At 41.8% G+C, this 122,235-nt stretch overlaps 1 protein-coding gene across 2 annotated transcripts; it reads right to left on the reverse strand.

The window, feature by feature from the left end:
• Positions 1-46,427: 46,427 nt before the first annotated feature.
• LOC111159915 (TNF receptor superfamily member 19) lies at positions 46,428-116,439 on the reverse strand. Of its 2 annotated transcripts, XM_022522593.1 has the most exons (9): positions 116,332-116,439; positions 114,770-114,880; positions 101,851-102,029; positions 92,983-93,068; positions 60,166-60,330; positions 59,589-59,714; positions 54,632-54,734; positions 53,637-54,036; positions 46,428-49,172 (listed from the first exon to the last, which is right to left on the reverse strand). In XM_022522593.1, the coding sequence occupies exons 1-9, from the start codon at positions 116,398-116,400 to the stop codon at positions 49,164-49,166; spliced, it is 1,248 nt and encodes a 415-aa protein (XP_022378301.1). In that variant the 5' UTR covers positions 116,401-116,439; the 3' UTR covers positions 46,428-49,163. The 2 variants fall into 2 exon arrangements, with proteins under 2 accessions (XP_022378301.1, XP_022378303.1); XM_022522595.1 differs by lacking the exon at positions 53,637-54,036 and having other exon boundaries at positions 49,061-49,172; positions 116,332-116,413.
• Between the last annotated feature and the right edge of the window lie 5,796 nt (positions 116,440-122,235).

Consider the following 122,235-nt stretch of genomic DNA (forward strand, 5'->3'; position numbering starts at 1 on the left):
GATGTGGAGCATTTTTTCATGTGTCTGTTGGCCATCTGGATGTCTTCTTTGCAGAAATGTCTGTTCATGTCCTCTGCCCATTTCTTGATTGGATTATTTGTTCTTTGGGTGTTGAGTTTGCTAAGTTCTTTATAGATTTTGGACACTAGCCCTTTATCCGATATGTCATTTGCAAATATCTTCTCCCATTCTGTCAGTTGTCTTTTGGTTTTGTTAACTGTTTCCTTTGCTGTGCAAAAGCTTTTGATCTTGATAAAATCCCAATAGTTCATTTTTGCCCTTGCTTCCCTTGCCTTTGGCGATGTTCCTAGGAAGATGTTGCTGCGGCTGAGGTCGAAGAGGTTGCTGCCTGTGTTCTCCTCAAGGATTTTGATGGATTCCTTTCTCACATTGAGATCCTTCATCCATTTTGAGTCTATTTTCGTGTGTGGTGTAAAGAAATGATCCAATTTCATTTTTCTGCATGTGGCTGTCCAATTTTCCCAACACCATTTATTGAAGAGGCTATCTTTTTTCCATTGGACATTCTTTCCTGCTTTGTCGAAGATGAGTTGACCATAGAGTTGAGGGTCTATTTCTGGGCTCTCTATTCTGTTCCATTGATCTAAGTGTCTGTTTTTGTGCCAGTACCATGCTGTCTTGATGATGACAGCTTTGTAATAGAGCCTGAAGTCCGGAATTGTGATGCCACCAACTTTGGCTTTCTTTTTCAATATCGCTTTGGCTATTTGAGGTCTTTTCTGGTTCCATATAAATTTTAGGATTATTTGTTTCATTTCTTTGAAAAAAATGGATGGTACTTTGATAGGAATTGCATTAAATGTGTAGATTGCTTTAGGTAGCATAGACATTTTCACAATATTTATTCTTCCAATCCAGGAGCATGGAACATTTTTCCATTTCTTTGTGTCTTCCTCAATTTCTTTCATGAGTACTTTATAGTTTTCTGTGTATAGATTCTTAGTCTCTTTGGTTAGGTTTATTCCTAGGTATCTTATAGTTTTGGGTGCAATTGTAAATGGGATTGACTCCTTAATTTCTCTTTCTTCTGTCTTGTTGTAGGTGTAGAGAAATGCAACTGATTTCTGTGCATTGATTTTATATCCTGACACTTTACTGAATTCCTGTACAAGTTCTAGCAGTTTTGGAGTGGAGTCTTTTGGGTTTTCCACATATAGTATCATATCATCTGCGAAGAGTGATAGTTTGACTTCTTCTTTGCCGATTTGGATGCCTTTAATTTCCTTTTGTTGTCTGATTGCTGAGGCTAGGACTTCTAGTAGTATGTTGAATAGCAGTGGTGATAACGGACATCCCTGCCGTGTTCCTGACCTCAGCGGAAAAGCTTTCAGTTTTTCTCCATTGAGAATGATATTTGCGGTGGGTTTTTCATAGATGGCTTTGATAATATTGAGGTATGTGCCCTCTATCCCTACACTTTGAAGAGTTTTGATCAGGAAGGGATGGTGTACTTTGTCAAATGCTTTTTCAGCATCTATGGAGAGTATCATATGGTTCTTGTTCTTTCTTTTATTAATGTGTTGTATCACATTGATTGATTTGCAGATGTTGAACCAACCTTGCAGCCCTGGAATGAATCCCACTTGGTTGTGGTGAATAATCCTTTTAATGTACTGTTGAATCCTATTGGCTAGTATTTTGGCGAGAATTTTTGCATCTGTGTTCATCAAGGATGTTGGTCTGTAGTTCTCTTTTTTGATGGGATCCTTGTCTGGTTTTGGGATCAAGGTGATGCTGGCCTCATAAAATGAGTTTGGAAGTTTTCCTTCTATTTCTATTTTTTGGAACAGTTTGGAGAATAGGAATTAGTTCTTCTTTAAATGTTTGGTAGAATTCCCCCAGGAAGCCATCTGGCCCTGGGCTTTTGTTTGTTTGGAGATTTTTAATGACTGTTTCATTCTCCTTACTGGTTATGGGTCTGTTCAGGCTTTCTGTTTCTTCCTGGTTCAGTTGTGGTAGTTTATATGTCTCTAGGAATGCATCCATTTCTTCCAGATTGTCAAATTTGTTGGCGTAGAGTTGCTCATAGTATGTTCTTATAATTGTCTGTATTTCTTTGGTGTTCGTTGTGATCTCTCCTCTTTCATTCATGATTTTATTTATTTGGGTCCTTTCTCTTTTCTTTTTGATAAGTCTGGCCAGGGGTTTATCGATCTTATTAATTCTTTCAAAGAACCAGCTCCTAGTTTCGTTGATTTGTTCTATTGTTTTTTTGGTTTCTATTTCATTGATTTCTGCCCTGATCTTTATGATTTCTCTTCTCCTGCTGGGTTTAGGGTTTCTTTCTTGTTCTTTCTCCAGCTCCTTTAGGTGTAGGGTTAGGTTGTGTACCTGAGACCTTTCTTGTTTCTTGAGAAAGTCTTGTACCACTATATATTTTCCTCTCAGGACTGCCTTTGTTGTGTCCCACAGATTCTGAACCGTTGTGTTTTCATTATCATTTGTTTCCATGAATTTTTTCAATTCTTCTTTAATTTCCTGGTTGACCCATTCATTCTTTAGAAGGATGCTGTTTAGTCTCCATGTATTTGGGTTCTTTCCAAATTTCCTCTTGTGATTGAGTTCTAGCTTCAGAGCATTGTGGTCTGAAAATATGCAGGGAATGATCCCAATCTTTTGATAACGGTTGAGACCTGATTTAGGACCAAGAATATGATCTATTCTGGAGAATGTTCCATGTGCACTAGAGAAGAATGTGTATTCTGTTGCTTTGGGATGAAATGTTCTGAATATATCTGTGATGTCCATCTGGTCCAGTGTGTCATTTAAGGCCTTGATTTCCTTGTTGATCTTTTGCTTGGATGATCTGTCCATTTCAGTGAGGGGAGTGTTAAAGTCCCCTACTATTATTGTATTATTGTCGATGTGTCTCTTTTGTTTTGTTATTAATTGGTTTATATAGTTGGCTGCTCCCACGTTAGGGGCATAGATATTTAAAATTGTTAGATCTTCTTGTTGGACAGTTCCTTTGAGTATGATATAGTGTCCTTCCTCATCTCTTATTATAGTCTTTGGCTTAAAATCGAATTGATCTGATATAAGGATTGCCACTCCTGCTTTCTTCTGATGTCCATTAGCATGGTAAGTTCTTTTCCACCCCCTCACTTTAAACCTGGAGGGGTCTTCGGGTTTAAGATGAGTTTCTTGTAGGCAACATATAGATGGGTTTTGTTTTTTTATCCATTCTGATACCCTGTGTCTTTTGATTGGGGCATTTAGCCCATTAACATTCAGGGTAAGTATTGAGAGATATGAATTTAGTGCCATTGTATTGCCTGTAAGGTGACTGTTATTGTATATTGTCTCTGTTTCTTTCTGATCTACTACTTTTAGGGTCTCTCTTTGCTTAGAGGACCCCTTTCAATATTTCCTGTAGAGCTGGTTTGGTATTTGCAAATTCTTTCAGTTTTTGTTTGTCCTGGAAGCTTTTAATCTCTCCTCCTATTTTCAATGATAGCCTAGCTGGATATAGTATTCTTGGCTGCATGTTTTTCTCGTTTAGTGCTCTGACTATATCATGCCAGCTCTTTCTGGCCTTCCAGGTCTCTGTGGATAAGTCTGCTGCCAATCTAATATTTTTACCATTGTACATTACAGACTTCTTTTCCTGGGCTGCTTTCAGGATCTTTTCTTTGTCACTAAGACTTGTAAATTTTACTATTAGTTGACGGGGTGTGTACCTATTCTTATTGATTTTGAGGGGGGTTCACTGAACCTCCTGGATTTTGATGCTTGTTCCCTTTGCCATATTGGGGAAATTCTCTCCAATAATTCTCTCCAATATACCTTCTGCTCCCCTCTCTGTTTCCTCTTCTTCTGGAATCCCAATTATTCTAATGTTGTTTCGTCTTATGGTGTCCCTTATCTCTCGAATTCTCCCCTCATGGTCCAGTAGCTGTTTGTCCCTCTTTTGCTCAGCTTCTTTATTCTCTGTCATTTGGTCTTCTATATCGCTAATTCTTTCTTCTGCCTCATTTATCCTAGCAGTGAGAGCCTCCATTTTTGATTGCACCTCATTAATAGCTTTTTTGATTTCAACTTGGTTAGATTTTAGTTCTTTTATTTCTCCAGAAAGGGCTTTTATATCTCCCGAGAGTGTTGCTTTAATATCTTCCATGCCTTTTTCGAGCCCGGCTAGAACCTTGAGAATCGTCTTTCTGAACTCTAGATCTGACATATTACCAATGTCTGTATTGATTAGGTCCCTAGCCTTTGGTACTGCCTCTTGTTCTTTTTTTTGTGGTGAATTTTTCTGCCTTGTCATTTTGTCCAGATAAGAGTATATGAAGGAGCAAGTAAAATACTAAAAGGGTGGCAACAACCCCAGGAAAATATGCTTTAGCCAAATCAGAAGAGATCCCAAATCATGAGGGGGGAGAAAGGGGATAAATAGAGGTTAAGAAAGAAAAAAAAAAAAGAAAGAATTAAAAAAAGAAAACCAATAAAGAAAAAATATAAAAAGGAGAAAAAATATATATATATATTAGATAAACTATTAAAAAACGTTAAAAAAGAAAATGGTAAAAGTTAAAAAAATTTAGCAGAAGAAGAGAAAAAAAGATTGAAAAAGAAAAAAAAAATTAAATTAACTGCAAGGCTAAAGAATCATGGGGAGAAAGCCATGAGTTCCGTGCTTTGCTTTCTCCTCCTCTGGAATTCCGCTGCTCTCCTTGGTATTGAAACTGCACTCCTTGGTAGGTGAACTTGGTCCTGGCTGGGTTTCTTGTTGATCTTCTGGGGGAGGGGCCTGTTGTAGTGATTCTCAAGTGTCTTTGCCCCAGGCGGAGTTGCACCGCCCTTACTCGGGGCTGGGCTGAGTAATCCACTCGGGTTTGCAGGGTTTGCTTTCGGGAACTTTTGTTCCCTGAGTGCTTTCCGTAGAGTTCCGGAGGGCGGGAATGAAGATGGCGGCCTCCTGGTCTCCGGCCCGGAGTAGCCGAGAGCCCGGGGCCCCACTCCTCAGTGCACCCTCAGAGAACAGCGCCCAATTACTCCCGTCACCCTGGCCTCCGGCCGCGCTCCGAGCTGACCGAGCCTGCAACTGGTTCAAGGTAACGCCGAGCTGAGAGCTCACTCCTCGGCTCTGTCTCTGTAGCCGGCTTCCCCGTTCTAATACCTGTAAGCTCTGCAACACTCAGACACCCCCGATCCTTCTGTGACCCTGCGGGACCTGAGGCCGCGCTGACCCTGCCTGGGCTTCACCCCGGTTAAGCCTCTGGAGCGATGTCCCTCAGCGGAACAGACTTTTAAAAGTCCTGATTTTGTGCTCCATTGCTCTGCCGCTTGCCGGGAGCCGGCCCCTCCCCCCCGCGGTCTATCTTCCCGTCGCTTTGGATTCACTTCTCCGCCAGTCCTGCCTTTCAGAAAGTGGTTGATTTTCTGTTTCTAGAGTTGTTCTTCTTCTCTTCAATCTCCCGTTGGATTTGTAGGTGTTTGCAATCTTTAGATAAGCTATTTAGCTGATCTCCCGCTACCTGAAGTAGTCTCAGCCTGCTACTTCTCCACCATCTTGACTCATCTCCCCTCTTTTTATTAATTTTTGAACTACTTATTATTCTTCCTGACTTTCATCATGTTTATTTTGCTTGTTCTTGTTTCTTGGGCGGATGCCTAGATCATTAATTTTTAATTTTCTACCTTTTGTCTTTCCTAAAATGCCCATTTAAGGCTATAAACCTTCTTCTAAGTACTTTCTAAGTTACATTCCAAAGGTTTTCACATGTAGTATTTTCATTATCATGATTACTCAGTTTAAAATATAGCCTAATGTGGTCTAAGAGGTGAGTCTTTCTTACATTTAGTCAGAACACATATTCTGTACTATTTCAATCTTTTGAAATGTATTGAGACCTGCTTAATTATCCTGTATTTGGTCAACATAGTAAGCATGTTATATGTGCTTGAAAAGAATGTGTTTTTACTAGTTATTAGGTGCAATGACCATTTTCTTGAACTTTTGTCTGCTTACTCTACCATTTACTAAAAGATGTGTTAAAAATCTCTTGCCATAATTGTGGATTTATCTATTTACCATTGTAACGTGATCAATTTTTGCTTTATAGATTTGAGGTCATATTGTTAACATCAAATTCAGGCTAATTATATCTTCCTGGTATTTAATTTTTTTCGTCATTATGATGTGGTTATCTCTAGTTATACTTTTTCGTTTAAAATTTATTTTGCCTGATTTATTATGCTCCTAGTTTTCTTTCTTTCTTTTTTAAAGAAGATTTTCTTTATTTTTTTGAGAGAGAGAGAGAGAGCAAGCATGAGTGAGGGAAGGGGCAGAAGGAGAGGGAGAAGCAGACTCCCTGCTGAGAAGGGAATCCGACTTGGGTCTTGATCCCAGGACTCTGAGATCATGACCTGAGCTGAAGGCAGACACTTGACAGACTGAGCCACCCAGGTAGCCCTCATAGTTTTCTTTTGATTAACACTTGCATGTTATATTTTCCATTCTTTTACTATATCCTTAAATGTTTGGTGTGTCTTTTATACATGATATATTGTTTCTTATTCTGATATTCTTTGTCTTTTACCTGGATCACCTAGTTCGTTTATGTTTTATGTAAAATACTAACTCATTGCTGTTAAATCAATCATCTTACTATGTAATTTGTTTGTTTCACCTATTTTATGTTCTCTTTTTTCTCCTTTCATGCATTCTTCTATTGACATCTATTGACATCTACATTGTTTATTATTCCATTTTTTAATGATTTTTCTATTAGTTTGGAAACTTTATGTTCTTTGTTTTATATATATATCTATAATTTTTATTATTCCTATAGTTAGTATTCATTAAGGTTCAAATGTATGTTTACCATCTTGATTGCTTTTTATTCTTTCCTGCACCTCTCACTTTCACTGTGTGATGGATGATGACCTTCAGAATTTCTTTCAGTATGGATCTGTTCAAGAGTCTCTTCATTTGTCTATGAAGTCTTTATTTTTATTTCATTCATTATTTTTTCAAAAGTTTCATCATGAGAATGTCTCATTTCATTTTAAGAGCATACTTTCATGGGATAGAGACTTCCGTTGGCGGCTCCCTCATCATGCTCTACAAACTGTGCCACCGCCTTCTGGCTTCACTCTTGCTATCAGAAAGTCGATAGTTCATTGCAGTCTTGCTCCTTTGAGGATTATCTGTTTTTATTACCTCCTGCCCTGGCTCTTTTTAAAACTTTTCTCTTTGTTATTTTTTAGTTTCACTATGATGTATCTAGCTGCAGATTTGCTTATCTTATTGATTACTTATTAGTTAGCCTGCTTGGAATTTATTGATTCTTAGATATGAGAATTATCTATTTTTTCATGTTTTAGAAAATTTTGAGTCATTGTGTCTTCAAATATTATGCTAGCCAGTGTCCTTGTGGGACTCCAGTGAAATGTATATTAGACTTCTCATTGTATCCTCTGTGTCTCTTACCTTCCCATCTCTTTTTTCATCCTTTGTCCTTCATTCTAGAAAGCTTCTGCCTGGTCTGTCTTTCAATTTACTAATTCTATCTTCAGCTGTGTTTAATCTGCTAAATCTATCCAAGTTCTTAATTGCTATATGTTTTCAGTTCTGGAATTTGTTTCTGGTTTCTTTTTCAAATTGGCTGTGGCATTGTTAATAGCTTCCAATTTTCTTCTGAACATTTCAGATTTAACTCTTCTTCCACATGGTAAACACCGTTTCTTTACAGTTGTATCTGATAATTCCAAAATCTGTTGTTTCTCTGGGTCTTGTTTATGTATGCCTGTTGCTTTCATTGAGTACTAGAGACTGTATTTACAAAATTACTTCTAGAAATAACTTGATGCCATCTTTCTCTAGAGAGTACACAAAGCACTAGTAATCTGGATCATATGCTTCTAATTTTAGGACTATTGGCTTTTCTGGGCAACACAGATGACTCAAAACTGTAAAATCCGTAAGAGCTGTTTTATTTCTATTTAACCCTTCCTCCCTTCAGCATCCAGTCCTAAAGCAGGGAAGAATGTTACCTGTACTCCTGGTTTACCCTTACTCCTTGGAATGGCCCTGCAGCCCTGTCAGAAGTGCAGTTCGAATGCACAGCTGTCTTTTCCACATTCACAAACATTTTCATAGCAAAATATGCTGAGTGCTGAAGCTTACCCCTTTAAATTCCTAATCTCTCCCAGATCTCAACCAGTTTCCTATTAGATGGTTTGCTCTTGGAAGCTTTGAAGATTTTTAAGGAATATTTCATTTATTTTTTAAAAATTGTCTTCTGTGGGAAGGTTGGCCCAACCTAATGCCTAATCCACCACCATCAGAAATGGGCAAGTATGTCCCTCAAAGAGCTAAATATAGAATCACCATATTACCTAGCAATTCCACTCTTAAGTATATACCCAAAGAACTGAAAACAGGAATTAGAATTGATATTTGTACACCAACATTCATTGAAGCATAATTCACAATAGCCAAAAGATGGAAATAGCCCAACTGTCCATCAACTGGTGAATGGATAAAGAAAATGTAGTATACCCATATCATGAACTGTCATTCAGCCATAAAAAGGAAAGAAGTTTGGACACATGCTGTAACATGCAACATTACACTAAGTGAAAGAAGCCAGGCATAAAATGACAAATATCATATAATTACACTTATATGAAATATCTAGAATAGGCAAATTCATAGAGACAGAAATCAGACTAGAAGTTACCTGGAGCTGAGAGGGAGGTAATAGGATTATTTCTTAATAGAGTTTCTATATCAAGTGATGACAAGGTTTTTTCAGAAGATAGTGATAATGGTTGCAAAGTAATGTGCATGTAACTTATGCCACTGAATGATACATTTAACAATGGTTAACATGACAAATTTTGTTATAAATATTTTATCGTAATATTTAGAAGTTAATAATGTAATATACCAAAACGATTTCATTGTACACTTTATATGGGCGAATTTTATGGCATGCGAATTATATCTCAGTAAAACTGTTTTTGGAAAATAAATCTATAATTACACTTATCAATATTTATCACCCCACAACAAACTGAAGCCAGGATATGTATCCTTTTGTCTTTATTTACCCAGTGACTAATAGTTGTCTGCTATGTGGTACCATACTGATGATTAACAAGCTCTTGCTAAATTATCTTTTGCCATGACAGTTTTCTTCCTGAATCTGGTAAATATGTTTACTTCCTTTCTTTACTCTTATGGGTAATGGGATTCAAAAGGTAAGGTTTGATCGGATGTGCAATTGTTTCTATATGTTTTCCTGATTGATGAAACATTTCTGTTTTGTTAGGAAAGTTTACCTTCTTGAAAGTAACTAGTGCATTTGAATGCTCATAATTCTCATTATCCCTCACTTTTCTTCTAAATTTCTATATAACCACTTTTTGTGTAGTTTTTACATCTTCAAAGGTAGATTACATATTGTCACATAGAGAAAGTTAGAGTGAAGATTGATTTTCACTTGCTATACAAAATTACTGTCAATTTATCTACTTTCTACAGGAGTTTTAGAAGCATGAACATTTTCTTTATTTTCTTGACTGAAAATGACAGAATGCAAACTTGAACTTCTTGAGTGAAATGGTTTCTTATAAGAATGATTTGAAGGTGTCTCACAGTACCCAACAGTGGTTAAGATGCTTTGGATTGCAAACAACATAAATCTAGAATCAAATTGGGTTAAAACACAAGGAGAAAAACTGTCATGTCACATGGTTTTAGGTGATCGATGAAAAGCACCCCAAAAACTTCATCTTCACCTGAGATATTGGCCACTTCAGCCCTCACTGTTGAAGGGCTACAGGTTGGGACATTCAGAGCTATACCTGTTTAGTCTCCTTATAAAGAGGATCTTGGGCCCCTATAAGTTAAAAAGAAGAAGTGTTTTCTAGGAGTTTCTCTACATTTCTCTTCCATTTTTGATTGATTTATCTCCAAGGGTATCAAAGGGTTTGGAGTGGGATTTAGAAAATCCATGCTTAGGAAATGGAGCCAGTTCAGGTCCTTTGGAGAAGCAGGTGGTGAGACAGGATTAGATGTACAGGAGATTTATTGAGGGAAATGCCTGTGAAAGATAAATAGGAGGTAGCAGAAGTACTCAGAATTATGCAGGGAAAGCCTTTAGACATCGATGCAGGTCTGACACCCGAGAAAGGAGAGGGGTGGGGAAGGGGCATCAGGCAAGAAGAGTCAACTCAGCAGAACTCAGAGACAGCTTTGGGCAGGCCAATGGGGAGTCCCCAAGTCAAAATTGCTCATCAGAGGGGTCCTACATCCCACAGAAGTTATCCAGCATTCATATGGAAATGTAAAGGACTCTGAATAGCCAAAACCATCTTGAAAAAGAAGCAAGTCAGAGGCCTTACTGACTTCCCCATTTCAAAACCTACCAGAAAGCTAAGTAATCAAAACAGTGTTGTACTCACATAAGGACATACATCCAGACAAATTGAGAGTCCAGAGATAAAGCTTTACATTTATGGTCAGTTGATTTTTGAGTGCTAATTTCCTTCTAATAGGAGAAGGAATACTCTTTTCAACAAATGGTTCAGGAATAGCTCAATTTCCCCATACAAAAGATTGAAATTGGACCTCCACTTCACACTATACCAAAATTTACTCAAAATTGGTTATAGGCTTGACTGTAAGAGCTAAAACCATAAACATAGGTGTATATTTTTATGACTTGGGTTAAGTAATGGTTTCTTAGATATGACACCAAAAGGACTAGCGACAAAATAAAAAACCAATAAATTGGACTGCATCAAAGTTTTAAACTTTTCAATTTTGCTGCAAATGACACCAACAAGAGAGCCCAAAGACAACCCACAGAATGGAAGAAAACATTTGCAAACCCTACCTCTGATAGGGGACTGATATATAAAGAAGTTTTATAACTCAGTAATAAAAGGACAAGTCAGCCAATTACAAACTGGCAAAGAATCCGAATAGATATTTCTCCAGAGAGGATCTACAATTAACCAGTAGGCACATGAAAAGATACTCCCCATCATTAACCAACAGAGAAATGCAAACAAAACAACAATAACATACCACTTCATACCCGCAAGGATGGCTAGAATGAAAAAGACAGTAACCAGGGCTATGGGGATGTGGAGAAACTGGAACGCTCATATTGCTAATGGGACGGTAAAACAGTGCAGCTGCTTTGAAAAACAATTTGGCAGTTACTCAAAAATTTAAATACAGAGTTATTATATGACTCAGCAATTTCACCCCTAGGTGTATACCCAAGAAATATAATAGGAATATACTGATTATATGAGACATATTTGATATTTATAGGAATATATATGAATATAACCCATTCATATGTGTATGTAAAATCTGTCCATCCCAAAATTTATACATGAATGTTCGTAGAAATATTAGTCATAGTAGCCAAAAAGTAGAAACCACCTAGTTCATCAACTGATAAGTGGATAAACAAAAGTGATATATATACACACAGTAGAATATTATTTGGCAGCAAAAGGAAAAAATAAAGTATCGTTACATGTTACAGTGTGGACAAGCCTTGACAATATTATGCTAAGTCTAAGAAAGACCACAAATTTTGTGATTCCAAACATATAAAATGTCCAGAATAGACAAACATAGACAGAAAGCAGCTTAGTGATTGCCTAGGGAAGGAAATGGGGAGTGAGTGATAATGGGTGTGGGGTTTCACTTGGGGATGATGAAAATGTTCTAGAATTCATGGTGATGGTTGCACAACTCTGTGAATATACTAAAAACCATTGACATGTATACTTTAAATAAATGAATTTTGTGGATATATGAATTATACCTCAATTAAGCTGCTAAAAATAGCAACAGAAATGGCCTGGCACTAGTACCCTCACATGCTCAGTCACTGAGGGGAGGACCCCAGGGGAAGCAGAGCCTACCAACCCTGCTGGACCCAAAGGCTTAGCAGCTGGTGCTGTCAGTCAACTCTAATCCCCACTGCAGACTCTCTTGAAGAAGATCTAAACAGTACATTTCCACAGTCCCCACAGAAACCACGAACAATCACATTAAATTTGCATGAAATTATTTTCAGAGGAAGCGCTGTTCTATTGCAATGAATCCTTCAGCCTCACATTTCATTCATTTAATGAACATTAATTCTGTGTGTCCTGCTATGAATCAGATGCTATGCTGGGAGCTGGGGAAAATCTCCTGGTCACAATTCCTTACGATTTTATCTTCTGCCTTCCAGTTTCTCCTCCTATTCTCTCACACACACACACACACACACACACACACACACACACACACACACTCACAGTTACGATGACTTGCTAACTTTTAAATGGAAATGGCTTTTTACAGTTTACATTGTGTTTCATGAACATTAGCTTATCTGATCCTCACTCAAACACTTCATAGTTATCATTATTAACCAAGGATACACTTACAGAATTTAAATTTGTGCAAGACCAAAAAGCCAATGAAAAGTAACTACCAGGCACCTGGGTGACTCAGTCAGTTAAGTGTCTGACTCTTGATTTCGGCTCAGGTCATGATCTCCGGATGGTGAGATCGAGCCCTATGTCGGGGTCTAGGCTCAGTGTAGAGCCTGCTTGAGATTCTCTCTCTCCCTTTGCCTCTTCCCCTCCCCATGCTTGTACTTGCTCTCTCTCTGTGTCCAAATAAATAAATAAAATTTTTTTAAAAAAGATTTTATTTATTTATTTGGACACAGAGAGAGAGAAAGCCAGTGAGAGAAGGAACACAAGCAGGGGGAGTGGGAGAGGGAGAAGCAGGATTCTCAGTGAGCAGGGAGCCTGATGAGGGGCTCAATCCCAAGACACTGGGTAGGTGCTTAGCGACTGAGCCACCCAGGTGCCCCAAATCTTTTTTTTTTTTTTTAAGTAATTACCAAACTCCCAATTCTGTTCTTTCCCAAAGAGCTATCTGTGTTCTGTGGTTTTTACTCCAGGGCAGGTCCCTCCCACCCCAGCCGCAGTAGGCAGAATCCTCAGCAGCCGCTGGCTCCTGTCCTACAGATTAGTAAACACCTGTTTCATGATGGCTCGACCACACCTCTGGATTGATTCTGATTGGACCCGTCTTGGTCATGTGTTCAGCTCTGAGCCAGGCACTGGAGCTGGAGGGGCACTCTGCTGTGTTGGTCATGTGAGGATCCATAGAGTTTGGGTCACAGGTGCGCCTGGGGAGGTGGAAGAGGGCCAGTCAATTGGAAGCATGGTATGAGCAAGAAGAAAGCAATCACACTGAGGGAGATGGTCACGGTAGGGCCCACCATTAGCAAAAGGATCCTGGACAGATGAAAACACTAGCAGAACTGCCATAGGAGAGGAATTATGACATGGTGGCTCTGTAGGGTAGTGAATGCTGTGAGGTGCTGTGTGCAGCCAGAAGCCAGGGGCGACCAGAATGGACAATTGTCCAGCTGTAGATGCTCTTCTATAGGGTCGAGTCAAAGATGTTGACCCCTCGAGTCTGGGAGTGGAGGAGTCCTGAGGTACAGGATTCCACACACATCTGTTCCATTTACTTACAAGATCGCTAGTTCCCCAGGCACAGGTGCTTCCCATTGTGTGAGAAGGGACACAAGCTGAGGGGCGGGACTGTTCCGTGATGGAACAGTCAAATCTTACTTGCCTTGGAAGTAAGGATAGGATACTCTGACCATGGAATCGAAGGATAGAGAGGGCCTTCCCGAGTTCATTCAGGCCACCATAGCCGCAAACTGCCCCTGCAAGAAAGATGGACATGGATGGCCACCTGCAAGGAAGAGGATCTGCCTTTCTTCACTCCAGGAAGATAACATCTCTTGCCACTGAAAAGAGCTCATGACACTCCTGACTTTCAGCACCCCCTGCATTTCTTCACCCTTGACAGAAGACCTAGCTGTCACTGTTTCTCCTGTCACCACCCTTAAGGTACTGGGAACCTAATTAAAATGTCATTTATCCTTCTGCTTAGCAATACATTGGTTAAACATCAATTGAGCACCAATTATGAGCTGAGTGCCCTGCCAGGTGCTATGGCCACAGAGACGGTTAAGATATGGTCCCTGCCCAAAGGAGCTCGAAATTGAGTGGAAAAGAGATAAGTAAGTGATTATCATACACAGTGAGGTAACAGAACTGACCTGGCATAGGATGGACGAGGGCTGGGAGGACAGAGAGGGGTGCCATGATGCCAGGGAGCTGGGAGGAGAACCAGGAGGGCTTCAGAGGCGATTACAATTAGCCGGGTAAGTTGTTAAATACAGATTTTATTCTTATTTTAAAAATCGACACAACTTTGAGTAAAAAAGCTAGAGAACACAGAATGAGCAAGAAGAAAATAACCACAAAACGTTGGCATCCCTTCAGTTTTCTCAGCAACAAACTACATCTTGTTTCGTAACCGGCTTTTTTTGCTTTAAAATAGGATCATTGGAATCATAAATATTTCTCTATACCAGTTTTCATGGCTATGTAGTTTTTTTTTTAAAGATTTTATTTATTTATTTGACAGAGAGAGATCACAAGCAGGCAGAGAGGCAGTTAGAGAGAGAGGAGGAAGCAGGTTCCCTGCTGAGCAGAGAGCCCGATGCGGGGCTCGATCCCAGGACCCTGAGATCATGACCTGAGCCGAAGGCAGCGGCTTAACCCACTGAGCCACCCAGGCGCCCCACATGGCTATGTAGTTTTACTGAAAGTTTCTGAGGGTCTTTGAGAGAGGTCAGTAAGGAGCACCCATCTTTTGTAGCCTAATCCATTGAGACTGGTTTTCCACAGCATGTGGAGAACCAAAAACTCACCCCCATTCCTAATTAAAGCTAAATCAGGAGGCATAGCTCACCAAGAGAAACAAATTGGGCTTGTGGACTCTGTCCCTCTGTTCATACATGGGAAGAACCCACCTCAGGGAAAGCTTCAAGCAGACAACCTGTTGGGCCCCCAGCTCCCACACTGGCCCAGGGGGGAGAGTGATGAAGAAGGGAACAGCTTCTCCAAGTACAGGGTGTTTGATACCTCTATCCAGTGTCCACAACTCACTAACCACTTTGACTCTCTGGGAAAGAAGCCGGGAGGATTGAGGAAAAGCTTGCAAAACTAGAGGGTAGGGAAGAAGCATTTCCTTCAGACAATAGAACATCCTCCTACTCATTTTGCACATTTAGGTTGTTGCCAAACAACACTGAAATTAAATACCTTTCTCATTAATCTTTGTGAACATTTATGGTGATTTCCTTAAGAGAAAGTCCTAGAAACACAATTCCTGGGCCCAACAGTATCAGTGTGCTTGATGCTTTTAGTGCATTTTGCCACATTTCCTTCTAGAAAGTTCCTATCCATACACATTACCCCTAGCAGTAAAGTTGCTCCTCAAACAGCATTGGTTTGAACTGTGCAGACGCACTTACATGCAAAGTTTTCAACAACTAATGTACAGAACTGTAAATGTATTTTCTCTTAAGATTTTCTTTATATTCTCTAGCTCGCTTTATTGTACGAATACAGTACATAATACATATCCTTGTTCTATGTTAATTGACTGTGTTATCGGTGAGGCTTCTGGTCAATGGGAGGGTATTAGAAATTAAGCTTTGGGGAATCAAAGTTATATGTGGATTTTCAACTGCACGGAGGGGGTCAGCACCCCCTCGTCCCTGTGTTGTTCAAGTGTCAACTGTATTTGAGAACGGGTTTTCTTAACGTGCACCCACCCTGGATTAGTCCTTTCATGCTGACCTTTGTGAATTTGTTGGGCAAAACTTCTTGTAGCCTCAGTGCCACCTGAGTGTTGAGCGGTCTTAATGAAAGAATTTTCCTGGAGGACAAGAGGATAGAAAGTGTGAGAGGCACTTCTTGAATAGATTAGACGATGTTTCCAGAGGCACAGAGCCCTAAAATTGCCCCTATCCTTACACTTGGGTACATAGATCTTGTTTTCCAACCCTGGGGCAATCATAACAAAGTTGAGAGAGGATGATTCTGGGAAAATACAATTCCTTAATAGTCTGGGATTTGGGGCAGGAGATGCCTAAGTGTTGTCACATAATATGAGACTAAATAGCCTTTACTTTTCAAATGCAAATAATGTGGACATTGTTTGGCCCAATAGTGGGCAATGAATGAATAGTAACCCTTCCAGAACCATCTTATAGTCATCTAGGGTGGAGGAGGGGGGAGGTAGAGCAAGCGGACAGGAACCTCCCATCTCTCTCCCATCTTTGTGTCTCCCATCTTTGTGTCCCAGGATTTCTGACCAGACTACCGCATTCTGGTACTGGAGTTCTGGTCACTCGCCTGAGTCACCTGGGTTTCTAGCAGCTGGTGGTCAGCCATCGGCCTGTTGCGTGCCTCTCCACCCCCTGTATCCCTCACACCTGGGCCTGATGCTGATGTTCTCAGGATCCTTCAGGGTGTGCTTCCACACCCGTGTGAGCTCTTGCCAAGTAAGTGAGCCCTTCCTCGTCCCCACCCTCACCAGTAAAGGCCAGGCCAGGGAAGGGAGTGCCCAGCCGTTCTCCCTGCCCCCTTTGTTTGACTTTGGTTCCCCACCTACAACGTGCCTTTGTCATCAGACAGACATCTTCGAAAAGGCCTTGGATTCCACCTCCAGTCGCCCATGGGAGTCACCGCCTCACGGGAGGCAGGCCCAGATCCACCCTCAGGCACCGAATCCATTATTCTGGGCACACCTCTTTCTGAGAGCTGCTGGGATCAGAGTTGTAGAAGCCCTTTTGTTTCTTTCTGAAAATTAGGAAAACAAGATAGGAAACCAGCATACAAGGGTCCCTTTGGAACACCAGCAGCTGTCCAAAGAGAGGTAGAAGGTCAAAGCAGCTAAGGTGTAGGGACACCCTCCGAACAGAGAGGTGCAAAGCCAGACATTAACCAGCCTTGGTCTCTGGGACAGGGACTTCCTGAGCTGTTGGATATCATTTGTTGTCATCTGACCAGTGCTCCCTCTCCATCAGCAGTGCACGTGGGGGTGTGCGTGTGTATGTGAGAGAGAGACAGAGAGACAGAGAGAGGGATGTCCTGCTCACAGTTTAGGATCTTCCTAAATGCCACGGGCCACGTTTTCATCTCTCACTAAAGGAAATCTCTGCCACAAATAGCCCTAAAATTTGTTTACTTACACATTTAATGGTTTACACAGTTAATAAATTTGGCTTATAAAACTTAGCAGCTGGCACAAGCACATGTTTAAAACACTTGTACCTCACAGAGCGTAAAGAGATCACCTACTAAAGAGTGAGGACTTCAGATCCACCCCCTGCCTCCCTGCCAAGAAGTCAGGGCTCTCCACATGGTGTTTATCTGGTCTTAGGCTGGTCAGGAGTCCCTCCAAACCTGACGCAGCAGAAGGCCTGGGCCACACGGACACTGGCTGCTTTCTTTCAACATGTACGGGAGCTAACCGTTGACTGGTTCCCCGTGGGCAGCCCCCTGGGAAATGCTGGAGAGGCAACCACTACCCCTCAGCAAGGAGGGAAGACTTGGACCAGAACAAGGCCCGTGCCAGGCAGAAGGGAGGTGCCCGCTGAGAGGAGCACAGCGGAATAAGGTGTTAGGGGCAGGCAAGCTCCTGGCCGGTTACATGGGGTGCATGGGAGGGAGCAGGTGCTCTCATCCTTGTCCTTCCTCCGAGACCCAGACGTAGCCCTTTAAACCAGGAATGAACCACAACCCTGTCCAGTGTGTCTCCTAGCACAGCTGCCCCCGCTCACTTGCTTTCTTCTTGTTGACAGTCTCCTTCTCCCCCATTTCCACACTTGCGGCTCACTCTGCCTAGAATATTTGTCCTCCCTAGCGCTCCCTAGGCAGTGTCGTCCCCTGGGTCTCAGAGATCGTCCCAGAATGCCCCTGCGAGGGCTCTGACATGCTCTTGCCAGCCCTACCTGTTTTCCTTCAGTTATCAGAATCAGAACTGATCACGCGATTTATTCGACTATTCCTTTGGTCTCTTCCTCTCCAAGGGCAGAGACGTCATCGGTCTGAGTCCCTGTTGCATCTCCGTATTTAGAAAAGAACCTAACTCACCATGATTACTCAAAAGCTGTTTGTTCAGTAAAGGAATGATGATTTCTAACATGTCTCGCCTACGATCTAAAATGAAATCGCCCCATGAAAGGAGATCGATTTGCAGGGACTGTGGTGCAGCTGAACCGAAGGGATGGGGTCTCAGAGGGTCCATGGAGCACTTAAATCCACATGTAAAATTTCGGGATGCCTGGGTGGCCTCTGCCTTCAGCTCAGGTCATGATCCCAGGGTCCTGGGATCGAGTCCCGCATCGGGCTCTCTGCTCAGCAGGGAGCCTGCTTCCCCCCCCCCCCCCCGCCTGCTTCCTTGTGATCTCTCTGTGTCAAATAAATAAATCTTTTAAAAAATGCAATTTTGTATATATGTGCAAATTTCTGGTCTGAGAATCCACAGTTCCCAATTCCCAAAGGGATCTGTGTTACTCTGCCTTCCCCCAAACAGGGGAGAAAACTCTGCTGGGTTCCAGTACTCCTATGGGTCTGAGTCTGCATGGAGGGGGGCCCTAGAGGGAAAGAACAGGGGCTAGGGTGGGGCTGTTTCTGGGAATTTCTCGGGGTCCGTGTTTCTCAGACAGAGCCTTGTGACTCCCAGGAGTTCCACCTTTGGGGTCACCATGGGGATGGGGAATTGACAATCTTGGGGGACAGACTTTACACTTTGGGCCTCCATCTAAAATTGCATTTAGGGAATGTTTTTCACTGCTGTGGAAAAAGGGAGGAGGTAAAATGCACGAAAGCCCATCTTACAAGTACTTAAATCTCAGGTCGGCTTATTGGGAGAGAATTTAAGGAAGAATCTGTTTCCCCAACTATTTGTTTCAACTCAGCTGTTCCAAAATCTGGAGAAATGGAGCCTGAGATGATCCCCATGGTACAGAAGCTTCTGTCCACTCTGGAAGGGGTGCAGGGAAGAGCCCTCTGGGATATGCCTTGGGTTTTGCAAAGCTCTACTCCAACCCCTCCAAGAACACATCCTCATAGGATGACTTCAGTGACCCTAGAGGGCCTGATCTTCTAGGTGTCCCCTGCCCTGTGTCAGCCCACATCACAGAATAGGCCAGGGGAAGGAAGGAGTAAAGCCTGCCATGGGAGTCTCCAGGCACTGGTTACCGTGACTGAGGAGGTCCCCCCGGGAAATGCTTCATTCACTGGCTATTGCTCACCATGTCTTCCAATCCTATTACTGGCAGGTCACATCACCCCAAAAGACCAACCAGCACCTTCCCCAAGGAAGCAAATTATCTCTTAATGCCATAAACCAAAAAGGGCAAGGACAAGTTTCCTGCCTGGAAAAGGAAATCGGAAACTGTAATGAGCAGCCTGCATACGCTATTGGAATTTATAGGATTATAAGTCCTTCTGGCATGATTTTGTTTTGTCTCTGGACAACTGCATAGCCTGTGTTGTTGGCCTCCATTCCTAGACAGGGCACAGAGGGAGCTGTGTCTGTTGGTCAGGCTCTGCATTTCCTGAGCTTTCTACTGTCAGTACTACATTCCCCCCCCCCCCCGCCCCCCGACAGTGGAAAAGCTCCATCAGGTCTAACCAGAGAATAGGGTGAAGGGCAGAGCCTCCCAGACTCCACAGGGCACACACTATCCCCATCCCTCTGTTTGCTACAGTTTCTGTCATTAGATGACTGTCCTCCCACAGGGAACAAAAGTCAGACTGTGTCCATGTTCTGTTACTTTCAAGCTAATTGGAGGCAAGAGTATTTGGAATACGAGAGAAATGTGCTGATCAAATAATACATAAATGATATGAAAATTTTATTGAAAACAGTCATCACATCATATATTTTATATTTAGTATGGCTTTTATCCATATTTCATTTTCCCAAAATTGATGTTTTGCTTTCAAATAAGTGAAGGGCCAATTTTAAAAGAAGATTTCACCAAGTTTACTTTTTACTGATTCTGTGCCAGTTATATTCTTGAAACACAGTATCTGTCACCAAAAATTATTTTGACTCCACTGGAATTGAAGGAGATGTTGAACTGGTCTGAATCAAGTTGAAGCAGGATTTTTCACACACGCACATTGACAAACACATTTTTACTTATAAGATGTTCTTTCCAAGAACATTAATGTGTCACAGACACTGCCTCACAGAATTTGGAAAGAACGCTCCTTTCCCAATGTGATAACATTCTGATTTGAACAATTACTTCATTCAAAAAGGGAGGAGGCTTTTCATGGTCAGTAAAACACAGAGGACTTTGTGTACAAAATGGTGAATGTTCAAGTATAAACAGATTTTCCTGATACCAGATGTTTCCCACAGACACAATCAGCATTCCAAAAGCAAATTTATTAACCATAAATATGTTGACAGGTATTTAGATAATTCAACTGTAAACCCCATAATAAAAATATAACAACCATTTTTTCCCTCATAGAGATTTGGGGTGAAATTAAATAAAATATTTTCCACTTAAGGTAGTCACTTTTCAAAAAATAAAGTTGCCCAATATTCCTTACTTTAAGAGGAATATTGTGGGATAGGGGAAAAAGGAAAGGTAAGAAAAAACAACCTTTTCTGAACCACACGTTTGTAAACAAACCATTCCGGTGTGGGGCTGTCTGAGGGGCAGTGGAGAACTACATGCCTTCCTCCATGCAGCCCACGAAGTCAGGGGCCAGCCTGGATGCCTACGCGCATGCGCCAGCCAGGGTGTTGGGGAGAGAAGGGGTAAGGTGACGGCAGGGGCGGGGGTGGGGTTGAAGGCAGTGGCCGGCAGTGGGCCTGTCTGGGCCTAGAAGGCAGACAAGAATACGTGGGAGCATCACACTCAAGGCCACTCAGGAGTTGCTACACGTGCACATTTCCCGTATTTTCTCAACTTGTTCCTAGCTACAAAGCACAAAAGGCAAATTAAGAAGTTGAACATGACACACCTGGTTCAAAAATGACACACCTGGCCACCCACTTTATGCCTCCCTCCCCTAGCTCTGCATCTGGGGCATCTCACTTGTTTGTTAAACTGAAGTAAAATGAACGACAAAAATACAGACAAAAACACAGTTCACTGGAAGAGAACACTGATGGGTTCAGAGTGTTCAATTGTGCCACTTTAAAAATTGTGGTTAAAGTATACGTAACATAAAAATTTGCCATTTTAAGCATTTTTCGGTGTACAGGTCTGTGGCATTAAGTACATCGCCACCACCCAAACCGAATTTCCTGACTGATTAAACCAGAACTTTCCACCCCCTTCCCCGGCCCCTGGCAACCACCATTCTGCTCTCCGCCTTTATGGATTTTCCAAGTAGCTCCTATAAGAGGACTCATATAGCATTTGTCCTTTTGGGCCATGAACTCATTTTGGGAGCTCCCTAGATTCCACATTTAGGGAGAAGGGAGGAGACACAACAAATGGCTGCAGGTGTTGAAGGGCGCCTGGGTTTAAGATAAAACCTATTTTTCCTCCCTACCTCCCTACCTCCCTACCATGATCTGTCATGCCCTGAGGAAAAGCCTGAGATAATTATCAAAAGCTTGCATTTACTTTTTATTGTCTCACTTTCATGTTATTCATCTCATAAGTAAGAACTTTTGTATCTTGTTACTAGATCATTATTAAACATTTTCATACATTCATACTTTCATTTTAAATAAAACCACTCGTGACCTAACACTTTCGAAAATCTTCCTGTGAGGAAATGCTCATATACTTTCTCATGGTGGGACAAATCTAGGTGTGGATGTTATTCTAATGTGTATTTAACTCTTACGAACTGTAAGAACACACATCAGGGTACTTGAGGAGAGATGGAAACTTTCCTTGTGGGATGAGCCATCCGAATGAACCAGGGGAGGAGACGGGAGCTGGGGGCCAGGGCTGGAGTATGTGGTTCTTTGCAGAGCTCAGAACAAGGCAGGTGCCTTCCTCTCCCCTGCAAATGATGTAAGAGTCAGGCAGGACTGAGAGATTTGGTTTAAGGTGAGGGGCTGAGTTGGCCTCTGGAAGCTGATGGCAGCAGATGAGGGGGAAAGTCTAAGTAAGGCGTGTGCCACCTCCAGTGCTACTGAGGTGTCCAGACCAGACAGAAGCCGTGCCCAAGGGGCTGAGCAATCCTTACAACCAGCCTTACTGGGTTTCTGACACCCCACTGAGACTGGAGAGGATGGGATGACAGAGAAACCAGGTGATAAGACAGGCAGGAGGCCCAAGTCCCGGGGTGCGTGGGGGAGGGATACTGGGGAAGACCAGACCCTAGGGGAACAATGGAGTATTCCCCCAGCTCTGAACATGGTAGGACAATTCCAGGCCAGGATTTGCTTTTGTAGCAACATTCTGGCTCCTTGCTAAATCCTGTTACTGTGAAATTGTCCTCCTCCATATATGGTTTTGTCACAACTGGCAATGCTATCGATTTTTAATTTATTTTAGTTTCTAGGTAACTCTTTCAAAAGCCCTGTTGGCTTGTCAAAAACAAAAGAGGTGGTTTTTGCCATTGCAAGTTTGTAGAGAAAGTGGTTCAGGGCCCCTTTGCAGCCAAGCAGGGCTGTGCTGATGACAGTGGCCCCTGGATATTCTGGTGAGAGGACAAGGGAGATGGGTGGCTGGTTCCTGCCTAAACTTTGCAAAAGAAAATGACCACCTAGTCATAATATTATAGGGGTTCCTGGAACTCTTGAATTGTTTGAAATATTTGAGGTCACGTGGTCAGTCTCCCAACCAAGGCAGAGCTAGCAATCTATTGATGCCCAAACGCACCCAGGACCCAGACCTCGGAGTGACAGTTTTCTGAAATTTTAAGCAATCAGGTATACTTTCCATTTTGATCATGGTTTTTAAATGTGGCTATTGTGTATGTTATGCCAATCTTGCAAAAGCATTCTGAAATGCACCATGGAGAGTGTGAGCCTGACTTCCTTGGAAGTCATGAATGAGTTATGAAGATTATGAATTAATCATGGTTATTACTGGAAGAGTTCATCATAGCTCACATATATCTTGTGGTAATAGCCATAGTGTTTTATAGGCACTGTAAATGTCTTAAGAAAGTGTTACTAGAAAGTGTATGTACACAGATGTGAAACTTACACATCACTCATTTCACAGATTCAGTGAAATGCTGATTTAATCTACTACTGCTCGTGTGTGTGTGTGTGTGTGTGTGTGTGTGTGTGTGTGTGTGTGTAAAAGTCTTCCTGGTAGCTCAGAGGCAGGGCTTCTGATCGCCTGAGGACCCTGCTGCAGAAAAGCTACATTATGTAAATGGTAAGTAATTACCACTTGTTATCAATTTGATCACTTGGGGAAACTGCAGAATTTCTTACAATATGCTATTAAATTCTTTACACAGATATCTCCTACTACGTGGAACACTCTCCTGAGGATAAAGATAATATCTTTGTATCCCCTTAAACAGCATCCTATCCGCAGTGAGCAGTCAATAAAATTTTGTTGAATGAATGTAGGGGAAATTTTTACTTACCTTCAGACGAAAGCACCATGAGAACTTTACGGTGTTGCTCATTATTGCATATGTACTTCCTAGAACAATGCTTTGCCCATATTATCCTAGGCAAATGACAGGGATAGATAAGCTAGGTATCAAGAATAATAGATAAATTCTAAAATACTAAGACCAGGGGTCCCTGGATGGCTCAGTTGGTTAAAGCATCCGACTCTTGATACCAGCTCAGGTCTTGATCTCAGTGTCGTGAGTTCAAGCCCCATGTTGTGCTCCACACCGGGTATGGAGCCTACTCAAAAAATAAAATAAAATAAATTACTAAGACCAAAAGACCATGAGGTCTAAAAAAATGGGAGAAAAGAGGAATATGACATCTATCTAATTAATTGACTTATATCAATGCTTAAAATGTATCATTTCTGGAAACAGAACCACACTGGGCTTTAAGTATATCAACTCAACTTTATTGTGGAAGAAAAGAAAGAATAACCAATAAACAAACAAGAAGCTATATCTCACATTCTGAGGCCACATGACAGAACAGATACAGGTTTAGAGTTTGGTAAGTCTGGGCAAATTCTTGAATCAACCTTTTACTAGCCTCCACCTTGGATGGTTTCAGCCTCCTTGTATAGAAAACTAGGGTTGTAATGCCTACCTTCACAGGTAGAGAAAGTGCCTGGTACATCAATTCTCAGTAATTCCTGTCCTGATCCAGGGGGAGGGATAGCTTGAAGAAAATTCTGTAGATAAAATATTCAAAGATGAGTTGAAGCAATGATGCCCGTATGATGGCAAGCTTATTGATTGGTCTTCCCGAGCTACCTTGATATTTGGATTAAAATCCAGACCACCCAAATTGATAGCCAAAACTTTAGCAGAGTTCGGCATGAATATTATGAAGTTAATAATTCTGACAATTTAGCTTAGCCCCAAAAGACCTCTATTCAGGTCACGAATAGAGAATGCAGGAGGACCTGCTTTGGTACTTTCTAAGCACTAAGGATACAACAGTGAGCAAAACTGTCAAAACAGTCTATTCGCATGACACATTCTGGTAGGACATGACAGAAAATAAAATCAACAAGCAACAACTTCTATGGGAAAATTGGGAAGGGAGTATGGGAGCTGGGGAAGTATACGATTTAAAATTGGGTGATCAGAGGCAGCTTCATTGGGATAGTGACTTATAAGAGGACCATGAATGAGCCAGGAGATGTCTGTGGGAACAGCAGAGGGAACAGCCTGTGCCAAGGCTCTGTGGTAGAAATGAGCCTGACTTTTTGAAGGCTGTAGATGTCTATCCTAAAGCCTTAAACTTTGCCAAAGACTAACAATATATTTTAAAGGACAAAAACCCCAAAGTTTTCCTTTACACTATTGTCTGACTTTCTGCTGAACAGATAACATGGCACCTATTTGCAAACTGGTTCATGGGCCCAGAAAGGTGCCATAACATAAACTCAGACCACTATGCTCCTCTTTCTTCTATGTTTTATTTGGAAAACACAAATGTGTTTTCTAAAAACCAGATGTTTTCTAAACACTTTAAAAATATAAACTTACTTAATACTTCAATAATCCCGAGGCACTCTTGTTGTGCCCATTTTATAGGGGGATAAACTGAGGCCCAGAGAGCTTAGATCTCTTGTCTCAGATCACAGAGCTAATTAACATCAGAGCTGTGATCTGAATGCAGTCTGTCCAGCTTTAGAGTTCATCCCCTTCACCTGCTGGGGACACCTGCAGAGCCTGAGCCGGCTCAGACCAACTCCAAGGGGCCAGCTGTGGGCATCTCTTCCCAATGCCACCTCTGGTGGCACCACCTTGGTAATATGAAATCGGCCACGGAGGGAGCGTTTACGCCACAGAGATCAGCACATGCCGCAAACCAGGGACTCATCGTGAGGAACTAGTTATTAGGCACCTACCAGCACACACTGACCCCTCCAACATCTGCGTCCCCCACTGGGCTTCCATTCCCCCTTGACGCTTCCCCTGACTTTACCCCATCAGGCCCCACCTCCTCCAGTCTTGCCCTGGCACCGCCCCTTGTTGTATCACACCATCTCCCTCACTGACCACGTGAGCCCCTGGGTTAGAAGGCACTGTCTGACCGGTCACGGTGTCCCCAGCACTTAGAAGAGCATCGGGCATAACAGGCCCTCAGCGAAGAGCTGCTGGCAGGTGACCAGCTGACATGAAGCTCCCGGCACTGAGTGAGGCAGACGGTAACTGCTCAACACACGAGCTGTGTGAATGTGCTGAGGAGTGTCTTTGGGTCGTCTGGACTCTCATGGAGTAGAGATTGGTCGCACCAATCTGGGGACGTGTAGACCAATTCTGGTCGTGTGGAAGCCATGGTGTCCCCGCCACCCTCAGGAGACCCGGGCCCCCTACACTGGCTCCAGGCTGAGGGGAGGGCCAGCTGGGCAGGAGTCACGTGGTCAAATATTTATCAAAGGCCTTCGATGTGCACACTCGCTGTTCCAGCAAGCACAGAGCCAACCACTCCCTTTCAAGTGGCATCTGGCAGGACTTGAGCCTGTCACTGGTTGGTGGGAATGTGTGGGCAGAGGGAAGGCTACTGTGGAAATCCAGGATCAAATTTCCCGATCTTTGAGCACTTTCTTCTGAACTCTTTCCACCGGGGCAGCTGCGGCAGTCAGAGGAGGGGTCCTTCTCAGCAGTCAGAGGAGGGGTCCTCCTCGGTTGCCACCCTCCCCTGGAGGTGCCGGGAGAGCCAGCGTTTTGCCTGTGGTCGCCAACTTGAAACTTAGTCATTGAGACAGCTCCTACCCTTCTGGAGATGCTTCTCCAAACCTCAGCATTTTAAGAGGCCTCAAGCATTTCCACGCAACCCCTGATAAAGTAGCTTATAACTTTTATGAAACCTGTGTGGAAAGCGGTGCAGGAGAGTTGTGAGGGAGCTCACGTTGCTGGTGCGAGAGGTTATGTAGGCCTTCATTAGCCTGGGGCTGCTTCTTACTTAGGGACCACCTGGAGTCTTGGCGGGATTTGGGCCGTAGCCGTCCTGGGCCTCTGGGGAGAACCTGAGAAGGCCTCTGTCCTTCCCCAGGCCTCGCTGATGTCTGCTGCCTCTACTTGTGCTCAGAACACTGGGCTCATCTTCATGGCCCATGGTGAAGTGGCCTCGTGGCCCATGATGAAATGCCCGTGGGATGGGATCCCCAAGGTTCAGAAGGCTGACAGAGGGCAAGGCTAAGGTTTCTGAGGCAGTCCAGGAAGCATTTGGTTTGCAGCCAGGATGTGGAATGGGGTGGGGGAGAGAGGGTGCCTGGAGGTGGCAGAGGCTGGCCACACCCCTCTCATGTCCCCATCATTAGCCCTTATGGTGGAGGGACCCAGTTGTGTGCTGGCGTGTCCGGCTGTGACTGGGGACCTAGGTGTACTTCAGCCTGATGGCTCTGATAGTTTTAAGAGGCCACGATGGCCCTCGGAATGCTGAGCCCAGCTTCAGCCCAGTCCTCTCTGGGCTCCAGGGACCCTAGAAAGGTGGCCCCCCCACCCAAACTACGATGGCCAAATAAACCGAGATAGCCTGTTCTTGCTTGCTAGGCTCCGAAATACTGGAAACTGGGCTACAGCACATAGATGAGGCCTCAGGCTGGATGAAGCTGCCTCTTTCCAAGCCTTTTCCCAAATCTCAGCCAGCGAGGTGAGTGGAAGAGAGGAGGCCCCATGCCTGCTGGAAAGCAGAGGAAAGACAGAGCTGGCCCTGCCCACCCAGGGGTCACCACCTAGAACAGGGCCTGGGAGGAAGGTAAAGGGCTTTGAACAGACAACACCCTGCTTCCCAGTACATATGGACCAACAGAGACCCAGCCCCACCTGCTTTCCTGCTCCTTCCTTCGTGCAAGAGCTGGGGTGGGTGGGGAGCATGCCCCCACCCACCCCAGCAGCATGACCCTTTGATCCCTTACTTGCAGAAATGTAGCTCTTGGGGAAGGGCTGTATACCTTTTTAAGAAGCGTGGATGATGGATTATAAATTAATTTAAAAATCAGTCTCCTCTTCATCATGTAAAATATCTACTGAGATTTCCCCTGAGTGTAGGAATCAGGTCATTCTTCTCTCAGCCCTCCCACATCTTTCCTCCACAGCCCACCCCCCTCCCCCGGAAGGGCCCTTTTACTGTAAATTTCCAGGACGAGAGCCTGAGAGGATAACTGGCCGCTGGAGCATTTCGTTCTGGGGCAGGACCCCTCCAGCATTCAGATGTCAACTGTTTTTGGTTTTGACTGTTAATTTTATGATCTTTGGTAACCTACTTTTGCTGTCCCAGCATTATGCACTTTTTTGAGCCAAATGATTAGACTCTAACATTTTTTGTTTGTTCTTTCAGCCGCAAGTAAATGCATGTTTAAGCGATAGCGTCCTACAGATCTTGAGTTAGGCAATAGAAAAATACCAACGTGTTTTAATTTTAGTTCTGTAGGTCATGTAATTGGAACATGACTTCAAAAATCATGGAAAAAACATAATCTATTCTTAAATCTATAAATGAGAAGTAGAAAGCTATTTCTCCTCTGATTCTCTCAAAGAGCCGAGGGTGGGGGGTGGCCTGTGTCTTCTGGGGGTGCCTTCAGAGGCCCCAACCTCCCTATCAGTGTCCCACCTTCCAGCTCTTCAGCCTCTGGCTTGCTGTCTCCCTGCCCCACTCCAATATACCATATTTTTCTAAGTTCTTCGAATCCATGACGGAAAAGACACTCAGATTTAACAAGTACGTCCTTTGTGCCAGACACAGTCACACGTTGAGTCCTCAGTACAACCCTGAAGCATAGGCACTCTTTTTCATTCTTATTTTATGGATGGGGAAACTGAGGCACAGAGACGTTAAGTTGCCACAGAGCTTCAAATCCAGACGGAGTGAATTGGCATCTGTGCTGTTCCTTGCCACGTTCTATACTTCATGGTTCATGCCTTCCGCCTGGCTGTGCCCTTCAGTGGCCTCGCCCTTCCTGTCAGCGATCAGTGACTCGACTTCCATTTCCCCCGCGTCCATGTCCCCACGAGGTTCCCGCTATTCGTTTTTGTGTTGTAAGGGTCTAGTGAAGCGCCAGACCCCCAAGGCTCAGGAAATGTGTGCCAGAAGCATGAAAGACTGATGTGTGTCACACAGCTGACCAAGGCTCCAGGCGATGGTTCCCTGCTGGCCATGGTTCCCAGGCCTTCCACCAAGGCCGGCAGGGCTGCCCTCCCGTGTGGCTCTCCCCCAAGGCTACCTATGCTCTCCCAGTCCCCGGCTGCCCCAGAAGCCTCCCGCCCCCTCTGCCACACTCTTGGTTTGTTATCTCCTCTGTCCTCCACTGTCTTTAGCTCCTCTCTTGGTTTTTGTGAAAACATAGGCAGAAAATAGGTCATGAGAAAGGATGGAAAGACTAGGCCTGGCAGAGGCCCACGAAGTGAGAAATCATCGTCAGCAGGCAGCCTCTCACAGAAGTCAGGGTCTTGGTGAGTGAAGGTGGAACAGGCAGCTCAGCCTTGAGAATTTTACCCTTTGATGGTGTCACGGTTTTGGTTTTCTGGAAAGGCTGGTAGAAGATCCCCGGCGCCTCTCCCATGGGCACACCCAAGGCTCCTTGGGGCTCTGTTGCATGCTGTGGGGCAGACGCCATCATGAGTTGTGATGCTACTGGGCCTCCACATGCTCAGAAAAGCCACTCCCGCCAAGAGTCCATGGCCTCCAGCTCTCTCCAGGGCTATCTGTCTCCCAGTCCCCTCTAGCCACCTCGGGTAGTGGGCCTTCCCCACCCTCAGCAGGACTGTACCCACCGTTCCCCTGCCCCCCGCTTGGCCCTCATGGCTCTCACTCACCCCAAGCAAAGCTTTGGGTCAGTCTCCTCCCAAACCCATCCCTCCCACTCCTTGCCCTTTGCGGTTGCTCGCCTTCCAATTCCCTCCATCTCATCGAAATCTCTCTGCTGTCTGAGGGCCCTGGATGTGGTCTCTGAGGGCTCAGGGAATGGTCTCTCCCTTCCTTGGGCCATGACCTGATACCTCAACTATGCAGCTCAGAATTACTTGTGTTTCGCGTGGTTGTTTCAGCCGTATCACGTTACCAGCTCACATATAATTTGTTGGCCTTTTTCATTCCCCTGAGGTCTCCTTCAATGTTTGTATTTTCCAAATACTTTATCTCCTTGCCATTAATAACTATGTGTGGGATTCTCATCCTTCTTAGTGTGAGAGCTTGCATTTTTCCCACATTGGACCGCCTTTTATTTGCTGCCCTTAATTATCGCCTCTTGCTATTGGTGTCCTACTCTCATCCTTGAGTGGGAGGCTTATTTTGTTTCAGTTAATGGGCAGTCACACCCCCCCCCCCCACCCTGTCTTCTTGCCAGAGAGGCAACGTCAAAGAGAATTAACTTTACCACAGAGCCGATGGCATGTGGCCTTCTCCTGCCTCACAGAGTGTCACTTACTCAGTGACTCTGGCCAACCAGGGCCCATCATGGCAGTTGATGGAAAGACTCAGAGATATGATCTGTGAGGAAAGCGTGAAATAACTGGGAAATAGATCCAATGACCTAAGTGTTCTTGTGGGGGAGGCATTATTCTATCAAGGATGGAGATCAGCTCTATTTTCCATTTTACATAATGTAAATGTGGTTCATACTAGAATAAGGGATTGCATTTAGATTTGAGAAAATCTTTGCAATAGTTAATCCTGAAGCATGGGATAGAGGGAGACAAAGAAATGGTTCTTCGGGGCAGGAGTTGGGGGTGAGTAAAATCCCTTCCTGCATGATCTTTAAAAATAAAATGGGGATTGTGTACCCTGAAGGGCTCCAGCCTAACTAACTCTTGTAAAATAGGATCCTTAATACATGTAGACTCTATCAACATCTTCTGGCTTTGATCCCAGCCCTTTGGACATTGTTCTCCATGATAGTCTTTCCTTCTGCTCTGTGTTAACCATTTATCTCTGTATCTGTAGGGTTATTTTGGGTTAGCAACATGCTATAAATCTCAAACGAGCAGGTTTACAACAGGCACTCTTGATCCTGCGAGCTCATCTCAACTCCACGAATCTCATGTCAGACTTCGAGAATGGTTTCCAACTTGGATCTCATACCCCACCTTGAACCGATAGCTTCAGAATCGACCATCTTGGCAGTCAGGGACTCTGGGAGGGGGCTTGGCTGTGGGACAATGTGAACTGGGTTCCTACTCAGCTGACCCTTCTTGACGAGGCAACCCAGTTGCCTTCTATCCATGTTGGTTGTGGCAGGAAAGGGGTGAAAGCAGTGCTTAAAGCAGATTAAGTGGGGAATGAATATGTGGGTGGTTTATGGGGATGATAACATGAGACAGAAATGATCCCGAGGCAGTGGTTTTCCCTCTCTGAGTCACACTTTTCCCATACTGATATATTTATATTCAGGATTACATTATATAAGGTTCTTTTCAGCTCTCACTCTACAGGCCTAAGTTGGCAAGGCAAAACAATTCACCCCAACCCTACCCAGACCAAGGCTTATGGAATTGAGTGGATTTTCATAGAATTGCGTGGATTTGTCAAAATCCAAAACTTTCCCTAAAGTGTGATTTTTCCAGCCTTTACAATGTTTTAGGAAGAATGAACTAAGGCAAAGTTTGAGGAAGAACTCAGAGTCCAGTGTTCTCTTGGCCAGGTTTGGAGAGCCCCCCGATTTCTTCCTACTACCATGGCTCCCCACAACACAGATCATCGGAGCCCCTTTGTAAAACACAAGAAGTAAAGACAAGCCAACTTGTCTCCAAAAACAGACATAACCATAAATCCACAACCAGAGAGGAGTCACCATTGGCTTTCTCAAGATAACCTGGACCTCAGACCCCAGAGCATCACACTTGCCACCTGATGCTTAATTGAAAGCCATCTTAGATGCTTTTGCTCTATTTAGGCATATGGTTTTCTCTGATTAGGTTGTATCGGGAATTCCCAAGGAGGTTTCCTCATCATCTTCAAGTTACAGTGATTCAAGCTGCTTCAAACACAGTGAAACCAGAGGCAGTGGGCAGGAGCTCACTCAGCTCACATGACAGGGCTTTCAGAGACCAGGTCTTCATTGGCATGACGGACACTCTGAAATGAGTGCCTCGGGCAGGGCCAATACAGGGAAAGGAGAGGCAAGAAGAGGAAGCCATGTTTTAGCTCACAGCAAAACACCCCCTTCACTTCACCTCTGTCCTATCTTCCCTCCCACCTCCCCTTGTCTGCTCATGCCCCTAACCTTGCCATTCAAATGAAAACATTGCAGTCCAGGCCCAGGGGTGGGGAGGAAGGGTCCCAATGGTTCCCTTGTTAAAAAGTGACTGATGGATTTAAGAGGGTGACCACAAGCTGGGCAGGGAACCAGACAGGCACCCTTCTGAACGCAGGGTCCCAGATGATTCCTGGCTGGTACAACCTCGATGCCGGCCCAGGTCCTCGAACATCATCAAAACAGCTGCGTGGCCCAGAAGAGGCCAAGGCAGGTTTGTCAAGCCGCAGGCGCAGGCTCACTCTGGATGACGATGCCTCTCGTGCGCACAGAGTTCCCCACCTCGAGGCTTGGGTACAGGTGCATGGCTGGCTCCCTGCCTTCTCCTCCTCCTTGGAGCCTCCGTCGGTCACACCAGCCTCCTCGAGGGGCCTTTGCTGGGATGAGAAAATACAGCAGTGTCTGAGATGGGACGTGCTGCAGGTAGAAATCGACACCTCGGCCATCAGAGTTGGAGAGCGGGAGGGTGAGGGTGCACACGTGGCCAGCTGCTTGGATGGCCTCCCCCAGAATGTGAGCCTCGGGCCCCCAGAGAGGCCACAACAAAGGAGAGATTCTTCCTCTCACCACCTCATGCCAAGATGACTGGTATCAGCTGCATACCCCAGCTGACTTGCTGAAAAGAATCAGTACAATGGTGAGTTTAATAGCTTCCAATGGGCCAAAGGGCTCCCAGGCCTTCCTGAATCCAGGCAGCTCCACGGTGCTGGGGGTCTGGAGTGATGGATCATTAGGGAAAGGTGTCTGTGGGCAGTGTGGGTGACTTCCAAGGTACACATGCTTTGGTCACTATATCTGAATAAGTGCTCCATGGTCCAACACCCTCCTACTGGGAGAGGGGTCTGCGTCCCCGCAGGATGGGAACCCTGCGGGTGACAGGGAGAGTTCTTGCCCAGCTGACCCCATGTGTCGTTCAAACCACACAATGACATGTTTGCATGGACAGGCACTCATAAGTGTACCTTTGGGCCTGGATATTCATTTTGAGCATTAAGTTACAATTGAAAAGGGGAGTATGTGGATAGTCAGCTTGTAATTTTTTTTGCTTTTTAAAAAAATTGTGTTATGTTAGTCACCATACGATGCATCATTAGTTTTTGATGTAGTGTTCCAAGATTCATTGTTTATACACCACACCCAGTGCTCCATGCAATCCGTGCCCTCCTTAGTACCCACCACCAGGCCAGCCCATCACCCCACCCCTTCCCCTCTAAAACCCGCAGTTTGTTTCTTGGAATCCACAGTCTTTCATGGTTCGTCTCCCCCTCTGATTCCACCCCCTTCACTTTTCCTTTCCTTCTAATGTCCCCCACGTTATTCCTCACGCTCCACAAGTAAGTCAGCTTATAAAGAGCTTATTAGGAAAGATGCCCAAACATGGATTCCTGTCCTCGTTCCCTAAGGTTTCCACTCCTCACTCATTTTCCCTACTAAATCCTCCTCTACCCCTTCTGGATGTATAGGAAACATAGAGAAAACCATATAACATACATCCATGTAGGGGCACCTGGGTGGCTCAGTCTGTTAAGCAGCTGCCTTTTCCCATGACCTCAGGGTCCTGCTCAGCAGGGAGTCTGCTACTTCCTCTCTCTCTGGCCCTCCCCTCTACTTGTGCTCTCGTTCTCTCTCTCTCTCTCAAATGAATATATAAAAAATCTTTTTATTTTTAATCCATCTACATAATCACACCTGAGATTACATAAACGTTGGCTTTTGTCCATAGTTGCTTCTTGGGACTTTAACAAACAAATTAAAATTTCACCATTCCCCACAACCACCCCCAACCCTTTCCCTCCCTCTTTCTGGAGAGAGAAATATACCTACTATCTTGACAGCTGATTTTTTTCTTTTTCTCATCAATCAAGCTACCAACCCTTGTTTGATTATAGGCCTTGAAAGGACCTTCTCCCTGCATGTGGTTTGGCTTATCCATTTGTATCTGGTGACTTTTGTGATAGAATAGTTTTAAATTCGAATGTATAGTTGCCCTTTAAGCAACATGGGTCTGAACTGCACGGGTCCACTTATACACGGGTTTCTTTCAACAAATTATATGTGCAAGATGTAAACGTACTTTTTCTCCATTATGATTTTCCTGGTAACATTTTCTTTTCTCTAGCTTGCTTTATTATAATAATACTGTATATAACACATATAACATACTGTTTATGTAATCGGTAAACCGTACAGTATCAGTAGTTACGTTTTGCGGTCATAACTTATATGGGGAGTTTTGACTCTTTAGGCCTTGAGGGGGGTGCCCTGAACCTCTGTTGTCCAAGGGTCCATTGCAGTCACATTTGTCCATCTTCTCCTTTACAGTTTGTGTTTCTATGTCTTATTAAAGACATCTTTCCCCACCCAAGGCCAAAATGGATTTTAGCATAAACATTTAGACTTCTGCTTTGAACATTCAGGTCTTTGATTTACAATGGGGCTTATTTTTGTGTACGGCATGAGCTAGATCTTCAACTTTCTTTCAGATTTTCCTACAGATAACCGACTGTCCTGACCCCCTGTGACCTGTGGCATCACGTGTCATATGTCACATTCTCAGGTACTAGTGCCTGGTTTCTGTGGCTCACAACACTGACATAATTCCCTTCTCTTTACAGTATTTTCACCATATTCAACTTCAGAAACATCTGGGCTATTCTTGACCCTTTGCTGCTCCAAAAAAAGTTTAGAATCAGCACAATCAAGTTCAATTAAAAAACTATCAGTGGGGGCGCCTGGGTGGCTCAGTTGGTTTAGTGGCTGCCTTCGGCTCAGGTCGTGATCCCAGCATCCCAGGATCGAGTCCCGCATGGGGCTCCTTGCTCGGCAGGGAGCCTGCTTCTCCCTCTGCCTCTGCCTGCCTCTCTGTCTGCCTGTGCTTGCTTGCTCTCTTTCCCTCTCTCTCTCTGATAAAAACAAAAACAAAAAAACTGTCAGTGTTTTGATAGACACCTCACTGAATTTATTGTGAGAGATGTGTGTTAAAAACTCCCACTGCTAAGGTCAATTAAACAATTTCTCTGTGTAATTCTGTCCATATTTTATATCTTGTCCATATTTTATTTGCCCAATTATACATTTGAACCTATGCCATTAGGTTCCTACATAGCTATATTTCCTCTTGCTTTTTTTCTGATTATACAATGGTCCTCTTTTATAACTCTAATAAATTTATCTTTTGCCTCAAAGTTCACTTGATCTTGTATTGATATCACTGTCTTTAGAGCAGTGTTTACCTGGATAATTTTTCCTGTCTGCTTATCTGCTTTTTCTCCACTCTTCTGTTACATGTATGTTTCTTTTCTTTTCTTCTTCTTCTTCTTCTTTTTTTTTTTTTTTAATGTTGGGCTCGAACTCTTGACCCTGAGATTAAGACCTGAGCTGAGATAAAGAGTCAGATGCTTAACTAACTAAGCCACTTGGGCACCCCATGTATGTTTCTTTTAAATGAAAAAAACCCATAGCCCGATTTTGTTTTTTAATTCAATTTGTTGGTCTTTGCATTTTATTTTTGATTTTAACAATTTACAGTAATTGTGGTCCCTGAGACTTTAATAATATGATTCTGTGCTTCCTATTTACCATCTTTGTTTGTTTGTTTGTTTACTTATTTGACAGACAGATCACAAGTAGGCAGAGAAGCAGGCAGAGAGAGAGGAGGAAGCAGGCTTCCTGCTGAGCAGGGAGCCTGATGTGGGGCTCGATCCCATGACCCTGGGATCATGACCTGAGCCGAAGGCAGAGGCTTAACCCACTGAGCCACCCAGGTGCCCCTACACTTAAATTTTAAAACTGCATACTTGCCTTAGAGTCTAGTGTGAATATTTTGAATAACATGGAGATCTTAGCAGCCATAACTTTGATTCCTGCCACCATCCTTCAAGTTATACTGTTATGGACTTCAGTTTCACTTCTCTTTCTTTATTCAAAACTTGATTGAGATCTAGTTGACAAGAATAATAGCGACATATTTAAAGTGTAAAATTTGATATATTTTAAAACACTTACACACTCCCCAAACTCAAGAGAATAAACACTCATTTTGTTTTCAACCCCTCTCCCAGCCGTAGCTATCATTGCTGTAAAGTTTTTCCGGCGAGATAAACACAACACCAGGCAAAGTGGGTGCAAGGCAAGATTTATTAAAGGTACTCTCCAGCAAAGTTTCAGGGCTCAGGAGAAGGGGATCCAGGAAAGTTACGCAGGGAGGAGGTGGGCACCCTCGGGCGAGGTTCGGAGACTCTGGAAAGCAGAGTGGCGGAAGTCGCGCCCAAGTCAGGGAGAAGGGGGCTTTTAAGGGGCCTCGAGGGGAGTTCAGGGGTCTTTTGGCAAGTTTCCCTTATTTGGATATTTCGCCTGCTCGTTGGGGTCCCATTGGTCCACAGGAGCCCGGGGCGGGGGGGTCTCAGATTCCCTCTTGTTAGGGTCCCATTGGTCCACGGGAGCCTAGGGCGGGGGTCTCAGATTCCTGCTTGGGTATTTGTTCTCCTGTCCGAGCTCAGGTTTTGTGGCGGGAACTTTCGCCATCTTAAGTAGCCCTTTCTTTCTGCCAGCCCAACAATTGCGATCTTATAATTCATTTGCCCAGATATTTATTTTTATTATTATTTTTTATTTGCCCACCATTGTTTCTTTTGCTTTATTCTTTCCATCCAGGTTCATCTCTCCCCCCCCCCTTCTTCTTCTTCTTTTTTTCCCCTAAAGTAAGCTCTATACCTAATGTAGGGCTCAAACTCATGACCCTGAGATTAAGAGTCGCATACTCTACCAACTGAGCCAGCCAGGCACCCCTCCCTTCTTCCTGAATAAAAATCTTTAGTTTCTCAGCAAGACTCCAATAGCGGCAAATTCTGTTTCTGTCTTAAGATTTCTTTATTTGATGCTTGCATTTAAATGAAATTTTAATCTGGACACAGAATTTGAGGTTGAGGGTTTTCAGCCTTTTGAAAATACTGGTCCAAAGCCACATAACCTTTACTGTCATAGAGTCCCTGGGCTCAGGCTGCTCCCATGCCTTTGCAGACAGCTGTTTTTCCATCTTCCTTAAAGATGTTCCCTGTCTTTTATGGCATGTAGGCTCACGGGTATTTGTTATTGCTGATGAATGATAAGATGTGTGGGGATCCAAGCAAATATTTTTTGTGGGTCCTTATCTGTATAAATCACTTGCATCAACAAAATCAGCATGTCAGCATCATTTTGGCAGCTCGATCACATGTGATGCCAAGAAAGATGTTCTGCTTTGACAAATGTCTGTCCCGACAAATGGGACGGATCCCACTCATGAGGCTGCCATCCCGGGTCTAGGATCTGGCCCTAGGGGTGCCAGGACAGTCCACAGGGACATGATCTGATGTCTGTGGGGGCATCTGGTTGACCCCCTACACCAGATGGAGAGTCAGAGAGTGCCTTGTAGAGTAGAGAGAGGACCATGGTTCAAGAGCCTTGCTCCAGGCTCTGGGCAACTTGCCTGAACACTACCAGCTCTGCTCAGTCCTTGCCTTTGGAGGGGAATGCAAAAAACTGTGGGGAAGCCAGAGCATGTGGCTCCCTGAGGTGCAGGACCCATGGCAGGGTGCTTGCTTGCCTGGGTCTAAGGGTGGTACTATAGATGTATGCACTTGGTTCTGGAGCATGGTCTCTGAATATTTTCTCTCCCTGATCTTCTACGTTCTTTCTTTCTAGAACTCCTATTAGGTATATATATATGAAACTTTCTCATTTTATTTTTCACGGATTCTATCAAATATCTCTTCCATTTCCTCAGATCCTGTTTCCAGTCCACTCGTTTCCTTTTCAGTTTTCTTCTGCTTTTCTAAGCATCTATTGAATTTTAAATTTTAATGATTACATTTTTCATTTTTAGAAGTTGTATTTATTTTCCAAATCTGCTTGTTTTTCTTTTATACAATTCTATTGCCTTCTTATGTATCTTTAATCATATAACAAAACTTATTGCAGATTGTGGCTCGATGGCGGTGAGTTCTGCGCGATGCAGTTTGGCCCTCTGTCATGTCTGCTGGTTCTTGCTCATGGTGGCTGGTTTTCTCTTGTGAAATAACTTTTGGTGGCTGACAGATCAGGTGGGCTTGGTGTTTGTCTTCCTTAGGTTGTCCTTTCTCGTCCCTTGTCCCCTCGGCCCTTTCTTCAGAGGCTTCTCTGTCCCTGCAAACAGACTTGTGTAGATATTGGCATGGGCAGAGCCTCAGCTTGGGGTGAGGCGGGTGCCACCCCCATTCCTGGCATTTCCTGGTACTGGTTTTCCCCAATCCAGTCTTCATTCCCTGGGGGAATATAGGGAACTGGCTTTACTGAATGGTGACTGATAGAATCCCAGCTCCCACAGAGCATTTGGATCATGGCAATCTCCCTGGGCCACACGCTGGTACCTGTTTCTGCTCTCGCCTCTGCTGCGAGCAGAGCCTATGACTCTTGCTGCTTCCTCCACACCTGCTGACCTGGCGTCTGCCACACACCCGAAGGCAGTGGCCTTCTGTTGCTGGGACCTGCCTCCAGGATGCTAGGTACTGGGTGGTTCCCCTGGGAAGCTCCGCCCACTTCCTCCCGCGGCCTCTCCCCCGGCCATCTTCACTTTCACACTTCGTTTCTGCATTCAGGGCTAGAGAGGCCTTTCATCCTCATGGTGGCCAAGGGGAGTTTCTCGAAGCAGTGTTGGGAAACCATCACAGACTTCAGGATGTAGCATCCCCTGTCACCCTTCCACCAGGACTCCACCCTGACACACACCTCGTGGAGAAAATGAGGCCAGGCTCCAAACCAGAGCCTTACCTTATTCTTTATATTTCTGTATTACTCCCCTGCCTTCAGATTACTCTGTATTACTACGAGTGGCTTCTGAAGCTCCTTCCCAAACCTCACAGCCCCAGATACACAAGCGTTCTTGTTGGAAGTGGCAGGGCGGGGGTGGGTGCACCTGAGGTAAAGACTCGGATAAGACTGAATCAGTCATCAGAGTTCAAGGGACATGCAAGTGCAGACACCCAGGTGTGGAAAAGAAGGCGGCCAGTGGGAGAGCAGCATGAGATGACTGAGGGGTGGGCAAAGATGGGATCAGGATGGGCTTTGAAGGCCAAGGTAAAGGATTTGAAATTTATCCTAAGAACCGTAGGGCTTCCAGGCTTCTGAGAGTCATTTTGCAGTAAATATACTTATTTGTGTTCATATACTATAAATGGACATTCATAAAAAAGTAATATTTTATTTAATCAATTAATATTTATACTTAAGTTCACACTTAAGAAGTAATTTGATTTAAATTATTGTCTACTTATTAATGATTACTGATATTAATATTTATTATTTTATTAATAATTAGTTATTTAAATGGATACATAATAATTAAGAATAAATCTCTATGTACAATAGTAATCATGGGTAAATAAATACCCATTATGTGCCAAATGCTATTCCAGGCTAGAAATATAAAGTTGGAAAGACAAAATGCCTTGCTTGTGAGAAATGAGATGTGTGAGACTGCCTAGTGAGAAGAAAGACATGCGCACAAATGATCATGAAATAATATAACAATTGCTAAAATAAAGGCAGAACAATGAAGTCCCTAGGGGAAAGATATTTTAAGCTGTGCAAAGAACTTAGGGACAACATTAGGTAGGGATTCACTGATGATTTGAGATTGAAGTTTGAATTCCCCAGGGAGACAAAGAGGTGTTGGGCACAGTGTGAAGGCCTGAGAGCAGAGTCAGTGTGTTGGGAGCCCAACCACCTCAGTGAGCCCAGAGCTCAGACTCGGGCATGGGGTGGGGTGAGAGACTGAGATGGAACAGGAGACTGAGGGACATGAAGCTGAACTGGTGACCTGAGACCAGGTCGTGAAGAGCCTTAACTGTCCTGCTGAGGAGCCAGGGCTTGACATCGTGAGACTGGAGAGGCACAGAAGGTTAGGGAAGGAGAGATGGAATCATATCAGTCATTAGAAAGGCTATGGGCCATGATGGTGTGGTCCTCAAATTTCATCTACTAGTTGAAACGGTAGAAATTTAGGATGGAATTCAACCTGGAGGAAGAAGATCAGTGGAATTGGAGCCAAGAGACCAAGGATGAAGTTGAGATTCTCCAGGTCCTTGTATCTCCATTTCCAAATGAAGAGGTGAGTAGTCCTGTGTTTAGAGCAGCACCATGTTCCCCAGCCGGGTGTCTCTCTCACTCCCTGGGCAGCCTCCTGGGAACTCTGGGGGTCCACTGCGCCAAGCTGCTAGACCAGGCAGTTGCTAAGCAAGGTTCCTTCTAGCTCTCTGTTAGGGTTTTAAAGTGGAGCAAGGACGCTTTGCTCTGTCTTACAATCCTATGCCTTCATTCTGCACAAATATGGTCATCAAGAGTGCAGTCTTCTTATTTTGCTTCAATAGGAAAATTCGGCTCTGAATTGCATCGCACGGCAGAAAGATCATGGCTTCCCGAGTCAGAAATTCAGTGTTCAAATCCCAGCTCTGCCACTTACTGGCTAAAAACTTTTTCAAAACATGCTTTCTGCAACTTTCTATCATTTATTGACTTCAGTGCTGGTTATTTGGTCTCCTTGAATCTTCATTTCCACATCTGTAAGGTGAAGCTAATAACACCGCTCATAGGACAGATGTGAGAATCCGATGAAATAATGGCATTAAAGTGCTCAGGAAGAGAGGAGTTGTTTTCGAATGTTACATATTATCATCAGCAGATCCCCAAGCAAAGAATCTGGCTTAGAGTTTATTCATCACTTCTGACAGAAATGTCCAGTGTACAAGGTCTAGCTGTCAAGTATTGGGATTTTTAAAAAAACAAACAAGCCTTGAATATCCATTAACTTCAAAGATGTCCCTTGGTTGGGCAATTTGTTATTCTGATAACGTCACTGGTACTTAAGACTTCTTTGAAATGTGTCTTTTGAAGCTGTCTCCAAAGTTGGTGTACCCTTGGTGATGGTAACTCTTTATTCATTGGATTGAATTTTGGTAAAAATCCCATAATTATATGCAGAGAGCTAGAGACTGTGAATATAGGAGCAGGGCAAGCTAGATAAAATGTGTTTAAAAATGAGGAATACCTTGTATGCCATAAGCACGTTTTCTTGTGCGGCAGATTCCACTGTACTTCTTAACGTATGAATTTTCTAAAACTGAGCCTCCTGCTCTCCACTCACAAAATCAAGCATTTGTTTAAAGAAGCGTAGGAAATCGGCCACTGATTTTGTTAGCTTCAGAAATGGCATGCTGCACCTTTAGGCCAATGAGAGAAAGGTCCTGGAGATGCCCTTCCTGGGACCCCAAATCCCAAAGTGAGAGAGGGATGCAGAACCTGTGTTTAGAATGAAAACAGAGTGGTCTCCCTGGAGTGATTTATTAGATTATGTAGGTGCGGTTGGCTTTTAGGGACAGGAGAAGTTTCGTTTGCCGGGACTTTGCTTTGGGTCTTGGGGAACAAGTTTCTGCTGGATTCATGAAAATGAAACTCGAGAAGTGTAGAAGACAGAGGCTTTTTCTCTGACTCTGTCTCTGAGTCACTGAAGACCTCAGGTTCTTCCCGGGCATCACACTCTTTACAGCAAAGTAATTCCCACTTCCTGGACTGCTGAAGGGACAGACTCACTCAAAGGACTCTGGAGCTCTCAGCCAGGTGAAATCCTACTACAGACTACTTTGCATGTCTCGTAACTAATGACAATTGTGAATTTTAATGCAAAGCCTCCCCTCAGATAAAATCATTTTGACCATTCTTCTAGAATAGAACCAATGGCTTTTCTTCTTTTATTCTCCCTGAACTAATATAGTCATCACGTCAAAGCCACCTAGAGCCAGGCCTTTCCCTTAATGTGGAATGTCCACTGTGGTGAGAGGCCAAGTCCACAGAGCAAAGAAGAATGGAGAGTGGAGGATGGAGACCTCAATCTGAGAGCTACTATGGGAAGAAAGAGAAGGAGTGGGAGCACAAAGTGAACGGTGTCTGAAGAGAAAGATGAGAAGTCACAATGGTTTCTGTTGGACAGATCAAGGACTTCTAGATTACGTGATTTGGGCTTTTAATAAAGCCTCAAGCTCCTTGATGGGCCACTTGATGGGCCACCTGGGTGGCTCAGGCAGTTAAGCGTCCAACTCTTGATTTTGGCTCAGGTCATGATCTTGGGGTTGTGGGATCCAGCTCCACATTGGGGGAGGGGGAGCTAGAGATTCTCTTTCTCCCTCTCCTTTTGCCCCTCCTCCTCCCCTTGGTCCGTCTTGTAGAATAATAAATAATAAATAAATAAGTAAATAAATAAATAAAAAGAAAGAAAGACAAGCCTTGAGCCCCATGAGAATCTGCTGCTCTGCCTGACAGAGAACACTTCACTCATGTTGACATGTCACCAGTTTGGTCACTGGTAACTATTTAGCTGGTGGGGCGGGGTTGAGTGATTAGTTAGTCCTTATGTTAGTCAGGGTTTTCCAGAGAAACAGAACCAATAGGATGTGTGTGTGTGTGTCTAAAGAGATTTATTTTAAGGAATTAGTTCTGAAGATTTGGGGGGTTAAGAAGTCTAAAATCCACAATTCAGACCAGCAGGCTGGAGACCCAGCAGAGAGTTGATGTTGCAACTTGAATCTGAAGGCAGAAGGGAGGCAGAAGTCCCTCTTCCTCCAGGAGTCTCACTCTAGTCTCTCAATGCCTTCAACTGATTGGACAAAGCCCACCACATTATGGAGAATTCTCTGATCTACTCAAAGTCTACTGATTTCAATCTCATTAAAAAAATGCCTTCTTGGCAACATCTAGATTATCTGAAGAGGCATCAGTTGGAACCTGGCCTTTGGTAAATTCCTCATCATACTGAAATTCAAGAAAGGACATCTGCAGAGGTACCTTGTCCTCAGGTTTGATGGCCAGCCTTGGGGATTCCCTGGGCAGATATATTAACTGTGGAGATTCCTCCAGGGAAGACATTCTATAGTCAGACAGGACTTGAACGCAGCCCTGGGCTGCCTCTCCTCATTTCATTTTGTGTGCTGCTCTGTGCATCCAGTCAGGGGCTGTTGGACAACGGGAGAGGCAGCCTCCACATTTGCTGGAAAGCTAGAAACCAAGATTTTAGGTCTTGGTGGTGAGGAACATGAGGGAAAGAAGAAAGCAATGACTGAAAGAGGAGAAATTTTCTTTTTACAAGTGCTAAACCTGATTTGCCCCTCCCCCCACCCACATTAGCACTATACTGCCTTAATCTAGCATTTGGAAAACACTGTACATCCTGCTGCCTCCTGAGATCCAGACTAGGCTCTAGCGACATTAACATGAACACCTCATTCTATGGAAAGATGCCAACTCTTCATCATATGATGGCAACGGCCGCTGCCTGTTTGATCTGGGCCCCCAAAGAACACATGGGTGAACTCCCTCAATGCTGAGAACAGGATTCGGGGAGGATCTGGGGTTCTCTGCGTGGCTCCTCTCTCAAATGTGTGCTTGGGCTCCATCTCGAGCTGGCTACTTTGTTGACCTCTCAGTAGATTTACTTGTGGTCGAAGTATCCAAAGAGATGTGGCCTGCAGGTTTGTGTCCCAGCAGGTGTGCCCAGTGCCGGGGAACAGATGGGCCACAGGCACAGACACCGTGGCACCTCGTGGAAGTGACATAAGGTAAAGAAGCAGGAAAAGTGACAGGCACAGGCCTCCAAGAGTGGCGGCCACCCAAACCCAGAGGCCAACCTCCTTCCTGGAGGAGGCTGCTCAGCCACGCAAGGAACAAACGGCGAAGCAGCAGTGTCTCTAAGACAAGGGCAAGGCGCTGAGAAAAAAGGGATCGGGCAAGATGTTTGCTACCAGGTGAAGGTGGCTGGCTAAGACTGAGAAATGGCGGGGGTCGGGGTGACAAACACATTTCACCCTAGAAGTTCACTTGGATGTGCTCCAGGGGTGCCTGGAGCTCAGGGTCAAGCAGGAACAGGAGTCTGAGCCACAGGCTGGGGACAGAAAGGCCATGCATGGTCGGTGGGTGATGCTGTCCTCAGGCTCTAGGAGGGCATGGCTGCACAAGTGGGTATAGATTCATCATTGTTGACTTATATCTTCTCGGGGACTTGGCCAGAGTGTTGATTTGATGTTAGCAGGGGGTTCAGCCAAGTCCTGAACACAGATACCATGTTCAGTGCTATCCTCCTCAAAATCAGGAGGAGCAAGGTGACCTCGATGACAGGAGAAAGATCTCAGGCTCAGTATTTCCTAACCAGGGACTGACTGTCCACCCCCACCCTCCCACGCCCCCATCCCTGTGGCCACGTTCTCTCAATGACTGGGGTTATTCTGAGTCTGGAAAGAGGTCTGCCTTGCCTAGTTTGATGACTTCCAAGCCTCTGAAAGACCAGAGATTTTCAAGGTTTTATGCCATGTCACTCATTTGTTGGAAGGGAAATAAATTCCCTACAGAGTCAAGTTTAAGAGGGCCCAGGGCAGAGAACACCAGGCACCTGTCAAGCTGGCTCTCAGGCCTCAGCAGCTTCCCCCTTGCTCCCCACCCTCCCACCACACCGCACTTCTCTGTGCTCCCAGAGCAAGCGGGCTTTCTCCACGCGCCAGGTCCTTCCACCCATCCCTGGAGGGGGAACGCGGACTCCTTCCTGGCTTACCTGGAACCTCCCCCAGCTGCCCTGCGGCTCTGACCTTTCTCGGGATGTCACTGCTCCCCCCACCTCCGAAGAATTCGCACTTACGTCTTTCCAACAAAGTCCTATTTTATAAATATTTGCAAGGGTTCTTTCCCTCGTATTTTCTTGTTTGCTTTAACCCTGGCATTGCATTTGCAACGGAGTACATACTCTATGCTAGTACTGTATACACGTGTATTGTGAATGAATGGATAGTTGGATGGATGGATGGATGAGTGGAAAAAAGAAGGAAGGGAGGGAGGGAGGATGGGCATAGGAAAATGCTCTTCTCAGAATGAGGCTTCCAAGAGGGACTAAATTCGTGTTTAGAGCTTCAAGGGAAATAATTCGTATCTGATGACACCGAGCCAGTGATACGTGCCCAGCTGAGGGGAGCCTGCCTCCCTAACCTGCGGTTAAAGGATTGCCAGTGGACTGTTCGGTAGATCTTCTGTTGACTGTAAACAGTCAACCCAGGTAAGGAAACTCCCTCTGCAGAGTTCTGCTGGCTCAGTTCAACACCAAACGAAACTGACAGAACACAGCTATTTCTATCTTCAGTAGGACTAGTTAATGCCGTTAGAAATTAAGATAAAAAGACAAAATCCTGTCTTTATGGACTAATAACTGAAACCTGCTTCACAAGACCACCCACGGTTGCAGAGAAAATGGTTTTTAAAATTCAAGTCTTCTGGAGAGGCTAATTTGAAAGCAGCCATAAATCACACTAATTCCAATGCCACTGCTGGTTTATGGACAGACGGGACCCTGATCTGCTTGATCTCTACAGGAGAAACCCTGTGACCTTCCTCTGGCATAAATGTGACCTAACCGCCGTTACTGTGCGCTGCTGACTTGATTCTAATTACGTGACTAGAATCACATACCGGGTCATACTGAAATTTCTTAGACATTACAGAAGGTTTTGGAAATTATCAGGCTGTTGCTTAGTTTCAAGATGACTGAATGATAAATTTAAGCTGCAGGTACATAGCTCATTGGGTGTCAGATACTTTTTAAGAAAATCAGACAGTACCTCCTCAGGTCAAAAGGAGACAAATAAACAAATAGAGAATGACAAGTAGTCAACTGCAAAGAGACTTTCAGAATAGTGGTAATAATGAAAATAAGTTGTTTATGTGATTATAGGGTACTTTAGCCCTCCTGTCAGAACCTTGCAAGCTCTGAGTTACTTTTTTCAGGGAGAGGATGGTACCCAAAAGCCCAGCCAGACTGCACACACATGGGACAAGTATACTTGAGTCAAGGAGCTGGGGTGTGAGTGGTGTGGAAGGAGGAAAGAATCTAATGTTCTCCATTCAGGGAATTCATAGTGTCATTTAACACCGCAGACTGACTGAGAGAATATGGTGCACTTTAAAATAACTCAGTTTTTTTCCAGGAAGTTTAAAGTCCTCTCTCAAAATCTAATAATAGCTTTAAAAGCTTTACTGGAGGGAAGGAAGGTCAAAAGGTGGGAAGGAAAGAAGAAACTCTTCCAGGGACCCGTGTTGCTCTGTGGGAGTCAGTCCACTCCTCTGCAGAACACCCTACTGACCCCTGAAAAGAATGAACATTAAACCTCCCCACCTTTCGTTCTTTCCCTCTTTACGTCATAAAATGAAGGAGGAAAAAGAAGAGATGATAATAAAATCTTGATGCCAACCCTTCTCAAAGAACTCAGAGCATTCTTCAGTAGCTTGACAGTCCTGAGAAATAGAACCAGCTCACTGCAAAGAATTTCAAGTCCCCCTCGTGACGTTTGAAGGGCTGGAAGGGTTCAACCAGAAGGACCAGAACTTAACAAGGTCCCCACCTGGGGAGCCAGGGAGGAAGACGAGTCAGTATTCCCATCACCAATCATTTCTGTACTGGACATGTCAATACGAATACCAGATAACAATTTTATTCACATATAAAAAAGGGTATTACAAAACTATTTGTATAAGAAAAAGAAAATTTACAAATTTATAAATTCCAGTATGCAAAATAGTAATGATGAACTCTGGATCTATTCGAGCTGGCGACCTGCCTGCAAGGAGGGACTCTTGTCCTTTTCTTCTCAAAAAAAATTTTTTTTAAACTAGCACGGACAATAGAGCTTAACTAGGTAATAGCAACATTAACATGTTATCTAAAGTAGAAAAATCTATATTTGAAAAATATATTCCATATACACAAAATGAGAACACCCATGCCTTTCCATGGTCATTCCCCAAATCCTTGTCTCATTCTTGTTGGTGGGTTTCTGCAACTTCCGAAGTCACACCGATTCTCACTCCTAGACCCGACGATGATTTCCTGGTCCCTGTACCCTAGCGGCCAAGTTCCTGTAAGCGTTGTACTCAACCATGGGAAATGCAGATTGGGCTTTCCCTCTCAAGGGTTTATACAGAGTACAGAATCTAACATTATTGTATGTTTCTGCAGCAGGCGGTGGTACAACGTCTTCATCTTGATAAAACAGCCCGGGATTTTTCCAGTGCGGTATCAGATGAAATCGACTTTCAACCCTAAGCATTTCTTTACTGATCCAAAGTGATGTTTTAGGGTTTGGGGCCACAGTCTCATGCACATCCATCTAGCTTTCTCCGGCAAGTATTTGTCTTTGAAGTCGAAGAGAGTTTCTACATGTGGAAAATATATTTAGGCCACCAGAAGGAGCACAACCCTGGCTGACTTTGATCATCCCTCTGCCAAAACAAAACGATCAGATTGCAAACAATGACATATACATATGTGAATTACAGTGAAGCCACTCGAGGCAACTCTAGTGTGCGTTTTCATAGACATCTTGTGGTCAAATCCCAAATATCTTCCTAAAGGCAGCTCTCATAAGAGCTGGCAAGTTATCCAAGTTGAAAAACCATTGGTTAATGCTAAGAAAGGAAAAGAAAAGAGGGCATGAGACGGACACAAAAGATTGTGGGTCACCCTGAGACTACTCTAAGTTCTTATTTTGGTTCAGGGAACTGAGGTCCTGAGGAGAACCGAGCCCAGCAAGCTAATCCACACATGTCAGAGCCTAAGACTGACTTTAGGGGAGAGAAACCGGTCCTGCCACGAGGAAGGGACTCATTAGATTTGCCTCATGTCTTACAGAGAGAGAAAAGCATAGTCTAATAAGTGAGAAGAGAAAAATGGCCTAAGAAAGACAGAATTTTTCCATGTTCAGTTTAATGTTAGGTAAAAGACACTGATCTGGGTGGCAGTGAGGGGAGGGATTATGAAACTAAGTTTTTTAGTGACACCAACAAGGTCATGTTTGATTTCTTTTTTAGGTGCAAATGTGATGGAGCTAATAGTAATTGGTTAAAGACAAAGGCCAGAGCTGATCATGGAGGTTCAAGGAGGAAAAAAGGTAAATCCTACTCTGGCTATTCCTCTCCGGGACACCAAGATTAAGAACAAATGAGCCATCCCCGTGTTAGTGACTGAACTGGGTTTGTGTCTGTCTTAGCTGTAGAGAAAGTTCTAGTGCGTAAATACTAGGGATGGGACTACCTGACACCACGCTTAAATCCAGCATCACTGGCTAGGGTAGGAGAGACCTGTGCTAAGGAAGTGGGCACCATGGGAGCACCACTTGGTCAGACCCCGTGAAGGCAGTGAGGAGCTGTTCACCTACAGGCCACCTACCAATTGGGCGTTTTCTTCTCCTTCTAGTATGTAGTGTCTCCTAGGATGACTCATGTGTTGCATTTCAGTAGGAGGGGAACCAGACAGGCGGTACTTTCTAAAGCCCTTAGTATAAGATACGATGCATGAAAGCAAAAACAAAAACAAACCCACAGGTAGAGAGAACAGGGGGGTGGTCTTCAGAGGCAGGAGGTAAGGGGGAAGTGGATGAAAAGAAAGCATTATCTTTATAAATCATCACTCTTCTCTAAGAGAGGAATTCTGGATCTTCTAAGCTCAGTCACAGGGACAGAAGTAGCAAATGCTTCCATGTCAACTGATTTTCACAGAAATATGTTAATCATTGTATACAAGTCTCTAGGATATGTGTGCTAAGTGGTTTTTAATGCAGGGTGGTGGGGTAGAGGGCTCTTTCACCACCAATCCCCCAGCTCAGGCCCCTCTCCCTACTAGCTTCAGCAGGGGTTCATGAGTCAGTGACTAAGGTTACAAGGTTGATTCTGGAAAAGACTTGCCATCCTCTTACTCCTAGTTCCTAGATGTTAACTTCATCTAACAAAGCCCTGACTGAGGCAGTTAGCATGAAGTCAATTCTACTTGCCTGAGCTAATCAGATGATGAAAAAGTGAGCTTCACCAAATACAAACACTCATTTTTGAACGACTCTACAGAAAAACTAAAGTAACTGCTTGGACACTGACTTTTAGTAAGCTAATCGGCTATACGAAATTATTTCTGGAAAGAAAGTGTAAATGAAAACTTATACTCTGGATCTTCAGTTTGGTAAAACCACATTCGCCATGAAAATAAGCATGAGTGCATTTCTGTTTCTTGTTATATGCTCATAATCTCGTAGGCTGCGAACTTGAGCCATCAGCCTTTGAAGTTACGCTTTGTGGCATAGAAGCTTCTTGTTTAGGAAAAATGCAGAGTATCGTGAGTGCCTGGAGTCTTTTCTTGTTATTCCTTGAGGTTTCAGCTTACAGCTGGTCTGGCTCAGAAGCAACTGGTTGAAAGGCTTAAAATGCCATCAGTTTGGTTCAGATTTATTTTTTTCCCCCAGAAGCTATGCAGGGTCCAGACTGGGCTCAGTCCGTAAGCCTAAGCAGAGGGGTGAGTGCACACTGGGTTCCATCCATATTCTTCTACTGTAGAAAGAAGCAAGTCCTTTAAGCTTCCTAAAACAGCAACAGAAAGGAAAGCTTGAAAAACAAGACCTTATACACGAAAGCTGCTGGGCTATCATTGTTAAAAATTATTGTAAATAACTTTTACTAGTAGCACACATGACTTGAATAACATATGGACCAGCAGCTCATTAATGATGTTTGAATATCCAGGTACATACGTACTCCGAGAATAAAATTAAGATTTTATAACTACTCACTATCACTCAGTATTTGCAAATGACACCGCAGAGACAATAATGTGTGACCCACAGGAAAAAAAATGTATTAACGAATGATTCTTTTGCTCATTTTTGACCCCATTCAAACACTTAAAGCTTGTTTCTATGTTGCACTCTTTTGAAGCATTTGTAGGTAAAGCTGTTAGGATCCTTTTGGTCCCTTCTTTGAAAAGGACAAAGATGATTAGTGAATAGTGACACTCTCATTCTTTGTATTTAAAACTTTTGCTAACCCACTGGAGAAAGTTTAGAGATGGTTTAGAAATGATTTCCCGTCTAATGATTTTCCTGGAAGGCTCACACTCTCCCTAGGGCAAATATCCTCGGTGAAGTGGTGTCCTTCAATCTGTCCCTTATCACAGAAGGGCAGCGACCTGACTTCTGAAAACATCAGCCAAAGGCACATTACTGTGAGTGACTAAAACCTTCATTTTAAGCAGTAATCTTTCATTCACTAATTTACCACTAATCTGACATCGGTGACATATCTGGTAAGTTTACAGGAAAAGATTTTTTTCCCTAGGTAGAAGAAGAGAGTCTAGAAATAGAAGCTTCTGAAAGAACTCTCAATAATCTAAAATAGTTTCATCAAATATGTTGATCAGTTGGTATGACCATAATTACCACATTAACACTACTGTGGGAGAAAAATGGCACTCATTTTGCCAACATGGAAAGAAACAGAGATTTTAAAAGACTGAGCAACTAGACCCCAGGTCATCTCATATCTTTCCTACCATTCTTTCTATTATTTCATGTTGACATTTCCAATGATGGCTAAAAACATCACCAAAAAGAACCTTTTCTGTAAGTAAACAGACTGGTCTCATTCTCCCAAGTACCTTAGTGAACGATGTCCCAAATATCTTAGTTCTCTTGCTTTCTGGGGAGGTGTGTATAGGGGAAATTTGATTAGAACTGAGTCATTCAGACTAAACAAGGTTCTCACACCTCTTTTATCCTGCACCATAACTATCATCATCAGATTCTGGGTGGTCTTAAACCGCCCACAAGAAAACTACAGTGTAAAAATACAGTTTCTGGAAACAAACGCCTCGTGCATTAGCAATGTGACCCTGTAAGACAAAAGTGCCATTGTGCATTTTGCAATATAGATGTGTATCAGATCATCACACTGCACACCTTAGCTCACACAATGGCAAATGTCGATTGTTATCTCAATAAAGCTGGATAGAAGGTGGGAATTAAGGTTAAAAAACTGAAAATATGAGTGAATGCCTAGGTAGGATTTTCAAGTTCCTTTGAAAATAAATAGAAATAAATCACTAAAGGTTGGGGGAGCACTATACTGGCTCAAGCTGCCCTTATGCATTTCTCAAGCAGAAGTGTTGTGCTTTCCTGAATTATGAATGAACACACAGACCAAGCTAAGTGAACACAAACTCAAGGAGCCAAAAGTCCTTTGGTTCATAATACCAAGCTGCTGAAAGCAAATTATTTGTGAGAAGTAAGTATGTTTCCTACATTGGAGAAGCAACCTGTTAAGAGGAAGTCTGAATTGCCTTTTGGAATCTAACGTTTTTTTAAAAAAAATAGAACTGTTGAGCTACCTACTTGGCCAACCCTTGAAACAAAGAAGAGAATCAATCTCCCAAAGATGTACAATTGTATCTCTCCTACTTGTTTTCAAAGATTAAGGTTCCCTCACTAAATATCACACACTCAGTAAAGGCAACCAAAGACACAGTGCTTTTCAGAACCTGGATAAGATTATCTCAAAATAGGCTCATGATATTATTTGTTGTTTTTAACTATAGGGGGAAACTGAAATGATTCATTTTTTAAAATATTCCTTTCCTGAATTCAGAATGCCTCATTTATATTTACCAAATTATCTAATAATTATAAGACAACACATCTTAGAAAGTTATTAAACCTTTCACTAATACATTACATTGTATAATTTGAATATAACATTTTCTCATTCATTTTGCATGTAATTATAACTTTCTTTTCATAATAACCTGAGTTGAAAGTATCTTTATGTAGATCATGATTACCTTGACAACTGTCTTTGACAAGAAGTTAATGCTGTTATATATAGCAATCTTCTACACTAAATGATTTTAGATTCATACAGCTGTAATAATAATGCTTCCTCCCATGCCCACCTCACCAACAACACAAACAGAAAAAGGTAGAGAATGAGTTGGTTCTGATATGACTTGGCATTGAGATGTTTCACTCCTTAGTCATAGAATTTACATCACGAACCTGGGGACGAGCTACACAATTAAGATGAGGGGTAATTCTACTTGCTGACGGTACTCTGCAAAGCTGTAGGTAGTCACTGGGAACACAATTCCAGCTACTCTAACAACATTTGTGTAGGTAGGGCAAGTTTCTGATCAAAACCAATTGACTTGGTATCAAAGAAACTTCCGCATCTTGTAATGAAACAGTGTCTCAGATTGAATTTTAAGAGTCTCCCAAGAATTGTGTTTTAGAGTACTTGGCAAGGCATCTGACTGGGAAGTTTGGGTCAGCTGCTGAAGGGGCAGGATCTCTGCATCCTGTTCTCTGCCTCTTTCACTGTTCTCAGGGCCTGTTACCTCCTCCTCCAGGCAGCTGCACGTGGCACTCGGCCCTCAAGGCTTGTGGGCCATGGTATGTTCTTGACAACTACACACAACTCAGCTAACTCTTATCTTTTCTTAGTCTTATCGTGGAAGTTATAAAAATTACGTGATGGCTCAAAAGAACAAGGTGAGTAAAGACTCATTCTCCACTACAGAGGTATGTATTTTACATTGTATTTTATTAAAGATTTTATTTATTTATTTATTTATTTGGGGGAAAGAGAGAGAGAGAGAAAACAAGCATGAGTGGGCGGGGGGGGGGGGGGACAGGCAGAAGCAGAGGGAGGAGCAAACTCCCTGCTGAGCAGGGAGCCTGACTTGACTTGGGGCTGGATTCCAGGACCCTGAGATCATCATCTGAGCCGAAGGCAGACGTTTTACCAAATAAGCCACCCAGGCACCCCTGTGTTTTACATTTCAAATGCCTTAGTTGTTTGCTTTTCTTCCCTTATATCTTCTTCATTTCTTTTATTTTGAGAAAAACAAAATTATTTTTCTCCAAAGCCAACAAATGCTTTCTGCATAGCATTCCCTGTAAATTTTCTAAATTTTGCATTCGGAGAAAAAGTATCGCAGAGTTCGATCAACCTACAACCTACGTGCTGTTCTTGAAAGGCGCACTTCTCCATTCGCGCCTCGACTTCAGGCTGCGTCTGACATCATGAGACCGGGATGCAGGACCTCGTGGGAAGTCGAGGCCCCTCTCGAGAGCAGACACAGCACGGGCAGAGCGCCTCCCCAGGACCTGGGGCTCCTGAGCTGGTTTGCTCACAAGTAGTGAGAGCAAGGGTGGGTGTGCAGGCAGGACCTTGTGGCGTGGCACCTGGGAGCCTCATTCTTGCTGTGACTCGGCCCTTTTATACTAAAGGCTGGTCATTTTTTCCCCAAAGAATGTATTCCAACAGTATATGTTCTTATATTAGGGAGATGCTTGTAGACATTAGGTCAAATTCAGGACCAGCCACATCCTCACAGCAAGGGGATAGCAGGGTTGGTGCCCAGGCTTCCCTGATGCTTCTCTGCCTCTGGCCTTGTAGCATGCTTGAAAGCCCCTGCTCCCTATAGCCACCATCTCCTTGCAAACCTGATTTTAAACCCTTCTTTCTAGAAGGTACTTCTGCAGTATGTGGACCTGGATCACAAGCAACAATCAATTTCTAACCACACTGGTCAGTTTTGAAAACAACAGGAACAGAGAGGGGAAAAGAGAAGCTTCGGGAGATCTAAACTGCCATTAGCTTGATGGTGAATGAAGTGCATGTAAGTCTCGGGCAGAAACCATCATTGGGTGGAAAACGAAGGTGAGGAACTGTTTACAAGATGTTCTTGTGATTCTCTCTCTCAATCAGGAACGGGGCTAGGGGGTACTGTGCTAATACTTGGATTTACAAGGAGTAAAAGAAAGCAGCTGCTCATTATAAACTTACAGAGTACCTGGTAGTTACGGGGGGAAAAAAGACTCTTGAAATTTAATTTACAATATATTCTCCATACATATAAGAATAAGAAGTTATGAACGATGGAAAAAACCTTCTCATCAGGTCCTCCCACATTCTCTGGTGAGAGGAGTTCCAGTCCCCTGGGTCTGCCATGAGTCCCTGCTGGGTCCTTCTTGAGGGTAGTCACTGACTTACCTGGAGGGACGTCAGCATGGTCAGGCTGACAATGTCACCACTCTCCTGACACAGCTGGCTTCTGGCGGTCGGTGTATCCTGAGTCAGCACTGGCTCCGTCAGTGAGTGGTTACATCTAGAGGGACCGATAGCTTCTGTACAGTTTTCAGAATGAATTGGAACAGCTCCACCAACCAAATCCTGACTACTGTTGGAATCCAAGGAGGAAGAGCTTTCGTTTTCTGGATTGAGAGAATGAGTATCTTCTCCAGTGAGTTCAGGATAAGAATCACAAAGAGAGATGTCGTCGCCACACACGGGATTTTGCATCAGAGGCCAGGCGTCTGAAAACTCGCCACAGATGGACCTTGAAAGGGACCCGAAGAATGTGGGCGTGGTCTCCCCCACTGGACCTGGGTGTCTGAACACACATTCAAAAGACGCTCAAGTCATTTACGGGGAGGAAAAACACCACTACAAAGCCACACCCAGCTCTGCTTTTAAATTTTCTAGATGAAACAGCAATGGATTACATCTGAATTCTAGTGCTTCCTTTGTTATAAACTTGCTTCCATACGGTATGTTTAATTATTCTGCTTACTTTCAAACTGAATTTTGTACCCGCTTCTAACCAATGTAGTTATACTTAACTCAATGTCTAAAACAGGCAGTTTCCTGGGTCTTAACTGAGTTTCTTCATAGCTCTTCTAAAATTCTGTGAGTAAATGACATGTTACAAATTATTTACAAGTGACAGAAGTGTCACAAATCATGAATATGAAGTAAAACCAAAATTAATGGAGTGTAAAGTGTAAAGAATGTCTCACTGGGCATTAGTAACCCCGAGAGACTCGCGTATCTCTTGTCAAGGATTTGTCCCCCTCCGATGTCCAGAATGCCATCAATAATATTTTTTAAATGACGTCTCATAGTTTGACACGAAAATTGTTAAGTTGGTAGAAGGCACATTTGGACAAGGGGATGTGATGTTATATGGATTAAAAATCCCGAGTTACCTCTCCTGAAGAGTGGCCTTGGAATGCACCCTACAGCCAAGAGTCACCCGGTCCACGCTGCCAGCCTCGTCACAGCACAGAGACGGAATCAAGTGAACAGGCCCTAGGGAAGCCAGCAGAGGTGTGAAGCACAAGGCTGCCTTCTGGGAACCTTCTCGTTAATACTGGCTCAACATTGCTGGAGGAAATCCAGCTAGTCCCCTTTGGGTGACTTTTGGGGGAAAGGAAATCTGAGGTTTAATTCTCTCTCTCTTTTGTTATATTATGAAAATAATGAAGGGCCTATACGAAGTACCTAGAGGAGTCAAAGCTGTAAAGACTGAAAGAACTGTGGGTGCCAGGGGCTGGGGAAAGTGGGATGTGGGGGACAGCATCGCAGATTGCTGGGGACAGAGTTTCAGTTGGGGGAGCTGAAGGGCTCTGCAGATGGGGGTCGGTGACGGCCGCGCACCGGTGTAAATGGGCTCAGGGCCGCTGAACAGCACCCTTAAACAGCGTTAAGATGCCAAATTTTATGTTATGTGTATTTTACCACAGTAAAAATAATAACAAGAGGTGACAGCACGGCCTGTGAGAGAGTGTATCAAATGAGACTCCCTGAACTGCTGAGGAGACGGCAGAAAGCGGAGCAGAGTCCTGCCGAGTGGGCTAGCAGTACGGAACACGAACAGAGACGCGTTCAAACCCTTGAACACAACACACACACACACGTGCGTGCGTGCACACACACCACACACAGGTATTAATGTTTTCCTGCTAGCAATGGAACATAAGGAATAATTAGAGGTGTGCACACAGCACAGCTTTGCAAACCATTTTGTTCACTGAGGCAGCATTGATTTTTGGTTACAAAAATAATATAAGTGTACAGAAGAAAAAAAAATTAAAGGAGAGGGATTAAGTTAAGAAATTCAAAAATAAATACGACCCGACCCTATAAACTGGAAATGAACACTGTCAACGTTTGGTGAGCTCTTTATATACATACATATATAATTCTGATTATACACAAACACATACTAAAGCACGCAAAGATAAAGACACACATCTGGAGAGAGAGAAAGATGTGAAAAAATTCTTTATTTACATATCCATGTATATGTTTGTGGATCCAAAGTTTGCATGTGAAATGATTTCACTCTTATAAAAAGGAAAAACATAGTGAAATTATTGGCCTTTTCAAAAATGAATGTTAAACATCGACATGCAATTGCCAGCAGGATGGATACCCACACACCTTTGCCTAAATGTCTCTCAGCTCAGGCCCCACATTGTGTTGTGTGAATATATGCTATTGTGAGCTCGGAGACCTCTCCTGGACACACGGCCGATCCTCAGCAAGCCCGTGTCATGCTCACATGAGCCGTTTCGAAATTAGTTAAAAGCCAGGGGCACCTGGATGGCTCAGTTGTTAAGCGTCTGCCTTTGGCTCAGGTCACGATCCCAGGGTCCTGGCATCGAGCCTCACATCAGGATCCCTGCTCGGCGGGAGGCCTGCTTCTCCCTCTCCCACTTCCCCTGCTTGTATTCCCTCTCTTGCTGTCTCTCTCCCTGTATCAAATAAATAAATAAATTCTTCAAAAAAAATTATTTAAAAGCCAAAGACACTGTCTTTCTTTTTAGAAATGGCTGTTTCTAGGGCTCAAGCAACCAAGAGCAAGATGAGCCTAGAAGTTTTTTGTGTGCCTAAGATGAAGAAAGTGCTAAAAGAATAATCAGGACATGTCAAAATGACACATGAGCCAGGCTGAAGGGATCTGCCCTGGGCCAGCCTAGGAAAATGTGAGCACCAAGATAAACGATGATGGCAAAGGAACAGAAGCTGTGGAAGAGGGTCCACGAGTCCACGCTAATTCAAGCAAATAAATAAGAGGGGAAGAAGAAGTTCTTTTTTTGCCGTAGGAAGCCAACTGATAAATGTGGACAAAAGGATGGAATTACAAAACTAGCATTTGTCACCATCATGGTAATGACTGATTTAGGTAAGAACCACCAGAAGATGCTAAACTCTTGGGTGAAAGTTTGGAGACTAACAGGATATTTACACAGTCTCGAAGAGTCTCTTGCAAAGTATTTCTTAATTACAAAGGGAAAAACAATCATGTTACAGCAGAGAAACTTGGCAGATGCCTCCTTAACGAAGGGAACCAAACTGACCCGACTGGGAAGGGGACAGCTGCACACGCTGTGCCTCTTGATGTGGGACACGGGGAAGGACACAGCATCACCCCTGCAGGATTTCTGTTTCTAGTTATACAGAAACATCAGACAAACCCAACCTGAGGGTTACTCTACAGAATTACTGGTCTGTGCTTGTCAACAACAATAATGTCATGAAACACAAAGAAAGATGAAGGACCTATGCCAGATTTAAAAAAGGTCAAGAGAGATGCCTGGGTAGCTCAGTTGGTTAAGTGTCTGCCTTTGGCTCAGGTCATGATCCCAGAGTCCTGGGATCAAGCCCCACATCGGGCTCTCTGCTCAGCAGGGAGACTGCTTCTCCCTCTCCTGCTGTTCTCCCTGCTTATGCTCATACTCTCGCTCTCTCGCTCTCTCTCAAATAAATAAAATCTTTAAAAAAAAATAAGGTAGGGGCGCCTGGGTGGCTCAGTTGGTTAAGCAACTGCCTTCGGCTCAGGTCATGATCCTGGAGTCCTGGGATCGAGTCCCGCATCAGACTCCCTGCTCGGTGGGGAGTCTGCTTCTCCCGCTGATCTCTCTCTCCTCTCATGCTCTCTCTCTCTCTCAAATAAATAAATAAAATCATTTAAAAAAAAATAAGGTAAAGAGATTTGACAACTAAATCCAATAATGTTATCTGGGATTTTCTTTTAAAGACATTTTAAATTTAACTTAATTTTTAGTTATTTATTTTTTAAAAATTTATTTATTTATTTGACAGAGAGTGGGAGAGAGGGATCACAAGCAGGGGGAGGGGCAGAGGGAGAAGCAGACTCCCCACTGAGCAGGGACACCCCCCAACCCCCCGAAGTGGGAGTCAATCCCGGGTCCCTGAGATTATGACCTGAGCTGAAGGCAGACATTTAATAGACTGAGCCACCCAGGCCTCCCTCTTTTTTTTTTTTTAAATATATTTATTTATTTATTTGACAGAGAGAGAGAGATCACAAGTAGGCAGAGAGGCAAGCAGAGAGAGGGGGGAAGCAGGCTCCCCACTTAGCAGAGAGCCTGATCTGGGGCTCGATCCCAGGACCTTGAGATCACGACCTGAGCCGAAGGCAGAGGTTTAACCCACTGAGTCACCCAGGTGCCCCAGGCCTCCCTCTTTTAAGGACATTTTTGTGACAACTCAGAAAATCTGAATATGCTCTGTAGATTATACAATAGCTTTGATTTAATGCTGATTTTCCAATTTTCATAACCATGCTGTTCTGTAAGAGAATGTTCTTGTTCTTAAGAAACGAACACCATAGTATTAAGGAGTAAAGGGATATCATCTCTGCAACTGATTTTTATGTGGACATGAAATCAGTGTGTATAAATACATATATCTTTACCATACTTAGAAAAATGATAAAGCAGATGTGGAAACGAGATAAAATGTTAATATTTGGGGAATCTGGGTGAAGAGAGTGAGAGAATTCTATGCGCTATTGTTCCAACATTTTTGTAAGTCTTAAATGATGTCAAAGTAAAAAGTTCGAAGGGTGAAGGCGCTGCCATGGAGTAGGAAACCACGGAAGTAGCAAGCTCTACGGAGCGCGGGGAGCAGGCAGATTCTTTCCAGGCTCCGTGTGCTGCTCTATTAAGAGGACGAGCACCAAGGCCATCTGCCCATTTAATCCTTCTTCTCAGACAGAAGTTAAGAGGAGGAAGAGTTTGCCCAATGCTGCATTTTATTATATAGAGTTCAGGTCTCAGGAAATGATTCCTGTGCCCTCTGACCCTAGTGTACCAGTTCAGTGTCTGGGAACCCCAGCTCTGGGGATGCTTGGAGGTTCACCCAGTTACCGTCCATACTGTCTAGAAGTCTAGTCCCTACGTAGGCAAAGGCAAAAACAGATTCACACGCACCACAGAAGGACCTATATTTTGTTCCCGACCCATTCCTAAAACAGAAGACAATAACGAGCTGTAGCAAAATCAGTCCGCTAAAAACGTCTTCCCCCACATACAGAACATCAGCTCAGAAAGTGGAATCCTGTAATTTCTTGGTAGGAAAGACAGCACAGCTCCAAGAGTGTCAGTCAATCTAAGTGGGAAACACTCAGCTTAGAGTGGCTGGAAGAGAAAAAATGGCCCTGCCAGCATTGCTTCAAAGGGGCTCTGAGCACGTGAACCAGGCAGGCAGGGATGGATGTCCAGGAAGGGCACTGCCAGATTCTGCTTTGCAGAGGAGGGGAGGGGTCCTCACAACAGGGGCTGAGAGGGCGGTGTAAGTGTGGGAGCCTTGTGTTGATGAAAATAAATAAGTGGCAGGAAAAGTATTATCTGTGCCCGTTTTTTGCCCTGGTGAGAAACCAAGTTCCATTTGCATGACTTCCCTAAACTTCCTTTTCTGTCAGTAGTCCCCGGGGGCAACTGAGTTTCGTGGAAACCCCTGCCATAGCGCTCCCTCTCTGCTCTTCTTTAAGGAATCCAAAAAGACATTTAGAAGACCCATCAAAGTTCAGCTTGAATCCACCAGACAAGACAGGATACATGCTCCTACTCTACAAAAGAATTTTAATCAGTCAATGGACCCAAAACAATAAAGGCAAACTTGCTTTAAAAAGTTGCTCAACAATTCTAGAATTTTAACGACATGCTTCTTTTCTTCTCACTACTTAAGAGGCTCAAAACACCCAAACCATGAGGGCACAAAGAATCCTTTAACAAGATTAGCTTTAACTAGAAAACTAAGCAGAGCAACTGAGCTGTGGGCAAAGAGGGACAATTCTTTGCAACGTATGTGTCCCTAGATTCCCCTAATGGCCCCTTGCCCCGCTACACTTACCACAGGTCTGGGCGGAGTCCCGGTGGCACTGACAACATGCTCTGGGAGCAGATTCGTTGAGCCGTGGTCTGTCAAAACATGACAGTTCAGAACCGTTGTACTGAATGTCTTGCGCTCTCAGTGACCCTACAGGGGGCGAGAATTCTGTCAGCGAAGATCACTGCCTCTGTTAAGGAGCCCATGACCACCACAAGGCGGATAGGTACCCTTCTAGCTCTTAATATTTCTGAAGAAAAAGATGACTCTCATACACATTTAAAAATACGTCTTCTTAAGCATAGGCCCAACTAGGAATGAATCTGTTAAAAGCTCAAATTACAGGATACTTCTGTTGCCAGAACTTGGAAGGATTTTCCTTTTTGCCTAGTGGCACAGGACACTGAGGCCTTTTCAGGGTCCTTGTAAAGTGGTGCCTCTGGGGGACAGGGTGACTGGAAGCTGCGTCTCCGTGTGCACTTTGTCCCTTTGGATAGCTCCTGACTATAGTCTTGGTCAAGGCCTCATGGAACCTCCAGTGACAATGATGGTAAACACTCTTCACCCACATGCTAAGGAACGGAAAGAGCTCCACACTCACAGCTGGGCTTTTTCTCCATAAACTGCCTCTTACAGTAGATGACACAGAGGATGAGCAGGGCCAGAAGGACCGTGGCCAGGGCACTGCAGATGACGGCCGCCAGGGCTGTGTCCCGCGGGCTGGAGGCAGTGGACGGGATCTTCACGAGGTTGACCTTGCTGGTACCTGGAAACCACAAGAATGGGGTCAGCAGGCTCTCAACCACCCAAGAGACTCAGACGCTTACCCCCAACTTGGTGGCCACCTTTGTTATTTGAGTAAGACTCAGAAGACAAGAAAAGGTATTTTAAGAAGGCTCAGTGCTCCCTCCTCTTAGATTTCTTTAATACCACACCTTCACCTGCACCCCAAAATGTGTGGATGAGCCACGCTTCCTTTCCCACAACAAAGACTGTATGTGGACACACAACCTTCACCACACTGTGTTGCCAGAATGTGCTTTTAAGGCCCATTAGACCAGAGCTGCTGGCGAGCTGGAATCCCTCAACTTTCTCTGTTCCCAGTGCTTGACATGCCTTTGGCACATTGTAGGTATGTAATATTTGCTATTTAATTGGAATGAGATCACCTACATTTTCAAACACACTGAATTAAGGGATGCTTTGGGGGAGGAGCTTTAGGGAAAAATAAGGAGTGGGATCATTCACAGCCTAATAGTAACCCCCAATTTCTGAGACAGTGAACATTTTTTTAATGTGTGGCTGTTGAATGACTGAACAACATCTATGAATCATGAAAATATGATAGCAGGAGTGATCACCTGGGAATATCGAGTCTTGGTATTTCTAGGCTCAATGATTCTGGGGCCACACTTAAATCGAAATCTGAAGCAGCCTCTATCAATGGGCAAACTGACAAGAAGATCTACGAACACAGGCACAGCTGTACAAACACTGACAAATCAATAACCGAAGAGGAATTTGTATCCTGCGCAACGGAAATAGTGGACTACACCCCAGGGTCATGGATTTGGGAGAGGTGACTCTTATCTCTTTGGATCAAATGGTGCAGCTGTGGAAACCTGCCACCTTGCTTATGTTGGTGACAAAGGTGACTGACTTTAGAGCAAGGTAAGCTGAAACTCTTCATCAAATGACCCAGCTCCACACAACACAGAGCTTCAGCAAGAGCTGTCGTCAGAACGAGACGCAGTACATGATGTGAGCCAAAGATCACAAAGTTCCTAACCCTGGTTTAGCTCTCGAGTTGAGCTCATCAATTCACATAGCATTGGATATTCAGGAAAACCCTACTGAGAATCAGGATTTCGGGTTAAAGTGGAATCACGAAGAGAATCCTTTACGTTCTTGTTGAAGTTCTTTGTAAGTATGTTAGCTTATTTGCCTTCATGTGAAAGGAAATGTTCCTGCTTTATAAAGCTGGTAAAATGCCCCTGATGATGAGGATTTTGAGTCTGGTGTTTGTGATTCAGGATTTATCTTCCCTAAGGTAATCGTAAAAGTCTTAGGAATAAATGTCTTTCCACGGCAGGGTGCTAATACTGTAATCTCAAGGATATCGAGTTGCCATAATAATATTGATTTTTTTTAAAAAGTGCACTCAGTAAGCCCCTTCTGTATACATTTCCCTGGAAGTAGCATCTGAGGATGAACAAGAAAAATACAGTAGTTTTACCTCTCAACGTTTGACACTTGCATTAAAAAAAGGTGTCTTGTGAACTCAGCCACACTCTCAGGAAGGTCCCCATGGGAAGCAGGGCTCTAGAAACCCCATTCTGGATTTTTGTTTATATGTACAAGTAAATGCAACCATTACAGCAAACAATTTATTTTCTAGGAAATGGTCTCATCCTCTGTAGGTTCAATCATCACATACGAAAATGCAGACATTTATGTGGACATTATGGGAGATTGGGCTGCCTATCATTTGGTTTAAGAACAACTCCAGAAACTTATTCACATGAGTTTCTGCTAAAAACCTGTTTTCTCATAATTCTTTCTGATTTGGGTAGTAAAAAAGGGGGGACGGGGCAGAGGAGGTTGGTGCCAATTTATGAAGTAGCTTCTAGTCTATTAAGTACTGGTTAATTGAGGTGTTGCTGAGAATTTCTCAGAAAAAGATGTATCTACCACAAACTGAAAAGTACTGTTTTGCTGACCTGTGCTCACTGCAGTGATGCTGAGATTAAAGATTCTTTCCACCCACATGCCTCGACTGAATTCCCTGTCCACAGTTGACCAAGTGTATTGAATGCCCGCAAGGAATTTTACCCATACTTTATTAGGATTCTGATAGGAGTTCTGAAGAACTGGGAACAGGAATGTCCACAGTCTTTGGAAAGTTTTAACTTTTCTGGAATACAAAGGCATCTCTTACCCTAATGAAATTATTAAATTCCACTATAATCTTAGCACTACCCTCTGGCAAAGTTACTTCAGAATGAGAACTGTTTTCTTAGCTTAAATTTTGTATTACATTAAATAAGTGCAATTTTATATTATACATTTCCTTAGGAGTTCAGCTCAGCAGAACAATTATATCCTGAGTATCTACTCTGGATAAGGCATCCTAAGAGGCATTAAGTAAGTTGAATGAGAATCTGAACAGAAGAGGAAGAGAAAAGAGAGGTCGCCAACAAAGTCTGGCAAGTGTTTTTATTCACGTTCACTTTTACCCTCTTTGGAGTGACCAGTGCCAAATATCCCAATTGCAGAGATACTCTCCTTATATCTCAACCCCTAAGCAGCTTCAGAATGTAGCTGGAGAGACGCGTGTAGTGGAGAGATCTGTATTACTGGACTCTGATAAATCATGGAAAAGTTCTCAGAAGATGCAAATTAGGAACTCAGTGTGCAGGCCACAGACTTGACTGAAATAGGCATCAGCTGACTTCTGGGTGCTTTCAGAGCCCTGGACACTGCTGACATACCTCTAGGGATTTCACTCTCTTTGCAACCCGGCAGAGCCGTGAGAATGCACTGATGGGCCTCCTTGTATAGATGAGGAAACCAAGACTTGGGGTAGTTTGCTCAAGGCTACACAGCAAAGCAAGACGGCTGGAGACCCGAAACCAGGCTTTGGGACCCTTTCCGGTGGACCACACTGGTTCGTGGGTGCATGTAGCTTGTAAGTGAGTAAACCTTTCTACAGGGGAAGAGGAGCCAAATGTGGTTCATGTGTGCATGCAGGCCATGCTCATTTCTGCAGGGGGAAACGAGCCTGGACACAGAGAGATCTGGGGACTTTCTCAACAGCAGGCTGGCCCAGTATGCATGAAGCCAGTTCCGCATGAGGGCCCCTGGCCTGAGAGAACATTTCAGGTCCCTCGACCTCAGCGTGGCTCTCGGAGTTGCACGATGATGGCAGGCACGTGGGGCAATGCCCGAGTGTCACTGAGGTGGGGAGGAGAGGCATGTTTATGGAGGCCACTGAGTCTGGGACGGGTCAGAAACATCAGGCTCCCGTGTGCGCTGTGTGAGGTTCCATTGGTAATTCCATAGCTCTGCTTTCTACTGATCTCCTGACATGTTTAACCTGCCAACTTCCTAGCAGTCTGTTCAAAAAACCCACTAAACAGAAGATTCTTCTTCCCAGAGTATTGTCCTGACCAAGAGCCCCCCTTGGCTTGGGAGGGAGGAAACTACGTCTCCCAATTCTAGCTCTCAACGCTTTCTGCCCTGGCCACGGACAAGACTTTCCTCCTCTCTGAAGCTTGGTTTCCTCAATGACAAGATTAAATAGTGGGCCATCATGCAGACACCAAATTCACCATCCATGAGGCTGGAGACTCAGTGAAAGTGTCCCTGGGGCTGGATGAGCTACTATGGAGCTAGCTGCCAGGCACATAGGACACGTTGGCTATTAAGAAAGCCTCGTGATCTATCTGTGGCCTGGCTGATTTCTTCTTACAGAAATGACCATGACCTTCACATTAAAGAATAAGATTAAGTAGGATGCTGTATTTCATGACTCTGAAATTTTTGTTTCCAGTCTGAGCTGTTTCCCTGAACTCGAGATTCGTCTATCCAACAGCTTATTGAACCTCTCCACTTGGCGGGAGGAGGCATCTTAAACTCAGAAAGATGACCTTGACGACCCCGACCTCCTCACTTCCTTCTGCAATCCCTCCTTCCCCACAGACCTCTCTGGCCCAACGCAGCCTGTCGGCAGGGCTCATCCCGGCTGCACAGATAGCTCCTTCAGCGGCCCTTCTGCAAACATCGCCTACTTAGCAAGGGTTCTCCACCAGTCTTTTAAACCTGCAGTCTCTAACCTGTGCTTCTTACCCCCTTCCCTGCTGCCTTTTCCTTCCGAGTACTTACTGCCATCTGGCACTTTATATCTTCAGCTTGTTTGGTTCGTTTTCATTCTCCCCTCTAATGGAGGTAAAAAAAAAAACAAAACCTGTCCTGCATTCCCCAACACACCTCCTGGGCTTGTGTTTAAGCTGGGCCCAGCCAGAGGCCATATTTTCCTGCTTCCTTTGCAGCTAGGCATGATGTTATGTCGAAGTTATAGAGTCAATAGGGAATAGGAGGGGTGAACGGAAGTGATGGGTATAGTTTCTGTCCTCTCCGATCTGGGGACAGATTGCTTGCTCCAGCCGTCCCTTTCACTGTGGGCTCTAAGCAGAAAATAGCTGGATGATGCTCAGATCTCATAGATGAAGATATCCAAAGGCTGGTAAAGCACTGGGCACAAGCCCCTGGCCTCTGCATGACATCCTGCAGTGGACCTGCTCCCCCATGCAGGCCTGCAGAATGCATACGGGAACATCTCTTAGTTATGTGGCCATCTTTTGGGGTCTCCTTGTAACAGTAACTTATCAATTCACCTAAGCAGTTTCACCTCCCACCAAAATCCAGCTTCCATAAGGGCAGGGATTTTTGTCAGTTCCGTCCGCTACCAGTGTTATAACACCTACAAGTGTTCTTGGCACATAGTTGGTGCCCATATGTATATGATCAATGATGGGATGAATGGATGTTTGCAAAAGAGACTGGAAAACTTGAAGTACCCAGAGGTTTACTTAACAGGGACCTCTCTAATTAATAGGGTGAGATTTTGCCAATAATGCGTTTTCTGCATCTGCTTCCACCCTTGGCTACACAGTTGGTGGCAGTGCAGATGGCAACAGCTGGTAGCAAATAACAGTTCCCCTGGCATGTTTTTTATGTGATGTTAAGGTGACCACAGGTGGAAGAGCAAGGGTTGCTCCAATTTATCAACACACAAATCTTGAAGATTATTGAATATAACCACAGAATGAATATGAAACAAAACCCTCACCTTCTCTAGTCAATTTTAATTAGCACTTCATGGACTCATCATGAAGGGATCTTATTTTAGTTATTATATGCCAAATGTAATCTTAGTTAACAATCCATACATCGTGAGGACTAATTTATAGGGAATGACCAAAGAGGCTAGAAAAGGGGAGGCCAACCACATCTTCCAGTGAAAGCCGCTTTGGTATCATTTTTGGAAGCTGATTACTAGCTGAATTGGATAAAGGGGATGATTAAGCATTCCTATCATTTTATCAAATCAGGTATGCTAATCTTATATTTTTACTGAGTGTCTCCCCCTAAAACTAGGTAGAAGTATGGAGAAAATGACATGAGCATCTGGAGAACTCTTAATGACAGGAATCCGTGATTATTTTTTGGAGACACTTAACCCAGATTATCACAACACCATCACAGTTTCCATAGGCCAAACACTTACAGATGGCCAGCCCCTTAGTTACTCACTTTTGAAATGTCATAACAATCCTTTACAGTGAGGGTTTTGTCCATGAAGAAGGCTGTACATACATATATATATATTTTATTTCAAACAAATATTGGGTGGTTGGATCTAGATTTGAGCCTCGTTTGTATGACTCTAAAATTCATGGGTATTTTTTTTGTTTGTTGTGTGTGTGTGTGTGTGTGTGTTTTGTAAATTATGTTTTTCCCAACTATTTAGAGCAAAAAATTTACTACAGTGTGGAGGCGCCTGGGTGGCTCAGTGGGTTAAAGCCTCTGCCTTCGGCTCAGGTCATGATCCCAGGGTCCTGGGTCCATGGTCCCATGATACCAAACCTGAGCCTAAGGTAGTCGCTTAACACACTGAGCCACCCAGGTGCCCCTAACATGACCTAATTTAAAAACACAAATCTAACTTCACAAATTCAAACTGTCTTATCTCCAAGATTAAAGAGGCTATTGTATTATTTGCAGTGAAAAATAATGTATGGCCTTTTTAAACGTTATTTTTAAGGTCTCTAGGATATAATTAGATGAGTATAAAATAAATATAGTGGGGAAGAACAAGCTGTAAGCGAACTATGCTTTCTAAGCTTCTGTTTTCAAGATTTCAATGATGGCTTGCGTTTTCATCAGCTAGTTTAACACATGCAAATAATATATCCGGTTTCCTGCCCTAGGACATGTTACTCTGACAGAATTGGAAGTGTGAGCACTGATGACCGCGTTCTGGCACAGGCAACTCAATTAAAAATTAGTTCTGAGATAGAAACATACACTTCAGACATTTCCCAATAACTTTCACTGAAATATTTTATCTTTGATTTTTAAATTTCTTTCAAGTAAACTATAATTCAATCTATTGCTTTCTGTGTTCTTCTACCACCACCAAGGAAAATCCCATATCAAATACAGGTTTAACAAAATAAAACCCAATGAATCTATTTCTAGTAATGTTCTTTAATAAAAAAGAAATATTAACAAAGAGCTCTTTGCAATGTTAACTGAGGCAAGGATACAGTTCTGGAGTGTAAGCTTTATCTTGTTAATCTAAACTGGTTAAACAAAAGTATCTATGTTAACACTCATATGAATTCCAGATGTACCACAAAAGAGTCTGTCACTAAACAAAATAGTTGAATTTTTTTAATCCACTTTATACCAATCATTGGTATAACATGGATAAATGTAAACAGTGAGCCTTCATTATTTATTTTTTTTCATTTTAGACTTTGGCCTTTGAACTATGTGATTTTTTGCTTTTTGTTTTTTTAGTAACCAATGGAAATATTACTCCAAAATGACTTTTTTTCTGTTTCCATATATATTTAAAATGGACTGATTTTTTAAAATTGTGGTAAAATATACATAACAATTAACCACTAGTGACACTTAGTATATGATGTGCAACCATCACCACTAATTCTAGAACATTTTCATCACCTCAAAAGGAAACCCCATACCCATTAAGCAGTCAGTCTCCATTCTCCTTTCTCTCTACTTCCAGGCAAGCACTAATCTGCTTTCTGTCTCTATGGATCTGTCTATTCTAAATATTTCATATAAATGGAATCATACAATATTAGGTGGCCTTTTGTGGCAATATTATGTGACTCTTACCACTTGACATAGTGTTTTCATGGTTCAACCATTTTGTAGCATGTATAGGAACTTCATTCCTTTTATATTTTTTTATTTTTTTATTTTTTATTTTTTTAAAAGATCTTTTTTTTTTTTTTTAAGATTTCTTATTTATTTGACAGAGAGAGATCACAAGTAGAGAGAAAGAGAGAGAGAGAGAGGAGGAAGCAGGCTCACTGCCTAGCAGAGAGCCCGATGTGGGACTCGATCCCAGGACCCTGAGATCATGAAGGCAGAGGCTTAACCCACTGAGCCACCCAGGCAGCCCACTTCATTCCTTTTATAGCTGAATAACATTCCATGGCATGGATATACCACTTTTGTTTATCCATTCATCAGCTGATGGACATTTGGGGTATCTCCACTTTTTGGCTATTGTGAATAATGGTGCTATGAAGATTCACAGATAAGCCTTTCCCATATATTTTAAAACTTTTCACAAAGACATATTGTTTCATATGCTATCAAAAGATACATTATTATTACACCAACAAGCATTAAGTTAATTAATAATTCAGGAAATAAAAGTATTTCCTGAGCAAGAACTAAGAGGAGAGTGGAGGAAGATGATGTTTGAGAACCCGTTCAATGTCAGTACATGTAGGGATTTAGAAACTGTAGTGAGGAGTTTGGATTCTTTTTTAAGAATAATATCATCAATGATAGCAGAACACACGATCTTCTCAAGTGCATGTGGAATATTATCCACGATAGACCATATGTGATGTCACAAAACAAGTTTCAAAAATTTTTAAAAACTGAAATCATGCAAAGTAACTTTTCCAATCACAGTGGAATGAATCTAGAAATCACTAACAGAAAGAAAACTGGAAATTTCACAAATATGAAGAAATTCAACAATGTACTCTTAAATAATCAATCGGTCAAGGAAGAAATTGCAGAAGAAATTAGAAAATCCTTTGAGATGAATGAAAACAAAACCACAACATAACAAAACCTATGGGAAGCAGCAAAAGCGATGTTTAGAGGAAAATTTATGGTATTAAAATGTCTACATTAAAAAAGAAGCTCTCATGCGAATAACTTAAACGTCAGCTTTCAAAGACATTAGAAAAAGAAGAGCAAATTAACCCAAAAGCTAGGTGGGAGGAAATAATAAGGATTAGAATAGAGATAAACAAAATAGAGACTAGGAAAAACAAGAGAGAGAGTCAACAAGACCAAAAGTTGATTCTTTGAAAAGATTGGCAAAATTAATAAAACCTCAGATTGACTAAAAAAAGGAGAAATATATAAATTATTAAAATCTGAAATGAAAGAGAGTATGTTGCTATTGACTTTACAGAAATAAAAAGGATTATATGAGAATACCAACTGTACACCAACACACTGGATAAACCAGATGAAATGGACAATTCTTAGAAATACACAAACCAACAAAAACAAAACAGAAGAAATAGAAAATCAGAAAAGAACTATTAGAAGACAAGGAAACAGAATCAGTCATCAAAAACCTCCCAGCAAAGAAAGAGGACCAAATGGCCCCACTGGTGAAGCTTACCTAGAATAAATATAAATATATATACATGTATTTATTTATTTTAAATATTTTATTTACTTATTCCACAGAGAGAGAGAATGAGTGCATGCATTAGGTGGTGGGAGGGGCAGAGAGAGAGGGAGAGGCAGACTCCCAACTAAGCAGGGAACCAGACTCCAGGCTCCATCCCAGGACCTTGAGATTATGACTTGAGCTGAAGGCAGATACCTAACCAACTGAGCCACCCAGGTGCCCTGAATTCTGCCAATATTTAAAGAAGAATTCACATCACTCCTTCTCAAACTCTTCCAAAACACTGAAGACAGAACACCTCCAAATTTTCTAGGAGGCCAGCGTTACCATGATACCAAAGCTAGATAAAAGGCACTACAAAGAAAGAAAACTATAGATCAAGAGCCCTTACAAAGACAGACATGACACCCTCAACAAAATAACAGCAAATCAATTTCAGTAGCATGTTAAAGGGTTATATACCATGACCAGAGGGGATTTATCCCAGGAAGGCATTGATGATTAATCATACAAAAATCAGTCAATGTAATATACAAAAATGAAATGAAAGGGAGAAAAGAAAACCATGATCATCTCAATTTTACACTAAGAAAGCACTTGACAAAATCCAACACCCTTTCATGATAAAAATACTGAATAAATTAGGAAAACAAGGAACTTCCTCAATATGATAAAGGTTATATGAAAAACCCACAGCTAACATCATATTCAATGGTTAAAAAAAAACACTTTTCCCCTAACATCAGGAAGAACACAAGGAAATCTGCTTTTACCACTTCTACTCAACATAGTAGTAGAAGTCCTTACCAGAGTAGTTAGGCAAGGAAAAGAAATAAAATGCATCCAAACTGAGAAGGAAGAAACAAAACTTTCCTTGCGCATAGATGACTTGATCTTATACATAGAAACCCCTACAGATTCTACAAAGAAACTATTAGGACTAAAATCCAAAAAGGAAATTAAGGAAATAATTCCATTTATAATATCATAAAAAAGATTAAGATACTTAAGAGTAAATCTAACTAAGGAGGTAAAAACTTGTACACTAGAAATTGCAAAACATTGTTGAAAGGTAGAAGACCAAAATAAATGGAAAGACATACCATGTTCATAGATCAGAATACTTAAGATGACAGTACAACCCAAAGTAACACACGTAAGTTGCCTGGCTGGCTCAGTCAATAGAGAAAGCAAATCTTGATTTCGGGGTTGTGAGTTTAAGCCTCACATTGGGCATAGAGCTTACTTAAAAAAGAGTACAGATTTAAATAAAAAATCCATTAAAAAAATAAACAAAGTAATATGCATAACTCAATGCAATCTCTATCAGAATCTCAATGGCTTTTTCTTTTTCAAGGAATGAAAAAAAAAAATCCTAAGATTCACATTGAACAAGGAACTCTAAATAACAAAAAAAATCTTGAAAAAGAGCAAAGTTGGAGGACTCACACTTCCCAAATTCCAAACTTGTTATAAATGCTATAGTAATCAGAAAAATATGGTACTGACATAAGAATAGGCATACAGACCAATGGGATATGATTGAGAGTTCAGAAATAAACCCATACAACTATGGTCAACTGGTTTTTGACAAGGGTACCAAGACCATTCAATAGAGGAAAGAACAGTCTTTTCAACAAATGCTGGTGGGAAAACTGGATACCTGCATGCAAAAGAATATCATATTAAAAGATCAAAAAATGAATCAAAGACCTAAATTAAAGAGTGAAAGCTATAAAATTCTTAGAAGAAAGCATAGGGGAAAATCTTGGATTTGGCAATGGTTCCTTAAACATATATCAAAAGCACAGGTGACAAAAGAAAAAACAGATAAATTGGGCTTTATCAAAATCAAAAACTTTTGTGCTTCAAAGGACACCATCAAGGACACTGACAACCCATGAAATGTGAGCAAATATTTGCAAACTATATATCTGAGGACGTTTAATATTCAGAATATATAAAGAACTCCTACAAGCCAACAACAAAAAGGCAAGCAATCCAAAATGGGCAAAGTACTTCAATAGACATTTCACCAAAGAAGGTACACAAATGGCCAATAAACACAAGACACTCAAATTCACTAGTCATCAGGGAATGCAAATAAAAACCACAATGAGCTACAACTTCACACCTACTAGGATGATGAGGAGGAGGAGGAGAAGGAGGAGGATAAAGCAGAAAATAAGTATTGGTAAAGATGTGCACACTGCTAGTGGGAATGTAAGTGATACAGCGACTGGAGGATACAGTCCAGCAGTTCCTCCAAAAATTAAACATTGAATTACTATACAACCTAACACTTTTACTCCTAGGTCCATACTCAAAAGAATAGAAAACAGGGACTCAAACAGGTACATCTGTGCCAATGTTCATAGCAATATTATCCACAGTGGCTGAAAGGTGGAAACAACCCAATCACCTATTAACAGATGATTGGATAATACACAGGTGGTATACACATGAAATGGAATGAAATGAAGATATGAAATGAAAATGTGATACATATTATGGCATAAACAAACCTTGAAAACATTATGCTAAGTGAAATAAGCCAGATGCAAAAGGACACATATTGCTATAACTCCTCTTATATGAAATATCTAGAATAGGTGAGTTGATGGAGTCAGAAAGCAGATCAGACATTACAAAGGGGTGGAGATGGGAGGAGAACAGGGAGGATTGTAGAGTTTCTGTTGGAGGGACGAAGGGTTATGGAAGTAGATGGTGGTAAGGGTTGCGTTGTGGATGTAGTTAATGCTACTGTCCATTTAATAATGGTAAGTTTCATTACCATAAAAAAAGAACAGGAAGTGACTGGAGGGTTTGGGGTGTAGAAGGTGACAAGCTCTAGTATTAGAAAGATGACCACCTGCAGAATGGAAGAGAGAAGGACATCCGGTGGGAAGGACAGCAGTGGTTCAGATGATGGTGATGATGATGATGGTAGATTGAGTTAAACTTATATAACCAGGGACATGCTGTCGACTGGCTGTATTTGAGAAATACTTATTGTAAGAGCAACTGGATATACTGAATGTGAGTTAGACGCAAGGAGAGATGTAATCGAGAAGGATGCCTAGGTTTCTGTAAACCATGGGGAAAATTATGGTGCCATTTCTTAGTTTTTTGGGAGACTGAAAACGTGAGGGATGGTGGGGAATGGTGAGGAGGTGAGGAATAAAAAAAATTCTGTTTTGAAATGTTAAGTTTGAGATACCTGTTATCTACCCATGTGGAGCTCTTGAGTTGGCAGGAGGGCTGAGCAAGACAGAAGGGAGCAAGACTCCTGAGACATAAATTTGAACATCATGAGTGCGCAGACAATACCCAAAGCCAAAGGACTGTTAAAATCCTGTCTGTGTATAATACAGATAAAGCTGAGGACCTAGCACAGAAACCAGGTACGCTCTGAAATTAGGAAATCTGATGGAAGAGGAGGAGCTAGCCTCTGAAATCAGAAGAAAACAATGGTGTCAAAGTAGCCTGGGAAAGACGCATTTCTAGAAGGAAGTAGTAAACCAAAGTTTAATGGGATGAATTCTTCTGATTTTTAAATATCTAGGCTACATCGTGATATTTTATTTTGGGGACTAATGACAGAAATCAAATTTTAACATTCTGGCAGAAGTGAAATTGATTTGTGATTTAAAAAAAAATTAGTGACCTTGGCCACTGTAGCCACTTATACATTTTCTGCTGAATGAATTTTTGAATTAAGATGAAACCAAGCTATGATTTTAAAATATGATGTCACAAAGTAAAATTATAGGCACAAAGCTCAGTGCAAGTTTATAATAAATAGTAATCATGACTTAAGCAATATGCCATTACTTACACTGAATTATCTGAGCCGAATGCAGATGCTTAACCATCTGAGCCAGCCAGGCACCCTATTTAGATGCATTTCTTACAAGAGAAAAAGCTACTGCTGCTTTTATGTAAAGTATCTCAGAGTCTTACCAACATGATCTAATTGGTAACATTAAGCAATGTCACAGAACAATAAGCAATGGCAATTAAATTATTTAAATTTAAAAAGTATCATTTTCAAATGAATGATAGAAGGATCAGACTAGGATATGCATCTTTTTCCTAAGGAATCGTTCCGACTTTACTTGTGAAGCACCAGCCAAATACTATGTTTTTGGCTTGACATCTGTTTACCAGCATCTGAGACTAATAGGCATGGGGCAGAGTATCATCCCACACCTGTGTCTAGGACAGGCAGTTGTATGCACGTAAACCAAAGTTTCATCATGTCAGGCCAGTTTCAAACATGCTCTGAGTGCTGAGTTTCCAAGGTAGTGTCTGCCCTAAGTGTTTTTACTGATTTTCTTTTTTGAAGAGAGCACATCAAAAATAGCACAAGTTTGCAAGCCCCTTTCCTTTGTTGAGCCATGTTGTAATTAACATCTACTGATAAATACAGAACTTCTGAGCTTGATTCCTTCTTATAACTTCCCTTCAGGGCACTGCACTAATTAATTACCAAGGTTTTTTTTGTTTTGTTTTTTTGTTTTTGTAATATAAATGCAAGAGAATCAAGGCAGAGTCCCAAAGTGGCCTCAAGCTTGCTTTCTTTTAATGTTAATACAGATGATTCACAAATATGGCTGTGTTATAAACAGGACGCACCCCTAAGAAGTAAACTTTTATATCTTTATTTCCCATCTGGCCAAGTTGTACCTAAGGGCCACAGAATATAAAGAAAGTGGAATGTGAAAGCTGAAAGAATAACCTTGGAACCAAAAAAAAAAAAAATCCACCTGTATGAAATCTAGTATATTGCAACGGCACTGACAGGCTCTCCGACTGTGGTATCACCGGATGGAGGCTAGTCTGTTGGGAGCAGTGCAGAGCAGGTGACCCTGAGAGCTCCCATGGAGGATCACTGAGCCTTCTCTTCACCTGCCAACTCTGACTTGATCAGTTTCTGTCTTCCTCTGGGCTGCCTGCCCATCACTGTTTTATTGGCATCGTCAGCCTGTTACCATGTTTGTTGGGAGGAAACCGCGAAGAAAATGTGAAATACCCTTCTTGGGGGAGCAGGGAAGGAGGGAGAAAATATATCCATTCTTAAATTTAAAGCACTAAGGAGTGCTTTATATGCTTTATATGCTCACAGGGATATGCTCATATCCTTGTGAGAAGTCATTTAAATAGTAATTTCCCTTAGATTATCAACAAACATTACTCTCTCGTATAAGACACTTAAAAATATATGGTTATAGTCAATATTCTAAAGTGATTTCAGTTATTAAATTATTACTTTTTAAATTATAGAAGGAAAGGTCCAAATATTGCAATTAAGACATCGGTTATATGAATATCAAAGCCTTTTACTGCCTTCTGGCAGGCTTTCACCAAAACACCGCACCATAGAACAGTTTTGTTATTAGAAAAGCATAAAGTTCTTTAAACAATAGGTCTATCAGTTATCAGTTCTTATTTGCAACTTTGCTTACAGAAAATCTTCACTAAAGTCAGTGGTTTTAAAACATCTCTTGGGGAGTAAAGAAAGGCAATCAATTGTTAATATTTTGGTATTGACAGAACACTGTTATTAATCAAAGGGTGAAAGATAAGAATGCAGTATCACTATTTTCGTTATATAGAACAGTTGCTTTTAATTAACCTACTGATGAAGCAGAAAATGGTACCAATGACTATCCAGATAAATTAATATACATAATAACAAACTGAATGAGCAGATTCTAGCAGTAAACTGCTTGAATATTCAAGAGCCTATTTAAGTTGTGTTTACATGAACCTGAATTTACTAAGTGAGAACTAAAATAGCAAACACACAGACTCTAAAGGTCTGATCTCCTGTTTTTACTGGGAATCTGCTGGCAGGTGCTCCTAGAGCTGGAAGCATTTCTTGTTGACCAATTTAAGCAATTTGCTTCTGAAGGACCATGGATTAAACCCTTAAAAAGGACTGAGACAGAAGCCTCCCTATGTCAAACGTATTTATCAGCACGTCTTCACCCTTTCTTCCTTCTGTCCTTTTCCGACTTTAAAACTTACTGTAAACACTGCACATTCTAATGGTTAAGAGCTTGGTAGCTGGGTTTGAATCCCCAGCCTGGGTTTGAATCCCCACTTTGCCATTTACCAGCAGCCTTACAACCAGCAACGACAGCTGTTTGCCTCAGTTTCTTTACTGGTAAAATCAGGATATAATGAGATCCAACTGACAGGATTTTTGCGAGAACTAGATGAAATAGTGTACTTGATTGGCATAGTACCTCATACACAGTAAGATTTCTGTAAGTGTTAGCCACACTTTTCCCATTATTATTCAGAATCAGACACTGTATTGTAATTATTATGATGTCAGAATCTGGACTGTCTTTTAAACCCGTTGAAACCATCTACGTCATAGATAGGCTGTGGACTAAATCGACAGAATGAGCTACTTATAACAGCGTGTGCATGCCTGTGTCCTCGTAACACATCCTTAAAGCACTGGAAAGTTCAGAAGGAAAATTAACAATAAAAACATACCAAAATAGTCCCTCCAGAAGTTTAGATGCATTTCTTTTTTTCTTTTTTTTAGATTTATTTATTCATTTGACAGAGGTACAGAAACAGAAAACACAAGCAGGGGGAGAGGGAGATGAAGAGGGAGAAGCAGACTCTCCACTGAGTAGGGAGCCCAATGTGGGGCTCAATCCCAAGACTCTGGGGTCATGACCTGAGCCAAATGCAGATGCTTAACCATCTGAGCCAGCCAGGCGCCCCATTTAGATGCATTTCTTACAAGAGAAAAAGCTACCGCTGCTTTTATATAAGTATCTCAGAGTCTTACCAACATGATCTAACTGGTAACATTAAGCAATGTCACAGAACAATAAGCAACGATTAACAAAATACCTAAACCTCAAGGAATGTTGTGACTGAAATGGTAAAACCATTTATAAGAAAATTCTTTGGTAAGCAAATAAGAAAAATTTTAGTTATCTATCAGTTACAGCGATAGCTCTAGTGATACAAGGTCGGACACACCAGCCAAGAGTTTAAAGCCACCCTGTAGTTCATGGTCCCACTTGAAGGACATGGAAGACGAGGTCTAGGGCCGGCACTTCCTCTTCCTTAAATGTATGTGTATAGAGTGCTGCATGGATTCTGATCTTTATCCTACCTGGAATAAAGTTGAAATGTTCCCCTTTCAACTGAGATCATTATTTTCCATTGCAAACCTCTCCCAACTAAATACACTAACTAATACAACTAACACTGATAGTTCCACAACTGAGTCCAATTTTAGTAGATGTCCAAATTTTTTCAAAGGCTTATATTAAGTATGACGGGTATAGACATTTGGAGAGAAGGGACTAAAACACTACGATTCTTCTTTCTTCCTAGTTCCTTGAGCACTAAGACCATGATCTGAACTTCTTATCTACATGGTGACAGACAAACAGAAACATGAACAAGCCCTAGGCAAAACCAACGTTACATACTTAAATGCAGAAAAGGGGTAATGAAGGAAAAGCCATGGATAGAAATGATGTCTGCAAGGAAGGCACAGAGGAGAAATCTCTGTTTTCTCATGTATACTATCATGTGTCTCGTTCTCCTGCCCATATTTAAATGGTCTTCCCTTACTGCCAAATTATGGCAGAAAAAAAGACTGGTTGCTTGGACAAGGTAATTTGACTCTATTTATTCCTGAAGGTGGGCTGGTGACAATCAAATGGACATGCTGGACAGTTTGGATTGCCAGCATGGGAAGGGAAGTACTTGCATCCGAGTGAAGTAAAGGGAAGAGATGGTAAAGAGAAAGACACCTAGAAGGCCATCTGGCCCAGCGGAGCACTCGCAAGCAAACAGATGCACTGACCAATGGAAAGTTCTAGCCCATGTTGGCCATATTTTTATCCTAGGCCTCTTCTCTCTCCTCCAGTTGCCTTTTTATTTTTACCTGGGGAGTCAAACCCCCCCCCTCCATGTTGGTGCTTTGTAGTCGTCAAGGAAGTTCCTGGCAGCATTAAGCGGCACTAAGCAGATGGTGTGAAATTAAATAGAGATTTGGCAGTTTCGAATTCTCATCAACACAACCTGATGCATTTTCTGACCTGAATTGCTAACCTATGTGTTTATAAAAACTGATTTTGAAAAACAAGGCAGAAGTCACCAAGCCTGCTCTTGGTGTGTGTAGACATGGGCTTGGTTCTGCTTTCAACCAAGACCATTATTTTCCATTGCAAACCTCTTCCAACTACATACACGGCCTCTCACAGCACGTTTTATCAGTCTGGGGGCAGCCAAGCTCCTCTCTCCTTTGTGGCAGCACCACCCAAACCCTCCCCCCTGCTCCAGGGGTCACCATGCCAATGGATTAGATGGTGTAGATGTCTATAACCCACACTGAAAAGGAAGTTGATAGTACTTAATTCAAGTACAAAGCATTACCATGCCAATACAGTTTCCTTTTGTTTCTAAGCCAAAACCCACAGTGCCAGCTTTCATTCTGATGGCTCTAATAAGTACTTTGTATTGAAACTGCTAGAAAAATAGTGACTTTAGACTCTTCTTTCACATCAGCACTGTATACTGCTTTGAAAATCATCTCCCCGAATACTTGAATACTTGGATTTTTCTCCTCTTCTTCCCTTCAACCACTACCCTGGTTCTCAATGATCACCTCCTCCTCAGCTGCACACCAAGGCCTCCTAACCGGCCTACGTCCTGCCAGGCTGGGCCGTGTAGACCACTGGGTGGCCACAGAAGCCTATTTTGTTTGGACCACACAAGGTGGGCTGGGGAGAAGGCGAAGCAATGAGGACTAAGTGTGGACACAGAGCCATCATCTTCCATGGTTTGCTCCCCAGCACTGGTGGGGAGATAGCAGGTGAAGGGGAGGACTGGTCAACCGAGGGTGTGTCTGTGGCAGAGCTCTTACCCCATCACTGTTGACTCTGTTATCAACCATGAGTGGCAGAGACTTTTAAAAAAAATTTCTTTAAATTTGGCTTTGAATTTTTTAAAAAAGATTTTATTTATTTAAGGTGGGGGGGAAGGACAGAAGGAGAAGCAGATTCCTGGAGACATGGGACTCGATCCCAGGGCCCTTGAGATTATGACCCGAGCTGAGGGCAGCTGCTTAACTGACTGAGCCCCCGAGGTGCCCCTTGGTTTTGGATTTTATTAATTAGTCCAAAATGTGAATGTTTCTACCTGGAAAATGAAAATTAGCTGTATTTATAAGGCATTAAACTGAACAGCTGTATTTCTTCTCAACAGGACAAAACAGAATTACAGATGAAGAAGACAGTTTCTACTCTTTAAGATACACATGTTATGCAATGCACTATCAGAAATGCAAAGGTGAAATTAATGGGACCTGGGCTATATAGGCACTCAGCAGCCCGGTGACAGGACTAGAGCAAGTGTGATGTGGGGCTAAGCAGACGAAGGGGTCAGGAGTGTTGCTAAGAGAGGTGCTGGGGTGGTCGGTGAGGGATTCAAGCTGGCAACAGATAAGACAGACATCTGTGAAGGCCTAGGAGGCAGGAAGAGAGTTATCTGAAGGGCCGGAGGTCAGGGGGGATCCTGAAGCTCATCATGACGGGAAGAAGCATCCTTGGAGAAAATCCCAGGTGGTGAGTCTGTGACGGGAGGCTGATGTCACAGTAGCCGAGACTTGGTAAATTACTTCACTAGGCTCTATTTCTATTCTCAGTCTTGCTTCCAGATCACTTGGCCTAGAGGTGTGTTGCCCACCAGGACTGTATAGGACAAATACTACCATGCATGTCTTTGAGGGATAACAAGGGAAAGAATAGGAGCAGAGAAGGCAGTTATCACAGGAGAGTAGCTGGCTGGTCAGGGAGGAGAGCAACAGGCCCTCATTGACCACATTTTGATCCCCAGGGTTGACTCAAGACTTTTACCTCTCTGTGCTGTTTCGAGAAAGTCTGTCATGCCAAGAGCAAGCTCATTACTTTAAATTTCTCTTCAGTGCTGGGTACATTATAAGCATAACTATTTGGTACCTTAATTATGATAAACACCGTAATTAACACTGAAAAAATTATAAGCCACAAAATGGCAGCAAATTGTCTATAGTATTTCTCTACACATATGATAAAGTGAAACCATTTTTTCCTGCTTTCAAGGATGTTTTTCTTCTTTTTATTATCCCACAGTCCTATAAGGTCTTGCTGTGTTTATGTGACCGATGAAACAATGAAGCTTTGAAACTTGGACACCAAGAAACAGAAAGGACACCATAAAAGAAACACATTATTATGGCCTTGAACATCTGTGCTGAAGGATACACAAGCTCAAAAATAGTTTTGCTTCAACTGGGACTGACATACAGAGTTGCCATCTGGGAACCGGAATGAAGATATGAAATTGGGCCCTTGCCCTCCCTCTTCGCTGAGCGGACTGCTTAACCCTTAGAGAGCCAGGCTCCATTCAGGTGCCTGGACTCCATGTCCTTGTTAAAGCATGACCTTGTTCGTTCTTCCTCCAAGTGGAGAAGGCGGTGTCGAGATAGGCACGCTTTCACCCAAGGACTCTACATCCTATAATTGTCAGGTTCCCTGTTATTAGTAAAGTGGATAATTTTTATTTACCTCACTGCGGCATTTAAAGAAGTAATCTCCTGTGAAATTATCCCAAGATGATGAAACTCAAAATTATTTCTGCCCATTAACTTCCAACTAGGAAAAAAAAGGCATATATGTTTATGCACAGCCTCACATGGCTAGATCTCCACTGAAAAGGAAATCTGGATTCAGATCATGTTTCTTGCTATCTCCTAGTCCAGCAGAATTGATATGCTACTAATTTATTTAAAATTCTACAGTTGACGTAACTCATCATAAAGGACACAACTCTGGGTGCAGTTGGAAAGAGCCCACTTTTCTGGAGGCTTAGAACAATGAAGCAGATTAGGGAATTCAACCAACACCTCATTTCCTTTTAAATCACTAGAATCTTCATTTGACACATGAAAAACCTGGGTCCCAGAAAAGTTAAATTATTGAGTTGAGAGTTATTGCTAGGACCAGGACTCAGAATCACATCCTCTTGTCATGTCACAGAGAAAGTGACATGAGCTAATATGTGAGAAACGTCACGTGGATACTGATCTCCATTCATCCTGGGATGATCGAAGCGGATAATTCCATGAGAGTGTCCTTTCAGTGTTAATTAGTATTGGAAGTTAGAGAGAAACTCCCCCAATTTTATTGCTCAGATCTTCATCTGTATCCCTAGGCCCTAAGGTAATAGAAAACAGTTGTGATGAACTAAAATCTTATGGCACTGATGTAAAATCTTCAGTTAGCCTCTTCCAAATTTGTAGCTTCCCCAAGTTTAGAGAAAAAAAATGTCAAACATTATTCCTCTGTGATTTTGTTTGGCATCACACAGAGCAAGCAAACTATAACAAATATTATATTGTTAATATAACTAATCATTAAATTAACTAAATGTATTTAAATTAAATTGATTAAATTAAATACATTAATAATGAAATCTTAGAGAAAAGGGTGGAAAGCCTATTCCTCAAAGTGCATCCATTTGTTGTATCAGCTAAAAATACTGTGTTTAACTAGTCTCCTTACTCTTTCCCTTGCTCCCCTGAGATCTATTTTGAACAGCAGCCAGACGGACTTCTTAAAAGTGAAGTCAGGCAATGTCATTCCTGTAGCAAGACTGCGGTCCTTACAATGGCCTACCAGCTTTGCTTAGTCTATGCCCTCTCCCCAAGTCCAACTGCCCCACTCACTGAGCTCCAGCTCTGCCAAGTGTGCTGCTGGCTCTGCCCCAACATGCGGAGCTCAGCTCACTCCCTTTTCTTCTCCTTCAGAGTCCTGCCGTAGGATCACTTTATTTAGGCATTTTGTGACTACCTTATTTTAAAAAATATCCTTTCTCTGGAGCATCAGAATGCCCATTCCTTGAACACTGAGAATTTCATTTGTGTTTTTGACTGCGGGGTCCCTAGCACCCACATCAATGTTCAGAGAAGGCATTCAATGCATTTGTCAATGTACACGTGGACAGACTGATCCACAGGTAAACTACAACATTGCAGAAATGTCTTTATGATAATTCCACTGTATCTATACTAGCACTGGGAAGTCAAAAAGTACTCCCTGACATGCTTCCTGAGCTAAACAGCCTAACACCAAAAAGTGATTTTTCTTATTTAAAGAAAGGTATGCTTCCTATAACCACTGGAAAGCTTTCCAGAAATGATTAGTTTTCAATGATTTTTTTTTAAGTTTGATACTGAAGACTTTGCTCATTTAAAGACAAAATTCAACATTTCATTTCATAACTCTTGGGTCTCCTGACAGAAAATAAAACGTTCAGAAAACACTACTATATACATGCATACTTTTTTTAAAATGCAAGAGAACAAAAGATGCCTAAACCATATCTTTCACGACAGCTGGTAAGTAAGATAAAGAGAACCATTCTGAGGTTACTCCAAAATCATCAGTTAACAGGACTTCCCTTCTGAGAGAAATGACAGCAGTGTTTCACATCTTTACTAGAGAGGTGATTACACAGGTGTATAGATCTATCAAAACTCACTGAATTATATGCATCTTCCTGTATGTGATTTGTATATCAGTAAGTTAAAAACATTATTTGCAACAGTTAAAAAAAGCCTGCCCTCCTTTTAATTATAATTGTGTAAGTATCAAAAGATATTTCTTGAATGTTTAAGAAAATCGCTACATGATTCATAATATAGAATTCTCATGAATACTTAAAATAATTTCTCTGAGATAAACAAAATAATTTTAAAAAGCAGTTAAAATGATATTTTAAGTCCCTAAGGTGGAATATTATCTTTAAAAACCCAATTCCTGTTTAATAAAGGACTTCAAGCTTTCAGTTTTTATCTTCTACCACCTTTTGAAACATTTGAGTTTTTTAAACTATTTCTCCAAGGAGGAAGACTCAATTACATTTCATTTATAGTTTCAATTTTTTTCTTAATTTTAAAATTGTTTTAGGGGCGCCTGGGTGGCTCAGTGGGTTAAAGCCTCTGCCTTCAGCTCAGGTCATGATTCCGGGGTCCTGGGATCGAGCCCCACATTGGGCTCCCTGCTTCTCAGGGAGCCTGCTTCCTCCTCTCTACCTGCCTCTCTGTCTACTTGTGATCTCTGTCTGTCAAATAAATAAATAAAATCTTAAAAAGTCTTACAGGAATAAGAGAGGTCCTTCCGAGTTCACCTGGAGAGGTGAGTACTGAACTTGGCATGTCTGTGCTGTCAGGTGGACCAGGGTTCGAATCCTAGCTCCTCTTCTCTGTGCTGTCTGGCTTTGGAGTAAAGGCATTAGACAAGCACACCACAGAGAATTCCTGCAAACTCAGGCTGAGAAATGCAGAGGAAATGTCTATCCCCTTCAGAATTTTAGATTTATGATCTTAAACTCTCCTGGTGCTTCTCTTCTTTGTCCTCAAAATGACATGCCGTAAATTAAATCCCCTTCCTTACATAGTTGATATGGGAGGTAGCCAGGCATTCACTCTTGTTTAAAAACTAAAAGGTCTCCATCCATTGGTGAAGGCAACATATTCCAGTCCCTTCTAGAATGTGAGCCCACAGGGGACCAAATCCTGGTCTCCTGGCACCATGTGAACCCTTATATACTACCTCACAAGAATAAATGTCTTGCCGGGGGAAGGGAGGGCATTTGGAGCCTAAACGCTGAGTATTTTCACCATAGTTTGGCATAAACTGTTAGGACGCTTTCTCCACGTTTATTTATATGTTAAGCATTTAATGGATGCACACACAAATCACTGTTCCATTTGCAAAAGTCCATAACTTCGTGAAACAGGCCTGTTGGATTTTATATTTTTTAAATAAACTGTACTTAATCTAACTTCCATGTAATTTAGTGATGGCCTTTAACAAACCATAACCTGTTTCTTCATGAGTAAATATTTAAACCGGCTCACTGACTTTGAATGTTTCAGAGAGACTGAAGATAAAGGGCAGAGAAGTCAGATTTATAGCTGACGGGGTAATAATCAACAACTATTGTTCTGGGGGCGGGATCAAAGCCTGTGGGCACAGCTTGTGACACTCTGTCTCCCTGACGTCACAGGCGCACAAGCCCTTCTCTAGAGCATCTCCACGTTCAAGGGATACCGTCACCTGACCAAGTCAAGGTATTTAAATTTTCTTTTCCTTTTCTTTTTTTTTTCCCCTTGGAACAGTTAGTAGCTTACAAATATTTAGCACTTTCATATTGGGGCAAAAGGACAAATACAGAGTTAAGAAACATTTTTTTTTAAAGAAGCTTTGATTTCTAGAACTGGCATGAAACTAGGGCTAAGATAAATATTTGAAAGAGTGACATCATCGTACGAAGCGGTAGCATTTATAGCACCCTTTCCCTCTAAAGAGGTCAACACATTTAAACTGCCCAGCTCTTTTCCCCATATCCTTGAGAAAGGAGTCTGCCATAACACATTTTAACCTCTCCATAGATGACTATTGTTTGCCTCTCAGTAAGCAAATAAGCTGAAAGAAGGATTAACCATTTTCTACAACAATCAGTCTAAAACAATTACAATGGCTTGCCGCGTTCTTAAAAATATTTCAACAGGGACGCCTCGGTGCCTCAGTCAGTTAAGCATTTGCCTTCAGCTCAGGTCATAATCCCGGGGTCCTGGGATGGAGCCCTGCTTTGGGCTCCCTGCTCAGTAGGGCGTCTGCTTCTCCCTCTGCCCCTCCCCCCACCGTGTTCCCTCTCTCTCAAAAATAAATAAGTAAATAAAAATTAAAAAGAAGAGATTTCAACAAACGTAATTTGACTGTCTTCCTACCCCTTTTGCAGGGTCCAGAAAGAATAATGAGAAGTAGTATTACTGGATCCAGTGGTATTCAGGACAAAACCTCAGGGGTCAGTACTTGGGATGCATAGCTCTGTTTGCGTTACACTAAATGGCACCCAATCTCAGCAGGTTTGGAGCTCCTGTGGGGGATTTGTGCGTGTTTGGGACTCCTCTCCGCTGGACCGCAGGCTACCCTTCTGCTTCTTGCCCTCTCCATCTCTGTCTCTGCTAGCTCCTTCCCTTCCTTCTTCCCTCCACTGTGGCTCCTTCTATTGGCACAGCAATGCTTCTGACAAAAAGTAAATGGATTCTGGGAGAGAGTTGAAAAGGTGGTCCCCTTGGCAGGGAGCTCTCCTGCTGGGGTTCTATGGGGAGACTGGCTGATACCTGTTCCTTTGGTTTCCACATAAGCAACCTTTAACCACTGCTATTTTAGATTGTTCTCCAATATAATAATGAAATTGCATCCTACTGACCAGAAAGAAGGGAGATGGTAGGGAAAAGCAGGGAACTGTGGAGAGTGCAAGAAGAGAAGACCGGTAGTCCCTTAAACCAACAAATCAGTGAGGGGATAGCAGAGGCAAGCTCCCATCCCCCATCAGAGGGGAAGGCTGGCTCTGTAATCCATCAGCCACAAGCCAGGGGCTGTTTCGTCTGTGCTGAGTTCTCTCTTTATCTCATTGTCTTCCTATCCCCTACCCTGAAAGTTCTGTTTAGCAGGAAAGAGCTCAACTTCACAAGACTCCTCTTGGAGAAGTTCCCCTTCTCTGCTGCGTTCTGGACTTGCTCAGGGTGCCTGGAGGCACCTGTCTGTTTCTGCAACAATCCCCAAGCCAGGTTCCATCCACAGGACCTGTGGCAACCATCCCCTGGCCAGACACTTAAGACCAAGGACTACTTGAAAACCCTCAGTGAAGGGAACCCTTCATCAGCATTTCGTGGCCATATGGCCCCATCCCACAGAGGGCCCAGGGACTACCCTGGGAAGTCAGGCCACTAAGTATTAAGTGAGCTCGTCATAAGAACTCCGGTGCAGAAACGATAAACACCCATAGATGGAATAAAAATCACATCATGTTTCCAAAGCAAATGCCAAATACTCCCAGAGTATATGCATCTCTTCCATATCCTCTCCCATGGCCGTTTCCTCTGATCAGTTTCAGTAAGTGTGTTTGTGCCCCAGGATGTGGGGTACTGGGTGCTGCGAGAATGCCAGGAACTGGGTGTTTAACCTCATCAGTCTATTGACTAAAACATTCAGGCCACAGCTGAATCCTGCTTGTAATTCACCAAAGGCAAGGTCTCCCCCTCTGCCTCCTTCCTCTGCTTTTAGAGAAAACCTGTAGACTCATATTGGTACTGATTTCAAAACACCCCCAATGTATTTCCTTTAAATGTGTTGTATTTTCTTTAAAAGACGTGTTTACCGGGCACACTTAAAATAACCTTGCAAAAATTGCACATCAAATATTAATCCCTTTGGACACATACACTGTGAGCATCACTCACTAATGCAGAGACAGGGAAGGCTTCCTCGTACATAGAGATGTGAACAGCAGCAACATGGGTAGCAGAGCAGCCTTAAAATCCAACGGGAGCCCAAATACCGGCATGGTACTTTCATCAGTAAGATCATGAAAATAGTACTTAAGTAGTGGATGAAAAAAAATTACACCGCAAGTGGAAAAAGGATACAAAGTAGCATGTGCAGCATAATTACATCCATTTGCCAAAAATCAGCAGCAGAGACAGAAAAGGGATGAAAGAAAACCACCAAGATGCAGGTTTTTGTTTTATAAGCTCTAATGTGGGAAATGCTTTGCCTATGTTAATCTCCCTTCTTTTTTTCTATGAAACTTTAAGAATTATCTTTAATGAGCAAATATTTCTTTTAAAAGTTTATTTTGATGTTACTTTTATCTGTTACTTAGAAGGTAGTTTCAGTTTCCTTTGGAAAAGAATCCTTTTTTAATGTCATTTATTACTTATCGGTACAGAGACCTGCTGTTCTTTGAGAACAGTAAGCCATGCAGAATTCCTAAATAGTTCCAGGCCAACAGAGCTCCTGCTTTTCTCTTCCCCCTTCATCCCCCCTACAGCGACTTATCTGGTCACTTATCTCTTCAGAATCACGTGGCTTGTTTTACAAAGCCCCCAAGAACAAAGCAAACATCTAGGTTAAACACACTTAAATAAAGCTGTACTCAGATGAAAAACCACTTTGAATTTTTTCAAAACCATTTGTTCCAACCAGGGTATTTGTTCCAAATTAAGTAAACATTGCTAAAAGAAATCATACAAAATCTGCATTTCTTATCAGGCCCAGGGCAGGATATAGTGCTTCTAAAATTTCTTGTGTGTTTTTCTCGATTTCCCCTTAACGCTCTAAATGAGTGCACATTTTCAGGAGGTCAAGATAAAGTGATGAGGAACAGAGCCTGGGGCAGGGATTTTTATGTGAAGGGTGCCTTTCATTGATCGGCAGTCTACAGTGCTGTCACTAATCAGCTCTGTTCTCCATGCCCAACCAGTCAGTCTCACAAATTAATGCTATTGGTGACCTGACTAAGAGGTTATGAGTGGACAATCAATTATAATCACACATCCATCATTATTTTGAGGGGAGGGAAGCTTTAAGCTCACGTTGGTTGGGCAGGCAAATTTAGGCGTTAGGTGGTAGGATAGGGAGGAAAGAGACCAGCTTAAGCAGGATTTCTTCAGCCTGGTACTCAAGCCATTCAAGCAATCAAACACAAAAATCTACTGCAGCCCCATTCCAGGTATCCTTCATGGCCCACCTGCCAGAGGGGGTGAAGGACAGCAAGACAAAGATCAAAGCCAGCTGTATCATGAGATCCTCCCCATGTGGAACAAGTCCCAATCTCCATATCCTCCAAAGAGCACACCTGGCTTAGGAAGGGGGTAGGTGGGAATGGAGGAGATGCAGGGCAGATCAGTCACCATTTAGAAGAAAGCAGGCTGGCATGAAGGTAGTCATTACTGAGCTAACTCTGGGGCCAGTATGTTTCTGGATAGGATTTCATTTAGTTCTACTCAAAATCTGCATGAGATAATACTCCATGCTCATGAGTTGGAAGAATTAACATTGTTAAAATGTCCGTACTACCCAAAGCAATGCAACAATTTAATGAAGTCCCTATCAAAATTCTAATGGCTTTTTTTTTTTTCCCACAGAAATAGGACAAACCTTCCTAAAATTTGTATGGAACCACAAAAGCCCATGAGTGGACAAAGTAATCTTGGGAACAAAAGAATGAAGCTGAAGGTAAGTAACATCCTTCCTAATTTCAAACTATATTATAAAGCTATAGTAATCAAAACGGTATGGTATTGGCATGAAAAGAGACACATGATCAGTGGGACAGAATAGAGAACTCAGAAATAAACCCACATGTAGAGGGTCAGTTGATTTACAACAAATGAGCCAAAAATAGGCAATGAGGAGAGGACAGTCTCTTCAATGAATAGTGTTGGGAAAACTGGACAGCCACATGCAGAGGAATGAAACTGGACCACTTTCTTACACCATACACAAAGATCAACTCAAAATAGATTAAAGACTTGAATGTAAGGCCTGAAACCATAAAACTCCTAGAAAAAAAAAATAGTGGTAAACTCTTTGACATTGATTCTTGGTGATGATTTTTTTGGATCTAAGCCCAAAAGCAATGTCAACAAAAGCAAAAATAAACAAGTAGGACCTACATCAAACTATCAAACTAAAAAACTTCTGCACAACAAAGTAAACCATTGACAAAATGAAAAAGCAACCCACTGAACAGGAGAAGATATTTATAAGTCATATATCTGAGAAGGGGTTAATATCCAAAATATATAAAGAACTTATACAACTCAATAGCAAAAAAGAAATCTGATTAAAAAATGGGCAGAGGGTCTGAATAGACATTTTTCCAAAAAAGACATACAGATGGCCAACAGGTACATGAAATGTTACTCAACATCACTTGTCATCAGGGAAATGCAAATCAAAACCACAATGGACTATCACCTCACACCTGTTAGAATGGCTATTATCAAAAAGACAAGAAATAAGAAATGCTGGTGATGATGTGGAGAAAAGGGAACTCTTGTCCACTGTTGGTGGGAGTATAAATTGGTACAGCTACTGTGGAAAACAGTAGGAGTTTCCTCAAAAAAATAAAAAGGGGACTATCATACAGCTCAGCAATTCTGCCTCTGGGTGTTTACCTGAAGAGAATGAAAACATTAACTCAAAAAGATCTATGCATCTCATGTTCACTGCAGCATTATTTAGGATAGCCAAGATGTGGAATAACTTAAGTGTCCATCAATGGATGAATGGATAAAGAAAATGTGATATGTGGCCCCTTAGAGAGCTGACAGAAATATGGGAAGTTTTCAATTCTTGTGTTTCTGTTAAGTCATTACTTTGGTTTATTTCAGGTATTACAGAAATATAAGAAAATGTATTTACGTTTACTTAAAATTATTCTTGTGTTATCAATATGACTATTATTTTCAAGACTTGTTTGTAACTTGCCACAAGCTGCACATTTAGGGCATAATTTACATACGTTTAGGGCAGAATCAGAGGTGGCCTGAGTCATTCCTGTAGTAGAAGTGCCTACAGATGTCATATGAGAGGCAAACAATGCCTCTCAATGCCTGGTAGCACCAAGAGTCCAAATGAAGTTCATTAATGACCACGAACTTCATTTGGACTCTTGGTAGTACCAGAACACCCACTATTTTCTCGAATCGACTTCCCTCCCACACTCTGTAATGAGAATCTCAAAGGCCTGTGCTTTTCTAGCCTCTGAGTTCCTTGGCTCCTGCCTGACTTGGCAGAACACAATGCCTCCTACTTCACACACATAATAGCCAAGACTATGAGTCCCTCCCCTGCACCAAATGCAGAAGGCCATGTTCATTGCCCCACTCCCCTCTTTCACTGGTTATAGCAGGGAGCACTCCCTCCTTCCAGAGAAGGCCAACCCAACAAGTGTGCTTTGGGATCCTTTTCCAGAAAAGGACTGATAATTCTACTGTTCTCTCATACATTCAGCCTCTCTCTGCTGGACACTTTCCTTCAACCTGCAAACAAGCAAATGTGTCTCTCACTTCAGGAATGAAATAAAACAAAACCCCTCCATTGTCTGCATATTCTCACATCACCTTCACAGGCAAACTTCTAGACAGTTGTCCATAATCATCTCTATTCCTCCCCTTACATTAGCTTGTCATTGCATTATAATCTGGCTTTGTTCCCATTACTCACTCAGATGGTGCTTGTCAATGTCACCATAGCCCTCCAGGGTATTAAATGCAAAGGAAATTTCCAGGGTCAACTGACCTGACTTGCACAGGAAAGGACGCTCTCATACTGTCCTGGCTTCCTCCGACTTCCCTGGCCCTCGGTTTGGTCTCCTTTTCTGGCTCATCCTCCCCTAACGGACCCTTCAGATCACAGCTTGGAAGTCATGGTTCTGGAAAGTCTTCCCTAACGTTCCCACGTCATTATCCATTACATGTTCTTAGGGCACCGCTGATCCCTCCAGGCACAGGACCGGCCAATCACACTTTTGCATCTATGTGGGTAGTATCTGAATACTGTTTAATTTGGAACAGTTATTTGACAACACCCCCACTATGCCGTAAGCTCCAAGAAGAAAAGAATTGGGGTCTATTTGTCCATCATTGTGTGCCTGGCCCCCAAGAGGCACTCAAATATTTGTTCAACAGTTAAATGAAAAAGGCTCTGTCTCACAGGACGATGGTATTTTACTTGGCCAATCAGATTCTCTCCTTCAGAAGCATGACTGGGAAGTACAGACCAGTCACTTGGAAGCATGAGAGGAAAAGAGGCGACATAAACAGAGTCCCACAGGCTGAGAAAACATCAGTGGTGCTGACCAGAGCCCAGGGTAGAACTCAGAGCCTCCTGCGGCATGGGGTTTTAGCCCCCAGACTCCAGGGCTGCCTCAGGTCCCATGTAAGAGCTGCCCCCAAGTTCAGGGAAGTTCCAACCTCTCATTACTACATATATCCTTGAAGCAAACCCCATTACTTTTTTTTTTTTTTAAGATTTTATTTAGGGCGCCTGGATGGTTCAGTTGGTTAAGTGTCTGCTTTCCACTCGGGTCATGATGTCGCGGTCCTGGGATCGAGTCCTACATGAGGCTGCCTGCTTCTCCCTCTGCCTCTGCCCCTTCCCCCTGCTCATGAGAGTGCTCTCTCTCTCTCTTTCTTGCTCATTCTCTCACTTGGTCTCAAATGAATCAATAAAAAATCTTTTAAAAAAAGATTAAAAAAAGTAAAGACTTTATTTATTTGAGAGAGACAGAGAGAGCACAAGCAGTGGTGGCGGGTAGGCAAAGGGAGAGGGAGAATCAGACTCCCCACTGAGCTGGGAGCCTGACGTGGCACCCGATTCCAGGACCCCGAGATTATCGCCTGAGGAAGACAACTGAGCCACCCAGGTGCCCCAAATCCCATTACTCGAGGCAACTTGATGGGTGTCACTTTCTTACAGCTGAGTCTAAAGAAAACGGGAACTCCTTAGCAGGGAAAAATCCATGGAGAAGTAGTTCTTTGTGGATGAGTTGAAATACTCAAAGTAGGAGAAATGAAAACATAAGACGCCTTACATAATTCCCCCAAAAGATTTCAAGATCGCTTTTGAGGAGATTAGTTGTGCACTGGAATTATTCTTAAGACCTGTGCCAAAGGCAGCAAACTTTCCTTTACAGAGATAAGGATTAACACTTACTAAAGACCCCGGACTGTTGTCTCATGATTTGAAAGACTATTACTTTGTGCACTGCATTTCTGACTTACAAAAATAATTTGTTTTTCTTTGCTTTCTAAAGAGTTTCATATATGGAGAAATAGATCTATACATATAAATTAAACTAGTTAATTTTCTTTTCAAACTGTAACTTACTCAGGGCTTTACAAGACATTGGAAATTAAATGTGAAAACTATGTTTAAAGTCTAATTTATGACGTCCGAGCTTAGCCAGATCCCTAAAGGCAAAAATTCCAATGCCTCAGACTTACGACCAGATCATATTAAATTTAAACTGAGTAAATTAAAGAGGGAAAAAAAAATAATCCTAGTACTTTCCAACTCTCCACTGGGCAATAGCAGTTACTTTACTGAATCTTTTAATGGTAGTTTGGGATGAAGTGCATGATCTTAATTTGCCTTCTGGACAAAATGATGGCCGAGTGGACCCACCAGGCAAGCCCAGGTCACCGCCCTGTTTTAACTGGCAAGCGGACATGTCCTTTTACAGACTGTGTAGCGTAAAAGATCTCCTCTAAGTTTGATTTTTAGAGTTTTTGTTTAAATGATGACTATTATACAGGGTGCCTGGGTGGCTCAGTTGGGTAAGCGTCTGCCTTTGTCTCAGGTCATGATTCCAGGGTCCTGGGATCAGAGTCCCAGTAGGGCTCCTTGCTCAGCTGGGAGTTTGCATCTCCTTCTCCCTCTGCCTGAGGCTCCCTCTGCTTGTGCTTTCTCTCTCTCTCAAATAAATAAATACAATCTTTTTAAAAGAAGATGCATTTCTTTAAAAAAAATAATATGAAAGCAAACAAAATGTCAACATGTAGTAGACTACACCAGCCAACAGTGGACAGATTAGACAGTTTGGTTTTTCTTAGGGAGACAACAGAGTGACACAAACACAATGTTTGGCATTAGACAGACCTGGGTCTGAATTGTGTCTCTGCCATTTCCCAGCCAACAGGGGAGAGTTCATAACCTTTCTGGAACCTTCACTGACAAATGTAGGCTGATGATAGGACAGTGAGAAAATTAAGTGAAACAACAGTTTACCTACTATGACTGATACATAACATTTGATACTGCATTAGTTAAATGCACTGAATTAATTAGCAAATGCTTGCATCTTATAAAAAAGAGGGTCACCATACATTTTTGTAATACTTAGAAAGAATCCTTTTTTTTTTTTTTTGGTTTATTTGTTTTTTGCCCTTTTACTATATCAAATGAAGAGAAAGTAATGCATTTTGGTAAAGGACATAATAATATGGACTGCAAATTCCATGACATTCTTGGAAACACAAGTACTGTGTGGCTTTATCAATAATGCACTAACTTTCAGTTCGTTCAGAGGGGGCTTTTGTCACAGAAAGAAGCAAGAAGATATCAAAACAAAATATCCCATCTGCAGTATCAATGCTGCCCAGAAAGGCAAGACCAACCCATGGACAGGATGAAGCACCTTGCCTCACCCTTCCTGCTGGACTTGTGTACTGGGTATCTGTGTACTAGAAGCATAGCTCACTAAAGCTCTGCTTAGTAAAGACAAGCCCTGAGCACAGTTGGGGAGGCCAACGGCTGATTGTGTTCCCTGCCCATCACCTGTGAGTTTCCACAGGCCAGGTCTGTAGTTGGGATTAAGAAAAGTGAGGAGTTCCTCCCCTTCTTATTCAAACATCAATGCACATTGATAGCTTGTAACAAATCTCTTTTATGTGGAAGGAAAAAATACAATCAAAATGATTATTGTTAAATACAATGAAGAAAAGGCAAAATTTTCTTATTTACAGCTGAAGTCCCACTGTGCAATGGGTTTTCTCTTCCTGTTTATTTGTTAAAGAGAAAAATGAAGGAGTGAAGGAAATGAGCCAGTATTTAAATGCATTAGTTAGGGCAGGTGATTCGTGGAGAGGAATGTCTCTAACCACCAAGTGACAGCACGGGACTAAGAAGGGAAAAAACTGGAATTCACGGGCCTGAGGCAAAGACATTATTGCCTTAGGATTTGGATCACCTAGTTAATTGGAGTCGCCTGAGTTTTATATCAGAATGAAAGATAAAAGTTTGAATAAAACGAGCAGCAGCAAAATTTCTGTATTTCACTCTGAGATTCAAATCAAGGGACACAGTTTGCTGACTGAGGCACCCAACAAAAGGGCTTTATATCCTGCTGGAGGCTTTGATAAAAGAAGGCAAGCTAAAAGCCCCACAGTGGAGAGAGATTTTGCTCCATTTGCTAACTGCAGAAAGGTTTCTAAAAAAAGGCCAAGAGCCCTTCTGCAGTGTTTGTATGGCGTTCACTCACAGTGTGGCTCGTAAGGAGGAGGAGGGTCTCCACAAGGTACGCACTCCATGTCTTGAAAACCAACAAGTTTTGTCTTCCTATAAAATCTAGAAGAGAAAAATGCCCCTTGTTAGCTCTTTCTCCTAAGCTCAAAGTTGTGGCAAACAGATTCATGATAAATTATCAGTCGTCTCCATTACTGGTTTTATTAAAAAAAACAAAAACAAAAACAAAAAAAACAGCAACTCAAAGGCTTAAATACAACAATATCTTAGACACAGCCTGAGAGGCAGGGACCATTCAAGAAATAATCAATTCCACTGAACATAACATCGTAAGTTCTACTTAGCCGCACTATAGTGAGGTGCTGGTGCCGGAGTAGGAGACCAGTGGCCTTTGGCATATCTATTGTCATTTAAATGACAATACCCCTCCTAAATCAAGTGCCAGTTTTTAAACATTTGAAATTCAGAGACCAAAAAACCCCAGCAAACTATAAAAGCAATGGAAGAATTTAGGTAGATGCTTATACAGTCTTCATAAGGGGATGTCTTTCTAGGCGTGACAAGAAACCCAGCAGCCAGAATGGAAATCAATGGTTTTCACCACACACTCACACATACACAAAAACGCACGCGTGAGCGCACACACACACACACACACACACAATAGTAAAGCCATCTGAAGAGTAAAAATAAATAAAGCATCATCAACACAGTTATTGGGAAAATTAAACTGAAAAATAGTTCTAATCATAATATCATCATAACTTCAGTCTGTAGTAGAAACCTTAATCATAATGGTAAAGGTGAACACTGCAATTGAAAACAGGCAAAGCACATTAATTCCCAAAGAAGAACATTTCATAATTTTAAAGCTTTGTAGTTAAAACTAGAATACATATTGCAATTAAATTTTTCAAAATTTAACACTGAAATGTTCAATCTCATTAAACTAATGAGTAAAGGCAAGCTGCAAGGAAAAGATCCCATTTTACTTAGAAAACTGGGAAAGTGGTGGTATGAGCAGAGACAAAATAAGCACGTGTTTCTATGCCAGGGACATTATAAATTGCTACTTGTGGGAGGACACAGAACGCAATAAAAATTGTTTATATATCCTTTGACCACCAACTTCATTATTTTGAAGTATATCCTAAAGAAACAATCAAGTGGGTGAAGCTGAATGTGTAACAATGCACTCACAGCATTGTTTATAAAAGGGAAAAAGCCAGTCAGGCACAATTTCAATATACAACAGCAGATAATGACTAACCATGGTAGTCCCAAGGCAATGGAATACAAAATGGCCTTTAAGAAACAATGATGTAGATCCCCCATACGTATTTTTTTTAACTCACGAAGTAACAATAAGTAAAAAAAAAAGAAAGGTGAGTAATATGATTATATATTGTACAAGCACATACTTTGGTATAGAGATCCCTTCAGATTTTTTACCAAAGCAGCTAAAATAATTTACATATATATATTTGCATTGAAAAAAATTAGAAGGGTATTATATACCAAATATTAACAGTGATTATTTCTAAATGTATTTCCAAGTCTATTTTTCTATGACAAAATGGTGATATGGAGAATAAATTTTCAGACCAAGTCTATAGAGTGCAGGATAGATGCAATTTGGATTTTGTAATAGCAAATCTGTATGTTTTCTGGTTGAAGCAAAATTTGCATTTAAAACTAGGTAAGTTATATCAAATGCTCAGATACATTCAATATTTGCTTAGCCTTCCTTTTTCATACTTCCTGATACTGAAACATATCACGAAGCTATAATAATCAATGTAGCATATGATATACAATACAGTGTACAATATACAATACAGTATAATAAACAGTTACAGCTATAATAATCAATATTGGCATAAAGACAGACATGTAGACCAATGGAACAAACTCTCACATATATGGTCATATGATCTTCAAAAAGAGTACCAAGACCATTACATGGGGCTGGGCAGTCTCTTTAACAGATGGTGCTGGGAAAACTGAATATCTACATGCAAAAGAATGAAGTTGGAACTTTATTTAACATCATATACAAAAACTAATTCGAGGGACGCCTAGGTGGCTCAGTTGGTTAAGCGGCTGCCTTTGCCTGAGGTCATGATCCCAGCGTCCTGGGATCGAGTCCCACATCGGGCTCCTTGCTCAGCAGGGAGCCTGCTTCTCTCTCTGCCTCTGCCTGCCACTCTGTCAGCCTGTGCTCTCTCTCCCTCTCTCTCTTTGACTAATAAATAAATAAAATCTTTAAAAAAAAAAAAAACTAATTCGAAATGAACTAAATAGCTAAACATAAGGCTCAAAACTATAAAACTCCTAAAAGATCAAGACAAACTTCATGACATTGAATTTGGCAATGATTTCTTGGATATGACACCAAAAGGCAATTCAAAGGCATATGTGAGACAGGCAACAAAAGGATACATTGGGCTACGTAAAACTTAAAACTTTTATGCATCAAAAGATATAATCAACGTATAGTTATCCCCAAACTCATCAAGTTGTATACATTGTTTTACATGTCAATTATAGTAAAGTGGTTAAAAAAAAGTTAAGTAGCATCAAAAAAGTACTAACTGATAATAAAATAATAATTTTTTTCCAGGATTAAAAAAAAAAAGGATACAATCAATAGAGTGAAAAATGAACCTACAGTAGGGGAGAAAATATTTGCAAATCAGGAATCTGATGAGGAATTAATATCTAAAACATATAAAGAACCCCTACAACTCAAAAACAAAAATCAAATAACCTGATTAAAAAATGGGCAAAGGACTTAAATAGGTATTTTTCCAAAGATGATACATAAATGGCCAGTAAGCACATGAAAAGATGGCCAACAGCCAACACCCCTCATCATTAGGAAAATGCAAATCAAAACCACAATGAAGTATCACCTTATACCCATCAGGATGACTATTAAAAACAACCAAACCAAAACAATCAGAAAATAAGAAGTGTTGGGAGAGGATATGGAGAGAAATTAGAACCACCATGCACTGTTCATGGGAATGGAAAATGGTACAGAGAACCATTTTCTGTGGAGAACAGTATGGCGGTTCCTCAAAAATTTAAAAATACAACTACCGGATGACCCAGCAATTCCACTCGTCGGCTGTATTCCACAGAACTGAAGGCGGAGTGTGGAAGAGGTATTTGTACATCCATGTTCCTAGCCGCATAGTTTGCAACAGTCAAAAGGTGAATGCAGCCCAAATGTCCATGGAGAAATGTACTTTCACATCCTACAGCATGAGCATGGATGAACCTTGAGGACATGTTAAGTGAAACAGACCAGTCACAAAAGACAAGTATTACAGGATTCCACTCAGAGTATGTGTGTAATCAAAATCAGATAAGCAGAAAGTCGAATGGTGGTTACCAGGAGCTGAGGGGAGGAGGAAAAGGCGACTTATCATTCAATGGGTATAGAATCTCAGTTTGGGAAGATGAAAATGTTCTGGAGATCTGCTCACAACAATGTGAATGTACTTAACATTCTGAACTGTACCCTTAAAAATGGTCAAGATGGTTAATTTTATGTTACATGTTTTTTACAATGAAAACACATGAAAAATTAAAATAAGGTAAAAACCATAGGGCAATGTAAGAGAGCTTTCTTATTAAAGATGTATTTCTTACTTAACTGTGTAATATATGCAAACTAATATTATTTATCCTTTCAGCCAGAGAATTTGTCAAATAATACGTAATTGAACATTGACACAGTCCAAAATAGTTTTATACATAAAATCTCATTCTATATAAATATAATCAGAACAAAGAGTGAAACAAAAAATGTAATAACCAACATCTTCTGTATCAACTATTGATACAGACATACATACTTTAAAACTTTTGGGGAAACAAACATGGATGTTTAACATTTTTAAAATAAGGAAATCTAGTGACAGAACAGTCTTGAGGTCTGAGATTTCCCTGACAATTGAATAAAATACATTTGCCAAAAAATATATAGATTAAAATATGGGTTTGAGCCATCAAGGAAATGAGGTTAGAAGGTGAGCAAATTACATCATGTTTTGAATGATCGTTAAATACAAAATAGAAATAGCCTGAAATCTTAACTGGAGAGGAGGTTGAGTGGGCACACTGATTCACAAGGATCCCGTGTGTGTAACCACTGCTCACAAGGAAAGATAGATGATGCTTGGACTTTACTCTGAGGACAGCTATCTGCAGCTGCACAGAGATTATACAAAAGCATTTAAAATCTGCTCTGCCAGCTTCTTTGTGACAATGGCTTGATGGCAGAATCTAAGATTTTTTTTAAACTTAATTTTAAAATTTAATTTAACTAATGTAATTAAATTTAATTTTTTTTGTAGATTTTATTTATTTATTTGACAGACAGAGATCACAAGTAGTCAGAGAGGCAGGCAGAGAGAGAGGAAGGGAAGCAGGCTCCACGATGAGCAGAGAGCTCGATGTGGGGCTTGATCCCAGGACTCTGGGATCATGACCTGAGGTGAAGGCAGAGGCTTTAACCCACTGAGCCACTCAGGCACCCCTAAATTTAATTTTGTAATGAAAAAAAATTTTTAACAAAATTTTCAAGACCATCAACTGACTCCTTTTTTCTTGTTTTCTACAAAGTGAGATTAAATCAGAACCCTAAAACACAGTACATTTACTAAATTATAAATTATATAGTAACCATCATAGACATTGATTTTTTTTAATTTTTGGAAGAGTTGCCTCAAAATTATCCTCCAATTTGAAGATGAAGTTACAGAAATTAGAATTTTAACATATAATTGAAAGTATTAAATGTATAAATAAATGTATCAAGCTTGAAAGATTATTTTATTTTTTCTTGCTTAGACTGCCGTGGTTTTGGGGACACAGAAACATTTCTAACTCTGCTTTCTGACCAAGTGAGAAAGAACACAAGTTTTAAAAAATAAAATAAAAGGGATTAGGGACATATACAGGTGTCTGGCTAAATAGCCTTTAGTTGAACTTCAACTTTTACTCTGGGTGTTCAGATAGCTAATGGAAAAAAAAACAAAACAAAAGGAAATCATATTAGATTTTACTTAATCATGCTTTGATGAAAGGTAACATGTAAATACCTCTTTTAGATGTATTTACTAATACATTTGTATTTATTTATTTAGAAACTCTAAAGTTTCTCCAGCACTGAATTTGGAGAGGAATTTTTAATTGAACTCAATCCAAATAACACCAGTTTGCCTAATGAACACCATGTGGAAAAGTGTCCTTTTAAGATATGCCTGGTTATAGGAGCCCCTGGGTGGCTCAGTCCGTTAAGTGTCTGCCTTCTGCTCAGGTCATGATTCCAGGGTCCTAGGATAGAGTCCTGCATAGGGCTCCTTACTCAGCAGGGAGCCTGCTCCTCCCTTTCCCTCTGCTGCTCCCCCTGCTTGTGCGCTCTCTCTCTTTGACAAATAAATAAAAACTTAAAAAAAAAATAGCTATCATTGTTACTAGAAAGAACTGGCAGGGGCTGGCTTATTCTTTCGGGCTGGGACCTAGGTCCCCTTAGCAGAGAAAGGATGGGAACATGGCAGGCAGAGGAGAAGGCTGGAAGCCCACTGCAAAAACCAAAACAAAACAGTCATGCAAAGCTTTCACTGGCTCCCGGGAACATTAACTGGTGATGAGGTCACATAGGTATTTGTGCTTACTGTGGGTCAGGCATTCTGCTTGGCACTCTGCATGCATTATAGTCTCCATCATTCCACCAGTTCTGCAGGTTGGTATTATTAGATGATCATTTGTAGGTGAGAAGAATGGGTGTCAGAGAAATTGAGGTATTGGCATAAAGTCATTGGACATATTTGGAAACAAGAAGACTCTCCAATCACTCAGATTGAGGGCACAGAGGACAAACTATTCCCACGCGGTACTGCCACTGGGAAAAAGGCCACTGCTGTCCTGCTGGGGCTGAGCCTCCAGGCAGCAGAAAATTCTCATCAGGTGAGGCTGAGCCTTCAAAAGGCAGGGGTAGCACTAGAAATGAAAATGCCACCCTCTGCTTGATGTTGGCATCACTTTTCTGGGAACAATATGCAATTTGCTTATTTTCTTTCTGCCTCAGTTTTCCTGTCTATAAAATGGATTTCAACTATTTGCCTTCTTCACACAGATATAGTGAAGCTGGGCGAGCACTTTAAAATACTCTGGATAGCCTGGGTAAAAGCCACTGTATAACTATTGCCTGGCTCGTACATTCATGCTGGCTTAGGAAGGATGTAATTTTAAACTAATCATATAAATAAGCTATGAAATATCATTCAAATGTCTACTCACTTATATATGACTTTCCCACATCTAAGCATTTACTTAAAGAATGAGCAAACACTGCAGCTAAAGGCGTGGGCTCAGGTGACAATGAATGAGGTTAAGCATGAGGAAACACTTTTGGTGGGAGGTCATGGAGAGAGCACGCCCTCACTCACACTCCAGCCGCATAACCGTGTGAGTTCCCTCTTTGTAAAACCAGATCCCCTGGGCCTGTGCTTTTCCTCACTCTCTCTGCCTCTGAATCTCACATGGACCTCCTCTTCTCCCTGCCCTACAGAGGAGGAGATGGACACTGACATGCTTTTAGCAGAACTGTAGAGTAGGAACAGCAGAGATGGGCCAGGTGTTTGGTTAGTGTTCCTCAATTACATCTGCATTAGGTTGGAACTCTGGGTACTGATATTCACAGGTATCAGCATCACCTAAGGTTATAGACCATTCTTTTTTTAAAGTAGCAGATTAATTGAGATCTAATTCACATATATTACAATCCACCCATGTAAAGCATACAATTAAATGGCCTTTGGTGTATTCACAGAGCTGTGCAACCATCAGAACAATCAGTTTTAGACATTTTTATCACACCAAAAAAGAAACTCTGTACCCTTAAGCAGTCACCCCTGACTCTTCCCAGCACCACCCCCCCCAACACACACACACCAACCACCAGCCCCAGGTAACCACTCATTTACTTTTTGTCTCTATAGATCGCCCATTCTGGACATCACATACAAATGGAATCATATAATACGTCTTTTGTGATTGGCTTCTTTCACTTAGCATAATGTTTTCTAGGTTCAGCCATTTTGTTGCATGAATGAGTGATTCATCCCCTTTTAACACCAAATAATATTCTCTTGTTTGAATATCCTCCAATTTGTCAACCAATTTATCAGTAGATGGATATCTGGATTCTCCCCACTTTTTGACCATTAGGCATAATGCTGCTATGAATATTTGTGTACCCGTTTTTGTGTGGCCAGGTTTCTAACTGTCTTGGTTATATACCTAAAAGTAGAATTGCTTGGTCACATTGTAACTCTATTTTAACTCTTTGAGGAACTGCCAAACTGCCAAACTCTGAAGTAGCTGCACCATTTTCTACTACTAATGGTGGATGATGGTTCCAGTTTCTCCATATCCTCACCAACCCTTGTCATTGTCTTTGTGGTGACAGCCATCCTAGTTGGCTTGAAGTATGTGGTTTTAATTTGCATTTCTCTGATGGCTAATGACACTGAGCATCTTTTCATGTGCTTATTTGCCGTCTGTGTATCTTCTTTGGAGAAATGTCTACTCAGATCCTTTGTCCATATTTTAATTGTGATATTGGCCTTTTCATTATTGAGTTATAAGAGTTTTATATAGTCTAGATAAGATAGTCCCCTATCACATATATGATTTATATATTGTTTCTCTAATTCTGTGGGTTGACTTTTCATTTTCTTGATGATATCCTTTGAAACACAAAAGATTTTAATTTGGTGAAGTGTGAGGGTTATTTTTTCTTTTATTCCCTGTGCCTTTGGTTTTAAACCATTACATTTCATACCTGCTCAGGTGCTGAGTCATAGCATAGGGTCACAGTTGGCCCATGAGGCTATTTTGTACCCTCTTTCTGCCCTTCCGGCCCACAGGTTTGTCTTCCCCTCTGCCCTCAACAAGAGCCCCAGAGCTAGCACTCACCATTCTGACAGCAGGGCTGTGATAGGTGGGGGTGCTCTGGTTGTCTAGTTAGACACCTGCCTCTGTGGTGACTGAGAGCCCGGATTCCCACGTTAGGGTCCCTGAACTCCAGGGTCCTGTCTACGTTGGGGCCTGTCTCTCGGTTCCCTGTGTCCACAGGGCTCTTGCCCCACATACCTACTCAGCAAACTGCCTCAACTCTGAGTCTTGCTCAGAGCTCGGGTAACCCGGTCACCCTCCCAGACGCTGCCGTTTGCCTAAGCATCACTGCGCGAGCCTAGCCTCATCTGCCTTATCTACTCTAGGTTCTCCTTCTTCCACAGAAATCATCCTTTGCTACTTTTCTGGAATGCACGGCTTCATTATTTACCATTTAGAGCTTTCTAAAACCCTTCTTAGGATATATTCTGCATGTGGGTAGGGTTCCCAGCCTCTTTACCTCAGGAACACCTGACTTCTGCTACAGCAATACCTCCTAACTGCTTCACAAATTGCGGTGGAAATGAGTGAATGGCTGTGATTTGCATTTCTCTGATCGCTAACCAGGATGAACATGGCCATAGGATCACAGGCCGCATGTGTTCGCTCTTTTGTGAACAGCCCCGTCCCCTCTGTTGTCCATTTGTCCACGTTTTCTTTTTCATCGATTTATAGGGAACTCTGTAGATTCTCGTGACACTAATACTTTGTTAGTGCGTGTATTCATTTAATTTATAACCAGCGCCCGTCACGGGCTCACAGCCCGAGGTGGGCGCAGAGGAAGTCACCGCCACCCCACAGATGCGCTCGGGTTTCTGTGGGTGTGCCTTCACCTTTGGGACGGAACCAAGGAAAGGCGCGTTTGAAAAATCATTCCATAATCATGAGGAAAAGAAATCGCCCGACCTACCCTGGCAAGCAGTCCCCGCAGACGGCGTCGCTGGTGACCGAACAGTTTGCCTTCTGGAAGCGGTTCACCACTGCGCACTCCAGGCACGGCTTGCATTTCTGAAAGCCCCAGTCCTCCTTGAACCTGTGCGGCCGGCATGTCATGCACTGGGCATCCTCCCCGTAGCCAAAGCCGCATTCCTGCAGGGATTAACAGGCAACAGAACGCTATTCAGACGTGGCAAGCGTGAAAAAGACGGCTGGGATAAAAGAAGACCTGGTCTAATAATTACTGAGTGCCGGCCTTCCTGGATACAAAGGCGGCTCTTTCAGCAAGTTCAAATGTGTCTCCCACTGCTAATAATCTCTCTTACTAGGACAAGTATACTTAGTCATCCACTTTATTCAAGAAGCCGTGAGCATTTGAATAAGAAAGGTTCTCCGGGACCCCCACTGCTGCATTATTGCTAGCTTATGGCAGAATTATGGCACTTTCTTCTTTTCTAATTAAGCCAGACATGGGCATGTTCAGAAACTGAAGTCAGGGAAATATCCAGGCACTTACTCACTTATCGAGGCAGAAAATAAATACTTTGCTATCAAGAGTGATATTTTAGAAACGAGGCTAACTGTAAGAAATTGCCTAAGCTGAGAAATTTAGAGGTCTATCCAGTAGAGAGCATCTTGATGTGTTAGCTGTATGTTATTGTGTGATGGCAGAGGGATTCTGACATATTTCTTAAAGGAACACTAAATTCTCATGTGGATTAAACTGTGTGATACTACAGGCCGCAGGCTTCTCTAGATTTGAACATCAGCACACAATATTGCTTACCATGGATGGGCAAAACAGATGGTTCTTTGATGCATGTATGATCATTTCCACAAGGCCCATAACCAAATAAATCACAGCTTATCATATAATGTAAATACAATGCAACCATATGACTGACGTTGATATGGGTTCATGGTAGCTTTAAAAAAGTTATTAATACAGAATTAGAAGTATGATCCCATCACATTTATATTAATATAAAAATATGAATAATTAGTACTAACATTTATTGGGTGCTTACTCTGTGCTGGGAACTTCATACACATCTCATTAAGTCATACATCTTCCAAATGACGGAAGCAGGATCATTATTCCCATTTCATGAATGTGGGTGTGGAGCTTCCCAGAAGGTATGTATCGTGGTTAAGGTACCTTAGGTACCTAAGGTACGTACCTTAACCAAGGTATATAGCTAATGTTAGAACCAGGATTTGAACCCACACTGTTTAATTCTGGAATCAGATTCTATATCCCCGACACTATAGGATCCATCTGGTACTTCCTCTCTCCACGTGGAGAGCACACTGAGGAAGCCCACAAACAGCTCAGTGCAGCAGAGGGAGGAAGGACTCCAACAAAATCTCTTGGCTTCCTCACCCGTACCCTTCAGATGCAGAATACAAACCCCCGTTAGTTCAAAATTCCCATTGGCCTGTCGAATTTATATACATAAAGTTCTTTATCCATACTTATATGCAGAGTCAACTAAGGCAGTACTTATTCATCAAAAATTAAACCAAAACCAACACAAAGGATAGTATTCTCTGTACTCAACAAACCACTGACTAAAAGAGATTCATAATAACACTGCAATTCAGTTTTACTAATTAATTCGTATACATCTTGGAGGAGCAATACCTTCTGTCCTCATTTCCAGCCAGGCTTTCAAATGTGTACCCTGAACACACACAGCAAAGAGAGGGGGAGGAAAAAAAGCAGAAGGTTGCCAACCTTCTGAATCCCGAGCGCTCCAACTAGACAAACTTCTAAACCAAGGCACACACAGAAGAAGGAAAAAAAAATTGAAGAATTGATTCACGAATAGAATTTCCTTCAAATTGTTAACAGGGATTATCTCTGGGGGGTGGGGAGTGATATCCTGAGATGTTTTGAATTTTGATAATTCTGCGATCATTTAATTTTTGCCAAACAACATCTATTACTCTGGTAATTAAGAAAACACCAAAGATACATATTCAGAAAGCATTGCCTGGGGTGTGGACTAGGTCTCTGCAGGGAGGTCCCTGCCATTTTGAGTGCTCTGTACACAGGTGATGTGGTCATGCATTGGGGCAGAGGGTGTTCTTGCTAAGTAGCTGCTGAAAGAACTGAGTGCATCCAAAAACTCTCCATCAGTGACACAGGAGCCACCCTCTCACAATTTTCCAGAATCAAAGTGTGGTGCATGTGACATTTGGAAGGGGGATGGGGATCTTGTCCACAAGCTCAGCATCTCCACGTCAAAAGTTCATGCAAGAGTAAAGTTTCAAAATCATACTTTGATCCAAGCAACTTGGATATGCAAGTTACAACGCAACAAAGAAATGGAGGAAATGGGAAGTGAGCAGAAGAGAAAACAAAGGGAAAGAGAAATGAGAACGAGAAGAAGGTGTATTTACTGGGAATAAATGTCTGAAATCCTGTTTTTCAAGTGAGGCTGACATAAGAGAAAAAGTATGTCTTCCTACGAGACATATGATAACCAGAGACACATGAGTTTGAAGGCCAATTCTTCCTCTTGTCCACTAAGCTATTTTGGGAATTATCTGACCCTCAGTCTCTTCATCTCTGAGATGGCAACAGTACATGTATGCTCCACAGGGTTGTTTTGAGGAATAAATAGGAAATATTTATTTATTTATTTATTTATATAATATATATTATATAATTATATGAGTGTGTGTGTGTATATATGTAAAAGTTGTAACCTATAAATCAAGCATAGAGGGACATCCACCAAATAAATGATACCTTTTTAGATTCTCTACAACCCAACAAACCGATTCAAGTATAATAAAGCCTTACTGGGGAACAAAAGGATCTTTAGACTCCAATTTTTTCTGGGTTACTTGAAATGGCAATTTACATCTAAATTATTTTTATAGAATGTCTTTTGAAAAAGGTACATAAAATACAATTTAGCCATAGCTGCTTGAATCAACTACTGTGTTGTGTTGTAATACAAGAAAGTAGGAAGCCCCCATGTCTATATAGGCAGTTTTGCTCTTGTAATGCCCCTGACAGGCAATCAACTCTCATTCCTTGCTCCTGCTGCATATCACTGTCTCTGACATTTCACTTCCTCTCTCCATTCCTGAGAAACTAGATGAATATCCGAGCGGACATGGACTTGAAGGAATTGACAGACTCATCTCTTTTGAAAATTAAGGGATGCGTGAAGGGTTGGGAAGATCTTTGTGCTTTGCTTATTTTTTGATTCCTGACTGTATTTTGGAGTTTGTGTTACACATACATGAGGACCGATTTGACCACTGTGTTTTTGCCCACATCCCATTGTGTGTCATTTACATGTCACTATACTTCGTAGACTGAGGATTTCATGAAAAAGTTTTTGGGGGTTCATTCTATGTTCAAATCATGTATAGAAAAAACAACAGGGGCACCTAGGGGGACTCAGGTCATGATCCCAGGATCCTGGGATTGAACCCCCATCAGGCTCCTGCTCAGCAGGGAGCCTGCTTCTCCCTCCTGTTCTGCTCCTCCCCCAACTCCTGTGAACATATGTTTGCTCTCTCTCTCTGAAATAAATAAAAATCTTAAAAAACAATAAAAAAAAAAAGAAAAGAAAAGACAACAAAGCCAGGCACCAAATGCATCATATTTTGCCTTCATTGTCTGGATATTACTTACTGTTTCTGCTTAGAGTTTATATGTTTTAGTGGTAACAACACTAAGTTCAGAGTAGATTTATGTGAGAGGTTGAGATAAGGCTGTGTGTCCATTACAAGCACAAAATAATACCTAAATGTATTAAACAGGTACTGTGACCCATATAGTCTCCTGGGAATTATCATATAGAGACTGATTATTTGGGGGAATTTAGTTTAAAATACATTTTCTCTACAGTACTTGTTATTTTTAAAAAAGATAATATCAAAATAACAACCTAATATTATTTTTAGGCTTTTAAAAAATGCTTGCAGTTCATGATAGTCTAAGAAATTTATGAAGTGATCATTCTGGATGTAGAGAAGATATTTCCAAGGAATTACATGACAGCAAACTGTCCATAGCGGCAACCTCGTTTAGAGCGACTGTCATGTTTCTAAAGCGCCATCAACACAGAGATGCTGTAATTATTTGAAATCCAGGTTATAACGTAAACAGCATATAAACATTAAATTACCCCCAATATAAATGTCTACTTTGATGTTTTTATTTCATTCAATAAAACTAGGTGGTTAAAATGCCTTGAAATCTTCCCCATAAAGTTCAGTAAGAACTACTAAGAGCAAAAGCGGAAAGGCTGAACAGCTCGAAGCGCCGGCAGCACCGCAGCCTCCTGGCCAGGGCAGCGCTCGTGCGCATGCGTCGAAATCGTGCCTCTGTAAACTCGGGTCCACCCCCAATGGCCGGCAGGCAATGCTTTCTGATCCCTTTTCTTTTTATCACTTTTTATACTGAAAAACTACTAGCACACACAAGATTTTAATAAACAATCAAACAGTACGCCTTCCTTCCCATCCCTGGTCTCTTCACTTCCTATTCCTTCCTCAGAGGCAAACATTGCTACCAGGTTTTGGGAAACCCTCCCAGAAATATCCTAATACCGTGTGTGTATCTTTTTTTTTTTTTTTTTTTTTTAAAGATTTTATTTATTTACTTGAGAGAGAATGGGAGACAGAGAGAGCATGAGAGCGGGGGAGGCCCAAGGAAGAAGCAGACTCCCCACTGAGCAGGAAGGCAGTTACTTCACCAAGTATTCCCCACCCAATGCATTTTGGAGAGTGCTACCTATGAGCATATACAGAGTACGCCATTGTGTGGTTACAGTTGAATTTTTTCTATGGAGCCTGGTCATCACTGCTTCCCAAGAGCAGGAGGCAGGGGGCAACCACAGATGTCTGTTGAAGTAAGTTGGCATTGATTACGTGATCTAATCCTGCAACTAATGGAAACAGTATGGAATATTTTGGGTTTTCCCCCCATTACTTTTGCATATAAAGGGGGCAGTTCCCTAGGCAAATGGTTTCCCACAGCAGGCTAGTATACTACCATTGGGAATAAAAGAAATGGTAGGAATGGATTTTTGGTGAGATAAAACAAAGAGTACTTAAAGAAGAGGGTTAGCTGGCCATGCTGACTGTGGTTAGGTTTACCTCATTTCTGACCAAACTTCACAGGCTCCTGTGAGCTACTTTCTCAATTAGGCCCCAGCCTTGGGCCTTGTCCTCAAGAACCCAGTTGTCCAAGAATCCCGTGTAGTTGGTTAAGCCAGAATCCCCTACCCTCCTATCTGCTCACCCTCAATCTCTGATCAGATTTCCTCCTGCCCCTCTATCCTCTGATCCCATTGGCCTGCCTTCAGTAAGAATCCTGTTAGGTCCGTTTTAGATAGAATCCCCCCTGCCCCAATGTTTCCTCTTAGGAATTTTCCATCCACTGCCCCCCCCACTCCGCTCCTTGGCTAAAATCCCCACTTCTCCATGTTGTATTTGGAATTGAGCCCAGTTCTATACTGAGGCCTCTCTTCCCCCAATGCAATAGTCCCTGAGTGAAATCTGTTTTTACTGCTTTCACCTCTGTCCCACTCTGGTTCTCTGACACTTTCCAGGTTACACACACTATAGCTCTCCCTCTCATCATTTCGTTAGAAGGACCGGACATGTATGTTTGGTGAGGGGGCATACATGGGAGGAGACTCGGATGGGAATGGGGGTGTTAGGCAGTCCTTGGCCTGGGCATCAGACTTAGAAATGTGTTTTGTTTTTATGCAATGTGGTGTGCCATTAATATCAATGGTAGAGATGCATTTAGGCTTTAAAATAATCCTGGAGTCTTTGTTTTTGAAATTATGACCTGGTACCTTAAAACCTTAAAAGAAATACTTACAACTTCCCCGAAGTCTTAAAGAAGCCTTTTTATTAATAAGCTTCAAGATGCAAACATATACACATGAGTAAAATAATAACCCAATTTTTTTTTTAAGCATTGCCATAGGATTCCAAGTGATTTCCCAAAATCCTACAATAAGCAAACAATCCCCAATATCCAACGCCTCCCTCCGCCACTCTTTCCCCAAAGCCTATCAGGGCACCTGGTACTTATAAAGATTCTTTGCTTGACCAAACTTCAGCCAGGCTTCTTAACCTTCTTCCAGACCCACCCATGCACTTCCTTATAAAATCCAGCTTTTGCAAGTCCTCTGCTAAGTCAGCTTAACCAGAACTACCCACCCTAATATCTGCTCTGGTTCCCCACACTCCACTTGAAGTCTCATGGAGCCTTGCAGTCCAATCACCCTGGTTTGTCTTCAGCAAAGAATTATTATGTTGGCTTCAGCCAGGACCCCTCTAAGCCCTAAGTAATTTTTCACCCACTGACCCCTGCTCCCTGACTCTAAATTCCCATGAGCTCATGTTGTATCCGGATGGAGGCCAGTGGTTTCCCCCACCATAAAATCCCCTTGCAGTGGTTCCCCCGCCCCACTGACCCAGCGAATAAAGCCTGCCTTGCCATCCTTATCAACAAGGGCCACTGAATATTTTTTCTTTAACAATACATACCAGGCTGGTGAGTAACACATAAGGTTTGCCGGCTAAACAAATGGATGAACAAATAGCGTTGAAAGCAGTATTTCCTGAAGTTGTTGTTGTTTTCTTATTGGTATCATTATTACTTTATTCCAAAGAACAAAAGCCTATAGAGGTCACACCAGTGTCCCGATTAGTAAGGCCAGATAACTCTTGTGGGCTGGTGGAGGTGGGCAGGGGGTGGGAGATGAGGGTGGGGGTCTGTGTGGGGTGGGGGTGGAAGCTGTGAGTGGCCTTTCTTATCTTGGTTCCAAGGCAAGAGAAGGCTGCGTCCAGCTGGGCCATTTCCACCCAAGCTGGCCACAGCAGTAGCCCTGACACTCTGCCCAACATTTTTTAAGCCACATTTGGTGGCTTTCCAAGGGCAAACTGACTCAAAGTAAACAGTCCTCAGATCCCCTTCTCTCTATTCTCCCTCTGCAAATTCAGCACTTAACAAAAACACAAGCGGATCCCATCTACGTGTTCTAGGAGCCGTTCCCCAGACCACAGGGGAGATCCCTCACAGACCATCATTGTCCAGGAAACACATTTGGAGCCCTTGGGTCTAAAGCACTATTTATTTGTACAGCCAATAAGTTATTAACTCTGGTTCTTTGAACTTTAAAAGCTCAAATTTGGACAGAGAAGAGGTTATTTGTGGAGAAAATCTAGCACAAGCAAATGGAAATGACAAATTAGATTTATGTAGCTGGTGTTTAGAAATCACCTTTTTAATTTCCTTTAATAAAACAACACCAAAGACATAGCCACCCCCCACAACCAACTTCCAGTTTATGAAAATCTGTAATTGAGTTTTTTAAAGAAAAATTACAAGCTAGAGCTTGCTAATATCTGCCAAACATCACTGGGCCCGATTAGGTATAATTAAACATCAATAAAGTGAGCAACACTATAATTAAATGGCATAAATGAATCTTTTTCATGCTTGCAAATTATATTAATTTTATATGTGCCCGTGTGACTTTCTTCATAGGGATGAAAACAGCTTACCAAAAAGCAGACATCTTTAAAAATGGGAATCCAGACATGCATCCTTGTGGAGGAAAGTGTGTTGTTGTTTACGAGAATTAATTTCTTCACATTAGCTAAAGTCATCCCAATAATTGGTTAGAAAAGCTGACTTTGAAAACTGTGCCAGAGACTTGAAGACTGTTTCAAGTGGTTCATGCAAAAACTAGTTTCCTGGTTTACTGCTGGGAGGTGATCATGTTAAAAGCACATTGTTGGCATTAATACTCAGTGAGAAGGAGGGGCTGTGGCTGGGCAGATTCTAGACAGTAAGAATTAAAAGGCTAATGTGGTCACTTCAGGGAAACAAAAGTCATCCTCCCCCACGCATTGCAATGCTGTTTATTTTCACCAGCTGAAGGGCTGGCTGTGTAACACTCCTGTGCACATTTGTGGCTCCAAATGCCCAGAGTGTACCAGTCGTAGAGCTATGTAAACAGCACTTATTTTTTGCCTCGAACATAGGAAAAAGACATTATCAATTCTCTTTCTCATAAACTTTCCAAACCTAAATCCTGTATTGGAAGAGAGAGAAACTAGCTATGGCTCAGCAGGAGAAAATCCTCAAAACCGAGCCCAGATGGCTCAGTGGTTTGTCCTATATTTTCCCAAAGATACACGAAGACAACACATTAAGTTGAATGGCCAAAAAGAACCCAACTGAAAAGACAGGGTGCTTGGGGCTTTCAGGGAAACAACTGGAAACCAAAAGCGCTCATGCCATGAGACAGCTCAGATGGCAGGGAGGGGACACAGAGAATGCTACCTGGTGTGAGGAACCACAGCAATGGTGCCCATGTGGCTGGGCCAAACATGAGTGCTGGAGGAAGAGAAGCAGATGGATGTTTGGAAACCAGTGGCCAGGCTAAGGGTGGCATAGCCAAGGAAGGAGAGGAAGGAGCCTGGCCAGGAAGGCAGCTCCTGGAATGCGCAAGCATCAGGTCAAAGGACTTAGATATCTCCCTGTGTTAGAAGTTGGTCCCTAGCCAGAATTTCTGAAGGGAAGTTCATCATTCTAGATCTGCACCGTCCAATACAACAGCCACACCTTCAAGTGGCAACACATAAATTTAATTCATTAAAATGCAAAATCTAGTGGTTCAGTGACACAAGCCACCTTTCAAGTATTCAATAACACATTTCAAGCAGCTCGTAACTCCCATCTTGGCCAGCACAGATACAGATCGTTCCATCACTGCAGAAAGTTCTACTGGACAGCACTATACATGAGCACTATGCAAAATGAGAAAAAAATTATTACCCCCAGTGGCTTCTCCCAGCACTGACTAATGGTGACAATGGACAGATCAACTAACCATCTCTGTGTCTGTTTCTCCATCTATAAAACAAGAGAAGTTTTACCCCCTACTTAAGACATACATTAAAAGGACTCCATTATTTAATATACAAATACCACATAGAAACTGGCTTATTATAACAAACGTTGGCTAATTATCTATTTTGATTGCATGATATATATTACAAAATAACCCATAGTATCTAGGGTTATATAACACATAACCCAAAGTATCTAGGGTAAAAGGTTAAAATAAGGAATCATTTAAAAAATGGCCAATGAAGGGAAGCGTCTCAATTTAAACAAGCAACAATGGTTATTATTGAGCCTGGAGCTTCTGTGCAGACTTCTTACTATCTAACGATGGAAAGGAAGTGAAAAGAGGTCAGAGGAACCGCTGATCACACATGACAGGTGTGCCCAAGTGTACACTGTCTCCAGGAATGCTATTCTGGGAACCTCCCCCAAACCCGACTACATGTTTGAAATGGCAGAGACCTAACAATGGGAAAGTAAGCCCAGACACCTTTAGAAAAAAAATAGAATTGAATGCCTTCCAAAGAAAATAATCATTAGGAGTAATAAAACCACAGATGGAAATTTTAACTCTACCTGCTTACCCAAAGCATTTCCAGGCTTTAGTTTTAAGACACAGATAACATGTTTGTAATGCAAACATGAGGGACATGAGGTTCCCGCATTTGTTATTTTGGGTTGAGAGACATGATATTAGAAAATGGATAATAAGTTTTAAGTTATGTTTACTATAGCAAAACAAGTAACTTAATGATGTTAGAATGAAGGTTATTTGAAAGCTCTCACGTCTGGTGAAAATGGTTTTTAATAACTCACTTCAAAATATTTACTATTTATTGTGCATTCAGAATTTCAAGCACCACAGGTAACCAAAATTTTAAGCTTTGGTTAAAAAGTAAGGACTCCTGAATTCAGTCATTTCATTATGAATAAACAGGCATCCCCCTTCCAAATTTTATGTTTAGTGTAACAAGTAAAAAGCAATTCAATTATTTATAAATATCTATGTTTTTTTAAAAGCTTGGTCTTAGCCAAAAAAGTAAACTTTCCTTTAATTTGTAAACCATGGATGTCATAATTAATCAGTTGAATAATTTTGCTAATTTTAAGTGATTTATCTGATTAATATATTCAGAACTTAGTTTTTTGTTTTTTTATCCTCTGAAAGATATATGTTCTTGCTAAAGACTTAATCAAAGCAGCTTGGAAAGAAGAAACTGCAAATCAGGAATAGATAGTTTAGAAATTTCTAGCCCCAAAGTAATAATTTATTAAAAACTCAAGTTCTTTGCCTTAATTAGTTAATCATATATATATGTGTGTGTGTGTGTGTGTGTGTGTGTGTGTGTGTGTGTGTATATATATATATATGGTTTTCATATGTTTAATATGTCCAATCATATAAATGGAGTATATGTTTGAATTCCTTTGCTATCTTTAGGGTATGAGCAAGGCTAAGTTACTAATTTCATTTACTAGGAGCTAAAACCAAGATATAAGACTTGGAAAAATATTTAATTTATAACATAAACACACACACACAGAGGAAGTCATTACCTTTTATATTACAAGATTTAAGTGGCACTTCTTTTGCCCTCAAAACTCTCTGAGGTTGACTGATTTGTTCGCTCCTTTAGCGAAGGCATTCTCTGTGGCTGTGCCATGTCTACCTTGAGGTGGACACTGCAGGCCATGCAGGAACATGGCATTTATATTTGTAACATTTATGCATCCAAGTGGGTCTTACCCTAACTTTTCAGTGACATCATAACCTTGACTTTTATTCTCTTGCATGCAATTTGGCCTGATCTTTTTTTTCTAGTGAAGAAAATGATAATAAATATTGAAACAGAAATATTAATACATAAAATTAGTAATAAAGGCAGAATTATTCAGATTGTTTCCCTTTGGTTGCTTCCAGTGTCATAGAGGTAAACATCTGTTTCAGTACTTGGGGAAAATTACTACCTAGAGAAAAATAATTCTTCTGGAAATCCACGGAAAAGTGTGAAATAGGAAAACTGTTATCAGATAATCTTAGGTGATGCATTCTTAAAATAAAAAAAAATATTAGGGGCAATAGGATATTCATCCTATTTTTTAAATAAAAAAGCTTTTTAAAATAAAATTTTTTGATTTAAAAAAAAAGCTTAGCTATAAATACTAACTAAAAAAAGATACTAGAGCTTATAGGACTCTCATCTTCTGACCTGATTCTCCGGAATCAGGCTATATTCTCTAGATCCAAAGTATGAAGGAGAAGGAACATTGAGATCTTGAAAATCTTGAAAATTATTTACTCATCTCTCAGAATCTGTGATATATCACTCAGATTTTTACCAAGATTTGGGGAAAGAACTTTTGAGAGGTAGCAACTTCATCGTCTATTTTCCTCTTGGGCATTGTCTCATATTTCACTACTCTGTTCACTGATCCTAGATCTACAAGTCTGCTCTAAAGAATCCTTTTACACCCAACACCACAAAACCTACGTCTGAAAATGCACCTTACTACAATCCGTAGGAGCTGAAAAACACTGGCTGAGATGCTATAGCTAACACTCAAGGTAACACAGGGTTTGAAGGTCAGCCAATTTCAATCCAAATGGAAAACTCAGGATACTAAATGGCCCCACTTACTGAACACAACCAACAGAGAAAAGCCATCCACCAGGAATTACTTGCAGAATGCAGAATGCTTTGTTTCCTGCTGTTTGTGGATCATTGATGCAAAAATCTATGAATGACAAGACTCAACTTTAAATAATGGCAGTCTCTAGGAGAAAAGGACTTCTCTTTTAAAAGTCACTTTAAGTAAAAAGAAAAATCTTTTGTTCCTTTTCTAACAGGCAGACTTTGATGCTTTATTTAGAACAAAATGATATATCCATTATCCACAACAAGTTACATCTTCAAAAGGTCAGAAAATAAAGCAAATGGATGTATAGCTCTGAACACATTCACAAAAAAGAAAGGTCTGAGAATATTCAAGACCCTCAAATATGCCCTCCTAAAACACACCGCTTCTTAACAAATAGTGGGTAAGATGAATATATTTAAAATGCTCCTGGAAATACCATGTGCCCAGCATGGCGACTAATAATAGTGCTTGCATTGTCAAAAGAATGCATGTAACCCCGGTTTGGAAAGGTACCGCCACCATGGAGTTTGGTTATGAGAGAGGCTATTCATTTTAAGAGAAGGAAGGTCCAGTAGAAGAAAGTAGCATTAGCATTTTCTCTTATCACTGTTTATTTTTAATTCTTTAGTAGATTCTTATAAATTAATTCAAATACATCTTAATGATCCATTCTTTCGGGGCACCTGGGTGGCTCAGTGGGTTAAAGCCTCTGCCTTCAGCTCAGGTCATGATCCCAGGGTCCTGGCATGGAGCCCCACATCAGGCTCTCTGCTAGGCAGGAAGCCTGCTTCCTCCTCTCTCTCTCTCTCTGCCTACTTGTGATCTCTATCTCTCAAATAAATAAATAAAATCTTAAAAAAATAATTCCATTCTTTCAATGAAATATGATAAACATGAATTACACAAAACAACAAATTCTAATTATTAGAACCTACACCTTTTAGCTCAGTAAGACATAATCAAAGGTACTGGGGAGAGAATTGTGTAATCTTTGGCTAAAGTAACATGATGAGCCAAGAATCTTCACTAGCAATGAACTAGTGAAGTACATTCTTTTTTAGCCAAAAAGAATGTACTTTAAAAACCCAGATCTAGGGCGCCTAGGTGGCTCAGTCCGTTAAGTGTCTGCCTTCGGCTCAGCTCATGATCCCAGGGTCCTGGGTCAAGCCCCACATCAGGCTCCCTGCTCAATAAGGAACCTGCTTTTCCCTCTTCCTCTGCCCCTCCCACCTGCTCATGCTCTCTCTCCCTCTCACTCCCTCTCTCAAATAAATAAATAAAATCTTAAAAACAAAAACAAAAGAAAACAAGCACAGATCTGCAACTTCACCACGCATCCGATATTTACCTTAGACAACTCCATGCCTGGCCCACATTGCTTGCAGAGAACACAATTTCCAGACCGATCCCTGAATTCTTGTTGTCGACAGTCTCCTGTTTCACAAATCACGTTACATGTCTGAAAAAAAAAAGTTTCACAAAACAGTATTTTTAAAGAAAGTTAATTACATTTTTTTGCAAGAAAGGAACAACATCATCAGTATTTATTATTCACTCTATCAATGAATGTTAGCTTAAATTCAGGGTGAGGCCAATTTAATTTGCATTTTAGGAAGAAAAATGACTTTCTGAATAAGTCAGTGGAGCAAATAAATCAATAAGCCTGATTCTCTTCTGTATTTTCTGAATGAGGAGGGCTTCTTTTCTTTCTTTTTCTTTTTTTTTTTTTTTTTTTTTAAATTCAGGGCTATCTTCTTCTGATACTTTTCTGAGAGTCTAAGGTAGAAAATAACTCAGGACCTGTTCTCTTTTCTAAGTAAGAAGCACTGGGTGAACAACCTATTGGTCTGTAGAATGACTATTACACCAGGGGCACAGGGAATTGTTTCTGATGATTGTAATAATAAGTAATTATTCAGTACAAACTACCTCCATCTTGAAGCAGGAGTGCCTGTAATGAAGTCCTGCAAACTAACTAAATAATATCAAAATCTGAACCTCTCCAGCAGGCAGGAGGGAGAAGTCGGGGTGGGATTCAGGAGTAGAAAAAAATCTGGGGCTAAAGGCCTAATAATCTCTTCCTGCCTCTCTTAACTCCCCTTGACACCCATCCTAAGGAGTCTGATTTTATTTACGAGAGGTAGGAGATTCCATTCAGCCACAGAGAGACTGTAATCTCTTTGAGAAAGAAATTCCACTACCTCCATTCTAGACGGTTCATATGGATGTGGAACAGCCTCAGTTGAAAGAAAGGAAAATTTCCCTCCTCTCCTTGACTCTCTCCCCCTCTCTCCCAGACTCCAATGTGACCCCAACTCCTCTTGCTTTGTCTTTCAAGAAGACTTTAGGTACTGTCTCTAATAATTCAGTAATTCATTTTATGTTTGCAGATAATGATCTTATCTCCAGATTAAATAAATTTCAATTCTTACACCTGCATAGATCTTTCGAGTTAAGTTTTCAAACATTAAAATTCTCCATCTGTCTTTAATGCTTTTTGGAACCAAAAAGGATATAAATAACCATATAAAAAGAATAGCTCTTTTAAAAATCGATTCTAATTTCTTCACAACCCATGCAAACCATGGGCTCCAAAAAGAATGTGGTCTCGTTAGGGCCTAGGGTGTGTTATGGAGACATATGCCCATACACCCAAGGGAGCACCATTGTCATGGGGCTCTGAGTAATGGTGTGATTTTTTTTACTTTATCTAAATGTAAATAAAATAATTTCAAACAATTGCTATAAATGTCAAGACTGAGCAACAATCTTTTATTAATGACCTGCAACATCGATAAACTACAATTTGAAAGAAAAATCCAAAAGATGGGATTAGAAATAGAAAATAGATTCGGTGCTACTAAGACGACCCTTCCACCACATTCTTACGAAAGTAAAGACTTGACTCACCAAATAGACCAGTAGAACTGCGATGGTGCGAAATGCTTTCTCTTGTTCCAGGAGCACTTTTAAAGCCATGGCTCTTATTACATGTATTTATTGTTGAAGAAGTTTTCTAAAAGACAAGAAGGTGTACTTAACCATGATGACATTGGTCACTGTGTTCTGTACTCACTCAGAAAGTTTACCATTAACCTATATACTAGAGGTCACAGTATTTATGTTTTTTTTTTTTTAAAGATTTTATTTATTTATTTGACAGAGAGAAATCACAAGCAGGCAGAGAGGCGGGCAGAGAGAGAGAGGAGGAAGCAGGCTCCCTGCTGAGCAGAAAGCCCGATGCGGGGCTTGAACCCAGGACCTGGGATCATGACCTGAGCCGAAGGCAGCGGCTTAACCCACTGAGCCACCCAGGCGCCCCCACACTATTTATGTTTTAAAGGAGATCACTTGGTAAAAGAGACATGGACAAGTAATAGGTAAGCCTTTCACAATGTAGGTTAGGAGACTGGAAGCTCTGTATCCCTACACATATGCAAAACTCCTATGGGCTCTGAACTCCTAGGGTACACCTAACTTTATCTTCTTCTTCTTCTTCTTTTTTTTTTAAAGATCTTACTTTTTAAAGTAATCTCTACACCCAATGCAGGGTTCAAACTCACAACCCGGAGATCAAGAGTGGCATGCTCCCCCAACTGAGCCAGCCAGATGCCCCTACACATGCCTTTATTTTCTACCCAAATCTCTAGAGTGTTCAACCACTCTACCCACTAGAGAGTTATATTCGAACAGGGACTGTATAAACCTTCCATGTGGATGCGTTTGGTCAGCGCCAAGAGGTCAAGAATGGTGATAAAATAGCAATGAATATGTGCCAAGCACTACGGGCCAGGGATTCTCCAGCTTATTAATGGACTCATTTAACTTCACAAGTAGATATTATCCTTTTCTATCCTTATCTCCATTTTGGAGATGGGGAAACAGACTCAGAGAGGGCTGAGCCCCTTTTTCAAAACTAACCATGAGAGACTGTGGACTCTGAGAAACGAACTGAGAGTTTTAGAGGGGCGGGAGTTGGGGGGATGGTTGAGCCTGGTGGTCGGTGTTAAGGAGGGAATGGATTACATGGAACACTGGGTGTGCTGCATTAACAATGAAGCTTGGAACACTGAAAAAATAAAACAAAAAAATAAAAAAAAAAATAAAAAGATACACTAGTAAGAGGCAGAGAAGGATTCACACCCAGGGTGGGTTGACTCCAGTGTCCCTAGTCGTATATACCCTGTAACACAATCTGCTCTGTTTCATAAAGACATTACACTTGGGTCTTGGGCCTCCAGCTCCACTAAGAACCAGATACAGCTAATGTCTGGCATTTGTGAGTTCTTCCTCCAGCCAGAACAGTCAAAATAATCTGTGAGCAGAAAAATGAGCAATTATTTTAAAACATCTAAAAATTATTTACAAATGATGAACTTGGAGGCATTCACTTTTCAAGAAAAGGTAAACCAAACCTTATCTTTGCGAGAATGACGTAAAATGTGGAAACAAACATGGTTGTCTTTTGTCTTTTTTTTTCAGATCCACACAATGTTCAGAGAAGAGATTAATTTGGGGAAAAAAAAATGGGGGAGGGGGAGACTCAGCTTGTGGCTCCATCTACTCGGTAGAGAAACAAGGGCTCAGTTTCTCTTCAAAGTGGAATCTTCCAAAACTAACAGAGACCAAGAGCAGACAGTGTGACTACTTAGAAAGAAACCAGAGCAGAGAACCAGAACTGTGGGCCAAAGACCTTAAGAAAAACAATAGCAATTAACAACAAAGGAAGCTCGGCTGTCAGGCTGCTGTCTCTCTGTTGGCCAAGCAGCCAGCCCTGGGGTGAGCCTGAACATAGTCTGGAGACAGACAACCCCAGAAGGCTATTCCAGCTGCTTGAATAGCTCCAATTATTGCACAATGAAAAATCACTCTTATGTTTGTTGAATGAATGACCCATTTTGACTGAATTCAAAAGTTTTTTGGCTTTTCCAGCTCCTTGGTCATAGCTTCTTTTGCATATCTCGAAATGACCCAGCCATTACCCAACCAGGCAGCTTCCTGCTTGCGCAGGCACAGGACTGGGATGAGAAGATAAAATCGCATTCCCTGAAAGGTGTGTTTTGGGCTATCTCTTTCTTGACATGGTCCTAATTTTTTAAAATGTGCTGATTTTTTAAAAGGAAAACATAAAATCTGTTGGATTGAGCTAATAGGGAAAAGAGGGTATAAATACCAAAGCATTTACACAAAATATGAGAAAAAAGAGATCGATAGAGTCAGTGCATACCACAATCAAGCATCTAGTTTGGATGGACCATTACACTGGAACTCTGTACTAATTATTGTGAAGGCACACAAATACTGTAGCATCTTCTTATAAAGGCAATCACTACCATGCACATCAAGTTAGAAGTTATGGCAATATGATTTTGACTTTAGAAGATACACCTGTTTTATGTAAAAAAATAAATAAGTCAAAATACCATCAGCAGTTAGGTTCATATTGGGGAATTCTGGATGAGTTTTTTTCCCTCTTCTTTTTAAAAGTTCTTTCTAGTGTAAGTACTTCATTAATAACGAAAAAAAAAAAACAAACAAATGTGTCATGTTCTTGGAGCAAAAAGGCAAATTACATAGTCCTCCTTGAAAAGTCTATAAATTATGGGGCACCTGGGTGGCTCAGATAATTAAGCAGATATCTGCCTTCGCTCAGGTCATGATCTCTAGGATTGTGGGATAGAGCCCCATGTCGGGTACCCTGTTCAGGTGGGGTGTCTGCTTCTTCCTCTCCTTCTCCCTCTGTTTGTGCTCTCTCTCTCTCTCTCAAATGAATAAGTAAAAATAAAAAAGAAGGTCTATAAATTAAAAGCAGTCATGAGATAAAAACCACAAAAACACTATTACAAGAAAAAAGAAAATTGAAGTACTATGATTTTTGCATCAGAAGGAGATTTCTTTTAGATGATAGGGCACAAAAATCCTGAATGGAACTATATCCTATGTGCTGACTTGTCTTATTCTCTCAACACAAAATGCTAAGTTGAATAGTTTGAGTGGGTTTATCTTGGCAAATTACCCTTGGTCCTTAGCCTTGCACCTGTCCTCTTTATAACCTCACCTGCTAGTGTCCCCCACCCTTGTCGTCCCTGGTCACTGCTCTCACACCCATCCAGCGCTGCCATAGCCCAATGCCCACATTTCTCCTGAACACCTGTGGTCTTGCCCCCTTGCACAGACTGTAACCTTGGTCTGAGAGCCTTTCTCACTAAACACCTCCAAGAAACTACTCAGTTTTCACTCTGCCGAGATGGTGTTCACAACTAAGCACACTAAAGTGATTTGCTTCCCATGGCCTGATCGGCCTTTCTGCATTCACACACGGCATCAATCACATGGCATAGCAATTATGATTACTGGTATACCAGTTTCACTCACCAGACTGTATGTTCCTTTAAAATAAGGACACCACCATATTACTCTTTGTATTCCCAGTGTGTAGCTTAGTACCTGGCTCATATAGGCACATAAAAGTTTGCTGAATTAATTAAGTGAATAAAGATGCACATAACAATAAAGAGTATATTGTGGAAAACAAGTGACATTTGGTTGCACATAACTGACTTAAGTCTTCTGTAGTGAATAAGAATAAATATTCTATCTCAGATATGTCCTATTATCATGTCATATCTATAAGGCATTAAGTGCACTGGACTAGAAGACAGGATTGAATGATACGGTGATGTATTTTTTAAAAATCCTAATACACTTTTTTAAAGATGTGAGTTTTTGTTTTAAAAGATTTTATCCATTTATTTGATAGACAGAGATCACAAGTAGGCAGAGAAGCAGACAGAGAGAAAGAGGGGGAAAGCAGACTCCCCGCTGAGCAGAAAGCCTGATGCGGGGCTCGATCCCAGGACTCTGGGATCATGACCTGAACCAAAGGCAGAGGCTTTAACCCACTGAGCCACCCAGGCACCCCAAAATGTGAGTTTTTAACAGAAGATTTCTTACTCTGGAGCTAGAGATAAAAAATGCACCACTGCAATATGTCACTTCTCTTTCCTGTGACTTCTCTCCTAGCCTGGGTTTTTTATACCAAGAGGCTGGGAAAGAATTTAGCCTGGGTAGATTGTCCTGACAGCAGCTGGGATGATCTCAAGTCCAAGTTCAAATACTTTTCTGCATGTAAACCGAGTATGGGTAAAAAGAGCCTGGCTCTTTGGGGAAACTCTCAGGAGGAAATGGTGACAAGAACACCTGGGTTTTCAGCCCCATTTCTTAGCAAGTTCACTCTGAAACTACACATCTGTTGAGATAAAGATAGAACCTATCTCACAATGCTGGTGTGAGGATTACCTGAGATAATGTACATCAAGCGCTTAGCCCAATGCCTGGAACACTTAACGGATGACTGGGGCCGATGTGGTTCCTGTGGCAGTTGCACTGAGAATGCCACCTACTGGCGTGTGACCTTGGCCAAGTGACTTAACCTAGTCTTAGTTTCCTCATCTCTACATTGGGCATAGTGATAATACCTGCTTTCTGAAATTGCTGTGAGGAATTGGTGAGTTTAATAGCACTTACAAAGCACGGCTAACAGGGTGAACTGATCCAAACTGTTTCTGGTACATAATCAGTGCTACATAAGTGCTGGCAATAATTATTATTGTAGTTAATGACATTGGTACTGAAAATCAAATGATCCAATGTACGTGATGGTCTTTGAAGACTGTAACTTGTTAGACCAACAGGAGACATTACTCAGACGGTCACAGTCCAGTGGCCACTAACATTTTAAGACCTCTGGACCTACTGGTATGCAGAAAACATTCAAGGATGAAGAATCCATTCAAAGATGAAGAATCAATTCAAAGCCTGAACTGAGCATTTTTATGTTGAGTACTATGTTAAGGCTTTATTAAAAAAAAAAAAGTATAATTTTTTCTTTACTAGCACACTCTAGAGTAGATATTTATTTCTATCCCATTTGAGAGAACACTGAGGGTCAAAGGACATGTAATAGAAACGGTGAAAACCAAATAAAATCCACGTCTAGTAACTCCAAAATGGGGTGCTCAGGCACTCCGCAAGGTTGACTTAGGGTCGTATCATCCTAGGCTGCAGCATCCAATGGCCCATGGCACAGGAGGACGACGGGAACAAAAATGATCGACAGAAGCAAAACTACATTACAAAATAATATATTTAGTGATTTATCCATTTATTCAACACACTTTGATTAAGTGGTTATTAGGTGCTTGAAAGGAGGCAGTATCAAGCAGGGCAGGGCGCTACAAAGGTGTACTTCCGAGGAGCTCACAGCTTAGCCGGGGCAGTAGCATCTCTTTGAGTACAACCCAGCAAGGGGGTATTTAGAAACAACAATTTAGCTGGCGGGGTGTTATACATGTGACCTTGCATTTTCTGGAAGAAAATGAAATAACCTTGTGAAATGCTTCGGTATTCATAAAAAGAAGAAAACTTTCATGAAATAACAAGTGTGTAAGCAATAATATTTAAAATAAAAATAAGAAAATAAAAGGGTATTTATTGAAATTGCTTTTTAACTTCTGAGGATTCAGGATTTGGCCTAGATAGAAAAATGTTTTTATATGCTTCAGCATTGTTTATTTGGAGATGACTTATCAACCATGAGACACAAGACATACAGATTATTGGGATTACGGGTTTTCACAGTTTGCAAAAAAAAAAAAAAAAAAAATCCGGACCAGATATCATTTACTAGCAATCCAGCAACCATTTTTTGCAGCACGTGTGCAAGAGAAACTGGCTCTAGCCAAGCAGTAAGGAAAAGGAAAAGGAAAGGAAAGGAAAGGAAAGGAAAGGAAAGGAAAGGAAAGGAAAGGAAAG

The sequence above is a fragment of the Enhydra lutris genome, unplaced genomic scaffold (genome assembly GCF_002288905.1).
Source record: "Enhydra lutris kenyoni isolate GAN:26980312 unplaced genomic scaffold, ASM228890v2 scaffoldscaffold71, whole genome shotgun sequence".
NCBI lineage: Eukaryota > Metazoa > Chordata > Mammalia > Carnivora > Mustelidae > Enhydra > Enhydra lutris.

What these genes read in the sequence shown, in the direction of transcription:
- LOC111159915 (XM_022522593.1), bottom strand. Translation starts at nt 116,400, where the DNA reads ATGGCTTTAAAAGTGCTCCTGGAACAAGAGAAAGCATTTCGCACCATC. An exon ending in GGACTCCGCCCAGACCTGTG is followed by an intron (nt 54,735 to 59,588) that starts GTAAGTGTAGCG and finishes TGGCTTCCCTAG; the next exon opens with GGCCTGTTCACTTGATTCCG. An exon ending in AAGGCCACTCTTCAGGAGAG is followed by an intron (nt 54,037 to 54,631) that starts GTAACTCGGGAT and finishes ATGTGTGTTCAG; the next exon opens with ACACCCAGGTCCAGTGGGGG.